The following is a 109,369-nucleotide window of genomic DNA, read 5'->3' on the forward strand; positions in this document are numbered from 1 at the left end:
GAAGCGTGGCGAGCGGACACGGATTACTTTACATGTATTCCGTGGCGAGCGGTCATGGAATACATGGAAAATAATCCGCGTCCGCTCGCCACGCTTTCGGCTCGATGGCTTGCTGCACTATATAAAATCAACTCCATGCCGTAGTTGATAGTGGGGTTATGAACAGGTACTAAATCGCATTGCACATCAAATCGTATGCAAATAGCATGCGATATATCTGCCGCCGTGAAACTAAACAAGTACCGAATTGTGAGTTATTTTGTTTCTGTGCAGGGTAAATACTGGCTGCATTATTCTTACACTGCAATTTAGATTTCAGTTTCAACACACCACACCCAAATTTAACTTTCTCTGCATATGTTACATCAGCCCCACCTGCAGTGCTCATGGTTTTATCCATTTTGAGAACAAATCTGTACTTCATAAGATCTAAATAAGGGCCTAAATGAGGAGAAAGATAGCACATACACTAAAAGTCAGAGACACACAAACACAAATTAGAAGAATACTACACCACACGCAGTAGAGTGGAAAACGCAAAGAAAAGGGGGAAAAAGACTGACACAGACAGAAAAGAGAACACCAACACACAAGAAGTGAGGGCAAGGCACTCACTAAAGCAGACATTCCCAACCACGGTCCTCAAGGCACACCAACAAGTCAGGTTTTAGTGATATCCAGGCTTCAGCACAGATGGTTTAATCAGAATCACTCAGGTACTAATTAAGTCACCTGTGCTCAAGCCTGGATATCTACAAAACCTGCACTGTTGGTGTGCCTTGAGGACCGTGGTTGGGAATGCCTGCACTAAAGGAAGGAATGAAGGATCGGGAGAGGGGTATGCAGTCATTAGATCTACAATGTCGGAAAGTCGACTTGGTCAAAAGGTCAACATGGAAAAGGCTTACATGAAAAAGGTCGACATGAGTTTTTCTTTTTTTTGTCAACATGTGTCGACAGGTGGTATTTCATACCCTACAATACAATACAGTGCGGGGGGAAGCATGGCGAGTGTAGCGAACCATGTGAGGGGACGAGGTACACGGTGTCCATACCGACCTGTGTCGACAGACACCCAAAAAACAATGAAAAACGCATGTCAACTTTTTGAATGTCAACCTTTTGAATGTCGCCCTTGTGACCATGTTGACTTTTTGACATGTCGACCTTATGACCAGGGCGGTGCTAGGGCGTTCAGCGCCCTCCTGCAAACTATAAATTTGACCCTCCCATACTATACAAAGGGAACGTGTACACTAGAGGCGCACACTGAAAAAAGGGTGTGGTCTCACAAGAAATAGACATAGACACACAATAGTATCCCCATTACAAATTACGCCACACAGTAGCACAATCTTATTCACATTACACAACACGTAGTGCCCATGATTCTTATTACACCACAGTTCCCCTGCAGTGCAGCATGGTTTTGTCCATTAGAAAGGGAATTTGCTTTTGCGAATTGACCAGACTGAGGCCCAATGTCCGCAGGAGCAGCACTGCTTACACACATTGCCCCTAGTGCCACTAACACACATATTGCCCGCAGAAGCAGCACCATTTAAACACATAGGGCCTTATTCTAGTTCACTCTTTCTGACAAAATCCTTCTTAGATGGACAAAACCATGTGCACTGCAGAGGGGTAGATGTAAAATGTGCAGAGAGAATTAGATTTGGGTGAGTTATTTTGTTTCTGTGCAGGGTAAATACTGGCTGCCTTATTTTTACACTGCAATATAGATCTCACTTTGAAGTAAAACCCCACCCAAATCTAATTCTCTCTGCACAAGTAACATCTGCCCCCCCTGCAGTCAGGGACGGATTTAGGGATGAGGGCGCCCCTAGGCACAACAATAATGTTTACTAAGTAGGACAGTTTACAGGGGCAGTATCTGCATGTCCTATCCATTTACACTCTATTTAAGATGGAATATGGTACAGTACAGAGAATATTTTGCAGTTATTGGTACATTTTGGGCCGACAGTACTATCACAGGCATCCAAGTGCCGCCCCCAAACATGTGCCGCCCCTAGGCACGTGCCTAATGGGAAATTTGGCTCTGCCTGCAGTGCACATGGTTTTTTCCATCTAAGAAGGATTTTGTCAGAAAGAGTGAACTAGAATAAGGCCCATAATGTCTGCCATAGCAGCGGTGATTAAACACATAATGCCTTTTGACCCTGTCGACCAATAGTGGTTGACCTTTTGACTGTAGACCAAGATATTGTAGATCTAATATACCAAAACAGTTGAAGGGCAGAGAAGCTTGCACAGATGGAAAGTAAGGATAGTCTGGTGCAGACAGGGAATGTTTTAGGGGTGGTGTAAACAGGGAAGGCCCCGGGAGAGGGCAGCCAGCTAGAGAAAGCAAAGGCTGGCAGCAGGCATGACATAAAAGGGGCGAGATGGGAGGCGGGGCTAAACAAACAAGCCTTCAGTGGGGCATCGCCATTATAATAGCATCATTGTGGTCACGCCCCCACGCTGTGCAATGCCGGTATCAGGGTCATCAGGTCTCAAAGGACACCCCCGCCGAGGGGGGATTTGAGGGGGACTTCCCACCTTTCCAGGGGGCCAGGAGGCGGACATGATTTTTAGGAGGCTTCTGGACATTCCAGAAGGGTAGGCAAGTATGCATTCATTCTGTCTGCAACGCAATCTGCCACTGTCTGCTCACTCTGCATCCTTTATAGCAGTGGTCAGGGAACAGAGGTAAATTGTGTCACGGTAGTGCAACCGTCCATTACCCCCAGGAATTTCATTTCATTGCATATAGAATCTATATATAGATTCTATATGCATGCCTGGCTGTGTGTGTTACAGTACTGTAGTGTACAAGGACCTGACATAGTGTAGTGTGTCAGGCCTATGTGTATAATACGCTTCCTAGCATGATACCCCAGGCCCACCTCCGTCGATTAGTTGCTGCCCCATCTCGGCAGCGCGCAGTCTGTACTGCCGCTGCGGGGCCCAGTTTCTTTGCCTGGTTATAGGCTCCTGTCAAGGTTTTCTAGTCTAGGGAAAAAAATTGGAACAGACTGTCACTATATCATCTTGAAATACTGACACTAATAGTTGCTGGGATGTCACATTATTAATGGCTATACCACACACAGCCTGGCAGCCATTGATGATGATGATGATTATTACCATGTATGGCTGTGTGTGTGGTACAAATTTTGCTCCACACAGCCATACATGGTAATCATCATCATTATAATCATCAATAGCTGCCAGGCTGTGTACCGTACTAGCAGGATATATCATCAGTTTCTGTGGGCACAGTGTGTATTACAATTATATGATTTCATTCCTTTCAAATCAAGGGGTAACATCGGCGTATCTAAATATATTTTGGGGTAAAATGTAAAAAAGTTCTCTGAATCCCTGCTTTTTATGCATTGAATGCTAATGGAAGTTGGTGTATCCAGGACATGGATAAAGAAGCTTCATCAGACAAGGAAAAGGGCACAGCAGCTTACACAGAAAGAAAAGGGCAGAGGTACAGGGCAAAAGTAGAGGATTGTATAGAAAGTGAAATGACAGAGAGGCTGGCACAGAAGGAAGGGCAGAGATACTGGGGAACACATGAATTTGAGAGAGACAGGTACAGACAGAGGAAGACTAGAGAGGCTGGCACAGGAAGGACACACATATTGGCCAGGTGGCAAAGGGGAGAAAGGATGGCACTTTCAAGAGATGGCGTTAAGGTGCCCATACACTACTGCAATGTATCACAGCATCCGACCCCCCTGATCCTAGAGGAGGCATGCATCCCTGCTCCCCACCGCCAGGAGGGGGGCTGATTAGGAGTCTGCATGGGCAGCAGGTCCGATGTGCACGGGACCATGCATTGGACCCAAGGGGGACATCACATGGATACGATTTGGGATGATTTCTCGATGGGATCGGATGAATTTGGCCCAAATCGTACCAGCGTATGGGCACCTTTAAAAAGAGGAAAAAAATGAAATTGAGAAATTCATTATCGGCTAGTGTGGGAAAGTTGTGCCTTGACCTGAATAAGAAACGTGCAAAAGCTTTTTGATCTGAGTCAACATCTTCTGTTCTGGCAAGAGGCCTAAAGTTTCACTTTTTAGGTGAAAATAACGAAACCTATGAAGATGCTCCAATTTAGTTAAAATTATGTCAGGATGTCTTAGAGTGGTTCATTAATATACTTTAGCTTAGTAAAAAACAGTACGTGCTTGTCCTAGTGCAAAGTGACTGACTTTGGCGGTAGAAAAAATCCCTAATAATTGACCCATTTTCATGGTCACAATTGTGAATATTGTGTGTTTTCTCCTGAATGTGTTTTATAATAGAAGAAGCACACATACTCTAAATGGAATTTCAGTGACACTGTGTGAAATATAACACTGCATAATGGCCCTTAATCAGACCTGATCGCAGTACAAATTTGTTCTCAAAATGGGCAAAAAAAATGCTGCATTGCAGGTGGGGCAGATGTAACGTGCTGAGAGAGTTAAATTTGGGTGGGGTGTGTTGAAACTGAAAACTAAATTGCAGTGTAAAAGTAATGCAGCTAGTATTTACCCTGCACAGAAACAAAATAACTCACACAAATCTAAAGGTGGCCATACATCTACAGTACAGATCGGTTGTCAGATTGGGCCGGTTGGAACAAACAACTGGTAATATCTGAATGACCGTTTTTGGCAGTTTTCCAGCATTTCAAAGCAAATGGTCAACTGTCATTTGCTCTCATCCATTACCAGGATTTTGTTCCAACCAGACAGATCGGACAATAAATCTGTAGATGCATGGCCACCTTAACTCTCTCTGCACATGTTACACAGTTTCAACACACCCCACCCAAATGTAACTCTCTCAGCACGTTGCATCTGCCCCACCTGCAATGCAGCATTTTGTTTGCCCATTTTAAGAACAAATTTGTACTGCGATCAGGTCTGATTAAGGGCCATTATGCAGTGTTATATTTCACACAGTGTCACTGAAATTCCATTTAGAGTATTTGTGCTTCTTCTATTATAAACACATTCAGGAAAAAACACACAATGGGAGTTATTCTAGTTCACTCGGAAAGGCACAACCACTCTCTAATGGACAAAACCATGTGCCCTGCAGGTGGGTTTGATGTAACATGTGCAGAGAGAGTTAAGGTGGCCATACACACGCAGATTTATCTGCAGATCTGTCTGGTTGGAACAAAAACATGGTTATGGATGAGAGCAAATGACAGTTGACCATTTGCTTGGAAATGCTGGAAAACTGACAAACTGTCACTCATCCATAACCATGTTTTTGTTCCAACCAGCCAGATCTGAAGATAAATCTTACTAGTGTATGGGCACCTTTAGATTTGGGTGGGGGGTGTACTTCAAACTGATATCTATAGTGCAGTATACACGTACTGTTTTTTACTATGCTAAAGTATATTAATGAACCACTCTAAGACATCCTGACATAAATTTAACTAGATCGGAGCATCTTCATAGGTTTCGTTATTTTCACCTAAAAAGTGAAACTTTAGGCCTCTTGCCAGAACAGAAGATGTTGACTCAGATCAAAAAGCTTTTGCACGTTTCTTATTCAGGTCAAGTCACAACTTTCCCACACTAGCCGATAATGAATTTCTCAATTTCAGTTTTTTCACTCCGCCCTACTAGACATACTGTACAAACTTTGTCATTTATCTATACATTATAAATAGCATACATTATACATATTATATATAGAATGTATATATCTTTAGAATGTAAGCTCACCCTGATAATTGCTTCAGTGTCCTGTCCCCTGGTGCACCTATCCATATTAACCATGTACTTGTCCGAAACTGTCTTGTACTGTAATTTGTTATGTGTTTTTGATTATAACTATGCTCTGTAAAGCGCTGCGGAATCTGTGTGCGCTATATAAGAAACTGTTAATAAATAATAAAATAAATAAATATATAAATATTGCCCTTACTGTGAATGTGCAAACTGCCTCTGTCACGGAGGACAGGCTCAGGCGGCGGACGCAGCACTTCTCTGAAGCCTCGGGGACATTGCCAGGCAACGCCCCGAGCTTCTATCCTCTCAGCAGCCGGGCGTCGGGAGGTTGCCGGGCAACATCCCTGAACTTCCACCCGGTGGCTTCCGCATCTGGCGGCTGATCTCAGCAGCCGGGTAGTTTGAATAAATAGCCGGCATCTGCTGGGAACAGTTGCCGGTTATAGCGTCCCTTTGCCTAAGACTTGCCTGGTGTTGGTCGTGTTCCTGGTTCCCTGCAGAAGCTCCGTTTTGGCATTCTCTCCTGCTGCTGCTGGTCCGACTTCATCTGTGGTTCTTCCATCTCCCAGATAAGTCAGAGGTTCCCCCTGCAGTAGTCACCTTGTTTTGTATTTCTTATATACCATATTTCGTGCATTGTTGCCGCTTAACTTATATACCATCTCTTGTGCATTGTTGCCGTTATTATATTTCTTATATTACACCTGTTATGCATTGTTGCAGTTGTGCGTGATTAGTTCATCCTCTGAGACTCGTTGGTCCCTTCAGGCCTCTGGGGATTCCCCAAACTGTTGTAGGGGTTTAGTTAGCATTTCCCCTTGCTGTCCTCCTGCTTTGGCGGTTGCGTTGTCCCCACCTAAGACCTGCCTGTAATGGAGTCTGGGCGGACCTAATTCGCCCTTACAGCCTGGACGGGTACAGGCGAAGCCTAGTACTGCATGCAACAGTCAACCCCAGGCAGGGGCAACGGAGTCAGGGCATTAGTCCGGGGAGATCCTCAGAGTCCCACTGAAGACTCTCAGAAGTCTTACACTGCCATTTAGAGTAGAAGAACAAAAATATATTTATTTACAGTATTTATAAGGATTATTTAAGGATGTATTAGAATGGTTTTATTAGAAATAAACTGCGGTGAGGCTATATTATATATTTTATGGTCCCCATGCCACAAACTGCCTATACACACACACACACACACACACACACACCCACACCCACACACACACACACCCACACACACATAAACGTATTTATATCAATATAATACAATAATGCTGTATGACCCCAGATATGATTTTCCCAGCTTTGATAATCCCATTGTGTTTATTGAACTATAGTATTGAAATACATGTACAGGTCGAGTATCCCGTATCCGAATATCCGTTATCCGAATTATTCCGAAATACGGACATTCCAGAAAGTGAAAAAAATATTTTTTTTTGCTAAAAACTCACTGGGGACATATGTAACAGCATCACTGGGGACATGATATGTAACTGGCACTATATATGTGCAAGACAATGATTGCTTGGCATTCAAATTCAGTGCTGAGATAGTACACACATTTTGTTTCACGTTTTGAAACCTTGTTTTTTGAACAATTAAAATATGTTTGTGTGTATTTTATGTGGTAATAAAATATATTTGTGTGTATATTATGTGTTTATACAGCATAAATGCAAGATACTTCAAAATACATCATTGAAATATTAAAATATTCCGAAATACGGAATAATCCGTTATCCAAAATTCTCCTGGTCCCGAGCATTTTGGATACGGGATACTCAACCTGTATCATATTTTTTTCCAAATATATTTTATTGAACCTCGAAAGACAAAAGCATTACATCAGACAATGAAGAGTGATATACATAGTACTAATGAGGATCAAAAAACATTTTCAAAAAAATTTCCTTAACAAATAATACTATAAAGATGAATTAATGAGTTATCACCTATTCGAACAGAATAAGAACTGAGAAGTTCTGCCTAAAGTCTTAAAAGGACACATAGGAGAAAATACCTCTAAGCATTAAACCCAGCATGGACATAAGACCATTATAATGTTAAAAGAAAACAAAACTAGAACAATAAAATAAAATAAAAATTAAGAAAGAAACAAATCAATCAAATACAAACAAACTGAAGTAAGAAACAGTGTAACAAGATACTTGCCCAACAACCAACCAGGACTTCTGACCCATCCACGGACAGATCCAGCCAATCAGCAGGAAACAAAGATAGGAAAGACAGGGAGTATGGGATGAGAGAAAAAGGAGCAGAGGGATAAGATGATAGAAGCAAGATATTGTCGAAAGACACAATCAGATGGTAATAGGAGGAGTATTTTATAGGAGTTGAAGGAAGTACAATGAGGTATTTTGAAAGCAGCACTGAATCGCCAGCTTAGGGCCAGAGGGCAAGGTCTGGATAAATGTATTCCAGCAGTTAAACAATTTTGGAGTTAGTGATTCTTTATGTAGCGAGTACTCCAACCAGTCCATGGTGAATAAAAAAAGAAGTCGTGAGGTCGCCATATCTAAAGAAGGGGTTGAGGCCTGTATCCATTGTTGTAGGATTGCTTTCTTACCTGCTGCTGAAATAAGTACAATAAGTTTTTTACATGTATCATTTTTAAATCTATGTATATAAGTGAATTAAAACCTATGAAATCTTGTGTGGTAGGTTTTTTATTCCTGAAAAAGTAACATTATTACAGAAATTGATCAAAGTACCATAGATGGTCATTGTTTGTGGTGAAACATCTCAAAATAAAAAACATCATTAAAGCAGCATTAGATTTCCAAGGTCATGCTTCTAGAATGGCAACCAGTCACATGATGTACAATATTAAGCACAAGCTTTGGAATGTCCCTCTGAGCTATACTTTCACTGTGAAATCCCACACTACTTTTCCTTATTCAGCTATCATATCAAAGCATCCGAGACACTGGGCCTTATTCTAGTTCACTCTTTCTGACAAAATCCTTCTTAGATGGATAAAACCATGTGCACTGCAGGGGGGCAGATGTAACAGGTGCAGATAGAATTCGATTTGGGTGAGTTATTTTGTTTCTGTGCAGGAAAACTACTGGCTGCTTTATTTTTACACTGCAATATAGATCTCACTTTGAAGTAAAACCCCACCCAAATCTAATTCTCTCTGCACAAGTAACATCTGCCCCACCTGCAGTGCACATGGTTTTGTCCATCTAAGAAGGAATTTGTCAGAAAGAGTGAACCAAAATAACCCCTTTATGCTGACAGGGACGGAGAAATCAGTTAAAAAAAAACATTAATGAAAAATGCATGTTGACCTTTTTCATGTGTCGACCTATTGCCTTTCGACCAATAGACTGTTGACCTCGACCCTGTTGACCTATTAAACAGAAGCAGTTCATCTGATGCCCAGGGCTTAAAGTGGTCCTGAAGAGGTGGTAGAACTCCTTTCCCCTAACCCCCCCCCCCCCCTCCCTGTACATTAGGCAGAGACTAGACCAGTGCCAGGGAATTTGTGCCCTACCTCCCATACAGGGATAATGGTCCCACAAGAACGGGGTGTGGTCACACAATAGTAAGTCCAAGTAAAATGACAACATACAGTAGCATAATCATATACACATTACACCACATATAGCGCCCTAGATTCATATTAAGTCACACAGTATTGCCCCTTATACACATAATGCCCCAGTTGTGCTGCTTATACACATCTGTCTCTGTCAATCCAGCAGCTCACTGTCCATGTCCCTCAGCAGCACCACTGTGTCCCTCCAGCAGCTTCCCTGCCTCTGAGTCCCTCCAGCCCCCACTCACCTGTCTTCAGCATACACAGAGCCCGTTCCACAGAGCCTGTTCCACTTAGTAGCACTTCTTCACTTCAACGGCGTTGATGGTATGAAATCACATACGCCATGCCAGAAGAAGCTGCTGGGACAGGCTTTTCTGTTGGAATTACTGCTCAGGACTGTGGAAGAAGTGGAACTCAGTTGCCCCCTACCATTAGAGGTGGTGGAACTAATTTCCACCATAATTCCCCTCACTTTAACCCCTGTTTATGCTACAGGACTCTTTCTACATAGGCGCAGTATGAGTCCTGCGCATGCCCAGTGCAGCTATCATCAGACATGTACATAAACTAATCAGCTGTTTTGAATTTCAGTATCATCTGTACTCAGATGATACTTAAAACTATCTATCCTCCCCTGAATTGTCACCTTCTGTATTAGTCCGTGTCACTGAAGGCCTTTCTGCCATTTCATCTTGGAGGTCATCTCACAACCTCAAACTTAATATTCCTGAAAGAGTTCATTATATTTCAACCAGCCAAGAGTAGTTACCAACCTGATACTGTATCGCTATCACTGTTGAGAACACAACAATCAATCCCACTCCACAAGCTCGTTGCCTAGGGGTCATCCTTGACTCTGAACTGTCCTTTATTCCTCACATTCAATCTGTCGCTAAATCATGTTACATGCATCCAGAAAACATACCTAAAATATGACCATACCATACCCAAGTACTCAGGGCCGATGCAAGGCACCGGAACGCCCCAGGCGAGTCGGGGTGGGGGCGCCCCGGTGCCGGGGGAGGGTGGTACCTGTGAAAAAACGTGCGTCCCCGGCGTCCCTGCTGAGTGCTGGTGCGTGCAGTCCGTGCCGCCGGGGGAACCTGCGGCGCTGTTATTGTGTGTAAGCTGGCCGCGGCCGGCGGGGTCCCTACAGTGAATAGAAAATAACTAGCGCTTCCCGTGCTAGTTATTTTCCATTCACTGTAGGGACCCCGCCGGCCGCGGCCAGCTTACACACAATAACAGCGCCGCAGGTTCCCCCGGCGGCACGGACTGCACGCACCAGCACTCAGCAGGGACGCCGGGGACGCACGTTTTTTCACAGGTACCGTTCGCTAAATGCTGGGGGTGAGGGCGAACTGCCGCCCTCCAGGTGCCGGCGCCCTAGGCAAATGCCTAGAGCTGCCTAGTGGTGGCGCCGGCCCTGCAAGTACTGCAAAAACTCTAATCCATGCTCTTATTATCTTCTGCATTGATTATTGGGTATTTATGTATTAGCAGGGCGCCCATTACGTAGTTTGCTTAGTGGTGTATTGAGAATACCAATACACCACTATGCTGGCTACGTAAACTAAGTAACTTATGCAAATTACGTACATTACGCAAATTACGTAACTTACGTAACTGGAGCTGTGCTAATACATAAAGGATCATATGGCCACTATCCACGTCATACCCCCAGTGTCCACGTCGGTGTGGAGTTGATTTTAGAAAGTGTGTCGAGCGCAGCAAGCCACCGAGCCCAAAGCGTGGCTCGCGGCTGCGGATCCGCGTCCCCTCGCGGGGCTCACTGTGCTCGCCACGCTTCGAGCTCGGTGGCTCGCTGCGCTCGCCACTCTTTCTAAAATTAACTCCACGCTCACGTGGACACTGGGGGTATGATGTGGATAGTGGGGATATTATTGTGTTAGTGGGTGTTGTGTGTGTGTGTAGTGTGTGTGTGTGTAGTGTGCATTATACTTACCGGCACTCGGAGCCCCGCATCGCGGCCGCCATGACAGTCCTCCCAGGGTACGCTATTAGTGTAGTGCCGCTGGGGGAGCAGGGAAACCATGTGATGCTCCCCCAGCGGTGACTACGCTAATTTACGTCTATTGCTGCACCACCGCCGGCTGTATCTCCGCCGCCTGTATCTCCCCCCTCCGCCCGGCCGCCGCTGAATCCCCGCCACCCACCCCGCCACCCATCCTTCATTGCAGTAAGTGAAGCCCTCCCCGCCTCCACCCGGCCTCCGCTGAATCCCCGCCGCCTGTCACATATTAGCCGGGCGCCCGGCAATGGCTACGCTGACAATGTAGCCGGGCGCCCGGCTAATACATAAGTACCGATTATTGCAATAGACTTCTTACTGGTCTTACCAAGAACAAAGATTCCCTGTGGATCCACTCTTTCAATTTCTCCATTGGTTACCTGTATTCTACTGTATTTAATATATAAAATACTTTTACTCACACATAAGGCCATTAACCAAACTACAACAATGTACATTTCTTCACTTATTTCAAAATATCTCTCAACCCGATCTCTCCACTATTCTTCAAGCTCTACATCTCATATCCGCTCTCAGGCTGCACACACTCTGTAGAATGCTCTACCATGCTCAAGAAGACTCTCCTTCAGTCCCCATACCTTCAATCTTTGAAAACTATCCTCTTCAGGCAAGCTTATCACATTCCAGAACCGCTCCCTCAACCTTCATAAGCTTTCCTATCTAATTATTATCCCACTGTATAGTCCACACATATCCTCCGCAAATCTTCTCTTTCTTTACGTTTTCTTCCTTCTGACCCGGGCCCATCATTGCTGTGATGTGATATCAGGCAACCCATATAGAGATCTTACAATCCGGTGGACAGCTATGCAATAGATAGCACCTATCCTCCTTATGTATCAATGTCTATTTCCCAATAGATTGTAAGCTTGCGAGCAGGGCCTTCCTACCTCTATTACTGTTTGTAATTACCCAGTTTTGTTTTATCTGTGTCCAATTGTAAAGCACAACAGAATTTGCTGCGCTATATAAGAAACTGTAAATAATAAACTACAGATAAAGCCATGCTTACAGAGCATCTGCCATGTCACAGGTGCAAAAGGCGTGCACCCACCGCCGCGCTCGTGCGTTGAAGTCACACCCGCAGCTCATTAATAACCATTGGTCGGCTATATCTGTACATCTTTGTCTCTCTGAATTAGATCCTTTGACTGGCTGCCATAATATTTTGAAAATGATATAATGACTTGTATGAGCATAACTAATACCACTTTCACACTGCCTAAACATTTTAAAAACTGGTATTTTGAAACGGTATTTAAAACGGGTAGATTACTGTTTTAAATACCATTTAAATACCATTCACATCAGTCAACCCGTTAAATCCCCTGAACACGTTTCAAGGCAGAATGCAGGGGACAGCCTATCACAGGTCTGTAGTCTGTTGATTTTACTAAATACCGTTTCAGAGCCATTCTCCCTGCATAAAAAACGGTTCTGAAACGTGTAGGACTCTGCTTTTTAAACGTTTTGAAATACCGGTTATCTTTAATGAACTCTGGTGCTTTCCCACTGCAGCCTTAAACGTTTTAAAATGGAAAAGAAAACGTATATATAACATTTAATAAGTGCGGTGTGAAAGGGATATTAGAAACAATATCAGCAGATACATGTCTGAAAGGATCTTAGTTTGTTATGTAAATAGAAACTTCCATGTTAAATGATCTTTTGATGTCCTGAATTGTACGTCATTTCTTGGTTTTGTCATTTTAAGAATATCTCGTCAACCATCATAACTTGTGAAATGAACTCTGTCTTGTTGTGGTTACCTATATATTAAAGGGACACTTGTTTTTGCAGTAAATTATTTATTATGAATACAGATATTAAGGTACCAGGTGGGGATGCGATACCATGATTTCTGGGAATGGAGAAGATAGTTGCTTTATTTTTCATTTGGTTAGCATGTGTATGATAGAGTCCATGTACTACTTAAAAAAATATTGCATTTGTCATTAGTTTCAAAAAGCAAATCTCAGCTGGCCATGGAGATGGGGAGATGCCATGCAAAATGTCAGTCCTTTCTCAATCCAGTTTATTTCTGGTTGCTGTCACTCTAGGAAACATTCCATAACCAGGTGGTCCAGGTGAGTAGGATTTACGGTACCAGCCGCGATACGTAATGTGCCAGCACAGGGTCCCCGCTGCTGCACCAATCACACTCTGTGTATAGTTAGGGGAATAAATCGCTGTGCACAACAAAAGCATATTGTACAGTCCCAGAAGACTGGCATTTAGTAAGAAGACTAAATGCAGAGCAGTGCCAGCTGGGTAGCCCCTGCGCAGATAGCGCACAAACACAGATAGCTCTTCGGCCAGGGATAAGCTGCATAAGGTGAGGGTAAAGGTTTGGGGAGAAATATGATAACCTTGCCACTGGTGTCCTTCTGCTTGACAACTTTGTCTATTTTCCAGCCGAGGTAGAAGCAGTGTACCAGGTGGCATTGGCTGGAGACAGGAACCAGTAAGATCCTCCAGTAGCTTGAAAAGGTATGGAAAACCTTGGCACAAAACTGTACTGACTCCCAGCCTTGCCAGGTGCATAAGACAGAGGAGCGGCCGACCAGTAGGTACCAAAGACACCAGCAAAACAAATCCACAGAGGAGCAGAAACGTCCAACCACAGGAGCAGTGCACGAACTTCCTGTGGAGTAAAGGGAGTTAGAGTGTATGCTGCTTGAGACAGGTTGGGCAAGTATGTGCATCTATGGAAGGGATGACAGTGTAAACATGCAGAGATCTAGTACTTAAGTTGTTTTATCTATGTAAAGGAGTGCACACACGGTGCATTTTTCGTCAAAATCAATAGCAAGTTAATCCAAATCGCATCGTGTTTAGCCACATCCAATCCCGATGCGAAGCCAATACGCAGACCCGCGGCTTCGGAATGGAAAGTAAAAATAGACTATAGTGGTAGAAATTTCTACTGTCTCGTAATGAGGGCCATGCTGCTCCATGCAGAATCCCCCCTCCAGGCCGTCACTCTCTTCCTGCCAGCCGATAACGTCATCCCACCGGCCGCAATTATGGTATCAATATTGGGGGCCGCCAAATCTAACCGTGTTTGCACATCATAAGAAACATTATTTAAAAAAAATATTGAAAGAAACAATAGTCTGTGATAAAACAACTTTAACCCTTTGAGTGCCAACATTGCTGTGAGAGATCCTCAAAATATCCACTAAAAATACCAGCGTCGCTCAGTGTCTGTTTTTTTTGGGTGCAATATTTAACTAAACTTCAATTAATTGACTTGGCTGTATTTCTATTTATTTATTCTAAAAGGACAGTCGCTGTAAACGGCGCTGGCATTTATAGCGGATATTTTGAGGATCTCTCATAGCAACGTTGGCACTCAAAGGGTTAAAAGAGAACTGTACAGTACAGATATACAGGTATCCAAAGGGGGAGGCAGCTCTCAGACAGAAATAAGCAAGTTTTCAAATGACAACTATATCACAGTTGGATATTTAGGATTATCAATGTATATTTTTGGGGTTAAATCCTTTAAATATTTTTTAATAAATAGGCACCACCAAGTAAATACCACTAAGTAAATGAATTCCTTATTTTTAATCTCAAAAACAGCCCATATCAAAAAATAATGTAATGACATGTTATATTATAATGCACCTTTGCTTTATAACATGTCCTTACATTTGAACTTGGCTCCTAGTTTATTTGAACTAGTCAGTAGACATACTGTATGTATAATCTACATGCAAGGCTTTGCTGCTAATATTGGGGGTTATTCTAGTTCACTCCTTCTGGCAAATTTCTTCTTAGATGGACAAAACCATGTGCACTGCAGGTGGGGCAGATGTAAAATGTGCAGAGAGAATTAGATTTAGGCGAGTTATTTTGTTTCTGTGCAGGGTAAATACTGGCTGCTTTATTTATACACTGCAATATAGATCTCACTGAAGTAAAACCCCACCCAAATCTAACTCTCTCTGCACAAGTTACATCTACCCCACCTACAGTGCACATGGTTTTGTCCATCTAAGAAGGAATTTGCCAGAAGGAGTGAACTAGAATAACCCCCAATATTAGCAGCAAAGCCTTGCATGTAGATTATACATACAGTATGTATAATGTCACTGACTAGTTCAAATAAACTAGGAGCCAAGTTCAAATGTAAGGACATGTTATAAAGCAAAGGTGCATTTTAGTGACTCTATGGTCTCTAAGTTTATACTGCCATAACTGTGTTCTGACAGTGTAATATCCTTCCATGCAGTTTGCAGCCAGTAATGACAAGAGTGAGAGGGGCCCACTGTCTAAAGTGACCTGCCCCCCCCCCCCCCCCCCCCCCCCCCCGAAGGCTTATTCCGACACTGTATACACACACACCATATTTATATTCCGTTTTGTTTAAGGGGAAGGCACAAAACTCCAACTTGCCTCCGGGCAACTGGTATGAACTTACGCTTTCGGATACCAAATAGAGACCCTCATATACTATAGATTGTAAGCTTGCGAGCAGGGCCCTCCTACCTTTGACTGTCTGTAAATACCCTGTTTGTTGTATCACTGTCTCCTTTTGCAAAGTGCAATGGAATATGCTGTGCTATATAAGAAACTTTTAATAAATAATAAATAAAATATACATTATGCCAGGTAGAGCCACTTATACAGTGTGTATAGATTTTTTTTTTTTTTTTTTATGTCAACATTTGGGCTGTGATTGTGGATCTTTTAATTTTCAATAAGGTATGGGCCTTATTCTAATTCACTCTTCTTGAAAAAAATCCTTCTTAGATGGACAAAACCATGTGCACTGCAGGGGGGTAGATGTAAAATGTGCAGAGAGAATTAGATTTGGGTGAGTTATTTAGTTTCCAGGCCAGTGTCCAGAGCTAGACGTCTAGATCTAGACACCTAAAAAAAATATACAAAAAAAATTATCCATACCGGCCTAATGATCCATACCCCTTAAACCTTATGCCAGGTGAATCCTACACATTATACCAGGTAGAGCCCTTAAACACATAGGAGGTTATTCTGATCGGTGCGGCCAAACGTGCGTACGTTCGCTATTAACGTACGCTAGCCGTACGCGGCCGTTAGGGTTAGGTCCACCCACAAATCAGCCGCTTACGTACGGGCAGAAATACCGCAGAAGGGGAGTGGCTTACAAATGAGCGTACGGCAACGTACGCGGACGGCCCAGCCCTTGCACTCCGACTACAGGCGTACAACTGAGCGTACGCCGCCGTTTACGGACGTCTCTCGTCCGTCTTCCCACCGCCTTCTTGCGGAGATCTGAGCGTACGCCAGCTTGCACGGACGGGTCCCTATTGTTTTCAATGGAAAACACAGGTTATGTCACCGCTCGTGAGAGTGAGCGTACGTCCGTGTACGCTGCCATACCCTTCACATATATGGACCTGCAAATCTTGCCTCTCAACTACTAATCTGACAATTGATTAATTAATCTATTTGTTATTCAATTATTGTTTTCTATTAACTCAATTGTCTACCTTAATAAAGACCTAATAAAACTACATTTGAACCCTCATTACATGTATATTTGTTATGTTCTAATGTGGCATTTTAATCACTATCTATGTGTCCCCATATTGCTGTTACTTTTACATCAAGTTATGTTGGTGTTTCTGTATATGTACTAAATTATGTCCATAATTACTTTGTCCACAATGTGTAACATGTATACCTACCCTGATGTTATGTGTGATGTTTTAATCTAACAACAATAAACATGCATGCATTTTCACTATGTGTTATTTTACTCAAAAACACACACATTCACACATCAATCATTACCCCTCACCTCAAATTACAAGTATAACTTACAGTACACATCTGTATGTACCTACCCTTACAAGCCCTCTAACATATTTCTGATTAAAAACACAGGCAATTTCGAACTGTACATAAACTTTTATTTATAACACAAATAATAAGGAGGGGGGGATAAAAAAAAATTAAATGCGGGCCTCCAGAAGGCCAAACAGGATCTGGAGGTACAGGAGGGTGAGAACGATCTCCTGCATTAGGGCTGCCACCTCCTCCTGCTGCTGTTCAGTGTCTGTAGTGAAGGGATAAAAAAAATAAATTAATATATAACATACACAAATGTTTGTTGTATTTGTACATAATAAAAAGTTCAGAGTTATGTGTGAAGGCCACATACATTTTTAAACTACATTGAAGATGGGTCTGCTGTAAACACAGTACTAAAAAATAATATGTTAACACACACATACTGTACATAGTAAATAACATTAATTCAATTACTCCTTCTTGAATGTATGTATGCTGAGACCCAATTGGTAGTTTGGTTTTGGGGGACTGTCCTCTAACCTCACAATTAGGCTGTGCTATTTAAGGGTTATGACATTGTTGTGGCTTAAGCCAGGGGCTCCCAATCTTTTTTGATTCACGGCACCCTAGAAAATCAGACTTTTTTTCACGGCACCCCTAGGTCAATTTTTTTTAATTTTGATTGGGTTTATATGCGATTCTTACCAGCACTGGTTTTGCTCATAAATAAATAACCACTAATAATTTGAGTTGGTCCTAGACCACCAAGCCGTGGCACCCCTACATGTGTCCTGAGGCACCCCAGGGAGCCACGGCACACAGTTTGGGAACCACTGGCTTAAGCACTCCTTACTATTTAAAATTTAGGACATTGCTGTACAAATTATAGGCCTCCAGCTATGTTTGTAAAGCATGCATCCGCATGGCCTCACACACTATGAACAAAACAATATCTACATTTATGTTGCACATCATGCTGGGAACTGGAGTTACCCAACACCTGGAGCCACATTACTACCACACCACTAATGTCGGATATCTTATTGGATGTACTGTTATGTCAATTATTCAAGGGGTGAGGCATGGCCACACTCCAAAAAACCACCAAGGGGACCCTTGTTCCTGGAGAAGGACAGGACACACCCAGGGGCGTAACTAGGTTTTCAGCGCCCCCCCCGCCGGATGTTTTTCGGCGCCCCCCCCCGCCCGCCCGCCACCCGCCACCCCCCCACCTAACCTGACCCCCCTTCTCACACTTACCTGTCCCCGCAGTCTGCATCTCCAGTGGCGTAACTATACCTCCGCAGCCCCCGCGGTGGCGGGGGGGTGCAGAGAAATTGGGGGCGCCGCCGGGGGGGCTGCGGAGGTATAGTTACCTGTGGTCTGCATCTCGCCCGGCTCTCTGCCGGGACCTGCCTGACGTCACGGTCCCGGCCGGCTCCTGCAATGAAAACTGACTCTTAGAAAATGGCTGCCCCCATACTGCAGACAGAAAACTGTCTGCAGTATGGGGGCAGCCATTTTATAATAGTCAGTTTTCATTGCAGCAGGAGCCGGCCGGGACCGTGACGTCAGGCAGGTCCCGGCAGAGAGCCGGGCGAGACGAAGACCACAGGTAACTATACCTCCGCAGCCCCCCCGGCGGCGCCCCCAATTTCTCTGCACCCCCCCGCCACCGCGGGGGCTGCGGAGGTATAGTTACGCCACTGGACACACCTCATGGTCGCCCTGCAGTGATATGTTGCAACTAATGTTGATGTTGGATACACATATGTGGTTGTTGTGATTGTTTATGTGTAGAAATGTGTAGGTAAACATTAGACACATTATTTACTTACGGCTACTTGAGCCATCCTGGTCGCCGCTGGTTGGCTGTGCGTTGGTTGGGGGGATCAGGAGCAAGGGGGATGGGATGGGAATTTGGATAGAGGTAGTGGGTGTGAGTGGGGATTGGAGAGGTTTGGGGGTGGGTGGTGGAGAGGTGTAGGGGGGTAGGAAATGGGGTGGGGAGGGGGTGGGGGTGGGGGTTGGGGTGGGGGTTGGGGAGGGGGTGGGGGAAGGGGATAGGGAAATTGTGTGGGACCAAGCATGAGCCATTGGCTCGGCCTCCTCTTCCTCCTTCTCCTCTTCCTCCTCCTCTTCTTCCTCCTCCTCCTCTTCCTCCTCCTCTTCCTCCTTCTCCTCTTCCTCCTCCTCTTCCTCCTTCTCCTCTTCCTCCTCCTCTTCCTCCTTCTCCTCTTCCTCCTCCTCTTCTTCCTCCTCCTCCTCTTCCTCCTCCTCTTCCTCCTTCTCCTCTTCCTCCTCCTCTTCTTCCTCCTCCTCCTCTTCCTCCTCCAGGGCTGCCTGGTCCAGGGCTGCCTGGTCCCGGGCTGCCTGGTCCCGGGCTTCCATACGTGCCCTTGCCCGTGCTGAAATGTTCATGTTGATGGCATAGAAATCGAAGATTGGGTTTCATAAAAAAGGGGGAAAGAAAAATTCACATTAGTCATGCTCATAACCTTCAAAATTATCATTGCTGTGATATTTCAGACATTTATCATGCAAACTAATTGATATCCTACACCCAAAAACTGAGCAACTACTTAAACCCCCCCCTATACACCCCCTATACACCCATATACCCCCCATATACCCCACATATACCCCCCATATACCCCCCATATACACCCCATATACACCCCATATACCCCCCATATACACCCCATATACACCCCATATACCCCCATATACACCCCATATACCCCCCATATACCCCCCATATACACCCATATACACCCCCATACTCAGGAACATATTTATAAAAAGTACACAAAACATTGCTAAAAAACGCTGACATACTAGTAATCAAAACTTACATCGGGCAATATGGCGGCGAAGGCTGCTGAGTAACACTGGCTGCCGCCTGCGCAGGTCTGACCAGCGCCGCTCAACCTGCCCCAGGCTTCTGCGGACGCCGGTCGTCGAGAAGATCAGGCGGCGGGCAGCAGTATACGCCCGCCGCTTGTCCGCATTACAAACATATGGGCCCCTGGGCCCCAGGTGACGGTCCATAACTTCGACCAGGGCCAAAAGCGCAGAGGTGGAAAAGGGCCTAGCTCGAGGACAAGTCATAGTGGCAATGGCGCAGTTATTAATTGCAGGTACATATATCACTTTTGGTACTTGCTGATTGGTCGAAAAAATTGTTTGTTTGGTATTAACTTTATTAATCCCTCTTACATTAACAAACTGGATGCGAATAGAAACTTACGCGGACCGTTCCGATATACACACACCACAACCAACAGCATGCATTCAATGAAGAGAGAAGTACTGTATTTACAGTGTGTGGAAAATAATACACGCAACCCTCTACTTAGAACTACGCTGCTTAAAGGGGGCACGATACACCGATATGCATGGAGAGGAGTACTGTATTTACAGTGTGCGGAAAATAATACACGCAACCCTCTACTTAGAACTACGCTGCTTAAAGGGGGCACGATACACCGATATGCATGGAGAGGAGTACTGTATTTACAGTGTGCGGAAAATAATACACGCAACCCTCTAGTCATAACTACGCTGCTTAAAGGGGGCACGATACACCGATATGCATGGAGAGGAGTACTGTATTTACAGTGTGCGGAAAATAATACACGCAACCCTCTAGTCATAACTACGCTGCTTAAAGGGGGCACGATACACCGATATGCATGGAGAGGAGTACTGTATTTACAGTGTGCGGGAAATAATACACGCAACCCTCTAGTCATAACTACGCTGCTTAAAGGGCCACAATGCGACATGTTGCTGTATGACAATTTCATACACATTACATATGTAAGGAAAGCATTGTAACGTGATGTTTTGAAATGTGACTCACAAGGCATACACGAACTCCAACAGATACCAGCTGACAACACTCATCATTGGAATGACAGGTGCACACATTTCACGATGTAGCCCACAATGCTCCACAACCTGTGTATGTGCATATACAGGTGATTGATCAGGTGCGTTGAGACCTGCGTAATTTAAGCGGAAATTATCGGCGGGAAATATCGGCGTAAATTTGCATCTACATTGCGGGAAAAAATATACGCCCCCTTGTTCATGGCGGGAAATTAACATATAAATATTCAGTCAGATGCAGGCCACAATTGCTGCAAACATGTCTGACTCTGACGATTCAGCAGCAGAGGACGCTCTGCAGAGAGCTACAGCACAATCCCTGCTTGATGCACTGAACAAGAGGGAACAGGAGCGGAGAAGGAGGGCCCAAGAGAGGAGTAGCCTGCAAGACCAAGCGGGCCCCTCAGTAACAGGCCCTGTTGAACCTCCACCAGCTCCACAAGGGCCAAGCAACCAGCCAGAACAAGAGGTTGCATCTCTCCAAACAGGTGTGACCCAGCAGGTGCATGGTGAGAGAACTGGGGCCACCAGAAAACGAGCTGCAACATCGAGGGTGAGGACTGAGCAGGATACCACCACCAAAAAGAGAAACCCTGCATTTGTAGAGGCCGAAATGCGAATTCTAGTGCCCAGGGCACGCGAATGGATTGAATTGGCAACCAGGAAGCCTAGTTCCAGTGCAAGGAGAAACCTTTGGGACAAGATCACAGAGGAAGTGAACCAGGTGGCACCAGTGGTCAGAAAATGGGACGCGGTGAAGAAAAGGTTAGTGTGTTTGTCAGGGCTATTTTTCAGCAGTCTCCAGCAGGAACTGAGGCCCTTATTCTAGTTCACTCTTTCTGGCCAAATATTTCTTAGATGGACAAAACCATGTGCACTGCAGGTGAGGCAGGTGTTACTTGTGCAGAGATAATCAGATTTGGGTGAGGTTTTACACCTGCCTCACCTGCAGTGCACATGGTTTTGTCCATCAAATAAATATTTGGGCAGAAACAGTGAACTAGAATAAGGGCCTCAGTTCCTGCTGGAGCCTGCTGAAAAATAGCCCTGGTGTTTGTCCCCCTGATAATGTCATATGTGTGTACATATGTTACATGTATGTTTTGAGACTAATAGAAAGGTGTGTTTGTAGATAGTGCTACACTTCAATGTCACATGTGAACACAACCATGTCTAATAACCCACATTGATATATGAAACATGCACCATTGGTGTGATGTGAGGTTATGGGCACAGTTCTGCTCATGTGAAGTATGTGATGGGACAAGAGAAAGTGTGTTTTTGAAAGAGTTGTTGTAACATGTTCCATATGATGCTACTGAAACAACAATGACCAAACTGTGCACATGTAGCTGCTGAGAAACTACACATCCCAGTATGCCATTCCATAGTTAAATTACTCCATAATAACCACATTGTCAAGCTATGGTGGAATGTGTAGTTTCACACCAGGTGGAGGTGCCTAATTTGGCCATGGATGATGTCATTTCTGCATAGTGATGTATGTATGTGCAGTTAGTGGCCTAATGAATGAGATGAGACACTGAAATGCCTCCTAATTAAGACATGAATGTGTGTGTGGGACACATATGGCCAAAAAACATTAGATCACCCACACTAGGAAATGTCACGTAGCTAGGGGTACCACATAGTCCCTTTAATTCCGGACACATATTAATTACACAGGTTCTGTGGCTGGCTGACTTCAAGACTCCACTTCACCTAATTTTAAACTGCCACAGAACCTGTGTAATTAACATGTGTCCGGAATTTAAGGGACTAGGTGGTAACCCTACACGTAGCACAGTGGTGCACATATCTCATGGTGATATTTGTATTTTTAAACTTGTAGGTGGACTGACTTCAAAACGGCAATGAAGAGGAAGATGACTGACCGGTACAACCACAGCATGTCCACCGGGAGAGGTCCTATGCCTGACCATTTGGAGTATACCCCCCTGGAGCTGGACTCCATGGACGTGATTGATGTGGGGGAGATCAGGGGGATCTCCAATATGGACAGTGAGCTCCCGGCGGAGGTCTTTGCTGCTGCTTTTGATGGTAAGTCACAGTAATGCATTGTATTTAGAAATATATTTTTTATTGCGTATGTGATGGTGACATTGTTTTCAATTCTTATCCTAGAAGAAGCAGAAACCCTGGATGTACCGGCAGCATCTTCCTCTGCAGAGCCACAGGTGGAGCAAGTGGTCCAGCCTCCACCAAGAAGACACCCCCAGCCCCAGCCACAGGAGACATGGCAAGAGAGCATGATGGTGACGCTGGAGAGGATCGAGCAGCAAGGGGTGGATGCTGCGATCCGTCAGCAGCAGGTGGCGGAATTTCTGGCGGAGTGGAAGGCCACAAACAGGCTGCAGTGTGAGGCCTTGACCCGCATTAACGACACTCTGGCGGCTGGCATAGTAAGCATTGGCCAACACCTCAGCCGCCAGAATGAACTTCTTGCGGAGCAGCTGTCCACCGCCAGGTCCCTAAGGGACAATCCCCCATCTGCTGCCCCACCCCAAGCTGCTCCCCAACCTTCCACCTCTGCTGACCCTCCTGTGTCGACTAGGGGAAGACGCCGCAAGGCAGCTGACCCAAAGGCCCCTGTCCCCAAGGCCCCATCTAAAAGGGGGAAAAAAGGGCCCAAATAATGAGACCTGGTTCACTTCCTCTGTGGTTGGACCCCAAATGTTTAAATTGCACTGGACATCCGCTTCCTGAGTTGGCCATCTATCCATTTGCGTGCCATGGGCATGAAAGTTCGTATTTTGACCTCTACAAATGCAGGATCAATTTGTGGTGGTGTGTATCTTGCTTAGTATTCACCCTGGTTGTTGCAGTACGTATTCTGGTGTCCCCATTTCTTTCACCATTGCATTTGCAGGGTAACACATGTTTGGAGATATGCAACCTCTTGTTCTGGCTGTTTTATTATTTGTGTGTCTATTTGGTACTTATGTAGTAACTGGGCTGCCGATTTTGAAATCGGGTCCATCGCATCGCATCGCACCCGACCAAATCGCATGCGATGCGATGCGATGCGATGCGATGGACCCGATTTTTCCATAGGATTCAATGTTAAAATGGACTGAGTCCATTTTAACATGGAATTCAATGGGAAAAAGGGGTCCTTTTCATACCCCTACTATCCAAGTGGGCATGGAGTTGGATATAAACCTGTGGCGAGCGTAGCGAGCCACCGAGCCCGAAGCGTGGCGAGCGTAGCGAGCCCCGCGAGGGGACACAGAATACCGTCCCCTCGCGGGGCTCGCTTCGCTCGCCACGCTTCGGGCTCGGTGGCTCGCTACGCTCGCCACAGGTTTATATCCAACTCCATGCCCACTTGGATAGTAGGGGTATGAAAAGGACCCCTTTTTCCCATTGAATTTCATGTTAAAATGGACTCAGTCCATTTTAACATTGAATCCTATGGAAAAATCGGGTCATCGCATCGCATCGTATGCGATGCGATGCGATATCGCATCGCATCGCATCTGATTGTATGCCTTAACTTAAGGCATACAATCAAAAAATCGGCAGCCCAGATACTACATAAGTACCGTCTATTTTATTTGTTTATTTGATTTCTCACATTAAAGTGTCAAACAGCAAATAAATTTATTTTACAAATTAAATCTAAATTGTGGTATGTGTAATTTCTTGTGTGAAACAAATACTAGATTTATGTGTACTTACTGACCAGGGTATTTTTGAACATTTGTTGAAGTGTGGTCGAAGTTTCCCATGTGTAACCCTCTCCATGGCCATTCCCATGTTCCTATCCAACTTTTCCCTGCTAATTAGTTTGTGTCAGCACATGTGCAGAGCAACTTAATAGGTGAGAAAGCAGTTTGTGTGCAGGTGAGGTAGCTCCTACAGTAGTAGGTAAAAGCAGGTCCAGAACAATGCTTTCCTCATGGAGTGGGTGAGGCAGACAAACAAGGGTGAAAAGGTACATTTGTGTAGGAATGCATATGTGTCCTCCCTAAAAAAAGATGTGTGAATGGGCCAAACATGATAAATTAGCTTGTGAACAAACATGCCTAACTTTTTAAATATATATGATTTGACAGTGTCATAAGCAGATGTAGGAATCCTTTGTTAGAGAGATGAGAGTGCAATAATGTGATTGGTGGCATCTTACATCCAGAGTGTAGTCAAATCCAAATCATAGCAGATGAGATAGTGGTACAGGTCATTATTTTGGGTACTATACAAAGATTGTGTGGAAAATAGTGGTCATGGGCTTCAAACATTGCTGAAACATCCTTTGTAGGTGTTAGATGTGGTTTATGTTATTGTATCCTAAATACAAAACCTATGTTAGTATTAGAGTGAACACGTTGACACATGTCGACTTGTGTAGATTGAGTGTGCTACTGCGTAAAGTCTATGAAAGCACGTAGTGAATGTGTCTAACTGTTTAGCAAATACCTACCTTAGCGTATAAAAAGATTCGGTACTTTTTACCTAGCACGGCGCCCACGATCTTGATCGTGGGCATCGTGAGGTAAAAAATCGCGTCGGTCGCGTTGTGTGCGGGCTAAAGGTGCCCGGACGCGACGCGATGCTCACGATTTCCCATTGAAAACCATGTTAAACATGGAAATCGTGTCGGTCGCGTCGCGGCCGGCCATAAATGTGCACACGATGGCCACGACGCGATGCCCACGATTTCCCATAGGAATCAATGTTAAAAGGCCCGATGGACACGATTTTCATGTTAAATGGCTCAATGGACCCGATTTTACCATAGGAAACAATGTTAAATGGGCCTTAGAGCCCAAATAGGCACAATTAACCCTTAAATGTCCCCCCAAATTTTGAAACGCAACCCCACGATCCACGCGAACCCGAAGCGTGGCGAGCGCAGCGAGCCCGCGAGGGGCGGCGGTACGCGTCCTCCGACCTTTTCATGCCCTACTATCCACGTCGGCGTGGAGTTGAGAATAGAATAGTGTGGCGAGCGCAGCGAGCCACCGAGCCCGAAGCGTGGCGAGCGCAGCGAGCCCCGCGAGGGGACGCGGATACCTTCACAGGTAAACGCGTCCCCTCGCGGACTTCACAGGTGTCCGCGTCGCCACAGACACCTGTGAAGCCCGCGAGGGGACGCGTATAACTGTGAAGGTATCCGCGTCCCCTCGCGGGGCTCGCTGCGCTCGCCACGCTTCGGGCTCGGTGGCTCGCTGCGCTCGCCACACTATTCTATTCTCAACTCCACGCCGACGTGGATAGTAGGGCATGAAAAGGTCGTAGGACGCGTACCGCCGCCCCTCGCGGGCTCGCTGCGCTCGCCACGCTTCGGGTTGGCGTGGATCGTGGGGTGGCGTTAAAAAATTGGGGGGGACATTTCAGGGTTAATTGTTCCTATTTGGGCTCTAAGGCCCATTTAACATTGATTCCTATGTGGAAATCGCGGGCATTGAGGCATTTGACATAAAAATCGTGTCCATCGGGCCCTTTTAACATAGATTCCTATGGGAAATCGGGGGCATCGCGTCGCGGCCATCGTGTGCACATTTATGGCCGGCCGCGACGCGACCGTCGCGATTTCCATGTTTAACATGGGTTTCAATGGGAAATCGTGGGCATCGCGTCGGTCGCGTCGCGGCCAGCCATAAATGTACCCGCGATGCCCGCGATGGGCGCCGTGCTAGGTAAAGAGTACCAAAGATTCTTACCTTAAATTAAACAAACCTTTAAATGTGGAGAAGTATAGAAAGAGAAGCTTCCAATGTGTTTGCGTGCTGTGTGTGTGGCTTGCAGGTAGTGAAATCATGCTTAGGACTTAATAGACTGCAGCATTGCTTATTACATTCAGGTGTATGTGTTTGAGTAGTAATCAGCGTTAATTAGCAAACTCAGGCGCACGCTGGCATGCGGTATCTGTAGGGGTGGTTTGAGATGGCGGTTGGCGGACGCCTGTTTTGTGTCCGAAATGAACGGTGCCTTAGTCGATCGTGCGGTAGTAGCACCGCTCATTTTTTGTGCACACCCCCGTGTACGCCCATATTTACGCCCATTTTCCCTCATTATTTCGGCCGCTCCCATCAACACGCCCCTATGCCGCCCCATTACCCGTACACTCGCGTACAGGTTTTTTCGCACGTTGAGACCCCGGCCGTAAGCGTTGTGGAGTGTTCGCGCCGGCGCATTAGCGTATCTGCACATGCGCAGATCATGAAAAACCCCGGGACGTACGCGTACGGCCCGGCCGCTCCAACCAGAATAAGGCCCATTATGACAGAGCCCTTGTTACACCCGAGTGAAATCCCGCCCATGTGCATGGCTGTGAATGTGTTTGCAGCTATTCATGAGGGGAAAACCATTTGGAATCACTTAGCATCAAATGGTTTTCCCCTGTGTTCGCAGCACTGAGTAAGTCTAGACTTACTTAGCGCTGCGAAGGCCGTGGGGAGGAGGCCTGGGCACTCCCACTCCATTATAGGGAGTGGCATAAAGGTGACATCAAATTGGTCCCATATATAAATGAGTGGAGGTTATTCAGACCTAATCTCATTGCTGCGAATTCACAGGCTGGCGGATTAACGATTGACTGCACATGCGCACAAATCGTAACATGAATGCACAAGGCCAATCATTGATAAAATTCAGCATCTTCTTTTTTTAAGTGCAAGCTGTTTCCAAATTGATTGACAGGAAGCCGGCATTTGCGGGGTGGTAACTGGTTGTTTACTGGGAGTGTCAGGAAGAACATAGGCGTGCCCAGATATTTTCAAGGAGGGTGTGTGACATCAGCTCCGGCCTCGATCAGCCTGTTTCTATTGCTTCGGCCAAGTACTGTAGGTTCTGGACTACGCATGGATTGCACACACTGGTAAAATCATTTGATGTGAGTTGCGACTGGATTTGCAGCTAGTCACCGATTTGCAATATTTTCACAAGCCTTTTGCAGCATTGCACAGAACAAGACTTCACTCTAGCGCAGTGGTTCCCAAACTGTGTGCCGTGGCTCCCTGGGGTGCCTCAGGACACTTGCAGGGGTGCCCTGGGTTGGTGGTCCAGGACCAACTCAAATTATTTATGGTTAATTATTTATGGGCAAAACCAGTGGTGGTGGCTGACAATAATAAAATGTATACAAACAGAAACAAATCCTGCCCTTTACCACATAACTGACCCTAGGAATTGCATATAAACCCAATCTAATTAATTTTTGGGGGGCCGTGAAAACATTTTGATACTCTAGGGTGCCGTGCTCCAAAAAAGATTGGGAACCACTGCTCTAGCGGGCTGGCAGCTTTTTGATCGCAGGGCTCTGCAAATCAGCAGAGAACGGATTGGTTCTCAATAACCCGCATAGGCATCATATTGCTAGCGATAACGCTAATTTTGATATGGAGCGCATTAATTCTGACATAGTTGCATCCAACCATGGTGGCCTGCATATTGATCAAACACAGGGCCGGTGCAAGGCACCGGAGCGCCCCAGGCGAGTCGGGCTGGGGGCGCCCCGGTGCCGGGGGGGGGGGGGGTGGGGGGGGGTGGGTGGTGTGTGTGAGGTACCTGTCCTACCGGCGCTGTCTATTTCAATCTGGCGGCGGAGGCAGCGGGGGTCCCTGCAGTCTATTAAAAATCACGAGCGCTATCCGCCTGGCTATGCGGAAGCGCTTCTAGTGTGAAAACTCTGGCAGCACGCTGATTGGCTGAGATCAGCGTGCGCCGTGCTGCCAGAGTTTTCACACTAGAAGCGCTTCCGCATAGCCAGGCGGATAGCGCTCGTGATTTTTAATAGACTGCAGGGACCCCCGCTGCCTCCGCCGCCAGATTGAAATAGACAGCGCCGGTAGGACAGGTACCCGGGCGGCATTTTCCGCCCTCCAGTGGCCGGCGCCCTAGGCAAATGCCTAGGTTTGCCTAGTGGTGGCGCCGGCCCTGATCAAACATAATGCAGTATTCAATGAGGCCAATTCACCATGTTTCATGGTGAATTTGTGCTATTTTGACTTTAGAAGGTGATTTTTTTTGTGTCAGAAAGTGAATCACCCTATTCAACAGTGAATGACGGACAATTCGCCATTTGATACTCTCCACAACTCGCTGTGATTTTTCAATGTGATTCGGCGTGAGTGTATTCAATGAGAAGATGGCGAATTGCTTTCTAAGTGATTTTCGCCGTATGTCACCGTATAGCAATCGCCATCTTTTCATGGTGAAGTGGAATGAACTTTTAAAATAAAGTTGTTTTTAAAAATTTGGTGTAAAAAAATCAGGAATTTTATTTTGTGAAGGGGCATGCTATTTCTATTCATGTGCTTACAGCACATGAATATATATTTAATTTAAAATATATATATATTTTTACACATAACAGCCAGCAGGGGGCCGGGAGCCGAGAACCGCTCATTACATATTCATATATTCACTGCTCCCGATCATTACATATGCACGATCGGGAGCAGTGTTAGCAGCTCCTACTCGGTCCCCTGCTAGCTCTCCCGGGGGGCAGCTTGTGCTGCCTGGGTCCCGGGGAGCTCTCCTACTCCCCACATACATTCTGGGGCAGGAAGGGAGACTTCCATCTCCCTGCCTGCCGCCGTCCCCCAGCTCCCTGCGGCGTTAACATTCGCCGTCAGGGGCAGCGAGCCCCCGTGGCATTGAAAATTGTGTCAGCGAGGGCTGGCAGCGAAGGCTCCAGCCCTCCGGAACACGGCGACTGTGCAGCGAATCCTAAATAGGATTCGCTGCACAGCGCGATTTGGCTCATTGAATACTGCCTAATGAGATGTAGGCTATATGTTCATCCTCACCACCCTACCAGATGGCATAATGCTCAGTGCATCCCCAGCTTTATTTCAGATGTTTGCCCACTACTCCAGAGGCCAGTCTTTTTACACTGTGGCATTTATTTACTAAAATGGGAGTTCTATTGAAGATGAAATGTTGCCCATAGCAACCAATCAGAATCTACTTCATATGTATTTAGCACCTTCTACAAGATGATATAATCTGATTAGTTGTCCATAGCAACATCCCATGTGAAATAGAACTCCCATCTTCATAACTAAACCCTGTGTGCTTAGAATCCAGTGAATATACCACCTTCAGCGACCTAATTTTGAACCTCTTGTGTCTGTGGCCTTATGGTGTATTGTTGTTGCCTTTTCTTTGGGCTATACATGTCTCAGAGTGCTTTATCTTGTTATACTCCGTTCTCACTGCAGCCAAATTCACGGGTCTAGCATGTAGACCTGGGAATTTGCCTTTTAACACAGGATTTTTGGCAGTGTGAACAGGTTGCATATCCGGATCTCATACACGGGTAAAACCCTTCTTTTTACCCGTGTCTGAGATCTGGGTATGCAGACACGGGTTGACCCATTCACACTGCCGAAAAACCCGTGTTTAAAGGCAAATTCCCGGGTAGAACTTCTTCACCCGGGAATTTGCCATGCAGTGAGAACGGGGGTCCAGTGCGGCAGTCCCCGGCATTTTAATGCCGGGTGAAAGCCGTGTCTTTCTCACTCGCAGTGAGAACATGGCAGAAGATATTTTTTAGGCCAAACCCTTCCTTTTTTACCACAGGTGGCTTCCAAGTATCATTTGAAACAGGTTGTTCCTCCCAGCTTCACTGGAGAAAGCCTTATCTTCTACTACACAACTGTCTTTGGATGTTGGCCCGGCTTTACAGATTTAAGTCTATTGCCTCAATTAGGTATACAATTTGTCTTTTGGTGTTGATGGATACCCTTGCTGTGGAAAGTTCCACATGTAATGGCTAAATATTGTTCCCCAGAAGGACGATAAAGGAATTCTTCAAAGTTCAAAGGCTGGGGTGGAATTATCTACTAGATGGTGCCAAATGCCTTGTGTCACACTATATAACCAACATATATTGGCTAAAGGCAGTGTCCCCTAGGTGAACTACAAAAGAAGGAATTTTACGGGGAGAACAAAAATAATTTTTGGTACTTATGTAGTATCTGGGCTGACGATTTCTAAATCGGGTCGGATCGGGCGCATCGCATCGCATGCGACCATCGGATGCGATGCGATGACCCAATTTTTCCATAGGAATCAATGTTAAAATGGACTGAGTCCATTTTAACATGGAATTCAATGGGAAAAAGGGGTCCTTTTCATACCCCTACTATCCAAGTGGGCATGGAGTTGGATATAAACCTGAAGCCGAAGCGTGGCGAGCGTAGCGAGCCCCGCGAGGGGACACAGAATACCGTCCCCTCGCGGGAAGCGTGGCGAGCGTAGCGAGCCCCGCGAGGGGACACAGAATACCGTCCCCTCGCGGGAAGCGTGGCGAACGTAGCGAGCCCCGCGAGGGGACACAGAATACCGTCCCCACGCGGGGCTCGCTTCGCTCGCCACGCTTCGGGCTCGGAGGCTCGCTACGCTCGCCACAGGTTTATATCCAACTCCATGCCCACTTGGATAGTAGGGGTATGAAAAGGACTCTTTTTCCCATTGAATTCTATGTTAAAATGGACTCAGTCCATTTTAACATTGATTCCTATGGAAAAATCAGGTCATCGCATCCGATGAGATGCGATATCGCATCGCATCGCATCTGATTGTATGCCTTAACTTAAGGCATACAATCAAAAAAATCGGCAGCCCAGATACTACATAAGTACCTAATTTTTTTGTCCATATGTTGCATGCAGTCGTTTGACAACTGATACACTTCCTCATTCACAGCAAACACTTCCCCAAAACACAACATTATTAAATGCCTATATGATATTGGATTAGCTCTGAACATTAATTTTTAATTAAGTAGTTTAGTTTATAATATCTATTTCCAGTGTGCACAACCCAGAGGGACTATTGATAGATTACACACAACTAAGTGGGCTAGAAGCAAAAGCTTTGAAAGCTAGTCTGCTAACTTCTGTGTTTGTGCATGTGTGAGAAAGAGATGTAGTTTCACTCTCTGCCAGCAGACGGCAGTGTTTCGGGGACTCACGGACACTAGACCTATATAGATGATGAGGGGTGATTTAAAAAAGTAATTATGAAACTGCAATATTGTAGATATTTTCCAAAATGTAATAGAAAAGAAAATAAATGAGGGAATTTCTATGTACTGGCACAAAATATACTTCCTAGCATAATGTCAGGAAATATTACCACATTTGAAAGTAACACATAAGATGGGTGAACCAAGTAGGTGGACTAAGGACCTTATTCTGGTTGACTTGCAAGGCTGCAAATTTCGCAGCCTTGCGAGTCCCCCAGACGCTGCCCGCACGCCCAACCAAACTCCCGCAGGCATGCGAATGGATGATAATGGACCATGACAAATTGTATAACTAATCCAGCAAAAAGTCCACCTTCTCCATTATCCACTTACAGACAGCTTCAGAGCCGACTACCTCACTAAGGGCTAGATTCTCTATGCTTCAAAAGTGATAAAAGGGAGAGTGATAAACAGCCAGCCAATCAGCTCCTACCTGCCATGTCACAGACTGTGTTTGAAAAATGTCAGGTAGGAGCTGATTGGCTGGCTGTTTATCACTCTCCATTTTATCACTTTTGAAGCTTAGATAATCTGGCCCCTAATCCACAAATTAACCATACATGTAGAAGTTAGATTGTAGTGCAAAATGATTTGATTTCCATTATGTGACAGTATAGAAGTCTTTGTATCATCTTTATAGTGCATGATCTGAATACTATTTAGCCAACCTTAGGAAATGATGACAGAGAGGCTGATTCATAGCTGTACACAAATAGCACAGCTGCTGTTTTTGTACACAGTGGCTGTGCTGAAATATGTAAAAGCCTCTAGAGCAGAGGTTCCCAAACTTCTTTGAATCAAGGCACCATATAGTATTCGAATATTATCCACGGCACCACGAGGTCAAAAGCTTGTATTCATTTGTCATCTTTAGGTTTATTTATGTAGTGAGGGACAAGATTTTGCTCCTGTTTGTCCACATATTTTATTATCAGCAGCCAAAAGAACTGGTTTTGCCAATTACATTGACCATTACTAAGTTTAATTGGTCCTGGACACCGGAGCGCCCCAGGCGAGTCGGGGTGGGGGCGCCCCGGTGCTGGGGGGGTACCTGTCCTGCGGCGCTGTGTATTTAAATCTGGCGGCGGAGGCAGCGGGGGTCCCTGCAGTCCATTAGAAATCACGAGCGCTATCCGCCGGGCTATGCGGAAGCGCTTCTAGTGTGAAAACACTGGCAGCACGCTGATTGGCTGAGATCAGCGTGCGCCGTGCTGCCAGAGTTTTCACACTAGAAGCGCTTCCGCATAGCCCGGCGGATAGCGCTCGTGATTTTTAATGGACTGCAGGGACCCCCGCCAGATTTAAATACACAGCGCCGTAGGACAGGTAACCGGGCGGCACAAAATGCCGCCCTCATGTGGCCGGCGCCCTAGGCAAATGCCTAGATTTGCCTAGTGGTGGCGCCGGCCCTGCCTGGACCACCAACCTGAGGCACCCCTGCAAGGCTCCCAACAGCACACAGTTTGGGAACTACTGCTCTAGAGGCATTTGAAGAAGTAAAAGCTGCCGTCAGTGCTGTGATACTCTGAGGACACAGCAAAAAGATAAACTGCAAGCACATTGGACACTTGAGTAATGGAATCCATTTATCTGGCCAAAATATCCCTGGATCTGGAAATCTATTAATTGTGATTGCTGATGTATGGGGCCCTTAACACAGGATATCCGGTGAAATCAAACTGATGGTGCAAGGGAAGCTGGATCTGAGGATACAGCCACTGCCTTTGGCACAACCAGAAAACTGTACCAATATGGCTCCTGAAACGCTACCAGTCACCACCCCCTAACTACCAGCAGCATGTCAATCATGCGAGTGACATCACACCTCCAGATCTACACATGTGCAGCTTGGCTTCTTATGAAAATCTCTCAGAGATTATGTGAATATCTAATATCTGAATCAGGCTAAAGCCCTGTACACACAGGGCGATATATCGCTCACGCTGAGCGATATATCGCTCGGTGTCCCGTTTGCATCAGCGACCAGAGATGCAAGCTCCTGCGACCAGCGATCACTACGGGCAGAAAACAGGAGCGCGCTCCCATCGCTGGCAATATAGTCACTCAGCGACCATATTTACAGCGATATTTGCTATATTATCACCCCCGTGTGTATGCACCGTTAGAGTGCAGGCTCCTTCATTTAAAGATGGAAGTTAAGAGTGAGAAAGGTGTTGAGGTTCAAGGCGCTCCAGCTTATAATTTCTTTATAAAACATTAATAAAATGCTAATTGTATGGAAGAAATTGATTATGAGGACATGGCTATAAACTCTTTGGAAGAATAAGGATCAATGCAATCAAACATTTATCAAAAGACAAAAATCTCTTAGAAAGTAGCCATAGCAGGGATCAGGTCTGGCAGTATGCGTTCCAACCGCACTTAGGCAGAGAAGGGGATTTCTACCTTGCCGATGTAATATTTTTGAACTGATGCTGATTTTAGTTCTACCAGCTATACCCCTATTTATACTGTATTTTTCAACACACCCTGTACGTTACCTTGTCATTTGTTTTTTGTTTGCTATGTACGGCGCTGCGGACACTTTGCGGCGCCTTATAAATAAACGTACTACTACTACTACTAATACTCACAAGTGCTGCATGTAGTAAAGGCTATCCCGATTTCCACCCATTCTTATGAATAATGGGGGTGATTTTAGTTTAATCAGATGGGGTCTAATTCTACCCAGTTCCAATGTTTGGTGGTCTGCGCATGTGCAGCTCCCACTTGCGAACGGCTTTGGCGAAATTAATAGTCGCCAAGCCATTCACAAGGATTGGGGAGGCCCAGGGGCGGATGGTGGCAGGGACTGGGGTTGCTCTTGGGAACACCCAGCCTTTTATGGACGATGTGAGCACGGGGCGGGAGGCTGATGTCAGCCGTCTGCCCCATCTTTGCAAATAAAAGTCAATTAATAGATGGTCAGTGACCATCGAATGATTTGTCCTGCAGCGGAGACATGCGAGGGGATGTGTCTTACACATCCCCTAGCTTGTTAACATGGGGATTTGGTGGCGCAGGGAGGAGGCTGGTATTTGGCGGGGCTGTGTCTCTGGTGCTCGATAAGCGGTGAGCTTTGCAGATTACTGAGCTAACCAGAATCAGGTCCAATATGACAACAGTTTAATATTGGGGCTGTTTTTAAAGTAGTATGACTGTTGGGAACACACTAGCCCACAGGTTCTCAAACTCTGTCCTCATTACCCCACACAGTGCATGTTTTGCAGGTCTCCTCACAGAATCAAGTGAAATAATTAGCTCCGTCTGTGGATCTTTTACAATGTGTCAGTCAGTAATGAGTACACCTGCCGGATGACCTGGAAAACTGTGTGGGGCCCTGAGGACCGAGTTTGAGAACCACTGCACTAGACAATGGCCCTTATTCTGATCGCTTCACTCGGACCCGAATTTGGCCAGTGTTCCGATGATGTGCGTATATCCATGCGCAAAACCATTTCTGCGCATGCCTGTACGCAGGGAGCGAGCGGACTCAATGAGAATTCCGGTCACCAAGTGCTCGCTCCTGGCGTTCCCATGAAAACGTAGGGAATGTGTATGGAAATGCGGTCGTGATGTGCGTGTGTGGGGGGGGCGGACAGCTGACTTAACCGGATGTCAGCTGCCCGCCCATATCCCTGCTTTTCTTTGCTCATATGTACGAGTGGTCTAGATCACTTGTGCATGGGCGAGCGCTTTCCACATCATTCGATGGTTGAGACCATTGAATAATGGGGGAGATTCCCACAGGCATTCAACTGGATGTTCACATAAAACATCTGTTTGCATGCCGACCGGCAGAATTCGGCATTCGAATGGGCGGCGCCGGCGATCCATTTGCTAGGCGGAGTTTGGTACAATCGCTTCGGCCTGTGCAAGGGTCCGAGCAAAGCAATCAGAATAATGGCCAATATATTGGATGAATTGTCGTTTTCAGCCAAACTGGACAAATCGTCCACATCTCCTGTGTGTGTGCATGTACTATTGCACGTTCCTGTGCATTGTTCATCACATTTTCTCTGTGGTGCTAGCAGATCAGAAGACATCTTTAACGACAACATACTACAGAATGTGGCCACGTAATGTTATAAAATGCACAGTTGCACTATTTATCATTTGTGTATAGCTGATCAACTTATTTATTTGTTTTGATCGGCCACGATCCAAGCACAATTTTTACTGTGATGGTTACAATTGCAGATTTTCCCGCCATCCCACATAGCTGAGTGCACTTTGTGCTGGCATCTCCTCAGAGCAGAGGAGAAAAGCACCTGGATTTTGTGCTGCTCATGAAACAGGCTTCATAAACTACTGTACCGCTGATGTGCACAGCAGAATACAGATCAAACCAAGTACCTAAAATATAACCTCATTCTAGCTGATCTTCTGTAGCCAGTAACAGGATATACAGGAAGCATACATAGTTGTACATTGAATGAGAAGATATAGCTGGGGTAATTGGGTTACATTAAATAGACTGTGGAACATAAAGAAAAGTGCTGAACTCACTAAGGCTACAAGCATTAGGTCGACATACATGAAGGTCAACATGGATTAGGTCGACAGGGTCATTAGTTCAACAGTCAAAAGGTCGACATGGGGTTTTGCACTTTTTTTGAGCCGACATGTGCCCTACCATCCACAAGGGGGCTTGGTCGGAGAATAGTGTGCCTGAACCATGCAGAGTGCACGCGGTGCTACCTTTTAGTGTCCATGTCGACATTTGAGACAAAAAAAGTGAAAACCCCATGTTGACCTAATGCATGTCGGGCTAATGACCCTGTCGAGATAACCCATGTCAACCTTCCTGCATGTCGGCCTAGTTACTGTCTGTGCAATGATCCGTACCCTATTTAACTAGATTCCAAAATACATATAGTAATGAAGACAATGTATCAATGGGGTTACTCCAAGCAAGATTGGGGCAGATGTATTAACCCCATCAGTGGTGTGTTTTTTAAGGAAGTGCTCCCCACTGGGTGAGTTTTTTAGGGAAAGTGCTCCTTAAAAAAAACCCAACCACTCTGTCGCCAGGGGCCGCTGATCACCTTGTTAGCCGCTGCCCGGACTGCCCCCGGCAAGTCGCTGGGGGGGTCGGCGCTAAGCAGCGGCGGGTTAAGCCTGGTGAAGAGATAAAGTGGAGATAAAATGGAAGGAGATAACGCACCAGCCAATCAACTGTGTTTCAGATGGGAGTGGATTGGCTGGTGCGTTATCTCCTTACACTTTATCTCTTCTCCAGGCTTAAAGGCCCTCATACACTATGCAATTTGAGCATGATTTCACTCGATTCGGATAAATCGGGCCTAGAAATCAGAAATCGTCCCAAATCGCACATGTCGACATCCCGACTGATGGAGCGGGGGGGGGGGGGGGGGGGGGGGGGGGGCTGCAGAGGGAACCAGGGAGACGCGGCATGCAGGGGAAGCTGAATAGCAGTGGGAGCTGCCGGGACAAGTTGGACTAATGTATGGGGCCTTAATACATCTGCCCCAATATATAATCTGGCAGGGAGAGAGCAATTAAGTAGTACCGAAGTAAAAGGTACTGTGGTCCATAGACTATTACTCACCTAGTAATGTTTACTATCTGATATCTAGTTGCTATGAGCTACTGCACCTTGTACCAGTTTACTTGCCTACATTTCTGTGGAAAACCCAGAATGCTGGCTGATCGTATAAATAACCATGGCATGTTGTGTAGCAGACAACCAGGTTAGTGTGCCAGACAAAAAACCCCACTGTCAGAAATGTACTGTACCAACGAGCAGAACATGGACCAAGTAATGGAAAATCACACCATTCAGAACTGATCTCTAATATAAAGTAGTTACCATAAAAAAACACAAGACAAATGTAATAGGTAATATGTTTTTGAAAGTATAGAGATTTCAGAGAGTTAGCAGTTACATTTAAAACAATCATGTATAGAAGGTAAAAGCAGGTTTGTTTGCCTTCGTAAAAGTTGCCAATTTAAATCTTAAAGGATATACAGACGGTGCAATTGCAAATAAACCCGATAGAATCGCACGGCAAGCAAAACGCAGTTGATTTGGACTATATAGTACAGATCTGTACTGTAGAGTCTTGACAGCACAGTCTATTTTTCTATTCGATATAGATTAAACAGGAGCGCGCATAGGGATTGAATGTGGCTGAAATCCGTTTGATTTTGATTAGATTTTAATTATAGTCAAAATCTAATTCAAAGTTAGTGAGAATTGCACCGTGTGTACGGGACATTACTGAAAACTCCTTAAAATCTCAAAACTTTAAAAAACCTGCTACCTATTACATTTGATCCCTAGGATGCCATGCATGTATTGTAGAGTAAGAAACAAATGCAAGCTGGGAAACAGAATATAAACTAGTCATAATGTGCTAAATTTCACATTCCATGGATCAACATACTGGTTATAGTATACTTGGTTATATATTCTAAATCGGTACACCCCAATTCAACTTTAGTCCTGCGCCCACTGTTACTTAATGTTCCGTAACAAAACCGAGTTTACCATTACCAGCCTAGCTCACATCTTTCTGTGCTCCTCATATACTTACACGTTGAAGAAGTTATTGGAGTTGGAGAAAATGCTCTTGGGGTTATTTAGTCCCTGCAGGAAGGGGGTCAGACTGACCACGGCTGCCAACCACAAGTGATATCCTCGTCTCATACACATACTCCCCACTATACGGGCACAGATTTCCGAACAGGCACATACCGGGGCACACAAACAGTTGCTGAGAGTAGCCATGTCAGGAGAAGAAAGTTTGGTAGATGATGTTGATGAACTATGGGTATAAAACTAGATAGGATAGATGTAAGATGCGGTAATAAAGTTATAAGGAAAAGAAATGTGTGGAATATGAAAGAGGGGAGTGAGATTGTAGCATAGAACTGATGGGCTGAATAGAATTGTAAGACAGATTCATAGCACAACTCACTCACAGGAGACATGAAGCAGCAGGCACATAGCACACAATCACAGAAACTGCTCCACAACAGCTGTTATCCTGCCCTTCACCCCCTCCCCAGGAAGGACGCCTCAGGTCCCATCCCCCTATCAGCTGCTGAGTGCCTTACATATGACACTGGGTCCCTGTCCATGTTGCTATGTGTAGGACCAAGTGCAGGTACGATGACATTTTTTGGAAAGTACCCATTGTGCCATATGCTACACTCTGCAATGACTTGTTCATGGTCCCTGTCACACATACTTGTACTGTCATGACCCCATCCTCCGTGAGAACCCAATAAAAGAAAACACTACTTAATATCAATGGATAAAACACACACACAAGTGTATGTGTACAAACAAACATGTACCCTAATTATAGAATAGTAACAAAAAAGCAGCGAAACAACAACTGAAATGACACTGCAACCTATTTACTTCTCCTTAAGGTACTAATAACTATAAATACAAGAGCTTGCTTAGGTGTGTGATATATGCCTTTACAGATTAATCTGGTAGAACACCTTTAGTTTAAGACAATCCATTCAAACTGGATGTGGATATGGCTGGATATTGGAGTACTCAAGATACAATTCACAAAATGTCATGTCACCAAAAAGAGCAACAAATACTATTTAAAGAGAAACTCACACAGATATTGTGTCCAACATGCAGACATGTGGCTTATGTAATAGTCTGCAAGATGCCTGTTATGTGGGAATTCCAGCGAGTACGCCTGTATTTTTAAGGCGGCAATCATATACAAGGCAAAACAGGTTGGGGTGACATGTAAAAGTATCACAACAGGCTATATAGATACTGCACATAGCGATCGTCTTCAGAAACATCACAAAACATTTGAGACATGTTTATTATAGAAGTGGGAATCAGGAACACAACAACCCACCATAGAAGTATCCTCTGTTCAGCATATGTCAAAAACAGGTGCCGCTGCCGTGTTCCAAACAAACCCAACTCCAGAACTGTGACATCTGTTATAAAGAGCTTCGCCCACTTGGCCAACTAACCTCAGTAGAGTGTAGTCCATTTATTGTTTTACTGGTTCCTTAATAAAAATTCTCCCATACAATCATATTTATCCAGCCATACATATAAAGCATATATAATTTTATGAGTTGTCCTTCTGCCTTTAGTTTCATAGCAAGCCAGTCAGTGGTCAATGCAAGAGGCTACCAGGAACAGGAACTGCTAGCAGGACTGCCTTCAGACTCTTGGGGTGCGGTACGCAGATCCTCGTCATAAAACTCTGACTGGCGGTGTTCCCAGATACGAACGGTTCCATCCCACTAAAGAAAGCGTAAAAAAGAACAAATGAGAAAATAAGATGTACAGTAGTATCTGAAATATGGGATAATGAGCCAGTTTTAAAATAGATAGTTCATCAAAATATTGTAATATACAGTAGTATTTGGGTAGAGAATTATACCCCATTTCCAGTCCACTTCTGCCTCTCTGTTCCCTTGCTGCAGTGCACGCCCCGAATGCCACTACATGCGCAAACATGGTGATGTGACTTCTATCACCCTTACATTTTATATAATAAACTGGGCTGGGCTAAGGGCCTGATTCAGAGTTGATCGCAAAAGCAACATCTTTCTCAAATGGGCAAAACCATGTGCTCTGCAGGTGGGGCTAATGTAATGTGCAGAGATTTAAGGTGCCCATACACTAGTAAGATTTATCTTCAGATCTGGCTGGTTGGAACAAAAACATGGTTATGGATGAGTGACAGTTTGTCAGTTTTCCAGCATTTCCAAGCAAATGGTCAACTGTCATTTGCTCTCATCCATAACCAGGTTTTTGTTCCAACCAGCCAGATCTGAAGATAAATCTGCGTGTGTATGGCCACCTTAAGAATTGCGTGGGGTGTGTTTACACTGAAATCTAAATTGCAGTGTAAAAATAAAACAGCCAGTATTTACCTTGCACAGAAACAGGCAACCAATAGAATAAAAGTATTATTGGATGAAGAGGAACTAAGCTCAACCTAATCTTAACAATGCAGTGCCACACAGCGTGTGGTGGATATGTCACAATCTCACCTCTAATGAATACCAAGGCAGAAGCACAGCGAGGCAACGCTGTTTGGCCCCGACAATGCCCCCTTACCATGATGACGTCAGTCCCATCATGCAGTTGTATTTGGCGGTGTGACTGGGTTCAGGGAGGGTGGCGACAGTTGGTCCAGGCCCCATAGCAAATGCGACCCATGCACCCAAGGTAATTACGCTATGGACAGTACTGCAGTCCTATGCAAACAGCAATGGAAATAGCGCCCACAAAGCACCAATTTCCACTATGAGGGATGCATAAAGGGATGGGGATTTGAATGTTGAATATGGTTCTCAAACACCTTTAATAAATGTTTTTGGCCTTTACAATTATAATTTCAATATCTAGTATATTTTTTAAACACTTCTTCCAATCACTCACAGAGCTGCTGACAAGCTTGTTATCACATGGGTGCCAGTTCACGTCCCGAACACATGCTTTGTGGTTAGTCAGTTTTTTCACTATCTGACCAGTTAGCAGGTCATATACTGAGAATGTGAGAGAAAAAGGACAAATTAGAGTCACTATAATATCCATTACATTTATTGAATTGTACTTTTACACCTACAGGTGGTCTTTTTTTTTATTGCTTATGTATGTATAATTGTTTGGAGTCAAGTGGTATGTAAGCAAAGGACCACCCTGTTCCCACAATAATGTGCTGTTAATCCCTTCAGTTGTGTTTAAAAAAAAAAAAAAAATTTTTTAGGGAGCGCTCCACACTGGGTGAGTTTTTGGGGAGCGCTCCTTAAAAACCCCCCACCACTGTGTCTCCTGGGTTTGGGCAGCGCTGCTGAGCACTACATCAGCCACTACCCGGCCCTGCCAACCTGGCTGTGTATGGCGTGAAGTTAGCAAGGTCACGCCACACACAGCCGAGGGGGAAGGAGGCGGGGCCAGGCATCGGCTGAAGCTGTGCTCAGCGGCATTGCCCGGCACTAAGCAGCGCAGACAGTGGCAATCACGAGAATTTTCCAGGTGTACCAGTCTGGACACTGGAGCACAGCCCAGAACATTCTCGGGAGTACCACTGAAGGGGTTAATTAGTATCTGGAAACAAAGAGGTGTTCACTTTTAATTTTTTGTGTGTGGGCTTGGTGTTATTTGTGTATTAGTAAATAGGCCACCACTGAAAATACAAAATGCAGCCTGCTACTGAGCTCCCAGTTAAGACAGCAAATCGCTTTAGGACCTTGTGCTACATGTCTGTTCTGCAAGAAATTAGATATAACAAGACTGTCAATTATGATGCTATGCTTGCTCAAGTTTGGCACATTGATGGAATAAACTAGTCGTCAGCTTCTTAACAGAATCAAAGGTACTCTTTACCTAGCACGGCACCCGCGATTACAATCGCGGGCGTCGGGGGTAAAAAATCGCGGGCATCGCGGGTAAATAAAAAACGGGTGCGACGCGATGCCCGCGATTTTCCCATAGGGACCAATGTTAAAAGTCAGATTGGTCGCGATTTTAGCGTTAATTGGCTCAATGCCCGCGATTTTTACATAGGAAACAATGTTAAATGGGCCACAGAGCCCTAATAGTCCCCCTGAAGTGTGAAATGGCCCCCACAATTTTTAACGCCACCCCACGATCAACGTGAACCCGAAGCGTGGCGAGCGCAGCGAGCCCGCGAGAGGCGGCGGTACGCGTCCTCCGACCTTTTCATACCCCCACTATCCACGTCGGCGTGGAGTTGAGAATAGAATAGTGTGGCGAGCGCAGCGAGCCACCGAGCCCGAAGCGTGGCGAGCGCAGCGAGCCCCGCGAGGGGACGCGGATACCTTCACAGTTATACGCGTCCCCTCACGGGCTTCACAGGTGTCCGTGGCGACGCGGACACCTGTGAAGCCCGCGAGGGGACGCGTTTACCTGTGAAGGTATCCGCGTCCGCTCGCCACGCTTCGGGCTCGGTGGCTCGCTGCGCTCGCCACACTATTCTATTCTCAACTCCACGCCGACGTGGATAGTGGGGGTATGAAAAGGTCGGAGGACGCGTACCGCCGCCCCTCGCGGGCTCGCTACGCTTCGGGTTCACGTTGATCGTGGGGTGGCGTTAAAAATTGTGGGGGCCATTTCACACTTCAGGGGGACTATTAGGGCTCTGTGGCCCATTTAACATTGATTCCTATGTAAAAATCGCGACCAATCTGACTTTTAACACTAAAATCGCGACCAATCTGATTTTTAACATTGGTCCCTATGGGAAATCGCGGCCATCGCATCGCACCCGTTTTTTAGTGCATGCGATGGTCGCGATGGGCGCCGTGCTAGGTAAAGAGTACCGAATCAAATATTCTATTTGGTCTGGGAAGCTTGGTACTCCTTTCTTCCTCGATCCATGGTCCTTCTTTATGCTGTTGGTTTTGTTTTCTATGTCCTAAAACTCCTTTTGGGCTCATGTCTAGGAGGTCCCTTGAGCCCTGTAGAACATTCCCCATTTCTCCTCTCCATCCTCCATCTCCATATCAATAGAAAACTCCCCCCAAAAAAGTACTGTTTTATCGCAAATACTTTCTAGCATGTTATTTATTTTATTTCTTTACTGAAATGTGCATTTTAGCATGAATTTTCAAATACTGCATGATTACTGTATTGACACTAAAGGCCAGATGTTTCAAGCTTCAAAAAGTGATAAAGTGGAGTGATAAACAGCCAGCCAATCAGCTCCTACCTGTCATGCTACAGGCTGGGTTTGAAAAATGACAAGTAATGAGCTGATTGGCTGGCTGTTTCTCACTCTCCACTCTATCACTTTTTGAAGCTTGATACATCTGACGCTAAGAGAACAGTGTGAGTTCTATTCACTTGGAATAGACAATATGCTGGTGAGAGAAGGAGCGACACCACAATGCCGCTGCTAGGGGCTTAAGCTAGCACTAGAAGTTCATGTTTACAGTTCCGGGCAAATTTATGCAGGACATTAGTAAATATGGCGCTTGTGCTCCAACCTGCCATAACACCTTATTGCATCTCTAAAAAGGTGTTTGATGAAAGCATAAACTGTTATTATCGAAATGCTGATCTTTTAGAGACATTTTCTAGGCCAGCTACAACCGGTTTACTTACTTACGACTCGACCAGTGGAGCAGCCACTGTACACATACTGCTGGCCAGTGCTGTACGCAGGGGAAAAGCGGCTCCTGATCAAAGTGTGCAGCACTCCATGGCCACGGTAAGTCATCAGAGATGTGTCACCAGGAAGGCATTTTTTCCTGAGAGCTATGCAGTGTATAAGGAAATAAAAGCATGGTCTTAGAACAAAGGCGGTTTTACGGTTCCAGCAGGTTGTCATCTTTTAGTGGTGTTATCTGACCTTTCTTGGGCACCTGTTGCCAACGGTAATCCCAATTCTGTTGGGTCACAGCTCTGCGAGAGGCTTCAAGGCCCTCTGGCCCTGAAAATCTCCTAATATCCCACAGTTTAATACTCTGATCTTTAGAGTTAGAAATCAGATATCTGGCATCTCCCTGAAAAGAACAGAGAAAAATGTCAGATAAAAAGGAAATAATCTGGCAAAAGATGCTAAAAGAAAGAGACAGCTGCCAAAGGCGATAGTAAGAGTACAGGTGATGCTGGCAGAAGAAGACAGGCACATAGATAAACAAAGAGAGATAATCTGGCAAAGAAATAAGGATTGCTGAAATCCAAATAAAGATCAAAAGACATTTATTAATATAAAGGAAATCTAGAAAACGATCACAGTAAATGTGATAACCCAGTGTAGAAAAGCAATACATGGCAAAATAACAATTTAGTGCCTTGTTTTCACCTTGCTGTCAATGAAAGTGATACCATCTTGGTGACCAGCTAGCAATCCCACTGGCTTGGGATCATCCTCGCGCATTGTGCGACGGTCCCACACTTTACACAGAGCATCATCACCACCAGAATACAAGATGTGACAGCTGTCATCAGCAAACGAGACGGCATTCACATCATCCTCATGAGAGGAAATCTGAGGGAGAGAGGAGAGATCGGTGAGGAATAGATGTGAACGAAATATAGAACAAAACACTTTAATGGTTTACTACAAACAATTAATGCTGTTTATTTTCAGACTGTTTTGGGCTCAAAGACAAGGGAAAGTTACTATGCAACGAGAGCTTTGCAGATCTGTCAGTAGTGTGAAGGGAGGGTTATCATGGGAAAATGCCATTTACATTTAGTTGTTCTTTATATGGCAATGAAGCAAAACTGGAGAAGAGTTTGCAGACACAAGAAATACGTTTAAAATAAGGTTGGACAACATCTATTGGGTAAAACATCCAGGGGTACAAACGATAATCAGAATCTGTCTTTAAATATATCAGAATACACTGCGTATAATAAGGGATGAAGCAAATAGATCATACACGCTAACCAAGGTTGAACTCGATGGATGCAAGTCTTCATTCAGCCTGAACTACTATATAACTATGTAAGAGTGATATTAGGGGTCAACAAGGAATCGTATAGAAGGAAGCACAAGGGGACTGTACCTTCAGTGTTCTACGGTTTTGTTCCCGATCGTACACATACACACATCCGTCAGTGGCTCTGTAAAAATAATACATGTGATCAGAACTGCTTCAAACAGAATACACCCACCAGTCAATTTGGGGAAACGTACCTTCAGCCCATAGTTCACAGGTACAGTATGAACATTATGTAATAATATTCCTGGAGACAGGAAGCATACTGAGCATTTAAAACACAAAAACTTCAATTTTTAGCACTTTAGGTTAATAATCTGCAGTATTTTACATGAGCTAATAATTGCAGTAATGAAGAAATTTAAAGATTAAAGGTGCCCATATACGTTACAATTATTGTAAACAAAATTGTATACAATATCGCATCTCATCACATATCGGTTTTGCAATGAGATGAGATCTAGTACAAAAGGTATGTGCTGCATACTAGATCTAGAAGCATACTAGATCTCATCTCATCGCAAAACCGAGATGTGATGAGATGCGATATTGTATACAATTTTGTATACAATTATTGTAACGTGTATGGGCACCTTTTCGGCAATATTAAAACCATGCATCTGTCTTTCGAATTAGCCTCTTGTCAGCTGCTGGCTGTCAATGACCATTCTGTGCTACAAAACCTGTAATGGCTCCATAAATCCCAATTGCAACAAAACATATGCAAGGCATGTGCCTGAAGTATCGAATTACTAAGAGCGCTAGTATTTAAATAGGTAATCCTCTAATTCAGTGGTTCCCAAACTCAGTTCACATGGAGCTTTAACAGTAAATATATCCAGACTTAAGCACAGGTGACTTAATTAGTACCTCAGACAGTTTAGTTATACCACCTGAGCATGCGTATGCTTAAAACAGAACCATCAGTGCTCCTAAAGGGCCGAGGTTGGGTATGTAATGCACTGAGATCTGATGCAAGACATAATCCTGATGGAGCCCATACACGGTCCGTTTAACAGATCCGTTTGAGACTTCAATAGTACACATCGGATCGGATCGCATCCCTAGTGCGATCCGATGTGTACCTAGTACAAAAAGTATGTGCAGCACATACTTTTTGTACCGTACTATGTGATGCGCGGGAGCGCGCATCGCATAGTACAGAACGGAGCCGTACAGAACGGAGCCGTAGACAACGGACCGTGTATGGGTTCCATAAGCCTAATACAAGCATTTGAGTTCCAGTGACATTAATGTCCCTGACCCTCTGCTAATGAACCAAACTGCACAGTGCTTTTCTGCACAGCAAGTCTGCCCGAATGCCAGTTGGTATTATGGACACATTTTTTAATAAGTTCAAATATGTAAACACTATTGTTACATTTAGCCATATAATGGGCCTGATTCTGGTTCACTTTCAAAAAGGGGATTTTGGTCCTACCTGTAAAATCCTTTTTTCTGAATCCATGGTGGACACTGGGACAGTGGGGTGTGGGTGGAGCTTCAGCTACAGGCACCAAGAAGATTGACAATGTTTTTGTGCAGCCCAGGCTCCTCCTCCTCCACGCCCCCTACAGGCTTCAGTTTGTTCAACAGCTTATCCGCAAGGAACAGGAAGAGGAAGAGAAAAGAAAAAAGGAAACCTAGCTACCGTGGAAGTGTAAGGTTCCAGAGAGTAACGTATACACCCTCTCATTGCAGATTAGTGCGTTAGGGTGGGCGCCCAGTGTCCACCATGGATTCAGAAAAAAGGATTTTACAGGTAGGACCAAAATCCCCTTTTTTCTATCATACCAATGGTGGTCACTGGGACAGTGGGACGTCCCAAAGCTGTCCCTTTACGGGAGGGGACGCACCTGAGCTGCACTGAGGACACGGCGCCCAAAAGCAGAGTCTGCTGAGGCGAACGTGTCGAATTGGTAAAATTTGATAAACGTATGAGGTGAAGACCAAGTGGCTGCGCGACACAATTGTTCTGCAGAGGCTCCCTGGTGAGCCGCCCAACTGGCCCCAACCGAACGGGTGGAGTGGGCCCTGATGGAAGAAGGGACTGGCTTATTTGAGGATAAATAAGCCTGTTTGATTGTTAACCGCAGCCAGCGAGCCAACGTCTGCTTTGTTGCAGGCCAATCTCGCTTGTTAGCATCATATAAGACAAACAACGTCTCAGTCTTACGAATGCTTTGTGTTCTGGAAACATAAACTTTCAGAGATCTCACAACATCTAGAGAAACAAGTTCCAAAGAGTCTTCCAACGGAGAAAACGCAGGTACAACAATGTCCTGATTAATATGAAACTTGGACACAACTTTTGGTAGGAACTCCTTACGAGTCCGCAAAACTGCCCTGTCCGAATGGAACACTAAATAAGGAGAAGCATGTGACAGGGCTGATAGGTCTGAAACCCGCCTGGCCGAGGCTATAGCTAACAGAAAAACAACCTTCCATGTTAGCCACCTGAGATCTATTGACTCAAGCGGTTCAAACGGAGGATGTTGTAGAGCCGATAAAACCACGGTTAGATCCCATGGTTGAATTGGGGGTATAAAGGGGGGCTGAATGTGGAGGACCCCCTGCAGGAATGTACGGACTGCCATCCGTGTGGCCAGTTTCCTTTGAAACAGTATTGAAAGGGCCGACACCTGAACCTTTAGAGAAGATAGCTTGAGGCCTAAATCTAGGCCTGTTTGCAAAAAGGCCAGGATTCTGGTTAAACTAAACTCCCGCGGGGTGAGGTTTCTTTCCGCGCACCAGCCGAAAAAAGCATTCCATACTCTATAATAGACTCTAGAAGAGGCTGGTTTTCTTGCTGCGATCATGGTCTTAATGACCGGTAAGGAGAAACCTTTTGCTCTTAGAATTTCCGTCTCAAGAGCCACGCCGTCAAGGAAAGGCTGTGCAGGTTGGGGTGAAGGCATGGTCCTTGTGACAGCAAGTCTGGACGGGCTGGTAGAATCCAGGGAGGTTGAATGGACATTTCCTGAAGGTCTGTGTACCAGGCCCTTTGAGGCCAATTGGGGGCCAGAAGAATTGCTGTGGCATGCTCCTGCTTGAGGCGCCTGATGATTCTTGGAAGAAGGGCTACAGGAGGGAATATGTAAATCAGGGAGAATGGCCATGGGGCTGAGAGCGCGTCCACTAGGCAAGCTTGTGGATCTCTGGTGCGAGCCCCGTAACACTGGAGCTTTTTGTTTGATCTCGAGGCCATGAGATCTATCTGTGGGAGTCCCCACCTGGCCACCAGCTCCTGGAAGACTTCTTCGTGGAGAGCCCATTCTCCTGACTGAATGTCTTGGCGACTTAAAAAGTCGGCCTCCCAATTCTGGACCCCGGGAATGTGGACCGCTGATAAGGCCATCAGATGGCGTTCTGCCCAACTGAGGATCGAGGATACCTCCCTCATCGCCGCTGAACTTCTGGTCCCTCCCTGGTGGTTGACATATGCCACCGCTGTGGCATTGTCTGACTGAACCTTCACTGGTCTGGAGTGAACCAGTGGTCCTGCACTCTGTAGAGCCCTGAGGATCGCCCTTAGTTCTAGAATGTTTATAGGGAGTTTTGCTTCTTCCCCTGACCACCGTCCCTGGAAGGAGTGTTCTGCCAGGACCGCCCCCCAACCTCTGAGGCTGGCGTCCGTTGTCAGGATCATCCATTGGGGAATGACAAACTGGCGTCCCTTTTGTAGGTTGTGTGGAGTGATCCACCAACTTAGGGATAGACGCGTCTGCCTGGATAGAACAAAGGTCTGTGTTTTGAGATTTGTTCTGGAGCGGTTCCAGTGGTGTAGCATCTCCCTCTGGAGCTGACGGGAATGGAACTGGGCAAATTCTGCCATGTCGAAGCATGACACCAGCTTTCCTAGGACCTTCATGCATTGATGTACTGAGACCCTGCTTTGTTTCAAAAAGGAGAGTAGGAGATCTCCTAGAGCCACTCTTTTGTCCTCCGGAAGGAATACCTTTTGGGCCCTGGTGTCTATCAAGGCTCCCAAGTGCACCATCCTCTGAGATGGGGTAGTGGTGGACTTCCTCCAGTTTATGAGCCACCCGTGCCTCTGAAGGAGGGATACTGTGAGCTTGAGATGCCTTTGGAGAGTCTCTTGGGACTGGGCTAAGATCAGGAGATCGTCCAGGTATGGTAACAGACGTACCCCCTGGGTCCTGAGTGTTGCTGCCATTACAGCCATGATCTTTGTAAAGATCCTCGGGGCTGTTGATAATCCGAAAGGCAGTGCAACAAACTGGTAGTGGCAGTCCCTGATCGCGAACCTTAGGAAGCGCTGGCTGTCTGCCCTTATTGGCACATGCAGGTAAGCATCCTGGATGTCCAGGGATGCTAGGAAGTCCCCTGGTTCCAGGGCCTGAAGGATGGACCTGAGAGACTCCATCCTGAACCTGGGTACCTTGAGATACTCGTTTAGTCCTTTTAGATTGAGGATGGGTCTGTAAGATCCGTCCGGCTTCCCTACCAGGAACAGGCTTGAGTAGAAACCTGTCCCTCGCTGAGAAGGCGGGACCTGTATTATCACCCCTGCTGTTAGCAGGGAGCCTACAGAGCTGGACAATGCCCTTGCTTTCCCCGGGTCCAAGGGGGTGCCTGTTGTGAAGAACCGAGCTGGAGGGCGACCCTGAAAGGAGAGGGAGTATCCCTGAGCAATTATGGTGTTTACCCACCTGTCGGTGGATGTGGCTTGCCAAATCTCGGCAAAAAACAACAGGCGACCGCCCACCGGTAAGCCCTGGTGAGCCGCCTCCCCCTCATGCTGCGGGCTTGTCTGTCTGCTTAGGGGCCTGACGGCGTCCTGCCCAGGACTGTTTTGGCTTGGAGGCCGAAGAACGCTTTGTAGAGGGCTGAGCTCTCGAAGAGGGCTGACCCCTGGGCCTCCCCTGAGGTCGGAAGGACCGAAAGGACTGGGATCTTGGCTTTGCTGGTGCTGAGGGCAAGAAAGCCGTTTTGGACGTGGCTATTGTGGTTACAATCTTGTCCAACTCGGGGCCAAAAAGGACCTCGCCTGTGAAGGGCAAAGCTTCTAGGGCCCTTTTTGACTCGGAATCAGCGTTCCATGTACGCAGCCAGAGAGCGCGCCGAGCTGCTACTGATGAGGCTGAAATTTTAGAAGACAACGCAGCTGCATCCACTGCTGCCTCTTCCAAATATGTGGCGCCTTCTCTGATTAGGTCTACTGTGGATAGCAATTCAGAACGCCTTGTACCTGAGGTAATTTGATCCTGCAGACTGTCTGCCCATGCGCCTATGGCCTTAGCAACCCATGCCGAGGCCATGGCCGGTCTGGCTGAGACTCCTGCATTGGTGAATACTGCCTTGAGGCAGTGTTCAATCTTCCTATCAGTGGGGTCTTTAAGAGAAGCCACCGTAGGAATGGGAAGGGTGGTTGCCTTTACCAGGCGAGCTACATGTGCATCTACCTGCGGGGGAGTCTCCCACTTCTGCCGGTCTGCCTGTGCAAACGGGAAGAAGGAAATAAGGCGTTTTGAAACCAGAAACTTTTTATTCGGGTGTTGCCATGCTTCTGACAAAACTTCCTCTAAATCTGAATTTGAAGGGAAGATGGCTAATTCCTTCTTCTTCTTTTTGAAGTGAAGGGCGTCAGGCGCTGAGGCTTGGGAGTCCTCTATGTTAAGGGACATCCTAACCGCTTTAACTAAAGAATCCACCCTGGTTTGGGTCATTCTTTCCTCCTTATCAGGTTCCTCTAAGTCGACATCATCATCTGTGTCGACCATGTCCTGGTCAGCTATGTCATCACCAGAATCTGAGTTATGGGCTACCACTGGCGCCTGAGCTCTGCGCTTAGGTGGGGCCCTCAAACCTGATTGTAAGGATGCCGACACCTGAACTAAATCCTGAATGGTGGAGGAGAAACCCTGCACCCAGGCAGGTTCAGGTAGCACAGCGGCCTGTGGGGGCTGAGATGACTCCCTGGATGCAGCTAACTGTGACGCTAACTCTTTCATGGCAGATGAAAGAGTGGAAGCCCAACTGGGCTCTACCGCCTGTGGGACTGAGGGGCCCCCCAGGGGGTCCTGTGCAGAGCAGCGCTCACACATACCAGCCTGGTCTTGCACAGAGGAATAATTTTCCTTACAATTTGTACATGTGTACGCGTGCAGCTTAGGCGCTTCCCTGACAGGCTTAGCTTTGGAAGGTTTCTGTGACATGCTTCACAGAATTCACAAACACACTAATGCAATGAAAAACACAGTGTATACTATCACCCTCTGACACAAAAAGGATATTCAGATGGGGGACAGAAAGCAAGACACAATACTCTCTGACCAGCGCTAATATAGTGTGGTACAGAGGGCTGCTGAAAAACCTGGTCCTGTAGCGTGTAGAGGAGCAGGAAAACCTGGTGCGCTTCTCCCTCAGTGAAGTCCTGTAATGGCGCTTACTGTACGCTGCGAGGGCGTGGAGAAGCTGAGCTCAGGCGGGAAACAGTGACTGCGCCCGCTCTGAGAGTGGAGGCGGGGAGCTGTGGATCCGGCCCGCCTCCCCTGGAACCAACAGTGCCCTGCGCCAAAATGGCGCTCCACAGCGCGGCATCCTGGTGGTCTAGTGGCCGCGCAGAAATAACTGGGTGCCACTGCCAGGGTCACCGGGCTGCACCATGCCCTGGTGACATAGCTGCTAGCGGTGTGCGCCGCGAACGGCTGTCCCTCAGAGGGACCCGCTTACCTGTGGGTGGGTGCAGCTTCCTCCGTGTCGTGAGGAAAAAACGGCAGGTCTGGCTGTAAAAGTCAGCGTGTCGTTTCCATCCACAGGGGAGCAGCGCTGCTGACGCAAGCTGTCTCCCAATCTTGTAGAAAAAATAAGTTAAAAATATGATGAAAAGTCTGACAGGGCACGGAGCCCTGTCCCCTGGTACCTGTGCCTTGAGGCACCAAGAAAAAACTGGAGCCTGTAGGGGGCGTGGAGGAGGAGGAGCCTGGGCTGCACAAAAACATTGTCAATCTTCTTGGTGCCTGTAGCTGAAGCTCCACCCACACCCCACTGTCCCAGTGACCACCATTGGTATGATAGAAAAAAGAAATTCTCTCTCTAGTGGACAAAACCATGTGCACTGCAGGTGGGGCAGATGTAACATGTGCAGAGAGAGAGTTACATTTAAGTGGGGTTTGTACTTCAAACTGATATCTATATAGCATAATAAAAATAAAGCATTGAGTATTTACTTTGCACAGAAACAAAATAAAAATCTAACTCTCTCTGCATATGTTACATCTGTCCCCCTCTTCCCCTACAGTGCACATGGTTTTGTCCATTAGAGAGAGAATTTGCTTTTGCAAGTGAACCAGAATCAGGCCCAATATCCATACAAGTACATCCTCTTCAGATCTAATTATGTGAAAAAATGTCTGTTTTCTTTACAATAATAGCATAATAGCAATACCAAAAGACACTTCAACAACAATATGGGGGAGATTTATAAATTTCATCAGATGTATCATATTAAATGCTGCGTTTTGATAGCAGGTTGTTTAGTACTGTATCTCTCTCCAAGGCCCTTATTCTGATCGGTGCGGCCGGAGCCGCATATGCGGCTCCGACCGCACAGACGAATCCCCGCCTTGCGTACGGATCGCCACCTCCGTCCGTACGCGGATATGTGGCGATCCGTATGAAAGTGGACGGGGATACGCCTCCTCCACCTTGGGAGCTGCCCCTGCATTCGATGGTCGCTGAACATCGAATGCAGGGCCGCACGCTCCACCAGGTCCCGCAACACAAAACCACACGGACACTTGTCCGTGTGAAATCTTGTATTGGGGCGGGCAGCTGACATCCGGCGATGTCAGCTGCCCGCCCCCTACACGCGCGTCATGGCCTCATTACCATGCATACGCCCCGCGTTTGCATGGGAACGCCCATGAAACGCGGGGCGTATGCATAGGGAAATGAGGCTAAGTAGCCCCTCACGCCCCTATCCGCCCCCTTTGTGGCGGTCAAAAGAAGTGTGCGGCGATTTCGCCTGCACATGCGCAGAGTGCCCTCTGCACATGCGCAGAGCGAAAACATCGGCGGAACGGCCGCATGCGGCCGTTTCCGAACCGATCAGAATAAGGGCCCAAGTTTTAATGACTCTTTCCCTCCACAAACTGTATTCCTCATTATTCCGAAAACAGGTTCACAATTGTGTACAATAGATTATTCACATGACATTCATAGATGGCTTGTTAACAAACTCCATTTTAATATAAAGCCCTGCAAAGTGTGATTGTTAGAAGGGCGTGCTCATGCGTTTTGTGATTAATATTAATGTTACAGGATTTTATGTGACTTTAAATCAACATATTGTGGATGCTGCTAATTTCTGTAAATGGGCAATAATTAACCACTATTTACACATGAAAAATCTGTGATATACCAATATATATATATATATATATATATATATATATATATATATATATATATATATATATATATATATATATATATATATATATATATATATATAGCGATTTAGAAGTAATCCACGTGCAGTAATGCATTTTTTGTAAATCTTCTGTGTGCCTATGCTCTCAGACATTTACTTACCCACCAAGCACCTCCCGACCATCACATGATACCGTGAGAGAGAACACGGCAAATCGTCGGTCTGAAGGACTGTGGGAATTAGATAAACAGGAGCAGATAAAACAAATGGTTATAATATGGTGAGTAATGACAACTAAATTTTTCACACAATGTGCATGTAAAAATATTCAAGGTAGATAAAAATGTAAAACTATGAAAGATGAAAAAGAACAGTGATGGTGCTGCTAGTAAGTAACTCGCAAGCAGCCCCCCCCCCCCCGCGCATCTATTTTCATACTCTCCTCGTCCCTTGGTGTCCACGGCGGCCATCGGTGTCGTCTTCAGCAGTATCCCCGGTCCCAAGGATGCATTGCACGGGTGCGCCGCTGATGTCACCAGTGCACCCGCACAATGCATTGTTGGGACCAGGATGGCGCTGAAGATGACTCAGATAGCTGCCGTGGGCACCAGGGTCACCATGGACGTCGGCCGACCATAAGGTGAGTATGTAAAAAAATAAAAAATCAGAAATCCAGAATAATCCCTTATCCATATTCAGATAAGGGATGCTCAACCGGTATATGGCCGTTAATATGTTATATTTAACATTTGCTCTCTTTTTAGCGCAAACTATGTGCATTATTCATCCAACTCAGCATCAGCTCTATAGATCAAATTCAGTAAATACACTGTGATAAAGTGTCTGCAAATAGTACCTGAGGTCCAGTGCGGTGTGCGATTCTGCATCGCCATATATGTTGCAGACGTGAACTGCAATCACAGGAAAAGTTGCATCATGGCACACAATTCCAAGCAAGTATCAAACAAAAAAACACAATAAATGGAAAAAGACAATATTTATGTTTCATTTTAAAGTCAGAGAAACACTATTGTTTAAGACTTAGGGGGAGATGTAAAAAAGTTTGGGGAGAGATAAAGTGGAGAGGATCAAGTGCCGTCCAATCAGTTCCTGACAGTTTTCAAACACAGCCTGTAAAGCTGTGTAAGTAATCACAATTTATTGCTAGTCAGACTAAAGGCCCATACACACTTGATGATTTTCAGCTGAAAATCGGTCAAAACAGCAGAAATCGCCTAGTGTGTATGGCCCAGAGATTGCCTACTACCGATGATGCGTGCTCCTGCATCATCGCTAGGAAAGTAGTTGATCTGCTGATTTTACCAGCAGATCTGGCAATGATGGATGATTTTTCATCCATCATCACCATGTGTGTATGCCTGCCGGGCCGAAAGATTAACCACTTTCAGCCCGGCGCACCGCCCCGCTGCCTACCCCTGCCCCCCGCCTGTCATACTCACTCAGCTGGTCCACGCCGCGCCACTCATCACCTTCTTTCTGGACGGCTGCTGCTGCTCCCCGGACGGCTAAGCAGCCTGATGGCCCTCCCCTCCGCCCCGCTCAACACGGAGCAGATAGCACTGCTCCCCTGCCCATCAACACACCTTGCTGGCCCTGCCCTGCTCAACACAGAGCAGCACAGCTGGCCACCAATGTTTATATTTTTATGCCCACTGTCACCAATGTATTCATTTAAATGCACCAACAGTATATTATAATACTATTAATATATATAATATATATATATATTATATATATTAATAATATTATAATATACTGTAATTATATTTAATCAGTAATTAGTGAATAGCAGACATTGCATGAAAATTACTGAGATAGAACATGGTCAATGATATAAAATCAGAAACTCCCCCAATGTATATGAATAGGGCCATAAGGACAAATAAAAAAATAATAACAGTTAATAACAAAAATACGTACAGTAAAATAATGAATATAAATATAACCCAATATGTAGGTTATTAACAAATGTATGTCTGATAAGTTTTTGATTACAAAATATATTTTAGATGGGTTTTTTTACTATGAATTATCCATTTGCTGACCACATAGTGACATCTAGTGGGCAAAGCGAGACATGGTCTTATATTTGATGTTCGCACATACCAATTTATGCACTGCACTTTATAATAATTGTAAAAGATTATGGTTTGCAAAAGTTGTTTATTTAGCACTTAATAGTAACATAGAGTTTTTGATATTACATGTTTTAGAGTTGTTGCCAGTGCTTGTCCGGCTTCTAACACTGGCGTGACGTCATCTCCGCCGGAAGTCCCGCTGTGAGATGCAGATAACGGGGAGGGTACGGACGGGGAGACGCCTGAGCCCAATGGATTTGTAAGTATATATTGCACTTTATTTACACTGTATGTCCTGATGACGGGCGGAGGCCTGAAACGCCGTTGACACAATAAACTTTTCACGTCTATAACAAGCCCTGGAGTGACGCTTTTCATGAAACACACACACACACACACACACACACACATATATATATCCATCCATCCAAGGAGTAGGTACGGCACTCCCCGCAATGTTAAGCCAATGTTAAGTTTCGGGCTTGCTCCCTTAGTCAGGACCAACTCTCACACTGAGGGGGATGATCTCTGATCTTTCAGCCCGGCTGCTATACACAACTGGCGATGATGGCTCCTCATGAGCCATATTGCCAGACGTGCTGGTAAAACCAGCAGATGGCCGACCCACTTTTGCTAGCGATGATGCGGGAGCGCGTTGGGCATCAGTGGACCATACACACTTGCAGACTTTGAGCTGAAAATCGGCAAGTGTGTATGGGCCTTTAGAATTAGTTTCAGAAATAGTGAAACCATATCTGAAAATAATAAAATAAAGTATATGCATGGTGTGGAACTTATTATGAATCTTGCTTCAACTGTAATATTTAATTATTCAATATAATAATGAACATTTGGTACATTAGCACGGCGCCCACCTAAGCAAATTGCTTAGTGCGCGATTATGCGTAAGAAAATCAGGTACTTCTTTACTTTCACGGCGCCAGCATGGCGCCGCGCGTACTTCCGGGTTACGCTCGTCACTAATTAAGTAAAATAAACTAAGTTAACGCCATGCCAACATGGATAGTTCATACCTCCACTATCCATGTTGGCATGGAGTTGATTTTAATTAGCGTGGCGAGCGTAGCGAGCCACCGAGCCCGCAGCGTGGGCGAGCGAAGCGAGCCCCGCAAGGGGACTCTGACGCGCGGCGCCATGCTGGCGCCGTGAAAGTAAAGAAGTACCGAAAATCACATTGCATCACATGCAGTTTTTGCGTGCGATGCGATGCGATCTCATGCGATGCAATTTTCCTATGTAATTTATTCACTGCTCTTTTTTGCCCCCGGGCGGTGCAATTGCATCGCACCGCAAAATCGCATGTGATCACATGCGATTTTATAGGGTGCGATGCCATTTACTTTACTATACACTTATATGAGATGCAATGAGATTGAGCCACTATCCACGCCACCCAGAAGGTCGGGAGGACTCGTTCCGCTGCACTCGCCACGCTTCGGGGTGGCGTGGATAGTGGGTGGGTGCCTCAATCTCATTGTATCTCATATAAGTGGATAGTAAAGTAAATGTCATCGCACCCTATAAAAATCACATGCGATTTTGCAGTGCGATGCGATCGCATCGCCCGGGGCAAAAATAATAGCAGTGAATAGATTACATAGGAAAATCGCATTGCATGCAAAAAAACGCATGCAATTTGCCTACGGTGCCGTTCGTATGCTAATTGGGCACCGTGATAATACAGAATTAAAGGAGAGCTGTAATTAAACAATACATTGGAATCAACAGCCCCCATAAACAAAACTAACATTGCTAAGGTGCCCTAAGTAAAATGAGAATATTAATATTGAGCGAGAACCTTCACAGCCCACATGGTGAACTGTGAAGGCCCCATACACTACAGCGATTTGGGCCGATCTCATCTGTTTCCGACAGATGGGACGAGAAATCAGATGTGTATGACATGCATGCCGATACGACCGCCGTCTCGGACCCCCTCCCTGCAGAAGTGAACAGGGGTCACATGCGATACATCATACATGAAAGGACCACACGTGATGTATCGCATGCGATCCTGCTGCCCAGGAAGGTCCCGAGCAGCTCACCGGGGGATTCGATGGCGATACATAGCAGTAGTGTATGGCCAGCACAATGACTGGAGCACAATGATGTGGGCTCCTCCAATGTCCCCTTAATGAAATATGGAGCCAAGAATAAAAACATTAGTAATACATATTTCTTTAGTATTTTTTTTTCTCTCAATCCATCTCCAAAATATGCTAACACCCCTTACTTGTATACAAAACAGAATGAGAGAACATAAGAGTCATGCCTCCTAATTAGATACTCCTCTAGGATCTGATTATTTCAAAAAGTTCCAAGCAATCAGATGTACAGGAAAAGGACAGGATTATCTTAACTGTGCCCACACCTCTCATAGGGCCCATTTACTATATGATCTCATATACAATGGGATCTGAATGGGATCTACTGCCCACGATCGCATTGCAATATGCGATCCTACCAGCCGAATGTATGTCTCTGTAGACGCAGGAACTTCGAAAGGAGCCCACCCCTGAAATCTGCTCAGTCAGGTGCCGGAGTGGGAGGGGTCTGTGCATGCACTGTTAGCGCCGACCCCCAGCTGACCACACTGCCCCGCCAGTAAGTAGCCCATAGGCTACCACCATCACAGAATGGTGGCAGCTATGGGAGCCAATGCAATGCTCCCCGATATTGGTACATCTGGCAGCATCGAATCTCCCATAAAAACCTATGGGGTATGTGGCTGCAGGCAGGTTCCTCCTACATAAATGCCGGTGGTACTTTATTTTTGCGGCTTGCCTCCGAACAGGTGTTTTCAGGAAATTAGACACAAATATTAAATAATAAATGGGCCCCATAGACTTTTGCAGATAGGAGGTTATACCCTTCTGAGATGACACGTGAGTACATTTAAGTAGGTACTGATTCTTTAAATGCTAGGCCTCTGTCTAGGGTGGCGACGTCTTAGCACCTGCTCAGACGCTGCCCGGCTGTTCCCGACCCCAACGTGTGGCCTGCGCAGCGTAACTTGGTCATAGGTCACGCTGCGCAGTCTGTACCTCCGCCCGACGGAACCCACCGCCTCCCTATTAGCGATCCCAGCGGCCGATTGCGCTCAAAACTTCCAGCACCCGATTGCCTCACAATGACTGCTCCCGGCGCCCGACAACTTCCTCCTCCTTGTGGCTCTGCCGCCACGCTGCCGCCCACCCGCTCTTCCGAGTAAGTAAATATTGGGGGCGGGATGTTTTTCTTTTAGGGATGCCAAGCCAGGGATCCCGGGAATCCCAGGATTGAGATTTTAAAAATCCCTACCTCTGTCTGATATAAGAAAGGTGTCAGTACAATAGGAAATACAGTGTAGGCTCTAGTGAATACTGCGAACCTGGGTAACAATGTTCTGCCCTTCCACAGACAAGGAAAAAGGAGTGAAAATGATTAAACCAACAGATTCATATTTCTAGAAGCAAAAGGAAATGTAGTGTGTATACTGACTGTAGTCAGACCAGCTAGAGTACAAGAATTGCTCCCCATCTGGTGTAAATGCGACATCTAGGACACTCCAGCCCACATCTCGAGCCTTCACGGTCCGGAACTTTTTGAAGGCTCCATTTCGGCAGTCATAGAGACGAATATTTTGATCTGTGGTGAATATGGAAACAGGAAAATATGATGGGTACGAGAGTAAAGATATATGGAAGTTGTGAGAAGAAAAAAAAAAGTGTGCTTATTACAGGGAAAATTAAAGGGGGTTTGTGCCAATAATTATTTATTATAAAAGGGAGTGTGGGACATTTCTTAAAACAGAGGAAAACCACGTAATGACCATACAGGCATATATTTACAGCAATACTTCAGCTGTGGTCTTCTGCAATGTCCCCCTGCCACAACGGAGAGATGCTGGAGTTACTGTTCCTGATTTCCTGCATAACTATCTTACAAATCCCCTGCATTACGTTCCTGCACTGATCATGGTGGTAGAAGGACAACCTACAAGTAATTTGTTCTGGCTGGTATGAGAAAGAGAGAAGATCAGGTAAAACTGCTTAAGATAACCACTTAGGAGGTAAGAGTAGTTATGTTATGTTTCTTATTGTTTTTTTTTTTTTTACTTATTTTTATTCAAGACAGAACAAAGAATATTGGTTCAAAAATTGCACAACGTTTTTTTTTGTAAAAGCCACACACATTGGGGGTGATTCTGGTTGGTTTGCAAAAGCAAACTCCTTCTTTAATGGACAAAACCATGTGCACTGCAGGTAGGGCAGATGTAACATGTGCAGAGAGTCAGCCCCACCTGCAGTGCACATCGTTTTGTCCATTAAAGAAGGAGTTTGCTTTTGCAAACCAATCAGAATCACTCCCAATATACATAAGAAATAGACTGCAACGGTCTACTTAGGGTCAAACAACATTAGTATGATGCAGCCTATTAATTCACTAAAACTAGGGCTTCCCTGTGACAATTCATAACCAGATTTGATACTGAAAAAATGTAGGAAAAAGTAGGCATTCATTGGATGATGATCACACAATTGGGAATAGATACATTTATTAAAAGGAAGAAAACTCATTCTGTACCCTGGCAGGCAGACATGAAGGTCGATCCATCTGGTGAATACACCCCACAGAAAGCCTTCTGAGTGTATGAATCTGTGGCGTACACATGGTTTGGCAGGAAGCTGTAACAAAACAAAAACACAACCTTTTATTTTAAGAGCACCAATACTAATTATACATACTGTGCAATAGTAATTTAATGATACTCACTGAGATGTCACACGACAGCGATCTCCATGGGAGAAACCGCATCCTCCTCTTTCTCTCTGTATCCAACAAAACCATTGAAAGAGTGCAACGGTTAGAAACCAATCATCAGCACTAAGTATGTTCTTCTACTGTTAAATTCATTATGGCACATATGCTCAGATGTTGAATTTTATTTGCTAAATCCATGCTAATTTCCATGCAATAGAATGGACTCCCCCGGTTTCGATTCAGCTGTCCAACTCATTTTATTTGGCTTGTAGCCATCCTGACAACTCCAAGTCACAGGCATGTCATGGACAGTACCTTTATATGAGTTCTACATGAAAACTCGGTCATGTCCGCACACGAAGCATAATCAAAGTGTTTGAAATGTCATAGCTTTATTTGAAAAAAACAATGTCAAGAATTGTATTTCATAACGGTGTCTTGATGTGGTTGTATGTTAACAGAGTGTAATACATTTGTACAGTATACTAGTTAATCGAGAAACTCCTTGCAACATTAATTTCCAAACGAAGGGGCTAATTCAACATGGATCGGTAATCATAGAATTTGCAAAGTGAACGATTATCACATGACTGCGCATGCGATAATCGCTGATAAAGCCTGCGTTAGGGGGTGGAAACGTGATGTTTTCTGTGTGTGTCTGAAAAAATGCAGCCATGCCCAAGCATTTTTGAGGAGACGTCAGTGATGACCACTTCCACTCTGTCTCAGTCACAGATTAGTGGAAGCCTCAGACCCACTCAGAATTATACAGAAGGTAAAAACTATTCTATAGTTTGGGAATTGCGTATGGACTTGCAATTAGCCATCTATTCGCAATTTAGCAAGGGGCATGTTCTCTTTCTGTCTGGGCAGCAAGCTTACTCCTCGCAGTCCACTCCGAATTCTCACATTAACGATGCAGAATTAGCCCCTAATATGCTACAATATTTGCCCATTGTATTAACATTTACATGTAAAGCATCTATAGGGTGTATTTTGCCAATTCAATAAAATACCCAGATTCACAGGGAACATACAATTTATTATATGTGAAAATGATGCCTTTCGTTCATTCAGAGGGTCTGGCGCTGTATGTAGACCATAAGGCCTTTCCTGAACCCACAAAGTCACAAAGCCATAATGAACCATAAAGTCTGGCTGCAAAACGCAAATAACTTTTCGTCATGTCCTTTCAACAAGCAAAGGAAGTCAGCTTTACATTTCAAGGTTAGTTACACAATCTGGTGATTGTACCTTCACAATGTTTAATTTGTAAAAAAATAAATACATTTTAATTAAATAGACATATCTTCAAACCTACTGTGTCGCGTGTGATAATATAAGACATGCATGATAATATAAGACATGCATGAACCGTGACTATATTGTGTTATAAAGAGTGTGGTGTTTACCTCCAGGAGTTGGCGTGTAATGTTCTTCTCCTTGCGGGATTCTATTCTTCCTGTAGCAAGCAGAACCTGGGTTCTGAGCTGGCTCTGATCCAGTACCGCAGTGTCCGGGGTTGGATCAACTATATGAGATTATAACAAAACATTCTCTGAGAAAATTAAAACCAATACCTGACCAACATTAAAAAAACAGTACTTCTGCTGAACTCTAACAGCTGCTGACGTCTCAACATTTTTTTTGCTTCCAAAATATTGAGTGAGCATGACTTTTGACTGAAATGACCACTGAGCAGGCACTGGCCCTTATTCTGATCGGTGCGGATATTCCCGCATTCTTACGGAGCGGTCCGCACGCTACGGTGTTTTGCCGCATGCGGCCATCGTCCGTAGAAACGCCCACGTGTCCTCCGCATTCGGACGGACTCACTCTTTAAGAACAGGGCGTGTTTACGGACGACATACAAACCATGCGTGTGCGGGAGAAACACTCCGATTCGGCACGTGTGCGGGAGAAACACTCCGATTCGGCACGGTATTACAGAGTATTACAGAGTATGCTCGGGAATACCGCATCCGAACGGGAGCCAAGCGGTGCTACCGCACGTAAGCGGAGTATTTACGCCAAACAACCCACTATTAAGTATCTTCTGCAAGACATCACATGACCCACTTATTCAATTACCTATCCTCATAAAAATTATTTATTTTGCTACATTCCTGCCATGTTGTTTATTTTTTGGATTTTGTATTTTTTGGTCATTCATCACAGTGGCATTGACTGTGACATGTATAGAAATAAATTTTTTTACTTTACCCAAAAATGTGTGGTTTCATGAGTACATGTCGAATACACATGTGTATTGCTAGTATTAATATTCTGTCATGTCCATTGTTAGCAGTTTTAAAGTGTCTGACAAGTACAGGATATGTGGGTGTTTAGGAAGGGTTCCTTGAAGCAGCAATGGTTTCAATTAAAGCACTGACAAGCGGCCTATTAGTGAGTAATGAGTAAAGGAGTAGATTCTATTGGGTTCAGGTGTTAATGCTTGTAGTCATTAGGCGTACGTTCGCCTACCGCATGAACGAGTGGTGTCCGCAAAGCAATAGTACACTTGTGGACACCGCACATTTCTTCCCCTTTTGATCGCGTGCATTCGGAGTGCTATCCGAATGTACGCCCCCCAACATAAGTGTACTCCCCCGTGTCCGCCCATGTTTCCGCCCCGTTTTGCCCACTTTGAAACTACGCCCATGTGACATTCCGCATGACGCCCATAATACGCCCATATTTCCCGACTGATTGCGGGGAACAGTTTTGTACGGGATTTGGCCGAACTGGTACGGAGTCAAGGCGTGGCACATGCGCGTTGCGTTCTCCACGCATGCGCAGACGCCGAAAAGACGCGATCCGTAAGAATGCGGTAAAGTCCGCGTCAATCAGAATAAGGGCCACTGAATGGACTTCTGAGGTTCAGCTAGCTGGGGCTAGTATAATTACAGTTACAGTATAATTAGTTGTACCTGCAGTTCTTCTTTAAAAGAGAACTGCCAAAATGTCTACTGTCAAATATCCAATGTTTCCTATTTTAAGGTCTCCATTCTTTGTTGGGTTATTCAGACCTGATCACCGTTAGCGATAACCCAGCAGTTTGATTGACAGGAAATAGCTATTTGGGGTGGTAACCAGCTGTATTCTGGGAGTGTTAGGAAAAACTCAGACGTGCCCAGGCATTTTCAGTGAAGGTGTGTGACATTGGCTCCGATCAGCCTATCTCTGTCGTAGACTTGTGGAAGGGTCAGTTACTCACACTTGAACAGACTGGGAATATCATTTGATGGGGAGTATTAAATTGATTTGCAGCTCTATGGTCCATATGCAAGTCATTCGCAGACTTGCACGTGGTGAGATTCCACTGTCTTTGCAGCTGCCATCTGAAAGCAGAACTCTGCCAATTTGCACAGCAGCGATAAGGACTGAATGAGGCCCTTTGTTTCTAGATGCTCAAATGCCTTCCTCCCTCCTGCCCCATTATTACTTTGTCGGCTATTAGACATTTTGCCAAGATTAGCCAGAAATCAAGAGTGTGAGGAACATTTATACAGTTTATCATTTTATAGGTATACTGTATTAGTATCTTTTTTATGCCCCCCCCCCCCAGTAAATCATACGTTTATTTGAAAGTCTACATTTCTAATTTGTTTCTCTATCTGTATGTGTCTGCACTGCATACTGCTTACAGTTACTTACGCTCATAACAAGATCAGCTAATAAAACACACAAACACTAAAAAGAGACAATACTTAATGTGTTCATTCACTGTATGACAACCCTTATTCAATTCAGTCATCTTTGGGTGACATACACAATGACATATTTAGTGCACAGCATAACTGGATCTGTTTGTGACCTCTCATTGGACAGGGCTCAAAGACTGCTCAATTGGTGGTTTTAAATGTGGTTTATGGGCATGTTACTTACCAGGGGGATTGTAGCGGTCCCCCAAGCAGCCCTCCCAAGCACTGTCATTGTCATCATCAGAATCAGATAGGGACTGTACCAGGTGCAAGCTTTCGGGGCCCCCTCCCTGCACTAGCCGCACTTGCCCCCTGTGGGAGGGACAGAGAGGACATAATTTATCAGCAGAAACATCCCACACACTTCTAATAGATAATTCACTTTGAGTTTGGGGCTTTTAATGGGAAGCGCTGGTAACTGATAAGTTATGTGAAAGTAAGTCTAGGTGTGTTTTATTGTGTAACAGTAAAAAGGTAAAAGCAGTGTCAGTAGATAAGCATGGTATGACACAGCAACCAATGGCAATGTCTTTCAGTTGCCGCTATCAAATGAGAGCACAGGACAGAGCGGATTAAAGTTAGTCCTTGTGCATTGTACTTGTATACATTGTACATGAACCTGCCTATGTCAGCACAATGGATCTATGTCAACACATTTATTTCATCAATATATAGAAATCTCTTAAAATAAATACCTCATATATCCAATATGTAAATGCATTCACAATATTTATGTTCATATGATTGTGCCATTATAATTCATATTTACATGTAAATATATACCCTTTTCACACCGCACCTCGGACACAGGTAATCGTTGAGGTGCGGTGTGTAAGTACCAAGCTTATAACCCGGGTCGACCAACCCGGTAATTTGACCTAGGTTATAAGAAGGGTTAAACCACAGCAATGTGAAAGTGGTAATAGTTTTTTACAGGATATATTGTCACCGACCAATTTCAGCTGTAAAAGGATGCTTATAGCGTCCTTACAATAAGCTTCTGATAATTTACGTAAAAAACTCCTAGTTCTAATAAGTACCTGTCATACTTGTTATCTATAAAGTAACCAGCATTTTACATTAAATGGTCATTCAACAACATAAGGCACTTAAAACGCAATAGAGAAAGTAAATTATGTCTGTCTCTGGGGTGTTTATTAAGACATCAGCACTGATATGCAAACCAGACCTGTGCAAGAAACACCACAGCAGACAGCGACACCCCAGGTACGGAAGAGGAACTGCATGCATTTTCAAATATGGCGGGTGCTAGAATGAACACTAGAGGCACACTGTTTTCTAATGTCTGTATAAACTGCAAATGGCGGCAATGAGAAAAATAGATGTAACCTAAACGTTAGCTATGACTGCAATACAGAACATTAATTAAAAAGTGAGGGTAGTGTGACATTTAGTGTGATAGTGGTATTTTACAGTTTGTCAGGCCATAGGGAAATAATGAATTGGCTGGTTAGTGAGGAAATATTAAGTTTTGTGTGGATGAGGGCATGTGGGGTGTTGTTACCTGCGCAGGAGGTACGCCAATACCTGCGCCAGGTCAACGTTCTCCTCATCGTCATCATCATGGAGACCACGAGATCCTGAATTGTTGTTGAAGCCTCCTGGAGAATCTCCTGAAGCTCCTCCTCCACCCGCGCTACTGCTACTGCGTGTTCCCATCCTCCATTCCCCTGCACAACATACAGAATATAATATTTATTGTACATAAAATCACAGCACATGAAATCATTGTTTAAAGCAGGGGTGTCCAACCTTTCACCTTCCCTGGGCCACATTAGAAGATGAAAATTTGGTTTGGGCCGCACATAAAATAAAATAACAGTAATGATACCTGATCATCCAAAAAAAACATAGAAAACATAGTTAACATATTAAACTTAATTGGAAATGAATTTAGTGAGATGTTTGACATTGTTTCTCACATTCTGACACAGAGAATAGGCCGAAATTCACATTCTGACACAGAGAATAAGCCGAAATTCACATTCTGACACAGAGAATAAGCCGAAATTCACATTCTGACACAGAGAATAAGAAAAAATTCACATTGTGACACAGAGAATAAGCCGAAATTCACTTTCTGACACAGAGAATAAGCCGAAATTCACTTTCTGACACAGAGAATAAGCCGAAATTCACTTTCTGACACAGAGAATAAGCCAAAACTCACAATGTGACACAGGGAATGGTTAAAAATTCACATTGTGACACAGGGAATGAGTACAAATTCACATTATGACACAGAGAATAAGCTGGAATTCACTTTCTGACAGAGAATAAGCCGGAATTCACTTTCTGACACAGAGAATAAGCCGAAATTCACTTTCTGACATAGAGAATAAGCCAAAACTCACAATGTGACACAGGGAATGGTTAAAAATTCACTTTCTGACACAGAGAATAAGCCAAAACTCACAATGTGACACAGGGAATGGTTAAAAAATCACATTGTGACACAGGGAATGAGTACAAATTCACATTATGACACAGAGAATAAGCCGAAATTCACATTCTGACACAGAGAATAAGCCGAAATTCACATTCTGACACAGAGAATAAGAAAAAATTCACATTGTGACACAGAGAATAAGCCGAAATTCACTTTCTGACACAGAGAATAAGCCGAAATTCACTTTCTGACACAGAGAATAAGCCGAAATTCACTTTCTGACACAGAGAATAAGCCAAAACTCACAATGTGACACAGGGAATGGTTAAAAATTCACATTGTGACACAGGGAATGAGTACAAATTCACATTATGACACAGAGAATAAGCTGGAATTCACTTTCTGACAGAAAATAAGCCGGAATTCACTTTCTGACACAGAGAATAAGCCGAAATTCACTTTCTGACATAGAGAATAAGCCAAAACTCACAATGTGACACAGGGAATGGTTAAAAATTCACTTTCTGACACAGAGAATAAGCCAAAACTCACAATGTGACACAGGGAATGGTTAAAAAATCACATTGTGACACAGGGAATGAGTACAAATTAACATTATGACACAGAGAATAAGCTGGAATTCACTTTCTGACACAGAATAAGCCGGAATTCACTTTCTGACACAGAGAATAAGCGGAAATTCACTTTCTGACACAGAGAATAAGAGGAAATTCACTTTCTGACACAGAGAATTAGCCAAAATTCACAATGTGACACAGGGAATGAGTACAAATTCACATTTTGACACAGAGAATAAGCCGTAATTCACATTTTGACACAGAGAATAAGCTGGAATTCACTTTCTGACAGAGAATAAGCCGGAATTCACTTTCTGACACAGAGAATAAGCCGAAATTCACTTTCTGACATAGAGAATAAGCCAAAACTCACAATGTGACACAGGGAATGGTTAAAAATTCACTTTCTGACACAGAGAATAAGCCAAAACTCACAATGTGACACAGGGAATGGTTAAAAATTCACATTGTGACACAGGGAATGAGTACAAATTCACATTATGACACAGAGAATAAGCTGGAATTCACTTTCTGACACAGAATAAGCCGGAATTCACTTTCTGACACAGAGAATAAGCGGAAATTCACTTTCTGACACAGAGAATAAGAGGAAATTCACTTTCTAACACAGAGAATTAGCCAAAATTCACAATGTGACACAGGGAATGAGTACAAATTCACATTTTGACACAGAGAATAAGCCGTAATTCACATTTTGACACAGAGAATAAGCCAAAATTTACATTGTGACACAGAAAATAAGCTGAAATACACATTCTGACACAGGGAATGAGTAAAAAATTCACATTCTGACACAGGGTGCCAGATAACCCATATGCCCCCACAGTGCCATATGACACATATGCCCCCGCAGTTCCAGATGACACATATGCCCCCGCAGTTCCAGATGACACATATGCCCCCGCAGTTCCAGATGACACATATGCCCCCGCAGTGCCAGGTGACACATATGCCCCCGCAGTGCCAGGTGACACATATTCCCCCGCAGTGCCATGTGACACATATTCCCCCGCAGTGCCAGGTGACACATATGCCCCCACAGTGCCAGGTGACACATATGCCCCCACAGTGCCAGGTGACACATATGCCCCCACAGTGCCAGGTGACACATATGCCCCCACAGTGCCAGGTGACACATATGCCCCCACAGTGCCAGGTGACACATATGCCCCCACAGTGCCAGGTGACACATATGCCCCCACAGTGCCAGGTGACACATATGCCCCCACAGTGCCAGGTGACACATATGCCCCCACAGTGCCAGGTGACACATATGCCCCCACAGTGCCAGGTGACACATATGCCCCCACAGTGCCAGGTGACACATATGCCCCCACAGTGCCAGGTGACACATATGCCCCCACAGTGCCAGGTGACACATATGCCCCCACAGTGCCAGGTGACACATATGCCCCCACAGTGCCAGGTGACACATATGCCCCCACAGTGCCAGGTGACACATATGCCCCCACAGTGCCAGGTGACACATATGCCCCCACAGTGCCAGGTGACACATATGCCCCCACAGTGCCAGGTGACACATATGCCCCCACAGTGCCAGGTGACACATATGCCCCCACAGTGCCAGGTGACACATATGCCCCCACAGTGCCAGGTGACACATATGCCCCCACAGTGCCAGGTGACACATATGCCCCCACAGTGCCAGGTGACACATATGCCCCCACAGTGCCAGGTGACACATATGCCCCCACAGTGCCAGGTGACACATATGCCCCCACAGTGCCAGGTGACACATATGCCCCCACAGTGCCAGGTGACACATATGCCCCCACAGTGCCAGGTGACACATATGCCCCCACAGTGCCAGGTGACACATATGCCCCCACAGTGCCAGGTGACACATATGCCCCCACAGTGCCAGGTGACACATATGCCCCCACAGTGCCAGGTGACACATATGCCCCCACAGTGCCAGGTGACACATATGCCCCCACAGTGCCAGGTGACACATATGCCCCCACAGTGCCAGGTGACACATATGCCCCCACAGTGCCAGGTGACACATATGCCCCCACAGTGCCAGATGACACATATGCCCCCACAGTGCCAGATGACACATATGCCCCCACAGTGCCAGATGACACATATGCCCCCACAGTGCCATATGACACATTTGCCCCCACAGTGCCATATGACACATTTGCCCCCACAGTGCCATATGACACATATGCCCCCACAGTGCCAGATGACACATATGCCCCCACAGTGCCATATGACACATATGCCCCCAAAGTGCCATATGACACATATGCCCCCACAGTTCCTCTTCTTTACCACCCCCCAAACCACGCCACCCCACCCGACCTGTATTAAGTCTGACTTACTATTTTTGCTGCGCCGTCCGCCCCTCCACCTTCAGCACTGCAGCAGGACCCAGTCTTTAAGCCGCCTTGTCTCCCTATGGCCGCCGACTGCACGTTGAGTGCCAGCCTCCACCGACTCCTTTTGGCGCCTGACCATCCTGTAAGCGCCGTACGTCAGTGCGCGGGTGTGTGGTGACGTCACCCGTGCACCTCCGCAAAGGACTGCTGGGACCGGGCTTCAGAAGAAACATCATGCCCAATTGAAGCCCGTTCCCAGCAGGTTTTATTGCATTGGGCCGCATTACTAGCGGACCTGGGCCGCATTTGGCCCACGGGCCGCGGGTTGGACAAGCCTGGTTTAAAGTAAAACACTTAGAAAACCTGAAAATGGGTATTAGAAAGTAATCTGCCCATTGTGTAAAAGTCTCTCCAATACAAAGTACAAATACAGTAGTATCCAGCCAGAAGGTTGTGCTTCAACTATCTTGTGTCATGTACATTCTATTACTTCCAGAAAATACAGATATTGGCAGTAACATATGCATGTACCAATATCATAATTGATGAAATACCTTTCTTAATAAAAGATGCCAACATTTATTATAGGTATTGTCAGTGGAAGTCTGATCTTAATGCTCCAGTGCACACCATACTACGATTAAGCAGGCCACCAAGGAGGATAATATGTTGCGTCCTGTGATGGAACTATGAGGGAGCATACATGCACATTGCCTATTTGGGATGCAGTTGATTTGCCGGCGGTCGGGATCCCGGCGGTCGAAATCCCGACACTGGAATCCCGACCGCCGAAATCCCGAAACTTTCTCCCTCCGTGGGTGTCCACGACACCCATAGAGGGAGAATAAAATAGCGTGCCGAGCGTAGCGAGGCACCGGGCCCGCAAGGGGGGGCGATCCATGTCCCCCCCTTGTCGGGATTTCGGCGGTCGGGATTCCAGTGTCGGGATTCCGACCGCCGGGATCCCGACCGCCGGGAAATCGTATCGGATCCGCCTATTTTACTTATTTAAAACCAAATGTGCCAAGATATAGAAATATGCCAGAGCAACAAAACTAAATTTTAGGTTATTTACAAAGATAGGAGTTCTATTGAAGATAGAGCAACCAATCACATTCTATTATCTTCTAGAAGGTGCTAAATAAAGAAGTAGATTCTGAATGTTGGTATGGACATCCCCTCTTTAATACAACTCATGTAAATAAACCCCATTGTATTATGCCCCAAAAATTATAAACACCTGACGGTAGCAAAACACGATGGGTTCTGCTACACCTAGTAATTGTAGCCATTTTATCCAGGGATACAGAGGGCTCCTCTGGATACATAACTCCCAAGCTGAGGCGTCACAGATTGGGCAGCATGGACGGTGTAATGGTTAGCATTGCCGCCTCACAGCAGTGAGTACTGTGATGTTCTCGCTGTGTTTATGTGCGTTTCCTCAAGATATTAGCTTCCAACAACAGTACAAAAAAAGATAACAGTAGGTTATTTGGATTCTGGCAAAAACAATGTCTCTGTATAGGCCAGAGAAAGCTGTGCACGGTCAGGCATGTCGCCTTTATTTTAGGATGGCGGAATTATCACAGCGCTCACTGCAGCACTTTTTTTTTCAAATAGTAAATTCATCCAGATCGCATTTTCCATTATCAGTATGGGAAATGCAGTCTGGTTACTAAAAAGAATGTGAATTCATGAAAACCGTTTTAAAAGTGCTTTGTTACATTTAGGGGGCTGTACACATAATGCGATTTTGGCTTACAATTTTGACTATATAGACAAAATCGTATAGAAAGTTAGCCAAATATTATATGACACACTGCCAAAATGGTAATCCACATCCTTTCCACAACACAAGAGATTTCTTTATGGATTTCTCAGTTACCTTGCAAAATGGGGTAGATTTGTACTACGGAACAAGCAATAATAATAATGTTTTTTTTTCTATAGCTTTCTTCTATTGCACCTTCATGCCCACCATTAATAAAAATCACAGTGGTTCATAAACTCATTCTTAAGGACCCCAAACAGCTAACATTTTCCAGGTCACCCAGCAGGTGCAAAGGTGTACTCATTATTCACTGACGTACTTTAAAAGATCCATAAGTGCAGCTGATTATTTTTAGGGATGTGCGAGTTTGGATTGGGTTAATACGGTCACACCCAAACCGAACTCGCGCTCTGAGCCCGTTCGGGAATTCCTGCCCAGACTCGGAGCACAAGTCTCCGGACCTCGCGAGAACCCGCCGTCGGATCTTACGAGATCCGAACCCTTTAAAGGGGCGGATGGCTGAACGCCATCTTCACTCCAGTCTAGGAGAGTGAAGAGGCAGCACATCCTGGCCGTGGTCCAGTAATAGTGCTGTCTTGTCCAGTGACTCCAGTAGTGCTGTCTTGTCCAGTCCAGTGATTGTGCTGTCTGCTGTACTAGTCCAGTGATAGTGCTGTATAGTCCAGTCCAGTGAAACTGTGTGTATTTGTCCAGTCCAGTGAAACTGTGTGTATTTGTCCAGTCCAGTGATATTGCTGCATAAGTCCAGTCCAGTGGCACTGACGTTAAAGTCCATTGGTACTGCTGCATAAGTCCAGTAATACTACAGTTAAAGTAAATACTGCACCTCTTTGTTTTAGCATTATGTGCTCTTTGGGGCCTATTTTTCAAACTGCCATTCTGTCTGCCACTTCAGTGCAATGTGTTTGTGCAGCCCACTTCTGTCGCTTAGAATAGCCATCCAGCTACCTCAGTGCAACTTTTTGGCATAAAAACAACATTGTGAGGTGTCAGGTATTCAAGATAGACTGAAAATTAATGTTATTGAGGTTAATAATAGTGTAGGAGCAAAAAAAATAAAAAAAAAAAAAATTCTGCAATTTTTATGCTTTTTTTTTTCTCAAAAGAAAAACTGAAGGGTGGTGTTTTGGAACAGATCCATATTCAAAACACTGCCGGAGATACAGACCGAAGACACGTTTCACGAAACACTAAAAGTGTCCGGTGCACATCCCTTTATTATTTTACTTGTGATTCTGTGAGGAGACCTTGAAAAACATGAGCTTTTTAGGGTCCTGATGACCGAGCTTGAGAACGACTGAAAAAGCATATTCTTCAAGGACAACAATAGCTGGAGAAAACATAACTTTTTTGTTACTAGTTTCAAAGTTTTCAAAATGAATATTGAATTTCTCATTTTCTTTGATACATTCATTTTCTTTTCTTTTTTTTTTTTTTTTTTTAACAGGGAGACAGCTATTTTATTTCATTTAAAGGTGCAGTGCACAATTTGGAGAAAACTCTGCGATTGTGTATCACCACCCTTCCACTATGGAACAGAAACATAGGCCCTTATTCAAATCTGATTGCAGTACAAATTTGTTTGGAAAATGGACAAAACCATGTGCACTGCAGGTGGGGCAGATGTAACATGTTCAGAGAGAGTTAAATTTGGGTGGGGTGTGTTGAAACTGAAATCTAAATTGTAGTGTAAAAATAATGCAGCCAGTATTTACTTTGCACAGAAACAAAATAACTCACCCAAATCTAACTTTCTCTATACATGTTAAGCTGTGTACACACGGGGGCAATATATTGATGGTCGCTGATGAAAGGGAACCTCTGCCGGGGGAGCTTCAGAGGGAATCATAAGGGGGCTAAATCATGAGGGGGCTAAAAACGGGAGCGTGCACCCGGCGATTTATCGCCGGTGCACACTCCAATCGCTGGCAATATGGTCGCTCAGCGACCATATTGCCAGTGATTATAGCCCGTGTGTACGCACCTTTATATCTGCCCCACCTGTAGTGCACGTGGTTTTGCCCATTTTCTAAACAAATTTGTACTACGATCAAAGGCCATTGTGCTGAAGAAGTCCTGAGAAGGATATATGAAATATACCCAAATTATTCCAGACATTTCCAATTTAGTCTAAAAAAAGTAATCATAGTACAAGGTAACCTACAAAGTCTGATTTCATTTGGGTAGTTTTATTTTTAGATGCCCTACATAGACTATATTGTTCACCCATTAGCTGTAACATTAAAACCACTAGCAAGTAAAGTAAGTTGATTTTAGTATATTGATTATCTAGAATGGCACCTGTCGAGGTATATTAGCCAGCAAATGAAGTTTATGTGTTGGAAGCAGGCAAACAGGGCAAGCATATCAATCTGAATTACTTTGACAATGGACAAATTGTAATGGCTCAGCCTATATAGGGTACTACCTACCATTATTCTGAAAATGTATTTCATGCCGTAAATGTCTACATCTGTTAACATTAGGCATACCTCCCAACTTTGTCTATGTCTGTAGTGGGACCCCCCCACTGTGGGGGCATAGCTAGTGGCTCTCTGAACTGCTGGCTATGTCCCCAGCCCCTCAGCTGAGGACATAGTCAGTAGTTCAGAGAGACGCTATTCTGAAAGCGTCTATTCTGCAGCCTGTGGGGCTGGGGAGTAGAGCTGGCCATACACACGCAGATTTATCTTCAGATCTGGCTGGTTGGAACAAAAACATGGTTATGGATGAGAGCAAATGACAGTTGACCATTTGCTTGGAAATGCTGGAAAACTGACAAACTGTCACTTATCCATAACCATATTTTTGTTCCAACCAGCCAGATCTGAAGACAAATCTTACTAGTGTATGGGCACCTTTAGTGACATGGGTGACAGGAGGAATTCCCAACTGCCTCACCCCCTTCGCGGAACACTGCCGGCCCCCATGAAGGATGCGGGAATGTCACAAAACACCAGGACACGGACATTCCTGTTAAGGCGGAACGTATGCTGTAGCCAAATACTGCCGCTTCAATTATCTCATGGGAATTACGGTCATAGAATAATGTCTCAATTGATAGACCCAAATTATTTGACTCAGTGGTTTGGCCACTCTTCTATCAACTGAGACAGGAAAAGTAGCATAGACCTCACTTCCTTAAATGGATAACCATGCTTTACAAGTTGGCTATCTTCGCCCCATGTCATTTTTTGTGGTTTATTGATGTCAGTTTACATTACATTGTATTGTACCTGTGATATGTCAACTTACACTTTCATTATACTGTATTCCTTGAAGAGTGTTGCAGATACTTTCTAGTACCTTAAAAATAAAAAGGAATAATAACATAAGTGTACATACAGTATAGGAGGAATCATATCAGACACCTTTTTCCTGATGCAGGATATTTATCATGTCCTAATCATGATCTTTAGGTTGAGGGAACAGTACAAAGAGACAATGACATTTCCCTATTTTTGTCTGAACCACAATTATGTCAGCAGTCAGTTATACATGCATTTGTCCAATGTTCTTAATTTTGAAAGTATTTTCCGCTATGATCCAAAAACCATCTCTTGTCGTCTAGTGCTCCTTGGTGTGAACCAACTATGTTAAGTACATATATTACTGGGCAATTACATTAGCTGTAGTATCTTTAATACCTGCTATTTCAGGGCACATTAATGTAGTTACAATTACGATTGTATCTCAGGTGTTGTATGTGCTCCACTACTCCCCAGAGTTGTAAATGAAATCCACAGACCAGGTAAAGGTCTAGTGTCGCTCAATGACCACTACAACAAACAAGACTGGAGGAATGTGGGAGAGCACCTACTGTTTCCTGTATGTTTTTATTATATGGTATGCCAAATCCAGTACCTTGCCTCTTGTGTAATAAGATGAAGGTTGCCTATCTTATCTCTGGTAATTCTACAAAATAATGGCATCACTTTAATACCTAAATTATTTAACCTTTAGGACAGACATTTATTCAGATACAAATGTGGCTACTTATCTGCTCACCCCTCTATGCCACAACTTCAGAATACATGAGCTGGCTTAGTATACCAAGCTGTTGAAGAAATGTTAATGCAAAAAGGAATATGTATAATTAGATATGACCTTATATAATTATAGAAAATTTAACTTAAATTCTGTGGAAATCCTGGTAGATGAAGCATTTCACAAACACAGGTAAAAACAAAATGAGTCTCTTGGTTATAACTCACTACCATTCGTCTACTGCCACCCGTGAACGCAGGGGGGTGTTTTTTTCTAGAAACAGTTGCTATCAGCACAGTTGCCAAATTAAGCAGTCATCCACTTCAGTGGAGAGCATACTTAGGGCTATTTCACACGCTCCGGCTCCTGCCGGGCGGCGAATCCCCGTACGGCCAAGAAGCCATGCCGCACTGAGAAGTTTACAATGGAAGGGATGGCCGCAGCCAGGCGGCCGGGCCGTGGCCGTCCCGTGTGAATGGACACAATCGTGTCAATTATTAACTACTGTGTGCGGCACGGCTTTTGGCCGTGCGGGGTTTCGCCGCCCGGCAGGAGCCGGAGCGTGTGAAATAGCCCTTGCTGTATAGCAGTCGGGCTGGCAGCTTCCACTTGTCAGAGAGACAGGCTGCATGTAGGGGGAGCTAGAGAGCAGCTCCTCCCTATTACCAGACAGGCCATGCTTTATGTGGCCGGGGGACACCAGAACTGTCCACAGCAGGTTTTAGGGGAAGCAAGTGGGGGAGGCGGGTGTATGTATACATTTGATTCTAGATGCTCAAGGTCTTTCCTCCGCCCAGCCCTATCATTACTTTGTCAGCTATCAGACATGTTGTTCCAAGAATAGCCAATCAATCGGGAGTATTAAGTACATGTATACAGTGTATATTTTATAGGCATATTAGTATCTATTTAATGCCCCCAGTAAGCCATACGTTCAATTAGTTTGTAAGAAAAAAACACTGGTAATGAACAAAACTAGGAAAGGCCCTTTAACTAAACCAAGAAAATTAGGCATGTTGAAGAAACAGGCAACGAATAAAGCGGGGAGGCCCTTGGAGTGAAACAGCCGTGAGTTTGATCAGAAGTTAGTTAAGCATTACATAGAAACATGACATATTCCCCCTCCCCCAACCACGTGACCCACAGTACTTATCTAAACACATATAGTTTATTATATTTTACTGAGGATACTGAGCACTTATTCATAATACCTTGTACAGGTTGAGTATCTCCTATCCAAAATGCTCGGGACCACGAGCATTCCGGATAGGGGAATTTTTCAGAATAATTTTTTTTAGCCATACTTACCTGTCCCCTGATGGTGTCCGGTGGTCCCTCGGCGTCCACGCAGTCCCCGGGCGTCCACAGCAGGCCTCCGGCATCTTCTCTGGGTCTCCAGCGGTCCCAAGAATGCATTGCACGAGTGTGCGTGTGCACCGGTGACGTCACCGCTGGAGACCCTGGAGAAGATGCTGGAGGCCTGCTGTGGTCGCCCTGGGACTTGGTAAGTATGAAAAGAGGGTTAGGGGGTTAAAAAAAAAATTCGAATGATTCCAAAAACCACGGTTTTTGGAATAATTCGGATAAGGGATGCACGGATACGGGATACTCAACCTCTACTGGAAAACATTACTCAATACTAGTACACCTACAACCATCTACATCCTGATCTTCCCGCTACTGTAATCTGACAACAAATGGTGACTATCTTTCACCAATTGAATAAAATAAACTTGTCAGGTTGTGAACAATAATTTGGGTTTAGTGGAAGAATGAATAATACTGTTTACTGTATTAAGACAAGTATGTAGCCAGCCATAAAGCATTTCCACAGTTTCCTCCATATTTGTCATCTGCAAGGCTAAGGTGGCAGAGATAGAGGCAGGGCAGAATTAGAACGCTAATGGTGCTCATACACTTGTGTGATTGGATGTGATGGGACATCTTATGGTGCCAAAGTGCTCTCTCTCAGCCAATAAGAGAGCTGCCCAGTCTTTTGAAATGTTTTACTTTTTCCCTTCAAATTCTGCTGCCCGTCGCTGACTACACCACTATACTGATGCCCTCCTGCAGCCTGCTCCACTACATTGACGCCCTCCATCATCGAATGATGTGGAGGGTGCACGCATATCTAAGTGACTCTCAGGTATCTTAGATTTGCGTGCACACTCCACGGGAATTGGGATGGCAGCTGACATCCGGTGAGGTCAGCTGCCTGCCCCTCACACCACCAAGTGATTTCCATGGAAATGCCCAGCGTTTTCATGAGAACGCCCATGAAACACTGGGTGACTTACCCGGCCCGCCGCCACAGGCCCCCGCACGCAGTCTTGGGTGCATGCGCCCAGCAAACACTCGCCGTGGCCACATTCACCCTGCACTATCACATGCGCACTTCACATCAAGTTTGCATGTGAGCGAACAGACCAAAATAAACCCATATGGCCATTTGGCAACATCAAAATTACAATTACCCTCTGGTGGTGAAACTGGAGTACTGCAGCCACAAAGGAAAATATTTTCTTTTAAAGCACAAAGGCAATGTGACCAATAAATGGTTAATTGCATCACATATTGTACGTTGCCCAGCTATGTTGTATCCTCAACACCATAATGTCCTCTGAGGTCAACAAATTCACCTCTGTTCAAGCAGAGATGTGTTATATATTATACATTAGGTTTGTCATAATATGCCTTTCATTCAAACCACCTATGATTTACACAAGTTCTGTGGCTGATTAAAATTATGTGAAATACAGGCTTAACATTAGCCTTGCCGTAAACCATAGGTGTCCCGTATTAAAGAGATATTACGGCAAACCTATTAACCACTTGAGTGGTATGCCCGGAAATTTTCCAGGCATACCACTTTGCAGTAGGTGCGAGCCAGTGGTGCCTCCAGTGGAGCACCACTGGCACACTACCTTTAGGCCCCCTCCCCCTTCTGTCGCCCACCCCCTCCGCTCCGGCGATTGTACAGCGGAGCTCCCCTGCCGCCATTCACTATTTGCATCAGTGACGTGGCCGGAAGGCTTGGGGATGGCCGGCCGGCGCAGCTCGGGGGGACTCGGGAGCGCTCAGGAGTTCAGGTGTCCAAGTCCTCCCAAGCCGCCGTGAACATCCCCGAGCCTGCTGCCTACGTCACTGCTGACTGACTGGCGGCTTGGGCAGCGGCGGCAGGGAAGCTCTGGCGTACAAATGCCGGAGTGGAGGTGAAGGGGGGACCTTTCTGCATCCTGTGGTGGGTTTTGCTGGGGCAGGACAAACCTGCCCTGGCAGGTTTGTCTTGCCACAGCAAAACCCAACACTCAAGCGGTTAATAAAAAAAAAATTGAGCAATTAAGTTCTATGTTCATAAGTAAAGCCCTGTTTTTTGGGGTATTATCCTCAATTATTAGTCAAACATACCTGTATATGATGTCTATTAAATGATGATGTACAGTATTAGTCAGATTTGTCCTTAATTACACATAATTCATACACGCAAATTTATGCAATCTGAATGGCAATTATACAATTTGATGTGTACTTCTGTTTTTAAGAAATCCACTTTATTTAATAAAAAAAGTAAGAGGATTTTTCTTTATTGTAGACGCAAAGAATTATACACAATTAGAACAGTTGCAAAATGCTCTGTATTTTCAGGGACAGACAAGCTTTGAAGATTTGCAATTGGGTATATTTGTCCTGGCAATATCCATGTTTACTAACCAATATTCCAGTACTATGTGTTTTACTTTGGTAGTTTGTTTCTTTGCAGTTATCAGTATATATTATCCCCCTGCTGTCAAGGTCGACATTTACTAACATCAGGTATTATAAAAGCTATATAACTGTATTATGATCACTTGCATGGGTCATGGAACATATGATATGTGTAGTCTTACATGTGCAGTGTTTTCCATATACCATCTTGATAAAGTTTTCCTGAAAATGGTTGGTAAGCAATGAGGTGAATTAATCAAAATATGCAGTGTAATATCAAAATGTATGGGTAAGTTATATTTATTGGTGGCAGTGATGGCTTTGGTTCCACTCTGACTAGAGTGTTGCATAGCTTTCCGCCAAGAGTCCAAAGTCATACTTGATTAGTGTTCATTCTAGCATACGGCACTCGTAGAGTTCCTGTTTCCTGCATTCGGTGTCACTATCTGCTCTGGTGCTTCTCCCACACTTTTACCAAAATGTGTGCTAGAAGCACCAGAGCAGAAACCATCACCCCAATCCCTACAGGAATGAGGAAATGCAGAGGTTGTGACAGATGCATGGTGCTAGAATGACCAATGCTAATGAATTCTTAATGAAAATTCTTTTTTTCTTTTGGGCCACCCTAAAAATATGAACATACCTATTCAAAGCAGCCGTTTTCAGACTGCTTCTGCTCTTGCTTTACTACTTATACCCCTTTCACACTTGCAGAAATATCCCGGGTTTTTGAACATAAATGCAAATCAACCCGGGATTTAGCTCAGTGTGAAAGGGTCTTTTCCGCCGCATCCCGTGTTCAGCATCCCAGGATTTTTGCCCAGGTCCTGACCTGGGTAGATTCCCGAATCAACACGGGATGCGGTGAGTGTGAACGGGTATTCCGGGTCAGCGTGACCCAGATCCCGTTCACTGCAGTGAAAATGCACCGCTGGGAGGTGCTGACATCTCCCAGCGCCGCCCCGGCCAAGCCTCTAGATGACGCCACCCATCCGACTTCATTCCGGGTCGGGTGGCCAGTGTGAAAGCACTTGCAAGCCGGGTCGCACCCAGAACTTAGAACCCGGCTTGCAAGTGTGAAAGGGGTATGAGCCTTTCCAAGAAGTTTTGTGCTGTAAGCCAGGCACCTTTTTAGTTGTTTTTATACATTCTAGATGAAGCCTTACCAATGACTTATACAGTGGCATTATGTTCTTGCTACTAATTGCCTTCCTAATTGTTTTGTTACATTGCTTACTTGCCTTCAAGCCATCTGAAATGATGACTTCTAAATCCTTTTTCTATTACAGCGCCCTTTATGCTATATTTATTATTTGTTTTTTTGAGACCCAAGTGCATTATTTTGCATTTTATAACATTAAACTGTAGTTGCTATGTTCTTGCCCACTCCTCTAGTCCAGTGGTTCCCAAACTGTGTGCCGTGGCACCCTGGGGTGCCTTGAGACACTTGCAGGGGTGCCTCAGGTTGGTGGTCCAAGAGTAATTCATATTCAAATTGGTCAGTATAATAAGTAAAACTTGTTTGGGGCTTCTGATTATAAAATATGTGTACAAACAGAAGCTAATCCTATCCGTCACCACATATTTAACCCCAAGGATGACATTTAAACACAATTTACGTAATTTAATATATTTTTACCAAATTTTTAAATAAGAACCTTTTGGACTAGGGGTGCCGTGAATCAAATTCTGATACTCTAGGGCGCCGTGATTAAAAAAGTTTGGGAGACACTGCTCTAGTCTATCTATTCTAGATCCATTTGTTTCCCTCCACCTGGTGTGTCTACCCTGTTGCATACTTTGTGTTATTGTTATAATTTACATGGCGCCAAAGTGTCTATAGCACTGTTACAATAATACCCCTTTCACGCCGCATTTGTTAAACGGTATATTGACGGTTTTTTTTCCATTTTAAAACGTTTAAGGCTGCAGTGGGAAAGCACCAGAGTAAATTTACCGGTTAAAGATAACCGGTATTTCAAAACATTTAAAAAGCAGAGTACTACACGTTTCAGAGCAGTTTTCTATGCAGAGAGAATGGCTCTGAAATGGTATTTATTAAAATCAACAGATTACAGACCCTGCATTCTGCCTTGAAATGTGTTCAGGGGATTAAACGGGTTGACTGATGTGAATGGTATTTAAACGGTATTTAAAACTGTAATCTACTGCAATGTGAAGGCTCAGACCCGTTTTAAATACCGTTTCAAAATACCGTTTTTTAAAACGTGTAGGCAGTGTGAAAGTAGTATAAAACACACATATAAAACAATGGGTGAGATTTAATAGGATGAGAGATTCAGAAAGTGAGAGATTTGTGAAGAAATCTCCAGGTTTTTTAAAGCGGCAATCCTATACACTGCAAAACCAGTTTGCTTAGTCCTATTAAATCTCACCCAACAAATTCAAACAGGAAAACAATATCAAGCAGTGATATTTCTATGCAACTAAAGCATATATTGTAATCATCTGGTTGGTTCTTGAACCAATAATTAAAATTTTGTTTTGCCACTTATGGTATCAATATGAAATTATTGGTTACTCTAATATATGAACAATGCTATGCAAAACCAGGAAACCCGTCCTAGCGATGTGTAAGGGTGGGTACACACTAGGCGATATGCCATCCAATCCCATGAATCGAAGGGTATATTGAGCACATCATCCAGTGTATACAGCCAACTACACATTCTAGCACAGGGCTGGGCTACACCGACCCTCCCGATGTTGATGAACTTCACATCCCAGCATGCCTTGCATCAGTTTCAGCATGGCCACATAGAAAAACTAATGCAAAGCATCCTGGGATGTGTAGTTCATTAACATCTGGAGGGCCGGTGTTGCCCAGCCCTAATCTAGCAGGTCTACTTTTAAGAAAATCAGATGGGATGACAACATACAGCTGCATGCAGCCATGAAAGATATATTGAATATATATACCGTTCAGGGTGTACGGACAGCTGATGCATCTTTACATCAATCGTCCTGTCTGCTACGATCCCAGTTGTGGTACTATATACCTGGCCAAATGCGATTACTTCAATCCTTCATAGGGACACCGTATGAATAGTCTGCATGTATGTGAGGGCAGTCATTGCCGGGGAGAGATCCTACAAAACCTGATCTACACAAGCAAAAGGTTGACAATGACATGGTCAACACTGTAAAGATCAACAAGAGTTTTCCATGTTTTTTGTTTAGACTTACTTGGTTCAGGGCCGGTGCAAGGCACCGGAGCGCCACAGGCGAGTCGGGGTGGGGGCGCCCCATTCCGGGGGGGAGGGAGGGGTGATACCTGTGTAAAAAAATTGCTGCCCCGGCGTCCCTGCAGTGCTGGGGCGGTCAGGGGTGTCCGTGCCATAGGGGTACCTGCGGCGCCGTCATGTGTATAAAGCTCCGCTGGCTGCGTCCGGCGGAGTCCCTGTAGTGAATAGCAAATAACTAGCGCTTCCGGCACCGCCGCGCACATAGCGCTAGTTATTTGCTATTCACTACAGGGACCCCGCCGGCCGCAGCCAGCTTTATACACATGACGGCGCCGGAGGTACTCCCTATGGCACGGACACCCCTGACCGCTCCAGCACTGCAGGGACGCCGGGGCAGCAATTTTTTTACACAGTTCGCTGGGGTGAGGGGCGAACTGCCGCCCTCCAGGTGCCGGCGCCCTAGGCAAATGCCTAGAGCTGCCTAGTGGTGGCGCCGGCCCTGACTTGGTTCATACTTTACCATCAAGTGGGCAGAGTTTGATTATAATAGTGTGCCGAGCACAGCAATGCACCGTGTGGGAAGAATGGTGCAGCACTTACACTGTGTCCATGTCGACATAGACACCATAAAAAAAAATGAAAAAGTTGTGTCAACCTTTTCAGTGCCCACTATTTCTTCTGTCAATGTCGACCTGGAGTATGTCAACCATTTATAGGTGTTGACCTAGGCACTGCCGACCCACTCTCCCGATACAGAGTTTAATTATATATACATATATAATATAAATAAACGTTATAGATTCCATAGACTATGTTAATAAGTAGCGTACCTATAGGTAGGCAATGTTTATAAATCATTACGTGGTATATAACACGTACAGCAGCATCAGCAATGTGGGTAACAGATAAGTCCCGGACGCTGACCATTGTGTAACCATCGTGCATGATTGCGGCTAGAACCACTTCTGTTTTATGAGCTTATCACTATACCAGATGATTACAGCAAGAGGCAGGCATGCTTTGCCCGAGTTCCACAAGCACGCCGTACCTATATGTAACACTGTTTACGTATCAGCCCTACTTGGTGACATTGCGTAACTGTAATGAGGGAAGCAGTCGGACAAACACACAATTCTGACAACGTATTGAACTCAGTACGGCGCCGCTACCCCCATACATCCGGCCTACCCACGGCACACAGCGAGCGTACACCGAACCCGCCACCATGACACACGGACATAAATATACATACACTGGCTGTTTACATCGCTGCCCAGGCGTCTCTCTCCGCGGCTTCCGCTTCCCAGCCTTAGCATGTGACTGCTTTCTGGTTGGTCCACAGGTTGACGGAGTCCAGCAGTGGTGACACTGATTGGTCTCTGTTTCCCCTTCCCTGCACATCGGAGGTGGTGCCGTGTGCTGATTGGCTGGCAAGGTTACCCCGGAGACATGGTCCGAGAAGAGGACTTCATGTCATTAACGTAACAGTACTAGCCTCTACTCCGGCTCCGAGTCCCCCAAAATACTCCTACCTCTGCTGCCCCAGCTGAATTTCCAGCAATAGTACCCAGCGTGAGTCTGACAGACAGAAACTAACAGGATATGCTGGGACTTGATCTCTGGCATGCATCTGCAACTGAAGCAACCTTTTCTATTTTTTTTTTATTTATAAATTTTATTAGTGAGATGTCATGAATACAGATAAAACATCACAAGAAAACCCGCAAAGAGGTTTCATAATAAAATGAAAATGATATATTCGTACAATCATCAATTAATATAGACAACTCATTTTTATATAGAATATTATTATTTAAAGAAGAAATTAAAAGTAGGAAATGAAAAGGAAAAGCAAGAAAAAAGGCAAAGGAAGGCAAGAAAGAGAATAAAAAGAGAGGAAAAAAGGGGTACTAGGGAGGAAGGGAATAGGAAAAGGGAACCAACCCAGCTGGAAAATAAAACCATCAGAAGGCAAGCAACTTAAATATTGGAAGAAAAGTCACGGAAATTGACCAGGTCAATTTAGGGAAAAGCCGGAGGGACATTGAAATTAGGGGTGGCCTTGACATCGATGGTGGGAAACCATCTGGTTCTCCCTTATCGATAGCAAAACTATTCGACATTGGCCATCAGCCATCGATGTTTTCTAATAATCGATGGTCAATGGCCATCCCTAACTTTAATACATTTTTTAGAAGAGCCTTTCAAAATGCTGGTAATATACTCCAGTGAATGGACATGCCATATTTATTGCTTATGAGGAAAGAGCCCACCTAGCGGCCAATCAGGAGCCGAGTTTGGCAGCCAATAGAATCATTCGGAGGAGAGACGCTGAAGATGGAACATCAGCCTCTCCGTATAGTTCGTCACACAGTTACCAGCGGGAGTAGATGCAGAAGACCTCACGCGGGGCAGAAGACACGTCGGATCAAGATGACATCTTCTCCAGAGGAACTTGGTGAGTAGGATTTTCTTCCACAGGTCCCCCTATGGATTTCTTCGGATCCTGGACCCCGGACTCTTCAGCCCTGGAGCCCCAGACCTCGGAGCACCGGACCCAGGGACCAACCTACGGGCTCAAGATGGGTAAGTATCAGTATGTGTGGGCTTTGTATGTATTAAAGTTTTATTTTTAATGGGTGTCAGTGTGTTCATTTAACTATTTCATTTACTGTGGAACTACAAGTGCCAGCGGTCCCTTTAATGCCCCGCATGCTGGGACTTGTGGTTCTCCAAGTCCCAGCATGCGGGGGAGGCTTGCTGTTACTCATACCGTGTTTCCCCGATAAAAAGACACTGTCTTATTTTTTTTTCTTGAACAAAAAACACCATAGGGCTTATTTTAGGGGTAGGGCTTATTTTAATGAACATTGACAGCAAATGTCAAGAAACATGCCCCCAGTCCTCCTTAATAAACATGCCCCCAGTCCTTCTTGATACAGGTAAACATACCCCAGTACTCCTTAATAAACATGCCCCCAGTCCTCCATTATATCGGCAAACATGCCCCCAGTCCTCCATTATACCGGTAAACATGCCCCCAGTCCTCCTTACAGTAATAAACATGTCCCCAGTCCTCCGTGATAAAGGTAAACATACCCCAGTACTCCTTTAAGTCTCAATAATGTCCAGCTCTTCTTTGCTGTGACACAGCTCCGTTCTGCAGCCGCGTTATGTGCGCGGTGACGTACCGCACCGCAATGCATCCATGGGAATAGAAGTGGCTTCAGAAGAAGCCTGTGCTTTTACCTACACAACGGAGGTGAGGGGGATCAGGGGGGTTTAGCAGGTGTAGAATCTATTGTCTGAACGCCAGATAATGAAATTTTACTAGGGCTTATTTTCGGGGTAGGGCTTATTTAGGACCAATGTCCAAAATCAAGGGTAGGGCTTATTTTCGGGGTAGGTCTTATTATCGGGGAAACACGGTAGTTCCACGGTACAAGATAATAGTTTATCATCTATTTTTTTTTACACAAAATCAGATGCCCACCGCCCAGGGGCAAGGGGCATCGAGGACAGCCCCGGGCTTCATCATGGGCAGGTAAGTTCCGGAGGGGGACCCCTCCTTTGGGGGGGGGGTCCCCACTCCCCCAGGACCCCTGCCCATGCTGACCGGTCAGGGGGATGAATGCTTTGGCCGGGGGGACTTGTATAAAAATTCTCCCCCCGGCTGTGGCATTACCCTGCTGGCTGGTTGGGCCCGGTGCTGATTCTTGAAATACGGGGGACCCCTAGTCATTTTGTCCCCCATATTTTGGGAACCAGGACCAGCCCTTGAGCCTGGTGCTGGTTTTATAAAATCCAGGGGAACCCTATTTGTTTTGCCCCGTGATTTTATGAAACCAGGACCGGCTCTTTGAGCCCGGTGCTGGTTATGCTCAGGAGGGGGGACCCCACGCCGTTTTTTTTCGCATTTTTTTTAAACTCTATTTTAACACCAGAAACATGCACAGATCACAATGATCTGTGCATGTCTCTGACCAATTCGCACATCAGACCCTGGTCTGAAAAAAGTGCGATTTATAGACACCTCAAAAGTGCGATTTCAGTTTGCGCATCCCTTTAAATATGCATTTTGTATACTTTTCTGTGCGAAAACATCTGGATGCAATACAAATGCGATTTTTAGAAAGTGCGATTTATCGCCAAAAAAATGTGAAAGACGGGCCGTTTCGCACCCTATTAAATGGACGATTTGGGTAAAAATGCGATAATGCCATTTTGTGGCAAAAATATTGCAAAGAAAAAACAAATCGACCTCTATTAAATGTCACCCATAGTCTAGTATCTACTAGAGCAGGGGTGGCCAACCGGTCAGAGCTAAAGAGCCGAAAAATATCGGCAGTCAAGCCAAAGAGCCGACATAATGCTCGCACCTAAAGTCGTGGTCAGGGGAGTGGCCAGGGGCGTGGTCATATGACACAATGGGGAGTGGCTACATGACAAAACCTTATGCCCCTGTGCCAGATATGCCCCCCACAGTGCCAGGTATGCCCCCAGTGCCACACATATATGCCCCACAGTGCAACACATATGCTGGAAGGCGCAGCTTCCTAGCTAAAGGGCCCACCTACTCTCTGAGGGGCCAGGAGGGCCCAACAAATATATGAGCCAAGGGCCAAGAGAGCCCGACTAATGCGCCCACAGGCCGGAAGGGCCTGAATGTGCCCACAGGCCTAGTGCCCGACAACCCTGTGGTCTAGGGTGGATGGGGGGTAGGTGGCCAAAGGCCTCTACCTGGTGTTGGTAGAGGCCATGGGGGGGAGCTTCCTCAGCTCTATTGCATCCCACCCCTGCTGGCCTCTCTAGCCACCATCTTCTTTCTTCTGCCGCTGGCCAGCGGCGACACCGGATGTTTTCTTCTTGCAGAAGGTGCTGGAGATCTTGTCTTGATCCCGGCGTCTTCTGGCCTCTTCAGCGGCCGCCGGACCTCTTCTCCCCGCCGTGGTCTTCTGCGCCGTCCTCCGGCGGCTTCTCGCATCTTCAGGAGCGCTCCTGCGCTCTGCCGGCGTGGAGCCGTCTTCTTCTTCACCTCCCGGAGGCGTCTGACGTTAGACGCCGGGGGCGGGGTGGAGTACGGCCATTTCCTATTGGCCGCCGATTCGGGAGCTTTGACGGTTCCCGGACGGCGGGAGGTTCAAACCGCCACGAGCGGCGTTTTGAATTGGCAGCCGAATTGGCGCCAAATTCAAAACCCCACTCCGCCGCTCCCCGTTTCATTAGCGGCGCAGGGATCAGACAGCTGATCTCTGCGCCAGGGGAAGCTGTGTCCTGTGGGGGACACAGCTCTGTCTCTCCCTGTCCCGGGAGCAGTCTACAAGGGGACAGGACACAGGAGCCGCACACTACAAGGGGGCGAGCCGCATGCGGCTCGGGAGCCGTGGGTTGGCCACCGCTGTTCTAGAGGGTGCTAAATAAATAAAGCTGTGTTCACACAGGGGCGATATATTGCTCAGTATCTCCCTTTCATCAGCAACCAGAGATGGTCGCTGATGAAAGGGAACCTCTGCCGGGGGAGCCACAGAGGGAATCAGCTGGTAGCAGCGATCATAAGGGGGCTAAAAACGGGAACATGCATCCGGCGATTTATCACCGGTGCACACTCCAATCACTGTCAATATGGTCGCTCAATGACCATATTGCCAGCGATAAATGCCCATGTGTATGCACCTTAAGAAGTAGATTCTGATTGGTTACCCATAGCAACATCACATGTGAAGTCTTATTCCCATCTTAGTACATTTCCCCCATAGTCTGTGTTCCCATGTAAGTGTAGGAAATGGGGCTAATCTGCTGCAATGATATGTAATCTTATAAATAAAATATTGTATGTACACCACATAGGCCTTTATTCAGATCTGATCACAGTACAAATTCATTTGGAAATTGGGCAAAACCATGTGCACTGCAGGTGGTGTAGATGTAACATGTGCAGAGAGAATTAGATTTGGGTGAGTTATTCTGTTTCTGTGCAGGGTAAATACTGGCTGCATTATTTTTACACTGCAATGTAGATTTCAGTTTCAACACACCCCACCCAAATTTAACTCTCTGCACATGTTACATCTGCCCCACCTGCAGTGCACATGGTTTTGCCCATTTTCCAAACAAATTTGTACTGCAATCAGATCTGAATAAGGGCCATAGAGTGAATTGGTCTCCAGTACATCAGGGAAGGCTTGGAGGCTCCAACTCTGTAGGAAGTCTGCTGCTGATTTCTGGCTTCTGCTTTGTTCATTTCGATTTAATTGCAGAAATGTGGTCTACATAAAAAGTATCGGGGCAAATGCCTCTAGAGCAGCCACCCATCACTGGAGAGTCTCTACCAGGACATTATATCCACCCAAGTGTTAACCCTCTAAGCATGTCATGCTTCCAGGAAATTCATGGCATCTGCCACAACTAGCAGCCTATCCCGCTGTGATCCATGCTGTGGTACACTTTCAGGAAGGTCCTATTGATTAGCCGAAAGTTCAGAGCCACGATCCACCTCTGACTAGACAGTAGACAGCAGTGGTGGCTTTTACTTCTGTGAAGAAGTAGGGCTGCCGCCGCTGATAGACCCCACTGCCTGTCCTGACCCCCGTCACGGTCGCATGACCAGCGCATGCATACCTCCCAACTTCCGTCCGGAGGAAATAGGAACACTCGCGCGGCGAGTGAAAAGGGGGCGGGGTGTATGCAAATGAGGGCGCGGCTTATGCTAATTAGCCGCAACCTCATTTTCATACTAGAATAGACGCTGTGCGCATGCGCACAGCGTCTATTCTACTAGATTGGGGGGTCTCCCAACTGCCACCCCCCGCAGCGGGACAATGCCTGCCGCGGGTGGGACAGCGGGACAGGACCCGAAAATCGGGACTGTCCCGACGGAATCGTGACAGTTGGGAGGTATGGCGCATGCATAGTAGCTTCTTCGGTACTGCACATGCATTGGCCCCTAGCCTCTATGGGTCCATAAAAGCATATTCACGGTCCCAGGTCTGGCGCATGCGCAGTATCTCCTGAGTACTGCGCATACGCAAAACCCATCTTTATGGGCTGCCACTGCAGCAGCCCGTGGAGGCATCCCAGAGGGATGGAATACCTCTAGATGGGACTGCCTTGGGTGACTGGCAGGTCGGTCTTCCAATAAGAAGAAGCCACTGCCAGTCACAGTGAAGCCAGTTCACTCTCAAAGACTGTATCTGGCTTCACACAGTGGCAGATTTTACCTGGGTGGGGCTGCAGCCCATAGGTAACAACCGCCTCGGGGTGTGGTATGAGGAAGGGGCATGATTGCACAATTAATTGAATGACAACATGCAGTTGCGCAATCTTATATACATTACACCACATGGTAGTGTCCTTTATACACAAAGCCCACACTAGTGGCCCTTATACACATAGGGCCTGATTCTGGTTCACTTGCGAAAGCAAATTCTCTCTAATGGAAAAAAACCATATGCACTGTAGGTGGGGCAGATGTAACACGTGCGGAGAGAGTTACATTTGTGTGGTGGAAGAATAAAATAGTGTGCGAGCATAGTGAGGCACTGTACCTGAAGCATGGCAAGTGCAGCAACACAACTTCACTGTGTCCTTGTTGACTGTGTCAACATTAGGGCAAAAAAGTGAAAAACCCCACATCAACCTTTTGACTGTTGACCTTCCCCATGTTGACCTAATGCATGTGTCGACCTAGAGACCCTGTCAACCTAACCCCATGTTGACCTCGATGCAGTCGACCTTCAGTGGTTGACCCAATGCATGTCAACCTTCATCTTGTCAATTCTATGACTCAAACCCAGCCAAATGATGTGTAGGTAAAGGGGAGGGCAGCCAGATTCTGAGCAGAGAAATGGGAAAGCAACTAGATTCTGGGCAGAAATATGGGAAAGCAACCAGACTCTGTGCAGATAGAGGGGTGGAAAGATGCCTGGCAGAGAGAGGGGGATACAGATGCTGGGCAAAGAAGTGGGGGCAGATTCTGGCCAGAAAATTTGGAATGCAACCAGATTATGTGATTTAGGAAAAAAGGGGGGGTTTGGCAGCCAGATGCTGGGCAGAGTGAGGAGTATAGATGCTGGTCAGAGAGAGCAGGAGGACAAATGCTGAGCAGAGAGGAGGATACAGATGCAGGGGCAGAGAGAGGTGTACAGATGCAGGGGCAGAGAGAGAGGAGTTGTATAGATGCTGGTCAGAGAGATGGGGGTAAAGATTTTGGGCAGAGAGTTGGTGCAGATGATGGGGGGGGGGGGGGGGGGTTGGCAGCCAGATGCTGGGCAGAGTGAGGAGGAGTATAGATGCTGGTCAGAGAGAGCAGGAGGACAAATGCTGGTGTGGCAGTCCACCCCAGAGGTGTGCCTGTGCCACAAGGATTTAATTGCAGCCAATGCTGCTGTTAGGAAAGACTGCAGCTTCATAGACACTGCAGGGATGTGAGGGGTTAACAGACCCAGCTCACATCCACGTGCAGAGAACCTGACACCCCCCTGATTAGCTGGCTGAGGGAGCGTGAGGAGGAACTGAAACTGAAACTGATGAGAGGGAGAAGTCTGCAGCAGCATGAGAGGAAAGAGACTCACATGCTGCCAGAGAGGAGACACTGTGTAGTGTGTGTCCAGTAGCCAGAGCTGGGCAGCGTGAAGTGCAGCAGCCAGGAGAGACCAAGAGAGAGAGCATCAAAGCAGAGCAGTGACCCCACAGACCCTGGATGCTAGAGACAGCTGCAGGAGGAGAAGGGACAGCTGCTGAGAGGAAGCAATCGTTACTGGCTGGAGCCAGCATCAGCAGCAGTAATCACAGGTACCCAGTCCCCCTTGGCTGACCCACCCATGTGCCAGCCTGCGTAGAACCCAGCTGAGGCCCAGTCCCAGGGACACCCCTAACCCAGCACCTGGAGAGAAGGAGGCCCCTTGAGAGACTCCCTTGGTGAAAGCTCCCTATTTTGCATAGTGCTTCCAAAGCCTGTTGTTACCTGAGTACAGGAGGTTACCCCAGGAAACGGGAATCTGCCTGCCCCTCTTTCATGAGGATTGTTTTGTGAGTTACCCTGTTGTGGGTCTATGTAGATAAGTGTGCACACTGTTAGGGCCTAATTCAGAGTGAGGATTTGCCTTCGTGGGACCTTGTACTCTATCTGGGACTATCGTGTAATATGCATATATGAGGTGCCCGGCGCCATCTTGTGGACATTCTTTATTACCCCGGTAAAGTCATCTTGTTTTGAAATACCAGTCTTTGAAGTAAATCTCTTTACCCTTGTCTTTATTATATTTTTGCTGACTGTCATTTATGTAGAACTGTCATTTATTGCACCAGTGTTTAGTGTTACGGTACCGTAGGTAGGAATGCTCATGACCAGTACAGTCTGACCCTTGAAACGGACTGAGGTGGTCATTGGTTACTAGTTAGTGTTGCAGAGATATTCATTCATTCACCCATTCATACAGTCGTTATTGTAAGTGTGATGTTTACGCAGTTATGTGAGGAAAGAGCAGCAGGATTGCACTACGTATTCTTTAAATAAATTTCAGTTGCTGCTAAATGTTTAGCGTTGTCTTCTGTGGGTCCCTTGGGTTGTGCCGTTCCCTGCCACAGGTTCTCCAGCAGAAGCCGTGAAAAATCCAGAAGCCGCCGCCGTCACCAGCTCCAGATTAAGGTACGCCATCTTGCACCACACTGTTCCAGGGGCACTGTCACACTTGGCGTCTACGAACAGGATTGCAAAAGACCCCTGTGAACGGCAAGATGTGGCGATCGCAGTACACAGAACCGCAGGAGATGCGAAGAACCGCCACTCCACCAGCCCAAGCCAATCAGAACTCGATTGGGGCCATAATCGGAGCGATGAACGAAATGACCAGGATGATCCGTCAGATGCGTCAGGAATGGGCGGAGGATGAAAAGGAAAGACAGCAACGTGAAGGTGGCAGAAGGCATAGACGGCAACAGAATCCCCAATGGAGGTCAGAACGACTACACACTGTGAGAAGGCACGGGAGAAGTAGTCCACCGGCAGTGTTCCAGAACGCGTCAAGAGCATCCGGTGTAACTCAGATGACCAATAGGCCGCGAACCGGCCCAAGAAGGATCACAGGTCGTGTCCTGTGGTTTGATGTGCCACGCGGATATGGATACATTAGACGTGCGGATACTGGGCGGAGCGTCTATGTCCATTACACCGCAATACAGAATGAAGACCCCCAGAATTGCTTTCGGAGCCTGAGCGATGGTGAAGCCGTCGAATTCGAATTAACAAGCGGGAAGAAAGGCACCAAGGCCGCAAAAGTGACAGGGCCGAATGGAACACCGGTGCTGCGCAACAGACACGCCCCAGAACAGCATTGGCACTACCCACACCGTAAAGAGCCTCCACCTTACCACCAATACAGTGGAGGTAGAGCTGAACTGAGGGAAGTAAATGGCGAGAGTGACCGATTTAATGCCAACCCTCCTCGACCAGGACAGATGCCCCGCCCACCAGAACCTGACTTTACAAGGTCAAGCAAGAAACCGGTCGTGCGGAGTGAGGCAGTCCATCAGAACTGGCAAAAAGTGACCAGGCCTCAACTTCCGGAGCCGACGCGGGAGTATGTGCCCAGGATGGACGATGCCGATTACCGGGTGGCGAATCTAAGGCCGAGAAATGTCGGAATGGTAGACCAGCAGAGAAGCCCAGAGATTGAGGTTCACATGGCTGTGACACAGACAGTGGAGCCGTCAGAAGCAGAACCAGTGGTGCCACTGCCTGAATCCAACGCCAAAGTAGAAGCACCAGAGAGAGAAGACAAGGCCAAGATCTGTTTCATCGGTGGGAAGCCGGTAACAAGTGGTGAATATACGACCATCTCAGGAGAGGAATTCGCCCTCAGAATCCAGCAGGCGATACAGAGGTCGAAGAGGCAAGATCGAGAGGTGAGACATGCCTAAAGATGCGTACATCGTGAGAGTGGGCGCCATCCATTGACAGCCTTGGAGAAGCTGGACCGCAGAGGGATGGAGGTCCTGTGGCGGAGGGATGGTTGGCACGGGGAGCCCACATTAGATATCAGGTGATAGGGAGTAATTTGACATTTGTATTATTATGTAAGTGTTTGCAATTTTTTTTTATTTTTGCCGTTAGGATGTTTATTGACAGGACTTTGTCAAGTAGTAATTGGTCCGGGTAAGTTGCCTGCGGACAGGCAAATTTCCAGCAGGGAGGTATGTGGCAGTCCACCCCAGAGGTGTGCCTGTGCCACAAGGATTTAATTGCAGCCAATGCTGCTGTTAGGAAAGACTGCAGCTTCATAGACACTGCAGGGATGTGAGGGGTTAACAGACCCAGCTCACATCCACGTGCAGAGAACCTGACACCCCCCTGATTAGCTGGCTGAGGGAGCGTGAGGAGGAACTGAAACTGAAACTGATGAGAGGGAGAAGTCTGCAGCAGCATGAGAGGAAAGAGACTCACATGCTGCCAGAGAGGAGACACTGTGTAGTGTGTGTCCAGTAGCCAGAGCTGGGCAGCGTGAAGTGCAGCAGCCAGGAGAGACCAAGAGAGAGAGCATCAAAGCAGAGCAGTGACCCCACAGACCCTGGATGCTAGAGACAGCTGCAGGAGGAGAAGGGACAGCTGCTGAGAGGAAGCAATCGTTACTGGCTGGAGCCAGCATCAGCAGCAGTAATCACAGGTACCCAGTCCCCCTTGGCTGACCCACCCATGTGCCAGCCTGCGTAGAACCCAGCTGAGGCCCAGTCCCAGGGACACCCCTAACCCAGCACCTGGAGAGAAGGAGGCCCCTTGAGAGACTCCCTTGGTGAAAGCTCCCTATTTTGCATAGTGCTTCCAAAGCCTGTTGTTACCTGAGTACAGGAGGTTACCCCAGGAAACGGGAATCTGCCTGCCCCTCTTTCATGAGGATTGTTTTGTGAGTTACCCTGTTGTGGGTCTATGTAGATAAGTGTGCACACTGTTAGGGCCTAATTCAGAGTGAGGATTTGCCTTCGTGGGACCTTGTACTCTATCTGGGACTATCGTGTAATATGCATATATGAGGTGCCCGGCGCCATCTTGTGGACATTCTTTATTACCCCGGTAAAGTCATCTTGTTTTGAAATACCAGTCTTTGAAGTAAATCTCTTTACCCTTGTCTTTATTATATTTTTGCTGACTGTCATTTATGTAGAACTGTCATTTATTGCACCAGTGTTTAGTGTTACGGTACCGTAGGTAGGAATGCTCATGACCAGTACAGTCTGACGCTTGAAACGGACTGAGGTGGTCATTGGTTACTAGTTAGTGTTGCAGAGATATTCATTCATTCACCCATTCATACAGTCGTTATTGTAAGTGTGATGTTTACGCAGTTATGTGAGGAAAGAGCAGCAGGATTGCACTACGTATTCTTTAAATAAATTTCAGTTGCTGCTAAATGTTTAGCGTTGTCTTCTGTGGGTCCCTTGGGTTGTGCCGTTCCCTGCCACAGGTTCTCCAGCAGAAGCCGTGAAAAATCCAGAAGCCGCCGCCGTCACCAGCTCCAGATTAAGGTACGCCATCTTGCACCACACTGTTCCAGGGGCACTGTCACACTGGGCAGAGAGAGCAGAGCCAGATTAAAGTCTAAATGGGCCTGGAGCTGAAAATGAGCAAGGGCCTATTATGCGCAATAATAGGGGTTGTGGCCAGCACCTAATAATGTGGGAGGCGTGACCTGTGTTCTGGTTGGGTGGTCTGCTCATGGGTGTGTCTGTATTTGTGTAAATACTTTCAACTGATTATATATGCCTGGAAAAGGCAGGGTGCTGGCATAGGAAAAATGCAGGGAGATATATTGACGGGTACCCTCCAAAGGTGCACCCGCACGATGCCAATGTCCTAAGATACTTGTGGGGTGAGGCGGCACAGTCATAAAAAAAATACTGAAAGCCGAAACTTGGTAGACAACATTTCAGCACCTTTTATGTGGTCACCTAAATTTACCATACCCAGTGCTATTTTTCAGCAGGAACTCAGTTCCTGAACCTCTAATTAAATATGCCATCATCAGGAACTGAAAATGTACTTTTCATAAGATAAGTTTTATTTTAAAGTCACCTGTGAGTGCATTTGTTTCTAAATACAATATATACATCTATCGTTCCCTCCCTCTCTCTATTATATATGTTTTTTGGTACTCTTTACTTAGAAGGGTGCCCATCTCGGCCATCTCGGGCATTGAATGCACTAAAAAATCAGGTGCGATGCGACAGACGAGATGCCCGAGATTTCCCATAGGGAACAATGTTAAATGTCTCAATTGACCCGATTTTCCTGTTCAATGCCTCAATTGACCCAATTTTTCCATAGGAAACAATGTTAAATGGGCCACAGAGGCCAAATAGGCACCCTGAAGTGAATAATGGCCACCCGAATTGTTAACGCCACCCCACGATCAACGTCAACCCGAAGCGTGGCGAGCGCAGCGAGCCCGCGAGGGTCGGCGGTACGCGTCCTACGACCTTTTCATACCCCCACTATCCACGTCAGCGTGGAGTTGAGAATAGAAAGTGTGGCGAGCGCAGCGAGCCACCGAGCCCGAAGCGTGGCGAGCGCAGCGAGCCCCGCGAGGGGACGCGGATACCTTTACAGGTATCCGCGTCCCCTCGCGGGCTTCACAGCTGTCCGCGTGCGCTCGCCACGCTTCGGGCTCGGTGGCTCGCTGCGCTCGCCACACTTTCTATTCTCAACTCCACGCCGACGTGGATAGTGGGGGTATGAAAAGGTCGTAGGACGCGTACCGCCGCCCCTCGCGGGCTCGCCCGCCACACATCGGGTTGACGTTGATCGTGGGCGCCCTTCTAAGTAAAGAGTACCTGTTTTTTTTTATTTAATTGATCCACCCCCAGACCTGGAGTTCCTGAACCTATTTTTCCAGAAAAATAGTACTGACCATACCATATACCCCTTATACAAATCATGCAACACAATAGTAACCCCCTTATACTGTACTTGCCTCTTACACATTATGCCACATGGAATGAGCCAAAATTCACACCGATAGAGCCAAAATTCACATTATGCCACACAGATTAAGGCAAAATTCACATTTTGCCACATGGATTGAGCCAAAATACATACTATACCAGGCATGTCCAAACAGTGGCCCTCCAGCTGTTGTGAAACTACACATCCCAGCATGCCTTGACATAGTTTTAGCATACCCTAATAGCAAAATGGTCGCAATGCATGATGGGACTTGTAGTTTCACAACAGCTGGAGGGCCATCATTTGGACATGCCTGCACTATACCGAACAGATTGAGCAATAATGCACAATATGCTTCATAAATAGGGGCATTGCGCGCCAAAGGCGCGCATTAAAAATTTAAAAAATTTACACCATAATGCCCATTACATGATAAGCCTCACACCATAATCTCCATTACGTATTATGCCAAACACTATAATTCCTATTAAAAATTATGCTACATAAGTGTTGCTTACCTACATGACCATTGCCAGGGGTTCCATGCACATTGCCAGGGGTTCCATGCTCGTTGCTATGTGGGATTACATGATCATTGCCAAGGGGAATAGATGCTCACGGTAACTGGGGGACAGACGCTGCCGGCAGAAATGACAGCCCTTGACAGCCGAGCAGAGAGCAGGGCGCTGCCCGGCTGTATTCTTAGCACTGCATGTCCCGGCTATTTGAAATAATACCCCTTTCACACCAGAAAATGCCAGGATTTACCTGGGAATATGGTCCCAGGATCATGCAGGGACATTCCCGGACTGGCCCCTTTTACACCAGCCTAGTCCCTGCATTTTCTGGTGTGAGGGGGAGAGAAAACCACCCCGCTCCCCTTTAAAAAAAACAGCTATATCTTCGGAACCAACTGACCCATTTACATCTAGGATTTGAATGATTTTGGTCCCGTGAAACTGGGCGGTTTGGTACCAGAGAAATCTGTCCTCAAACAACATGAACAGCCATGAAATTACATTTCAGAAATGAAAAAAAATCTCTAGAACCAATGAACCCAGATGGACCAGGTATCAGATTGAAGGCCCAGTGATTTGGGTTCGACTGAGATCAACCTCGAGCTTCTGTGTTGCCGGAGAGGAACTGACAGCTGTTGGAATCGGTGGAGGTCAGAATTAGCGGATCCCATGTTATCCTATGGGGAAAGCGTTCCAGGTTTGCCTGGCGGTATCTCCGGTTCCCGGGGGGCTAGCGACGCAGGGCTGGGCTCGTTGGAAAGCCCTGGCCCTCGGCTACAAAATATTTGGAGAGTGGGCCTGGAGCTGTAGCTCCATCAGGCCCATTGTTAATCCAGCCCTGAGCTTTGTATAACTCGTGTGGCATTACACAGACCAAAGGTCATTACTACGTACTTATAATGCCCATCTCCTGTGCTGAAGACGGCCTTCCGCTCATCGTCAGACTTTGGGGCGCATTTATCATTAATGTACGATGCCAGCGTGGTGACATCGCCGGGCATCGCATTGCGGTTGCTTTTAATACCGCTGGGATGTATCATTATGGGGACGCAGGGACAGGGCTTCGAAAGGAGCCCGTCCCTGCGAAGTCCTGACCCGGAAGCCGGGGGATCTGCGCATGCCCGGTTATGCGCTGACCCCTGCCGACCCCTGTGCCCCGCTCGGCAGTGCGATATGTAGCCATAGGCTACAATGGGCTATCGCCATATCAGAATGGCGATAACCCAGGGGTGCGATGCCGGGCTGCCCGATCGGTCAGCTTTGCACCCCCCATAGAAACCTATGAAGGGTGCGGCTGGCGGCGCTGCAGGGGGGGATCGCAGTAGGGATCGGAGATTCCTGCTGCGGTCCCACTTAATACATTTAGGTGATACTTAGTATTTGCGGTTAACCCCCGAAAACGGGTGTTTTGGGGAATTTAGCCGCAAATATTACTTGATAAATGGGCCCCTGAATCTGAATCAAGTTCTTAGCCCCCCAGAGAGCAGAGTCCATTTCCAGTTGGATCCCAGCTCCATGAAGATGCATTCCCTATTGTAAGTTAGCAGTAAAATGATTACTCTGAGACATAGGTTGTCATTAAAAATATGTTATTTATTGTGTGGCAAGCATCTTTACTTATGAAAGTAATGTGGAATATCCGGTCCAGGTTTAGAGCAGCAGCAGGGAAACTGATGTGATCAGGGTTCGGCTGATTAGCATGACCTGTGCTTTCCTGATATAAGTGTTTCCAGGACTCAGGGTCATTACTCCGGATGGTGGAATAGCTGCCCAGGTGATACACCAGGGTGTGGGCTATGGTAGGGACCACTGGAGCTTTCTGAAGAGTTTGTACTATGGTGTGACACCTGTATATTGCAATGCTGTAACCACCCTTGCTTATGCTACCTGCTACCTGCTACATCAAGAAGACCAAAACTTCATCTTATCCAGTGTATGTGATTCCTTGTAACAATGAATCAAACTTTTAGTTGGAATAACTGTATAATCCAGGGCTGGGCAATTGCGGTCCTCCAGATGTTGATGAACTACACATCCCAGGATGCTTTGCATTAGTTTTGCTATGTGGCTATGCTGAAACTGATGCAAGGCATGCTGGTATGTGTAGTTCATCACTACCTGGAGGGCCGCAATTGCCCAACCCTGGTATAATGGCAAAGAAAGAATGGTCAGGAATTAGCACAGCCCATCAATACACTAACCAACACCACAATACATTTAGTGTGGATGGAGACTGCCCCTTGGGTTCCTTCCACACAACCCAGGGTGTCCAACATACCTTATAACATATATAGTTAGTCTGGTAGGGTGGTGCTGCGGAGAATGGTTTAGATTTGAAATTATGGTGAATAACGAACCCAACAAACTGTGCCGGGCTGATGATCTTGTGTCCCCCCTAAGGCAAGGTTCTGCTTACAGAACTGTTGCATGGCCACCAAACACTCATACACTCATGTAAGACACTTGAGCTAAACACCTAAAATTATTCCCAAAGAAAAAACATACAGATGGAGCGCCTCTTGTTCAGCAGCAGCTCTTGCCAAATCTCCGCTGGCGTGAGCTGGCGGAGAGGCGCTCCATCTGACGGGGATGCACAAGCATCTCACACGCACCTGTGTCCCTGTTTCTCAGTGGCGGGGAGCGGAATCCCTGCCTGTCTCCGCTTCAGAGAGATGGGCAGGGTTAGGGGGGGTGAGGGAGGATGTGGCACCGATGGGGGAGCGGCGGCTAGGCAGCGGAGGGCGGTGGTGGGCTCCGACAGAACGGGCCTGCAAGAGTCTCATGCATGCGCCCCCTTCTGTCTAATGGTGGGTCCTGGGAATTGGCAATGGAATCACCAGGACCTGCTTTAATGAGAGGCACTCCATCTGTAGACCATCCCCTGATAAATGTTGCCATCAGAATAGTACAAATGCTGATCTCTGAAAATATCAATGGGTGTTTAACTACGGCACCCCCATTGGATAGATTACATTTACAACCACAAGGTTACTCTTCTGCCTACCAATGTCCACAGCTGCAAAATGTACATCATTATCCCAAAACGATTGAGGCTAAGGGGGATATTCAATCACCGGTGAGCATCTCCCATCAGGGAGATGTCCGCCGGGCCCTATTCAATGCTGTCTTCCCCGACAGCATTGAGCAGGGTATCTCGGCAGAACGAGTCTGACAGCACTAGCTGTCGGGCTCGTTCTGCCGAGAACGGCCGTGAAGTGACGAGCTGCCGGCTGCAGCTCGCCTTTTCCCGGCCGCAACTCGCGGCCACGCCCCCTTCTCGTCCCGCTGCAGGCGGGACATTGAATCCCGCCTGCATGTTCACGGTCGAGCTGACCGAGAATGGGACTGGGTCACGGCGGTCAAGCAAGCTCGACTTCAGTGACCCCCACATTGAATACCCCCCTAAATGTAAGACCAACTAATCTTAAATGAAAGTCAGCATATCTGATGCTAGTAATGTCCCCAACACTGGCAAGCTTAAACCTGTCAGATGTGCAATTCTCTAGCTCATTATCACCCTAGAGAAACATGTACAAGCAGTTCCCCCCTCCCCCGTTTCAGGGAGCCGGACAGTGCAGAGAGAGATGACAGGCTGTTGTGGCAGCACAGCCTCTCTCCCCAGCTCAGCACAAGCTGCTCAGTGCCTTGTGCTGGGCTGGGGAGACAGGCAGCTGCAGGGGCAGACTGTCATCTCTCTCCCTCCGCTGGCAGTGTGCATTCCCACACAGGAGGCCACGCTCCTTCTGCTTACCAGTGCCATGCTGACCTGTCGGTGTCCCTGTGTGGTAGCACAGGCGAGCTTGTTCCACAGCAGCTAAGTGTCCTTCCGCAAACTTCTATGAGGACAACAATGTCCCAACCACCTAACCCTACCAGTTCCAGAAAATAACCCTCCTACCAGTTATAGAAGCCACCTTCACCTCCCCCCAAAAAAATATAAATTACCCATAATCGGGACAGAATAAAAACATACCATTTTAAGGGGTGGTAAATGATTAAATAATTCCATTAGTAATTCTAAAAAGTGTTTAATTTTAATATAGCCAAGAATGAAAACAAAATAATTGCAGCTTTTGTGTATGAAAAATGCAGTTATTACATATTTCTCCAGTTTCTAGTTGGCTCCCAACTCCATAAACATGTAAAAATTCTAATAACGTAACACTACAATAATGACACGGAGACATCGGCTGGCATTAAAAAGTCAGAAATTTATTGATCAAATAATAATGCCAAAAAAGTGTTTGGTTTTAGTGTAGGCAAGAGCACGGACAAAACAAATGACACATAAGGAATGACTGAGGGAAAGGAGGTGGAAGGGGAGGGAGGGAAAGCCAGGGAAACACAAGATTACTCGGCAAGAGGTAAAACCATAAAACCTGCTGAGGGACTTATTATGTCCAAATTGTGTCCGAATTATGTCCAAATTATGTCCGAATTATGTCCATCTAGTCAGGCAAAAAAATAGAAAATCCCTCAAGACCCCCACTGTTGAAAGTGGCGAGTGGCAGAAGCCCCGAGTAGGATAGACAGGGGAAGACAAAACAGACTAACAGGGAGAGACAGCATAAAACAATGGCAGCATCAATGCAGCACAAGATTCACCATTTGGCAAATGGTGACACCTTTGTGCGCTCCGCTGCTTGTAAGTACATTCCTCAATTAATTAGCAATATAATATCATTCTCCTAAACGATCAATACCGGCAAGCAGTAAACTGTAAGTTACTATATATAGTAATAAAATGATTAAATGATAACAAATCAAGTTAAATCCCCAAGTATTAATTTAAGTTAAGTTTCCCATTTAATAATTCTATTCCCTTTGATCTCAATTTAAATCAACATATTTCGAACAAATAAATCAAGATGTCAAAATCAAAACCTTATTAGGTCATATAAAGGATACTCCTAGAGCCGGATGGAGCGCTCAATGGGCAGCCTGCAGCCAGGAATAACCTGGAGATGTTACCTGATCACTGAGGTAGAGGGCCGGGGTGCTGTGATGGAGGCTGATGTTCCGTGCCTGCAGGAGGAGGTCTTTCATACACAGGGCAAACTTCCTCGTATTTTGGTGGCGGGTCAGGATTCCAAGCAGATCTTACCCAGGGCGGGAATCTGGGTGTTGTGTCTACAGAACTGAAAAGACACAAATACAGGCGTCATAGGTTATCACATGTACACGTCACACTGATATCTCTAGTGTGCTCCTTGTCCTCACAGTGTAAGCAGCATGAGGACAGTGGTCACCGGATAATGGATAGCCTGCAGTTGTGAGATTTGGTTCATCTCCCCAGCTGGCGCCTGATTGGATCATACTTGCCTACCCTCCCGCATTTAGCGGGAGTCTCCCGTTTTTTCAATCCTCCTCCCGCTCCCCCGCAAACCCCTCGGTTCCTCCCGCTTTTTGTCCCATTCCCCAAAAATTTTTGACTGCGCATGCGCGAACGCCATGTTTCAGGGGCGGGGCCTGAATGCGCAACGTCATGACATCATTTGGCTACCGCGGGGCTGTGTGGGTAGCTGTGGTGCGGCAGCAGGAGCAGCGTGAGCGGGAGCCGGGAAGCGCACGGAGAGGAGCAGCAGCATTAGACTGTGTCAGTGAGTGAGACGGGCAGCAGTAAGTATAACTGTCTGACTGTAGCCTCTCTCCCCCACCCAGGGCCGTCTTCCCTCTCCTCCGCGCTGCCCTGTAATCGTACTGTACTAGTTTTATTACAGACAGGCAGCCCCCCCCCCCCCCCCTCCCATCAGTGTGACTGTGAGCATCAATGCCTTATGCCGCCCCCAGCCCTCTCTCCGGCTTCCTGATCTGAAGTTGAACAGGAAGTCACATGTCATGCATGGAGGAGCCCAGCTGAAGAGAAGAGGAGAGCAGCCAGTAACCACACACCACAGGAACACAGACTCGGTGAGCACTCAGCAGGGGCTCAGGTAAGGTGTCAGTAATGTATGCTGTGGGAAGGGGGGTCAGTAATGTTTTGCTGGGGGGGTTGTCAGTAATGTTTTGCTGGGGGGGGGGTTGTCAGTAATGTTTTGCTGGGGGGGGGGGGTTTGTCAGTAATGTTTTGCTGGGGGGGGGGGGTTTGTCAGTAATGTTTTGCTGGGGGGGGGGGGGGTTGTCAGTAATGTTTTGCTGGGGGGGGGGGGGGTTGTCAGTAATGTTTTGCTGGGGGGGGGTTTGTCAGTAATGTTTTGCTGGGGGGGGGGGTTTGTCAGTAATGTTTTGCTGGGGGGGGGGTTTGTCAGTAATGTTTTGCTGGGGGGGGGGTTTGTCAGTAATGTTTTGCTGGGGGGGTGGTTTGTCAGTAATGTTTTGCTGGGGGGGGGGTTTGTCAGTAATGTTTTGCTGGGGGGGGGGGTTTGTCAGTAATGTTTTGCTGGGGGGGGGGGTTGTCAGTAATGTTTTGCTGGGGGGGGGGTTGTCAGTAATGTTTTGCTGGGGGGGTGGGTTGTCAGTAATGTTTTGCTGGGGGGGGTTGTCAGTAATGTTTGCTGGGGGGGTCAGTAATGTTTGCTGGGGGGGAGGGGGTTGTCAGTAATGTTTGCCGGGGGGGTCAGTAATGTTTGCTAGGGGGGTCTGTCAGTAATGTAAATCCCAATGCACGCACCTCTGCTCCTCCTCTGCACCCCTGTGTATGTAGTCAGCAGGGTCTACATGGCACTGGTGGTTGTGGTGGTGTCACACTGAGCCTGGGCACACTTCCCTGTGCTGCTGCCTACACTGGAGAAGTTGTGATCAACTATTGCTATAGCCTATGCCTGTGTGACTATGGGCGGGATGTATTAAAATACATCGCCGCGCCACCGCAGCAATTCTATTGCATATGTATTAACATAAGTGATTAGCATCGCAATGCGGTTCTCCGTCACCTCCCTGGGCTCTCCTCACTCCCCCCCATGGCTGGAAGCCTAAGCAGGCTGTCCCCAATGCCTCCTTCTTCCCCCTTCAGCCAGAAGGACCTCCGGCTGCATTGCTAGGGGGAGGAGGAGTTTACCTTCCGGGTCCAGGCTTCCTGGAGGAAGGTAAGCCAGAGGGAGGGGGTGGGCATATGCGGCGGAGGTTGGCGGGTTGCGACTGGCGGCAATAAGAAGCTCATAGGCTTCTATAGGGTATCGCCACCCAAAGGTGGCGATACCCTGGCCAGCGAAAACGTGGCAGCCGCATTTTTTTTTTTTTATATTTTATTAGGTTTTAAAGATCAGATCATTAAAACAAGCCAAATAAGTGGGGCTGCAATTAGCTTTGCTCACTTTTTTGACAAGGCTGGCTAGTGTCACACATTTTTTAACTTTCTCCAGTTATACAGCATTAAAAAGCAAAGACTGCTCTTTATCTGCTCCCTGAACTATCATTAATTGTAAGCTTAATATTAGTCTCTGTTGGGAAGGAAATATATCTAGCAGCCTATTACTTGGCAATAATATTGGATTTATTGGTATCCAGGTCCTGGTTGGGCATACCCCTGACCAAATGGATGACTATTACGGGCCAAGGCTGATAGTTCCCTGCTGGCTTTGTGCCATGCCAGGTTGGAAAGCAGGTGGGACGTTATAACCGGCAGACTGAGAGGCTTGTGTAGTGTAAGTCTGTGGTGGGTAGGAACCAGATGGGTACTGTTGAGACATTTGTGAAGGTAGTTGCTTTGACTGGCCTTGAAATCCAGAGGCAGGAGCCTGTGCAGCCTGCTGACTATAGCCCTGAAACTGCTGATTGTAACAGGATACTGCATGCCATACTACTGCTGGGGCTAAGCTTGAGGCTAAGGTTGACCTTGAACTGATGGATATACAGGCTGCTGTGGGTACTGTTGATACATTTGGCCTTCCATCTGACCTGGCTGCTGAGCTCCGGGCTATGGCTGTTGCTGAGGCTGGACCCCTGGAGGATGAGCAGAGGAGGAGGAGGAGGCAATACGATCAGGTGTGCTTGAACGTTCCTCTACAGGAGCGCTGAGAGGCCCAGTAACTTGGTCCTCTAAGTCCAAAAGCAGACATGACATTTTTATTGATTTAATCTGGATTCTTGAGGGGATCAAAAGCAGACATGCTGGCATCCATAACTTGATTAGACGGCTTAACAGAGGAGTCTGGAGCAGTGGGTTTCTCTTCTCAACCATCCAAATATTCAGTGTCCTGCAGGCTGCTTGGAATCCCAGGTTCCATAGGAGGCGCTAAACAATCCAGCAGATGGTTGACTTTGTTACGCAGTTCTATAAGATCTCGGAATATATACTTCACCTGACTGGATTTTAGAGGACGTGGTTGTCCATTAACAAATAGAGTCAGTTTCAATATCCTACTACACCGTATAGCAAATGATTAGTCAGTGTGACGTGTGTGTGTATATATATGTATGTATGTATGTGGATATATATATATATATATATATATATATATGCAATTTACTTTAAAAAGCAACCTGCCCTGGCACCTTGAAAGGCCCACAGACATGCAATAAGGTGAAGGCGGCACTCAGAGACTTCTTTAATGCAAATTCAGTGCCGCCCTCACCATATTGCTTATGTGTGTGTGTGTGTGTGTGTGTGTAATATATATATATATATATATATATATATATATATATACAATAAAATTGTGTACAAGCAGCGGCACTCAGTAGGGTTTTCAAAAAAAGATTTATTTCAATATCCAACATTTTGGGGACTAGCCCCTTTGTCAAGCTGCACCTTGACTAAGGGGCTAGTCCTCGAAACATTGGATATTGAAATACACCTTTTTTGAAAACCCTACTGAGTGCCGCTGCTTGTACACAATTTTATTTTTATTTATTGGATCCGGAGAACACCTAGGATTTTGCTCATTTGAGCTGGAGTGCCGAACCGCAACAAAAACTATCTATGTATCTATCTATATATATCTCTATCAAGGGTTTGTTGGTAGAGGTCTGCGCTAAGGGTAAGTGTGAGTGAAGGAATGAAACTGTGTTGCATGAATAAATAAAAACAATTTATTGCGAATACCACTACTGTGGTGTAACAAGTCTTATTGCGTACAATATATTGTTCGCAATAAGACTTGTTACACCACAGTAGTGGTATTCGCAATAAATTGTTTTGATTTATTCATGTAACACAGTTTCATTCCTTCACTCACACCCTTAGCGCAGACCTCTACCAACAAACCCCCGATTCTACTACACACAGAGGGTAGCCCCCCCCCCTGCTGAGGATCAGCAGAGTGGGTCTGTGACCCAATTTTCCCTTGGGATTAGCGCCAACCAAAACTTTTTCACTTTTATATATATTCGCTATCACCAGCCACTGCAGGACACACCCCTGGGTTGAAATAGACACGCCCATACATGTCACTAGACACACCCTTTGGTTGAAACATGACACACCCCTTCAATGGTGCGCGACGCTGCGCACGGTGCATTTTGCTAGCATCTAAAATCTCCCTCATTTTGCTTTTCAAAAGTAGGCAAGTATGGATTGGATGTATGCAGCAGGGTCACAGCTCTGTGCTAATGTATCTGTCAGCTACACGTGGAAGCCAGCACCTCCCTCTATTTATCTGCGGGTTAGGGTTAGTCTGCCAGGGGGATTACCTCAGTCCAAATGCCGCGTTGGTGTTCTGAACGCCGACATACCATCTATATGTATCCCCCCAATGCTGGGCGTAAATGGTGCATTAGATACAAGTGTCCAATTTCTGTATACCAGGAAGTCAGGCTATACCACACAGAATTCCCATCACACAGATCTGTTTCTAGAACCCGCACGGCACCTGCCCAGTTACTGCCTGGAAACACCCATGTCACAGAGATCTGGGAATGCAGAACGCCTCCATCCGTGCCCATATGCCGTATCTGCAGTCTGCAAATGTCTGTGCCTGACTTTGGGCCTGATTCAACATGAGTTGTAACTGAGCAAAATAGCAACTCCCAGAGCTAGGCTGCAGGGGAGCGGGTGTTACCCCACACAGGGAAAGGGGCACGCTGGGTCCCTCCCTGAGATGCGCCTCCACAATTTTATGAAGCCAGACGCAGACCACCCATTTTTCAGGTCACAGTGGTTGTGACATCACATAGCCACCGCAGCCCCACAAACAGCCTGAATAATACACTTGCATTGTCTAGACCGCACTCCCACAATTCCCCAATGCAACAGTCTGTTGCCACCCCCGTCACTACTTACACTGCAGTCACACGTAGATTGCCGTTATGTGATGTATCATATCAATGTATCATTAGCGGGCAGCATCGCATCGGGTCCCAGGGTCACCTCTATTCTGAGATGGCGGTAGCCCATTGCAGCCTATGGGCAACAGACTGCAGCGCTGCCAGGGCAATGGAGTCAGCACGGGTCAACGCTAGCCATGCATGCACAGACCCCCTGTATCTGGTATATGCAGGCAGATGCATTAGGGCGTTAGGATCGCATATTACAATGCGATCATGAGCGGTAAGATTCTGCTCAGATTGCACTTTATATGTAATCCTTCTTAAATAGGCCCCTTAGCCATTAGTCCCTTAGTCTTTAGCCCCCTAGCCATTAACCCCTTAGCCATGAACCCCTTAGCCATTAGCCCCTTAGCCATTAGCCCCCTAGCCATTAACACCTAAGCCATTTGCCCCTTAGTCATTAGCCCCTAGCCCCCTAGCCATTAGCCCCCTAGCCATTAGCCCCTTAGCCATTAGCCCGCTAGCCATTAGCCCCCTAGCCTTTAGCCATTAGCCCCTAGCCTTTAGCCCCCTAGCCTTTAGCCATTAGCCCCTTAGCCATTTGCATCTTCAAAGATTGATACATTAAAATCCATCAGCAAAATTGACAGAATCTCACAGTTTCCTGCAACGCGCAGACTATTACATACACCCCATAGCCGGATAAGATGAGGATATTCCAGTATCTCGCTAAGGAGTCCAAGAGTTTATATCACGTTACCAGTGAGACATTTGTCCTACCGTCTGCTGAAGAGACTCTCGTACGACGGTGGTGGATCAATTACGTCTCTTGCATTCCTGACACCGGAGCTGCCTTCTGCTGGGATGTCAAAGTATGATGGCGGAGGTGCTGGAAGGTTGATGGTTTCATTGTCTGCAAAAAATATAGAATATATGAAATATATGCGTATATATACAGGATAGATAGATAGATATGCAGAATAGACCGACACTCACCCTAGGGGTGCTAGGGGTTTGTTACCCCCACAGTATTTGTTCACAGATTGTAATTGTAATTGATATGTGAAATTGTATTTATTATTAATAAAAAATGAGCTGTAATTAAATCCGATTTGGAATTTTTTTAGTTGCATCGTCCGTGTTTTAATACGCTCGTATATAAAATGTTATGATCTTCCCTTGTACTCTGTGGATTTGTTTAGATAGGCAGAAGGGCAGACAAATTTTCACTTTTATATATTAGATAGATAGATAGATAGATAGATAGATAGATATAGAGATAGAGAGAGATAGAAAGATAGTTTTGTAAAGCACACCGGAATATGCTGCGCTATATAAAAAACTGTTAATAAATGACATATATGAGACAGATAGAGAGATAGAGAGAGAGAGAGAGAGAGATTAGATAGATACAAGAAGATAGATAACATATTAGATAGATAGATAGATAGATAGATAGATAGATAGATAGATAGATAGATGGTGACATATATTAGATAGATAGATAGATAGATAGATAGTGACATATATGAGATAGATAGATAGATAGTGACATATATGAGATAGATAGATAGATAGATAGATAGATAGCATATGTTAGATAGATAGATAGATAGATAGCATATATGAGATAGATAGATAGATAGATAGATAGCATATATGAGATAGATAGATAGATAGTGACATATATGAGATAGATAGATAGCATATGTTAGATAGATAGATAGATAACATATATGAGATAGATAGATAGAGAGATATAGAGATAGAGAGAGATAGAAAGATAGTTTTGTAAAGCACACCGGAATATGCTGCGCTATATAAGAAACTGTTAATAAATGACATATATGAGACAGATAGAGAGATAGAGAGAGAGAGAGAGAGATTAGATAGATACAAGAAGATAGATAACATATTAGATAGATAGATAGATAGATAGATAGATGGTGACATATATTAGATAGATAGATAGATAGATAGTGACATATATGAGATAGATAGATAGATAGTGACATATATGAGATAGATAGATAGATAGATAGATAGATAGCATATGTTAGATAGATAGATAGATAGCATATATGAGATAGATAGATAGATAGATAGATAGATAGCATATATGAGATAGATAGATAGATAGTGACATATATGAGATAGATAGATAGCATATGTTAGATAGATAGATAGATAACATATATGAGATAGATAGATAGAGAGATATAGAGATAGAGAGAGATAGAAAGATAGTTTTGTA

At 45.8% G+C, this 109,369-nt stretch overlaps 2 protein-coding genes and 1 pseudogene across 6 annotated transcripts; all 3 read right to left on the bottom strand.

Annotated features, from left to right (window-relative positions):
• Window positions 1-13,188: 13,188 nt before the first annotated feature.
• Window positions 13,189-39,734, bottom strand: FITM1 (fat storage inducing transmembrane protein 1). The gene is made up of 2 exons (XM_083188182.1): window positions 38,627-39,734; window positions 13,189-14,027 (listed from the first exon to the last, which is right to left on the bottom strand). The coding sequence occupies exons 1-2, from the start codon at window positions 38,818-38,820 to the stop codon at window positions 13,409-13,411; spliced, it is 813 nt and encodes a 270-aa protein (XP_083044308.1). The 5' UTR covers window positions 38,821-39,734; the 3' UTR covers window positions 13,189-13,408.
• A 140-nt stretch (window positions 39,735-39,874) lies between these two features.
• Window positions 39,875-83,915, bottom strand: DCAF11 (DDB1 and CUL4 associated factor 11). 5 transcript variants are annotated; one of them, XM_083188169.1, is made up of 16 exons: window positions 83,771-83,894; window positions 74,876-74,926; window positions 66,023-66,165; window positions 64,659-64,786; window positions 62,183-62,301; window positions 60,783-60,838; window positions 60,594-60,694; window positions 59,508-59,654; window positions 54,764-54,818; window positions 54,069-54,137; window positions 45,576-45,633; window positions 44,867-45,052; window positions 44,411-44,564; window positions 44,164-44,316; window positions 41,476-41,582; window positions 39,875-40,328 (listed from the first exon to the last, which is right to left on the bottom strand). In XM_083188169.1, the coding sequence occupies exons 3-16, from the start codon at window positions 66,058-66,060 to the stop codon at window positions 40,212-40,214; spliced, it is 1,488 nt and encodes a 495-aa protein (XP_083044295.1). In that variant the 5' UTR covers window positions 66,061-66,165; window positions 74,876-74,926; window positions 83,771-83,894; the 3' UTR covers window positions 39,875-40,211. The 5 variants fall into 5 exon arrangements, with proteins under 5 accessions (XP_083044295.1, XP_083044287.1, XP_083044278.1 ...); XM_083188161.1 differs by having other exon boundaries at window positions 66,000-66,165; window positions 74,857-74,926; XM_083188152.1 differs by having other exon boundaries at window positions 66,000-66,165; window positions 83,771-83,892.
• A 20,401-nt stretch (window positions 83,916-104,316) lies between these two features.
• LOC146029441 (protein TFG pseudogene) lies at window positions 104,317-105,293 on the bottom strand (annotated as a pseudogene).
• Between the last annotated feature and the right edge of the window lie 4,076 nt (window positions 105,294-109,369).

Source organism: Crinia signifera, chromosome 1 (assembly GCF_055691185.1).
Source record: "Crinia signifera chromosome 1, ASM5569118v1, whole genome shotgun sequence".
Taxonomy (NCBI): Eukaryota; Metazoa; Chordata; class Amphibia; order Anura; family Myobatrachidae; genus Crinia; species Crinia signifera.

Coding starts and splice junctions, on each gene's coding strand:
- FITM1 (XM_083188182.1), bottom strand. CDS start 38,820: ATGGCTACTCTCAGCAACTGTTTGTGTGCCCCGGTATGTGCCTGTTCG. Junction 14,028..38,626: donor TCCAATAACTTCTTCAACGT/GTAAGTATATGA, acceptor TTTACTCCACAG/GAAGTTCGTGCACTGCTCCT.
- DCAF11 (XM_083188140.1), bottom strand. CDS start 83,834: ATGCTAAGGCTGGGAAGCGGAAGCCGCGGAGAGAGACGCCTGGGCAGC. Junction 60,839..62,182: donor TTACACGCCAACTCCTGGAG/GTAAACACCACA, acceptor TGTTGGATACAG/AGAGAAAGAGGAGGATGCGG. Junction 45,053..45,575: donor AAAACCGTAGAACACTGAAG/GTACAGTCCCCT, acceptor TCTCTCCCTCAG/ATTTCCTCTCATGAGGATGA.